Source organism: Myzus persicae, unplaced genomic scaffold (assembly GCF_001856785.1).
Source record: "Myzus persicae strain clone G006 unplaced genomic scaffold, MPER_G0061.0, whole genome shotgun sequence".
Lineage (NCBI taxonomy): Eukaryota > Metazoa > Arthropoda > Insecta > Hemiptera > Aphididae > Myzus > Myzus persicae.
Window position 1 is genome coordinate 3,717 of NW_019100669.1, and position 144,179 is coordinate 147,895.

The 144,179-nt window shown below is 29.1% G+C and overlaps 6 protein-coding genes and 1 long non-coding RNA gene across 8 annotated transcripts; 5 read left to right on the forward strand and 2 right to left on the reverse strand.

Moving 5' to 3' along the window:
* Nucleotides 1-12,308: 12,308 nt before the first annotated feature.
* On the forward strand, nt 12,309-63,303 carry LOC111040243 (dipeptidase 1-like; the record flags this gene model as incomplete). Its single annotated transcript, XM_022324075.1, has 11 exons — nt 12,309-12,456; nt 16,620-16,803; nt 44,454-44,610; nt 54,100-54,232; nt 54,310-54,460; nt 58,289-58,355; nt 60,130-60,306; nt 60,391-60,475; nt 60,579-60,654; nt 62,111-62,249; nt 62,318-63,303. Coding segments are annotated over 11 exons (1,428 nt in total), but the record flags the coding sequence as incomplete, so codon positions are not given.
* Nucleotides 63,304-64,801: 1,498 nt separating this feature from the next.
* LOC111040011 lies at nt 64,802-73,594 on the reverse strand. The gene is made up of 11 exons (XM_022323699.1): nt 73,583-73,594; nt 73,327-73,519; nt 73,084-73,245; nt 71,092-71,273; nt 70,840-71,020; nt 70,661-70,787; nt 70,411-70,592; nt 70,236-70,329; nt 69,831-69,840; nt 66,042-66,178; nt 64,802-64,943 (listed from the first exon to the last, which is right to left on the reverse strand). Exons 1-11 carry the CDS (start codon nt 73,592-73,594, stop codon nt 64,802-64,804), a joined length of 1,422 nt encoding a protein of 473 aa, XP_022179391.1.
* Nucleotides 73,595-74,647: 1,053 nt separating this feature from the next.
* On the forward strand, nt 74,648-76,730 carry LOC111040236 (E3 ubiquitin-protein ligase Siah1). Its single transcript, XM_022324061.1, has one exon. It carries the CDS (start codon nt 75,242-75,244, stop codon nt 76,250-76,252), a length of 1,011 nt encoding a protein of 336 aa, XP_022179753.1. The 5' UTR covers nt 74,648-75,241; the 3' UTR covers nt 76,253-76,730.
* Nucleotides 76,731-82,280: 5,550 nt separating this feature from the next.
* Nucleotides 82,281-101,740, reverse strand: LOC111039993 (long-chain fatty acid transport protein 4-like). The gene is made up of 12 exons (XM_022323685.1): nt 101,406-101,740; nt 92,676-92,829; nt 91,021-91,258; nt 89,460-89,736; nt 89,104-89,305; nt 85,847-86,039; nt 84,615-84,758; nt 84,365-84,499; nt 84,223-84,289; nt 82,985-83,075; nt 82,765-82,921; nt 82,281-82,702 (listed from the first exon to the last, which is right to left on the reverse strand). The coding sequence occupies exons 1-12, from the start codon at nt 101,591-101,593 to the stop codon at nt 82,548-82,550; spliced, it is 2,001 nt and encodes a 666-aa protein (XP_022179377.1). The 5' UTR covers nt 101,594-101,740; the 3' UTR covers nt 82,281-82,547.
* On the forward strand, nt 89,929-110,031 carry LOC111039979. Of its 2 annotated transcripts, none has more exons than XM_022323674.1 (6): nt 89,929-90,725; nt 106,393-107,969; nt 108,038-108,177; nt 108,240-108,430; nt 108,508-108,780; nt 109,702-110,031. In XM_022323674.1, exons 1-6 carry the CDS (start codon nt 90,707-90,709, stop codon nt 109,767-109,769), a joined length of 2,268 nt encoding a protein of 755 aa, XP_022179366.1. In that variant the 5' UTR covers nt 89,929-90,706; the 3' UTR covers nt 109,770-110,031. The 2 variants fall into 2 exon arrangements, with proteins under 2 accessions (XP_022179366.1, XP_022179371.1); XM_022323679.1 differs by lacking the exon at nt 89,929-90,725 and adding an exon at nt 91,151-91,269.
* A 2,229-nt stretch (nt 110,032-112,260) lies between these two features.
* Nucleotides 112,261-115,259, forward strand: LOC111040004. Its single transcript, XR_002605165.1, has 3 exons — nt 112,261-112,497; nt 112,563-112,730; nt 113,660-115,259. It is a non-coding gene; the product is annotated as an uncharacterized LOC111040004 (long non-coding RNA).
* A 3,836-nt stretch (nt 115,260-119,095) lies between these two features.
* Nucleotides 119,096-126,021, forward strand: LOC111040115 (CCAAT/enhancer-binding protein-like). The gene is made up of 2 exons (XM_022323877.1): nt 119,096-120,829; nt 124,598-126,021. Exon 1 carries the CDS (start codon nt 119,961-119,963, stop codon nt 120,810-120,812), a length of 852 nt encoding a protein of 283 aa, XP_022179569.1. The 5' UTR covers nt 119,096-119,960; the 3' UTR covers nt 120,813-120,829; nt 124,598-126,021.
* The last annotated feature ends 18,158 nt before the right edge of the window (nt 126,022-144,179 follow it).

The window sequence follows — 144,179 nt, forward strand, 5'->3', positions numbered from 1 at the left end:
GAAATTACAATTGGTTTTGGTGTTTAATTTTGTTGATTATATATTAATCTGGGTAATCGGTAACGTGTTTGATTTGTGCCCGTCCGGCGTGTATAATAACAGCAGTGTATATACGTATATAGGTGCGATGTTCAGACTTTGTCAAATTACATTTTTTTTATTTAAAAAGAAAGAAAGTAACTATTTTAAATATAAGCCTAAAACGATGTGGGTTGAGCAAGACACGCGTTTTGTTTTAAATATTTACTGCAATAGTCATTATTTAGCGATCAAATTATAACGAAACAGTCAACTGCGAACTGTCAATATTATTTTAAATACAACAGTTGCACCCGATGGGTGATGAATTTAAAAAATTGATAGACACGCCTACTGTGTGCCTATATCGAGGAGTAAACAGTATAATATTTTAATAATATTATTTTTCTATGTATTAATTATATTTTGTATCACATGTATTTATTCTCACTTGAACTCAAAAATATTCTGAATACATTGCTATAAAATATATATTATTCAATAACATTGAGTAGACACAATTAAAATTTAAAAGTTAATGATAGTAAATTGTTGATTTTTTTGTTTTATTGGTTATTATAATATCATAAACTTAATTTCAGTCTTCACAGATGACAGAATATTTTTAATATAATGGTATTATAATACGATTACGAATGAATATTGATATATTTTTCTGTATAATAATATTTTAATGTATTTTATATATTTTTTATATAATAATGTTCAAATTTAAATTTCTTGAAAATTAAATGTTAACAAACAATGAGTTTTTACGTTTTGTAATTATTCATTTAATGAAAAAAAAAACAAAATAAAAATAATAAATTAAAAACCTTTAAATGTAAAATGTAGATATACATATATAATTGTTTAAACAAATTATATGGATTTGGGTCGACCAGCTCCACCCCTTAATCTAAACGTGAGACAGTTACAATTTTCAAAAATAAATTATGTATAATATTATTCTTTATTTTACAATTTTACATAATATTGTGTGAACCCTATCCAAATCGTTAATACTTTCTATCCTCGTGAATAAAATTTACAAAGAAAGATTAAAAGTATCCACTTAATTTCATTTTTATTTTCAATACATAATCATAAGCATATTATTAATTATAAATACGGTTGGTAAATTTATTGTAATTGAACAAAGTATTTTTAAAATATGATGGTACCGTGGTATACGCAGTCTAAAATATTAAAAAAATAAATTAGATTTGCCACATTTTCGGGACACACACAGGCCGCGCACAAAACCGTGAATATCATCGTTATCCTCGGGACTCCAGCCAAATGTGACATCGATTTTGAACTCGCTAGGTCCAAACACACCCTCCGGAAACAAGGTCTGGTTCAATTTGGCTTGTACCCATCCCCTGGTAACATTCTTCACCACCTCAATCCTAATGTTTAGAGCTATACAACGAGTGGAATTCTCAGCCAACCCTAGGCCCACTTGAATCTTATTTCAGCTATATTATATTGGACTGTTGAATAAATTATTTTCGCTCCCGTCGTTCGGGATAATACGTCACAGTTGTGTTACATTTTCGTTCATCTCTACAGATATATTTTTAGGTTAACCGTTCAACAGTCGTTTACAACTTTATTTTCATTTGAAGCATTTTATAATGCTGCAGCACATGTTGTGACACTAATAATGATGCGTTATTATAGTTGTCATCTATAATACGACTATAAACTTATTAGTTAAGTATCGATAAAAATCACGAAATGTTGACACGTTGGCATATTGCGCATCAATATACGTATTATTACGACTTACAATAACATATGCCAACATAGTGTTCGGTGATGTACTATGACGTACGAAACCAACTGCAGTCCAATTGGATATTATTCCGATGTCGTTATTTTTTTATTTTTTTAATACCACTACTGTCTCGTTTTTGCAGTGATAAGTGATGACTATTAGTCGACTCACTATGTACTGTGTAATAAGTTTGAGCAGCTGTGGTAGGTAGTGAGAGTTGTTCTGAAATGATTGCATTGGATTATTAAATTACCGAAATCATAGCAATATTTGTGAATACCGCCCATTAGTCTGTTATTTATTTATCATACAAATTATTATGTACAATACCTATGTATTAAAGTAGTATTGATATTAGTTTTAATTTTTTTTTTATAGCTATCAATGTCAATCTTTGTCTGCTTTCAATAACGATAAATTATGCAATATATTTAGTTGAACATTATGTACTATAATGCGTTTCTAATACCCGTCACACGTATATTGTCGTCCAACTTTTTATAAAGAAGGGGCCTTGTCTACATTGTCTACATTCGCGCATGCGGATCATCAACAAAAATTATAATTCACTAGTCATAATTCAATAATAATGTTAAATTTGCAAATATTTAGTACCAAAAACATAACGTTGGAAGTAGAAAAAAGGTTTTTGAAACTTGTTTTTTTAACGACTCGACCGATGCATAAACATATTATTCTGTAAGGTTCTAAGCCAAGGATGATTATTTAAATAGCTCTTGAAAATTCCCTAAAATGCAAAATCGTTCTAATTATCAGGTCTAAACATGACCATTGACCATATTTTAATGTTTTAAATCGCATAACGTATAAATTAAAATCAAACCGATATATAATTCTTAGGACATGTTTTTTACTACCATAAACGCAATTCGTGTCGTGTCTAACCATCGCAGTACGCTATATTATATGCCATTGTACGGTTTTTATAGAGAAACTTTTTTTCGTTCTAATATTGACACATAGCAGCGTGATTCCGAAATAAGGCGCACTATAGAAAAACAAACACCTCAATATTGAATTTTTGGCATTTTAGTTTTGTTTTTATTAACGTTTGATTCAATATACTAACATTCCTGGGGGTTAATAATGATCGTGTCGCAGAAAATGTTGCAAGGAATTTTCTCTGTTGTGTTTGATGGAAAACCACAATAACTTGTGATGAACAGGATTGATTAACACGTGCGCTTTTTTTTCCATTCTCCCCTCCCGTTGAGCCGTAAAACATACACGGCGGTTTAGTAAATTATATGTAATAAAAACGTAGGTAGGTATATTTACTGAATTTATAATAGGATTTCAGTGGTGTTTTTCCGAATACAATGTACAATGTCGGTTTAGAATATTTTATTTCAATGTATATTATGCTATATATATATAACACGACGCTTTTATATTGCCCAACAATGCTAAAAGTTACTTTTGATGCATTTGATAAGTGTGTGCAATAATAATACATATTTTATGGTTCGCCATTTAATGACACGGTTGATATATTTTAAAAGCGTATAGTGTTATATTGTTTCTAGGCCAAATATATTGCGCCGTTTAAATAAATTTAAACCGAGTAAGTATATCGTTCCTGACTATCGCTCGTTCGACGCTACGATAATATCGTAATTGATTGATTTTGTCAGCATGCAATTTATATATATATATATATATACATAATACAGGTGTATTAGTCGTATCGAAATGTGTAGTAAGTTGTGCACCGTACAATCGATTATTATCATAAACTGTAATTATTGATGAAAATCGGTTTACATTGTTCGCGGGGAACAATTAAAAAGTTTGAAATGCATACGTAATAGGCATACGCGTTGAATAGAGGGATATTTAAAAGTTAATTAGACAATACAATTTGTTTCGTTCTTAGTCATCCGTCGTGAGTACATTTATTTATTGCCACTTGTACACTGTACACTGGTACAATGAATGTTTGTGCGATCTACATAATATCTCGAAGTTTCGTAGAGTTTTGATTATAACAAGTGCATACTCCAAGTTAATTTGTTAAAGGTCGTTATATTGTTATACACTGTCCTCGGCCCTGTGATTTGTTGTTGATTGTTGTAACCAGTTGAATTATTGTCTATTTTGAAAATGAGTGTAGGAGACATAATAATATTTTCACCAGCGTACACTGCAGTTGCTGCGTAGTTGAGAAAAACTTTTCCACATATCTTATTGGTTCGGGTATACCAATATCGCCCGTCTCTGGTGACTTACTATTGACAGCAGCAGTTTTCCTTAACACTTTTATGTAAGAACTTTACAATAAATGTTTATCTAACGTGGTATTATCGCGTTACCGTTCTTTTTAATTGGAATAGTTGATAATATTACTTAAGACAATATTATTGTCCGTTATTATATTATTAATGATCAGATTAGATGCAACGTAATATATTATCAGCATTATTATAACACAAGTTACAACTAAATACCCACTGTACAGGGGACGTTAGGACATTTCTCAACAGACAATGCAAGCCCGACCATAATCCAAATAGTTTTTACTTTTCCATTGTTCGTTTCAAATGCCACAGACACAGGTAACCGAGAAGGATGACCTCTTTCCCCCAAAAAACAATTCTATATTCGTCCCTTTCAAGATTGTTAAAATTGTATCTTCAACAATCGTTAAAAAAATGGTTTTAGTCATCCTACAGTTAATATCTGATTACTATAATTGTGTACACAGTTATGTACAATATTGAGAGTTTAAGTTAATCTAAGGGCAGTTGTGAAAAAAATAGAGTTGGTAAGTTTTAAATACAAAATATATGAAGTAAAAGAAAATTAGTTTTTATTAGTTTAATTGTTTAGCCAATAGTATTCAATTTACGTATTGAACCACGTAACAAAATTACGAAAATTTTACCAAATTTACATAATTCGCTTATATAAGAAAATAAATGAATTCTTGTTTAATATAATTGTATTTGTAATAGTTGCAAAGTTGTTGTAAAGTAAAAACTACCTAGCTGATAATGATAATAAAAAATGGCACACTGATAGACGATAGTATCAATAGTTGAGTTGTGCGCGAACAGATTCAAACTTGATGAACTCTATGACAATTTACAAACAATCTAACTGTTTTTCAATATTTTTCAGCGCAATGTCAGGACATTTTGTACAACTACCCCCCCAAAAAAATGGTAGAAACTTCATAAAAAATGTGTAACGATATTACGCATAGCCTTCAAGGATTTTGCTAAACGTACCTACCAGCTGATTTCTAAATTACTCATCAAATAAATTATTTTATCAACTTGCACAAACAGTACACAGCTAACTTTAATTAAACTTTAATTTCTAGATTATGCACAGTACATACATTATATCATACACTTAAGCGCAACTTTCATGTGGAAATGACGGTCATGACACATTGACACTTGACCTATTATTCAGTCATTTAATGATCATTAAAAATTACCTTCCAGCCTGTTGTCAAGTTTCCGATTAATTATTTTTGTTGCAGCAGTAAAAAATAATTATTTTATTTTACATAACTCAAAATTTAATAGACATTTTATACAATTCGTTTCAGTAATGATAACAATTAATGATTAAAGAACTGCTGTTTTATTTGTTTAAATTATGGCATCAAATCTAGTCTATTATACACATATTATTGTCATATTATTAGTTTACTATGAAATATTTTCTTATGATTTATTGGTAAAATGATTATTTGAATATTTTATTAATACAAAATCGAGAAATCCGTTAATAATTTATATACAAAGAGCTTTTCATGAATTCCGTTTAAACAATGATGGTTTCTTACAGACTTTTAATTTTTAATCTAATTGACTTAAAGTTATAAAACTTATTTTGGGTTTAGATAATATTAAAAGGATTTAACGTAACCACAGTTATTATAACAGGACAATTGTATACACTTACAGTTTTATAATTTTGTATATTATTTTATATTGAACTATTCCATTCAGTGAGATTGGAGTTGAATAACTTTTTTTTTGTTTCCTTTCAAACATTTCTTTCATTATTTGTACAGTTAATTTTGAATGCAAATAAAAGTATTTAATATTGTTAAAAGTCTGGAAGAATCTTCGTAAAATATTTAAATAAACTTAATTTTTTTCTGAGTTATACAAATAAACAATTTGAGAGAAATTCTAAAAATATCTTCGATACTTGAAAATAATTATAATTTTATGAAATATTAATCATAATTCAATAACTAATAATAATAATAATAATAATAATAAAAGTAGATATATTTTGAAAAATCAAACTAAGCTTTACAAATTTTCAATTTTATAAAATATTCCAAAATACGCTATTTATAGTATTGAATGAAATAATTAAACATTAATTTATTACATGAAAATACTATTCAAGTTGTATCATTAACCTTTGTTGCATTAATAATATAATTGTACCTAGTTTTAGGAATAAAATATTCCAATATATCATAGGTACCTAGTACCAATACCTATGCATTAAATCAAAGGCAACGTCAAGACTCATGAATTATTTTATGAGGCTGTTTCACAGTCATAGAAAGATTAAAGGCTTGCCGCATCAATATTGAATACTTTGTCATAATTAAATACAAATTATTCTAGAAATTATCAAAGCTATTTTATTCAGTTCATTCAGTTTTGTTAAGATTTATATTGGTTATTTTTAATAAACTTACAGAAAGTATTATCAGCTGTAAACTTATTTCACAATAGATTAAAAAAAAACTATAGTTTTGAAGTATTAATCAAAATCATATTGAAGTGAGAGAGCAGCAAGGAACACGTGTCCACCTTCCTCATACGGTTTTTCTAAATATGCCACACATATTAATTGTTTAATTCAAAAATATTTGCATAAAGTTCGTAGTAAAATTCGGTAGGGAAATATTTATTCGAGCTCTATTGTCTCTAGTCCCTAAATACTTATGCGTATATCTACATTACATAATTATTGATCTATAAATATTATAATTAAAAACCACCTAGCTACTACCTACCTACGTCAACATTTGAGTTATTTCATTATTTTATAGAAGTTACTTTATTCTGATTAAAAAATGTTTATCGCGTATTAAAATATAGAAGACTAGTTTATTTTTATTAGATAGAAATTGCAGTATGTTTTTTTTTTTTGGCTCACTGACAATTTTAACTTTAAAAAAAATGGAATTCTTCGACTTTTAATTGAATATTATTATGAATTGCTTTATTAAAATCGTATATAGTAAACAGCCAGATGATAACACAATATTTTTTTTTAATGTAATTTATTATAAACTAACGTAATTTACACAAAAATTGACTAAGAGTTTTTAGTATTAATAAAATCTTTGCAAAATAAAATTAATTAACACAATCAACAGTTTTTTTTTACTGCGGTTTTTATGAAAAAATATATAAATTACAATCGTAACGATGCCTCATGCATCCAGCAACAGTACAGATTAAAAGCTGGTGTATACAAATTTGAATTACTGTAAAAATAAATACATTTATAAATGTCCAATGTTTGTTAATCTTTACCAAAACCTAATTCTTATCTACGTTATGTACGAGTATAAATCATTAACTTTAAATGTTTTTTTGTAATTTCATTAAATTATTATCTGCTCTTTTTGCATTTTTATTAGAAAAAATAGATATGTAACTTATTAAAGGCATAGTATTAAAATGTATTTAAGTATTATTATATTATTTTGCAAACACATTGTTTCTATCATTTTTTTCATTTTTTTCATTTGTTCGTACATTATTATTTATTATAAACCAAAATTAATTACAATTCTTACAGTTATAAAATATACATTTTTTTATTTAAGTACCTAAATATATAATATATATATATATACATGTACATATTTAATATTGTTCCTGATAATCAAGACACTTATAATGATAATAGCTTAGGCATAATGATTAATTAATTTTCAATTCATTTAATTTTGAACAAATAAAGGAAATCTGATTGATTACTGCTATGATAAAAAACACCAAAATTGGTTTATAAAATATGATATATTATAATATGCATAGATATAGGCTTGAAAGCTTCCTATTCTAGTTCAGAATGATTTTATATTATTGAAACTATGATTTATTAATGATTTTCCACGCATGGTTTGATCAAAAATAAATAGTTTTACTTTTGTTTAAGTGTAAATTAAGTTTAAAAAAATATTTACATTGGTTTGACACATATCAGTTAAATAAACAAATATTAAATAATATTTTACAGTAAGATTAATTTTTACCAACATGACAAAAATAATTCTGATGTAAAGTAATTCACCAAGCAATCTTACCCTCTTTTTCTTCAATAGTGCTATTATTCAAAAACTGATTTTTGGAATTTTGAAGTATACTTGAAGACCATATTTTCAAATATTGAGATTATTTGTTCTACTTAAGAATTATCTTATGGAGATACACCCTTCTGTTTTTCAAAATACGAGAACCCCGTTTAATACTATAAATTATTTTTATGATGATACATTTTTAAATATTAACGTATCAAATTCAAAATTATTCAAACGAACATTTTTTGGCTTATTTATTTAACTTTGTATACTAAAGATAAATTATAAGACTATAATTATGAATACTTATGATATGGGAGCAATGGTGACTAAAAAATGTTAGTAATTAATATGAACTTATCAACATCCATAATTTGTAAAAATAGTGCAAGTATAAAAAATACTACATCCAATATTACATAATATCTCCAATATTTTTGTAAAATTATTTTTAAGGACTAATATCTGTATTACATATGATGGACATTTTAATAACTTAAAAATTACTTTTTTCAATTTTGAATACAAAAAGTCTCAAGAATTTGAAAGGTCTTTAAATATTTTTGAAAATTCCAAAACCAGAATCTGAATAAATTCATTATTAATGGAAAAATCGGAATGAATCACCTTGTAGATTGACTAACCCATTCTGATGATAAAGTTATTTTTGAACATAAAATTATTATCTGGAAACTTTGAATAACTCCCATCAGCGGACACGGTGCTTCAATTGAACTTATGCTTAAAACTTTCAATATTGTATGAGTTTAACAATAACAACATTATCCTGTTAACACTTTGTTGGATACCTTGCTACTATTAATATCCGACCATAGGGTATATCAGTTATTTAGAACCTTGTAGATGTAACTTTAATTTTCTCAATAGTTTTCATAATACATTCATAAAAAAATATTTTTGAAGGATATGTCATGACGTTTTAAGAAACAAATGAGGTCTTACCAATTTTCGCGGAAAATCGTTTTCAATGTGTGCATTTTTCTTAAACAACCCGTATTAAAATATATCAACAACACTCCCCTCGTTGAAATAGTTTTCTGATTTACTTGTTGTGAATTATTTTTTTTATTTTACATTCAAATAAACTCAAACTAACGAGAAAATGATGACAGGTCCGTAACTAGCATGATAATATAGGTGGGGAAAAATAAATTTAAATTACAGTTTACTATGGGTAATTATATATTATGATTTGTAATTTTTTTTAAATTATAATTTATCATATTTTTATTTTGTTTCGACGAAATTATGAAATCATTCTAAACCATTTGCAAATAGGACACACCAGACCAGATTAACCAATGGATACATAATTGTACCTATGCGTTGGTCACTTGTGTGCCAGGCTCCTGGTATCAAGCTAAGAAAACACATCCTAACCGAAAGACATAAAGGTTCCATCATAACCTAGTCAGCCTTGACATATCCGTAAACCTCGACTCACCCGCCGAACAGTGACCCAAGATTTTTTAACTAATTAATCATTGAATTTCAAAATCAAGTGATTTGTTTATGTAGGTAATTGATCCAATCTAACATGCAATGCCCACTTTAATCGAACTCAAATCTTAAAACATTTTTTTTTATTTTGGTTTATTAAGCAATATTACATTCATTGTAAAATATCGACTAACCTCATATCAAAACCATACCTATAGAATTCCAATGCGACTAAAATTATACATTGGCACGAAATTTAAAAATAAAAAAAAAAGGTCAACCGCAAAAATATGTACCAGCGTTGTCATACTAAGCGGTCGTGTAGCGACCGGGGGGGAGGTGTGGCTCGTAGAGTTTCTACTTTCTAGTATAGGTATCTGCCGACAGTTTCGGAGTGAGATGATCACCGTCAGCAGCCTTTAGTGTAACGTAGGTACAATGCAAATTCGGAACGACGAACAGTATAATAAACGTGATGCGGTAAGTAGGTGGGGTACTGATCGTCGTCGGTTTCCTAGCGATGCCGGGACGTCGCCAAAAGTCGCTTTCACAAGTCCGTGACAGATAAGCAGCGCACCGCTGTTACTGCAGCCCCCGAATGACGTTCGCTGTTCCGGTTACCGTATTTTACGGTCGCGGGGTATCGTTTGAAGTTCGAATTTCGCGATATTTTCGGGAACCGGCCTAGACCCACATCTCGCCCGCCGCCGCTGCGGGTTCAGAAATACAATCAGCTCGATTCAAAAATGTAAAAAAAAAATAATAATAATAAACGACGAAGAAACTCAACGCGTTAAACCCAATAATAATGTACGCCCAACGCTCAACGGAAATAAAAGTCATTAAAATTTAAAACCAATGCGCATACTGTACGTATACCTCGCCATAAATGCGTGTCGGCGACGTTTACCTTAGACGAAGTTTGATGTAGGTAGTGGCCGCGAACAGTTGCAATTTATAGTTGTTTGCTTTTTTTATTATTATTATTACGCACCTCGGTTAGGGATCAATTTTTTTCGGGGTAAATATCGTTCAAGACATAATAATATTTGAATATTACGTTTTATACACAAGACGTGTATTTCAAAAATAAATATCTCCGACAACACTCGTGTTACACACTGTTATCAAATTATTATCAAATATTATGATTTATGAATACACGTTATGAGTATAATAATATACGATATGACGTATTATAAGAGTATAATATAGAAAATATAGTTGTCAATAAAAATCAATATTTAGACGAACTCGTAACAGATGAGCTTTATAAATAATAACATTATAATCGGGCAAGGCGAATATAAAAAACTTTTGACACAGTTAATTATAATACATTACACGAGTACATTGTCAATGAACTGTAAAAAAAACGAATTATTTATAGACTTTTTGGACTCAAAAAAAAAAATTTATAAACCATATGATTAAATCATGTGTGATTTTACCAATAGAATAGCGAGAAAAAAATTCTGATTAAATTGTATTGGCAACAACTTATAAAGTTAAAACTTATATAATATGTACGTATTATAATAAAGATGGGTATGAATATGGATGTCGATTTTGATAGTTAATTTGTAATCACAAAAAATAAATAAACCATTGATAAAATGAAGATTATAGTAAAATTACATTATATTATTATTATATTATATTATATTATATTATATTTTATTATATTATTATATCATTATTATTTTGCTATTTTTTTTATTATACAAATGTAATGATACTTTCTATTTAAATTTACCTGAATGTTTCATTTATCGTTTTATCCGTCTATAACAATAAACTTGGTCTATGGACATAGTTAAAATAACCGAACTTCTTTTTAATTGAGTGAAGTTAGTCTTTTCCTCCACCATATTAACTTTAAACTTTTAAAGTTTATTATATCGACTGTTAACTTATAATTTATAGTTTAGCATTCGCTTAACTTAACTAACTCGAGTCAATTTTCTTCGTCAACTTGACCGTCTTCGGAAAATATTAATTACCATGAAATCGATTGGCGTTGTAGTGTTATATTGTCTATCGCTATCTAAACTTAGTATAAATTGCACATAACAGTATGATGTAGATAGAAAATTTAATTAGCTCCACGTAGGAACCTCTACACAAACGTGGTCGTTTATCATTTTTCTTAAGATATATACGTTCTGTCAACTATTCAAATAGGCTGTTCCATTCAAAATATATCTCTCTCACTATTGCCTTTGATGCCAACAAATTTCAAGATTCACAAAGATTTTGTCGTGTACATAGGTATTAGGTATATATTGCGTAGGCACCCACCTACGCATTATATTCTGTGTACGTTTTCAAAAGATTGACCGACCGCATGTTATTAAATATTTATATTTTCTACCTTCAACGTATTCGCAGGTTGTGTACTGTTAACAGGAATAATCCGAATTTATATAATACGCTTATACATTCAATATCAGATATTTTCTAGTACACAAAGTAATGCTTTTTAGACGTCTACCATTATTAGTGTATGATTATGTATGCATTATATATAAATAAAAAAAACATCAAGCGTATATATTTCATATATTACATAGTACACTATGTATATGTGTATAGGCTAAAAGACTTACAGAATAGATAGTAGCTGACAAGTGTACATTTTTTACTACGTGATTTTTTTTAAATATTTTATGTTCAGACTTCAAACAGATGCATTTTGTATTTATTATTATTAATGTTATTTTATAGACTGGATATCCTGACGCACATCAAACGTCCAGGCCATCAACTTCCGGGAACGTCAGGAGAGAAGGATTATGTAACGGACAGGTTCACAGCAGCAGAGAGTATGAGTCTCCCGAAAGTTCAGTGGCGTCGGATAGAGACCGGCAAAGAAGTAAGATAATTTTGATGTTAAAAGATTTTAAGTTCATAATCTGAATAAGTCTACACTTTGAACATTTAAACACGTGTATTTTCTGTTATGCAATGCGAATAATATAGGTATTATAAGTTTCTTACCTTTCTCAACTACAAAGTTATTCTTGAGTGTATGCCACGAAATTAAGAGTGTCGAAGTTCGTAAGCACAAAACACAAAACCCATTTATTATGATATGCAAATAAATGTATTTTCTATTAAACGAAAAAGTTTTTATGTCGCGTACGTGTCTTACGCTATAATAAAATATTATACTATTTTAATATTGTGATTCGGTATCACTCTTAAAATTATAATTTATAATAACCGTGAAATAAATTATATTTTGTCAGTGTCTGATAAAATATTATATTTTAGTCGTGAGAAAATCATTGAATAAATACTAACGTTATCAAAAGTGGAAATTATTACAAATCATTTGATAACCGACCATGATACCTGTCCGATAAATTTTATTGGCAGATACGAGCACTTGTAATTTATCTGGCGTTATAAAAACATATAGACCTTAAAATTCGACGAAGTTTAATTTTTTTTTTCTTTAGCATTAAAATCATATTATGTGCATTACACCTACTTCAAACGAAATGTTATTGTTATAAAACTTGAGAAAGCTTCAAATCTTGTATTCATGCTCTACCTAGGGTATTTATTTTGGTTAATTCTTGGTTGTTTCCACGACATATATTTTAGAACACAACATGTATAGTTATACCCTTACAACTTGTAAAATGTAATACAAAATATAAATATGATGACATTGATAAATCCAGAAACCTATTTATTATAACTGAGGTCAATAGTCGGCATTAATCACAAATATTTGAACGATTGTCAAACAAATTTATAAACCATGTAATTAAAAATAATTTGTTATTGAATAATGTTTATTTAGGTACTTGTTTGTTTATTGTGAGTTGTGACCCTAAAGTCCGATTAATTTTATGCTCAAAGTGTAGCTCGGAAATAATAGTTTCAATCTCACAATAGCTTAAGTTATTTTATAGTTATATAAAATAACAATTACAATTTTTGGGGCAGTGTAATGTATATTTAATAGGAAAACTGACAGAATTTCATAAAATGGTATATTTTAATGTTGTATAATTAGTGTAAAAATATGTTGAATCTATAAAGAGATCAAATGAGACAGTTTAAATATTTTAGCACTGATTTAACCTAAAATTGAGTGAAACACGAAATTGAAAATCTGTACAGGTCACTTAAATTATGTCATTATTATTTATTGTACCTATCGACTTTTTGTATTTACTTTGCATTATTCTATATATTATTATGGTGATGAAGTTTTATTTATTTACCATGTATATCTATATTGGATTAGATTGTTTTGGTTTGTTTGTAGGTACCTATAAGACTTAATTAAAAATTATAACTCAAAAAGTAATAAAAAAAGCCAAACAACAAGTTTTAATTTCAGATGGTTATAATATGTTTCGAGGTGTTAAAGCTTTATAAACTGGGATATTGGTTGTTGACTTTATAGCCAAAGTTGTTCTAAATCATTCTCTACGCAATCCAGCGGTAATACAAAAAAAAAAAAAGAGGAAGAAAAATAATAAAAATAAAAACTAATCAACTAAATCCTAGAAACAAACTTAAAATCCTTTTGTGTTTATTTAATGTTTAAAAAACACTATGTTTAATTAATCAAGACTATTGAACAATAAATATTGTGAGTGAAGCTTTAAAAAAAATTGTATTAGTATTTTATTGTATGTATTATACTAAATTATCTATGTTATGGGTACGATTGACAAGACCTACAATTGTTATTATTTTTTAACTTACTTATCAAATTCTAAAATTATTATTTCTATAAACTTCAAGTTAAAATCTTAAGAATAACAGAACTCGTGAAAAAAAAAATTCATTGAGTTTATCGTGGACATTAAGTATTACGGTTTGCCAAATTATATATTTTACAAAATAAGTGAGTTTATTAATTGTGAATTGTGAACTACTCATATATTAAAATTCATAATAGCACATCATACTTTTAGGGTATGCGTAACAATATAGTTAAAAATCGTATATAAAACCCTATCGGCTATTTTCTAGCTTTCTTTATCAGGTGTTAAAAACAATAAACACATTTATTGCACAGAATTTACAAGTAACACGTGATCAGTTTAATTATTTAGGTATTTTATCAAAATATTTTTAAGGCTTTTTTTTATTTGTAACCCATAGTACCTTATTCATAGTAATAAATTTTTAAAACTGTAGATTTGATACTATTATTCTTATTCAACATTTCCTTTATTTCCCCGGCGAATTGATTATTTCAATATTTTACTATACCAGCTAGAGTTGTCACTGTCAGTTGAACTAGGATGTCATTGAATAATTTAAGAACAGAACTGCACATTATTTTCAAATGAAATAACAATGCACAAGCAACGTGTAAACTTTAACATATCAATATAATCGTATTATAATGGTTAATATAGTCGATCGCGTTAAAAATATAGCTAATAAATCACCAAACAATCCACTTCAAATCTAAAATTAAAATAATATCAAATGCTAATTTTTTTCACATTTGTTTTGATTCGAATTGATAACACGGTCCATAAACGCGGGGTTTTTAGATCAAATATAATAAAAATAAAATGTGTTATACATATTTGTAACTCATCGTTGTTGGTCTATACCTTATGTTTTGTATAGTGGTGTTTTTCTTTAGCTTGGGCCTTGGACTCAAACGTGTTAAATAATATTTTAAATTTCATCTCTCCATTGTGTGATAAATACGTATATGTATCATTATGTGTGCATGTGCTGCATATATAAGCATATAACATGCATAGCATTTCCTTGACCATTCATTGCATTTTCCTAATAAACCGGAACTATTTTCCCAATAAAATATTAAGGACATTATATATTTCCTTAAATGGACCGCGTTAGTGCTTTTTAGATCCATTTCGTCTAAAGTTATTTATTTATTGCACGTAAGTACGGTCAGTAATTGAGTGTGGGCCCATAATGTGGAACCCAAATCAAAAGGTCTCGGCCGATGGCCTGGAAACTATTTCGTGGATCCGTTTATACATTGTATATTAGCGTTTAAAGGTGCCTTAGGTCCATAATATATTTAATGAGTTTACCAAACTATTAAAATACAGATTGAACCGCTTACGTGTAGAAGAAATTATAATGTGCTATGGTTGTTTAAACTAACATCTATTTTTAATGAATTACATTTTGGAGATTTAGTCCTGATTTCATTTAATATTCTAAGTTTAATACTTCTTAGCGTTGCTTGCAGAACCCGTATTTTGCTACATTGAAGACCTAGGTATGTGATGCCTCTGTGCAGCCACTCTGTAAATTAATAATTAGTCTATAATTACTTTTTGTCAAATTACTGTTAACATGTAATAACTTGAAATATTATTTCTATTGGATAAGATTCAACCAAAGCTAACACCGAAAACGGCGAAGAACCTCACATAACTTATATTATATAATTTTGTCTTACAGAATTCGTCAACGGGTTGAACTTAATCTTATTTTTTAACTTAAACAGTAGTATAATACAAGAAGACATAGTTCACTGTTCAATATTACTCAAAACAATAATAATAGTTGTAGCTTTGCTATGTAGGTATTCAAACAATAATATTGAAAAGGGTACCGGTCTTAATAATATATTCAATATTATTAACTATTAGGAATTATTAAATTTAAATATATTATCATTGATCATCACATATTATTAAAAGTCACTGTGGGTATTTATATCAATTTATATGAAATATATAATATTTTAGGTAATGTCATACTGGGCTCGTTTAGATTTCGAAGTTTTAACAAAATTAAATGTGATTTATACAATTCCTACCAACGTTCAAAAATAGTGAAATACATTTTTGAAACAGACTTATCTAATATAAAACATTTTGGTGTAAAAATATTCTGCCAATCGTCATTTTTATTATTTAAGTACTTATTATATGACGATTTAAATGTTTGATAAAAAAAAAAGTGATGTATTATAAAAGAATTATTGTAGCCGATCAACAAATCGTACTATTATAACTTTTACTTAGTTATAATATAATATATTGTGTACGTCATTTTTATTTACAGCTGTATATGAAATTCAAGTTCGACCGTGTGCTGGCATTGTATTGGTAATAATTGGCTTTGTCGTGTTGCTCATATGGATTGCTCTGCCAAGCTCGTCCGAACCACCTGGTAGTTTTTCATCTCATCGAGAAGAAACTTTTGAAGTAGTCCGGCGAATTCTTGAAGAAGTGCCATTAATAGACGGGTAAGTTTTGAGTACCTATACCACATATCTATTGAAATAAACCGTAATTCTATTCAATAAAACTACTATCGTTACATTCTTTAAGAACTGAAGTGTAATTTTTCAAAATTAATGATTTTTTTAGATGGTAATTTTTTTTTTTATGCCGTTACAAAAAATAATATTTCGGTATTATTGATGTCCGTGGTTTTCTTATCCTACTACTTTTTCAATCACAAATCACGGTCAATTTATTGAATGTCTAACAAATTGGAATAATTATAAACTGGAAACTGAAAACTAAAATATAAAATATGATGTCTATGTCTGTATTAAATATTTTTGTTAGGTACTATTATTTAACTTAATATGAAACAATTATTATGTAAAAGGTCCACTGCGTTTTTTAAGTTAAAAAAATCAACAATTTATTACAATAGTAAACAATTTAAGGTGAATTAATATTGTTATTTCGTAAATGTTTTAAATTATCACAATCGCATTGTACTAAATTTGAATGAATTAAAGTATATTTTATCCGTTTTATATAATATGGGGAATGTGTATTATACCTAATATGCATTTGCCCTTATTCGTAATCTTAAAAAAAATATATATATACCATTTTATCCATTACGTCATTATTTATTAGTTATTTGTAAACTCATTATCTTACATAACTGTAAAGAGGAAACGTTTTGAAGTTTTCATCTGCTTTTCAAAACTATGAAGAAAGTAAAAATATATTATGTAAAATAAAATTGTAATGATCCGCGAAAGTTACAGACCAATTTTTTATTATTCATCTCAAAATAATTTTTAGTATAATTTAAATCAATATTATATACACACAGAACACATATTTACATTTGTTTAAATTGCGTTATAACATAATATCTATGATTATATAATATTATAATGTACTTACGTATTAATTTTTCTCTTAACGATCAATTTTTATTGTTTCCGATGCAAAAACAAATCGTTTAACCTTAAGTCAAATTATACCATTTGTAAGTTAGGTACCTAAGTAAAAGTACATATATTTGACTACTTGATTTTGTTTCTTAAAAAACTTTTGTCACTTTTTTGGCACCGAAAGTTTCTTCTTTTGAACTTCCGCCTTTAATTAGCCAAAAAAAAGTTTGAACGTTAAATTATCTGTAGAGGTAATATGATGGAAGACTGCACTTTGTTCAAACTTCTGCTTCAAAACATTCAATGTTTTGTAGAACACTCGGTTGATCTTTTCTTGAATGCACACTAAATAATAAATACATATTATTTATTAACACAAAATAAGTATTATCACTGAATATATATTGTAATATTTAATCTCAATGGCAGGATTTAAAAATATATATAAGACATTTGAGAACAGTTAGCTTTATTTACATATTTGAGATAAATAACTAAAGCCTACTTTTACATGGCCTTTTTATTATATTTTATTATACCAGATTTATTCAAACTTTGCTTTAAGGTTCCAATGAGTATAGCCTTGGGGTCTATTATACTTATGATTATTATCTTATTTCATTCTAAAAGTGAAATGTTTAATTTTGGTTTCCTTTACTTTTTATTATTTTTTTCATGAGACATTGTCTTTTAGACAAATTTCCTGTAAATTATATTTTCTCTTTCCTCTACAACAATATTTTTATTTACCTACCTTAAATTTTGTTCTATCTGTATAAAAAAAAATTATTCTGAAAACTATAGTTTTAATATATATCCTATTATCGCTGTTAAAATTATTTTTATTATGATGAATTTCACTTTAAAAACATATTTATTGAAATCTTTGACCGTGAAATGCACATTTTTTAAGTTAAGAAGAGGTTGTGATAAATTCAATGAACCCCATTTAGCAAATCACCCGACAGAGAGTCATAAATTATTTGAACGTAATGTTATCCACCACACGTACTTGATACCTAAACACTGAAAATATATAATTTATAAAACCATTTTGAGCTTTTCAAATGTTGAAAAATCTCACACGTTTAATCTTACAAGTATCATAAAATCAAATATTGTTTACGCGTCATCTGGAAAAAAATATATGTTTTATATATTTTATATATATTTTATTTAACTATTAACTGATAAATAAAATTTTATCATTGCATTATGTTAAATTTTTATTTTTATCTACACGCTATCTACTATTATATCTATAGTTATTTTTATCTAAACAATATCAATATAATACAATTGATCAACGTATATAATATGTAGTTTGGTACCTATATTCAAATCAATTGACATAAACAAAAATACACAATGTTTACTCATTTTTACTCATTTTTAGTAATTAACTTAAAGGTAAATCAATTTTAACAACAATGTAACTAGACAATAATACAAAAGAAAGATAAGATATAAGATATGAGATATCGAATTTTTCTGGCATTGAACTTATTAACTTTAAAAAAAAATCTAGTTATAATTATATAATATTTTTATGTAGATATTACTTATTTTTTTAGTCTTATTTGCTATTAATTTATAATTAAATGAACTATTATCTTAGATTAAATAATATGCATTTAATCAACTACCTTTATGAATTATTTAGATTTAATATTTGTTAATTGTTATTGTTCTATACTTGTATTAATTATCTTTATAAATGTATTAATGTTACATTTATTAGGTAGTTCACCTTATATCACAACGATAAACAATTATTTAAATATGTATACTAACGTTTTGAGCCAATCAGATTTTTTGAAAGGGGGATATGATTTTTTGACTATTCTGAGACAACCGTCATACAGCGGTAAATATACTTTCATTGCTTTATCATTTATATTATTTTATATGTCAAAAATAACGCAATAGATAGGGGTATGACACCCCTACCTCTCCGTGAACAAAACACACCCTTGGAGCCAACCATGAAAGTTCTTGTGACATCGTATATTAATGTGTGATTTTATACAATGTGGATAATAACTATCCAGAAATTATTTCATAACATGAAATGTAATTTACTATAACCATTTTAAAATGCAAAAAATGTCACACATCAGTATCAAGTTTTTTGTTAAAAACAAAAATATTGAATTTATGTATTTCTTCAACTTTTAAATAAAAATAAATTAAATATGCTATATACTACACCATTTGACAATTAGAAAAATAATATGTTCTTTCAACTTTTTTCAAGTATAATAACTTATAAGTGGTCTTTGTTTATAAAATATACGAATTATGCGTAATTATTCATAAGACGCAAAAGTATTATTTTTTTTTTAATATTAATAACAATTTTTACAACTATCATTGGCTAAAAAATGTATCAATCTTGATCCAAAACATATATGGATGACCATTGGCCTTCTTAGACCTTCCATCTTGTTTATTACAAAAGGGCTTCGTTGACAGGGGATAACCCATAAATCATGCGAAACTTTTCCGAATTTCGACGCCTTTGAGACAATAGCGGAAACCACCGTATTAATATTTAAACCTTCTTTCTTTGGCCTATTATCAGATATCTTACAGCCTACAAATTCTCTTCTACTCCACAAAAACGATAAATATTCTCCTGAGGCACGTCTTCCACATAACCGTTATTCTTATGTACACCTATTATGTACAGGAAATAATAGTATACGTTCACGTTAAACTATTCTCGAGTAATGCCATTTCAAGGATACGATAAATAATATAGACCAGATTTCAATAATATTTTTATTTGCGAGTAATTATTAGGCACTGACTACAATGACAAACTGTTGGTTGTACTTAATTCATTATAGTGCATTACATCAAAAATATTATGTAATATCTGCAGCCGGTATCAGATATTTAGACTACAGATCTTAATTTTTATTAAAACTCAAAAACCGCTGAACAAATTGTGTACTCGGCATTCAATATTTACTCGTTTGTTTTTGAATTGTTGAAAACCAGTCAAATCGAAATATCTGCATTTACTTATTTAGACTTAATGCGCTGACACGAAACATCGTAGTTGTAGATTTACAAACATAGAAATAAATAAAAAATATAAAGGCTCGAATGAATTACTCGACTTCAAACCTTTTCGACTCGTATTTTATTTATGAATATTAAATGCTTTTAACGCCGGAAGGTTTATTTATAAACATATTGCTTATTTTTCATAAATATTAAGCTCGTGCAACTTAGTGGTAAATAAACGAGTAAAACGAGTGTACATTCACTTTTATCTGGTTCGTTTCGATCGTTGTATGGAAGTAATTATTAAAATATGCAATATTCATCTCTAAAATATATACTAATGTCATATTATACGAGTATAATGTCTTCCTTACGAGCAACCTAATATTATTATTTATTACAGTGTCCACTGTCCAGCACACATTACAGTAAACTGGGGGTCTGGCATCCACTCAGAATCATTTACCGAATGCAACGATTTATCATTTCTTTCAAATTCACAATAAATAACACAATAGTCCATCCTATGCTGGGGTGACCGACTCTGGACCATTGTCCAACACACAGTTTTGTGTCCTGTCCGGCTTTTTTATTTACAACTTTTAGATTGATTTTTCATTTGACAGTATTGTATTTTTTTATTTTCATTTTGCTGACACATTGTTCTTGTTGAAGAGCCTCAATGAGTCCCGTATATAGAGGATGATTACAACCAAGAAAACCGTTTTCTTTTATTGATGACAAAGACGTTCTTATCTTAGTTTTAAAAGTTTTCAGTGATTGATTATGCACGGCATCATCCCATTTTGTCTGTAAATCTTTCGTGAATTATATAAACTATATATAGGTACACAACTTTTAAATTTAAAAGTGTTATTATTCTTCTCGCTCCAAATACCTATAGATGTACGTTGTTTTATTTAACGTGTTTTTCATTCACTTCAATCTATATTGCTTTCAATATTCGTTATAAAGAACAAAATCAATTTTAAATATATATTATTTTTTTTTTTTAACCTTTCGTAATAATTGTTTTACAACGGTTGTAAATTGTTATGGATTTTGAGTAATTGTAGGTATTAAAAATCAGCATTTTATAAAATGTATACATTATGTATTTCTAAATTATAATATAAGTAGTCCAGTATTATTATAATACCGACTGCCGGTACACGTATACATTCAACGTGGTAATTTGTTGCGTATTATGTATAATTTATTTTCATAATCCCCCTGTATTATTTAAACAAAATAAAATGATAATTTAAAAAAGTTATTAAACTATGGTTATGAAAATAACATTAGACTGGGGTTCCGTAATCCGCGTCTCATTGTTACAATTTATTGTGATATGATATGATTATAATTATAAATAACATTTGATTATATTTTCAAAGTATTTAGATTAATTTTAAGCTATTTATACCACGAACTTATTCTCACCTATCCACGGTTCGTCGGTATTGACTTACAAAGTTAATTACAGCTAGTATTATGATATTGTTTGAAATAATACCTGTGTGCAATTTGTTTTTGACAAATATTGGTTCAACGTACCATTAGAAAACTACATTTCTTATAGGTAATATTTTTAGAAATATAGACTGATAGATACGCCTCCACTAGGAATCGTTTTTCGTATTCGATGAAGTGCCATTGAATTCAAATTTAACACACGCATTAGGTTCAGTGACATACTCTGCAATCTGCATTAACGATGAATACACTACACTCCTCCTACAAAGAATATTATCGACTTTCTAGAACTTCGTAATTTGTATTATTATTATAATTGAAAATTGAAAAAATAACGATCTGAATACAATAAGCAAATTTGTTGTAAGAAAAAGAAATACGGCTTAAGAAAAGGGGCTTCCGGTGATGATACTTATGTAAACTAACTCAGGGAGTCTGCAGGGTTTACTGTTTAGTAATGTTAAACTAGTCAGACTTAAAGTATATTGCAATACTCCCAAATATGATTACTTATATTTCTTTTGCAGAGTATTTGGTTGTGTACGGTGAACTTAATGTGTTTCCTGTTTAGAATGAATAATATATTATACCATGTCGACGTACATTATGTGTTCTACAATATCATTGAACTGTAGTATTCGTCGTGATACGTATCTACATATATCTACATTTACGTTTGTAAATAATAAAACTAAAATTGCAAACTCCACATTCCCATTCGAAAATGTACTCGATAAATACTTCAAAGGTTCATAAGTTCGATAACATTATTGTCAGTTTAAATGAGTAAATATAGTTTAAATAACCATAAATAATTACTGAACGAATTTTATTATTCATTAAAAACTTTATTAAAAACAGTATATTCATTACAAATAATAATAATAATAATAATAATAATAATAATGATTGAGAGGTATGAAAAAGTAGACAAAACTGGCAAAAAACAGCAATTAATAACCAAATGGAAATCAATTTGAAATACTGCAGCGATTGGTCTGCGCACGCCCATGCCGATTGCGTGTACAAAGAGATCACGAGGCTTATTATAATATTAAAATCGGTATCTATTCAATAGAATAGCGAATAAAAATAAATCAAACTCAGCAAAATAAAATGGTCAACCGAAAGTTGGAAAAAAAAAATAGAAACATTTAAAGGAAGAAAAAAAGTCATCCTTGCGCGCTTAAGCCGGTCTATGCCAAATACGCCCACAGCTGTCTCGTGAGCATTTAGAACCCGACCTAATGCACAGTCTGTGGAGCACAACACTGACCGTCAAACATCTCCTCGTCGAATGCAGATGGACGGAAAAGATAACAATGTCCCTAAATCCCTTCGTCGAGCGTCAGAACAGCTAGAATGTGATGGCCAACAGGCGAGTCTTGAAATCCTTAAAAAAAATTAACTAAACCGATTCATCGTAAACATTTATTCAAAACCATTATTGTAATTATTGTGTTAAAAAAATATGTATAGAAGAGTAAAAATGTCAGCTACAGCTCAGCATCTGCCGAAGCTCGTTTTAATAATCCCTCTTTTATTTACTAAAATCATTTAATTTTTCTGTTGCAATAGTTAATAGTAATATCCTCATTACTCAATACTGTTTGCACTTACGTCTAAATGACTGAAAACTAGAAATGAACAACCTAAAGAAAATACCACTAATATAGTAATATGAATATTTATAATGTATAAAAAAAATGTTATCAATATAACTAAATGTAACTATTAGAGTAGATCAATAAGCGTAGGGTACGTATTATTTTAAGAATATTATTCTGTTTTTGTTTGAAAACTTCTCAACAATTTCATGGTTGACCATAGTTTTTGTTAGTTGACTTTCAGTATATATTATGGAAAGTGTATTAAACCGATTTTGAAGCATTGAAATCCTTAACCAGTTTTTTACACGCATCATAGTTGAATAGATCCGTTTACACGTATCAGAGCTTATAGAAAGAGACATGATTTATGGCCCTTCGTAGTAGCTTGTTATAAATTAGGATGGATAGTTTTTTAAATGTTAAATTTCAAGTCTTCTTGTGTCATTTTAGTTCAGCCACTCAAACTTAAAATACAGTAATTTGCAACTCGTTGTGACATGACATGGTTATAATATATTATAAATCACATTTAATTCCATTTTCAAAGTATTTTGATTAATTTCAGGCTACTTTAAGTACTTTCAATTGTTTTAAAAAACAAAGAACATAATTATAATACTATAACATAAAATGTACTCGAACATTTAATGTTCGGTTCTTTTTTGAAGCATTTGTCGGTAGTCTTTAGCGCATTTATTCTGGGCCTTAATTATATTTATATATATACATAAGATTTAGGCATAAAAAAGTACTGAATATTGACATACAATTATAAGCACTAGTTATTATTTTTCTACAGCCAGTTGTTATACAAGACGCTTCGTAAATGAATTTGAAAGCCTTTTAACACAAGGCAAAGGTTAACCAGTACAGTGAACAGAACTCGTACGAAGCTTACCTGCGGGCTACCACATGGAGTCAGGTCGCTTTGAACAGTATACCCGACTCAGTAGCAAAGTGCAGAGGTAGGAAAACCACTCTCCTCTGTCTAATAAGTTTATTCTATCAGTGATTATAATATGTTATAGTCAACATAATTTTATGAGTACACCATAAAATCGATTCCTCGGACATTTTCCACCGAAATTTCCAAAAAGATTCTCTTTTATGACGCACATAGGTCATAAAAGCTACATGTCAATCACAGCGTGTCCACCAACTGTTATTGGAAATACGCGTATATTGTATTCCAGTCATTTTACATTATTCTAATAGTTTTTATAAAATATTAAAATTAAAAATAAAACGTAAATAATCCAAACAAATATTGAAAACCAATTTTCAAATATTTGGGGCACTGTCCGTCTGGTCATTGATAAAAATAAAATATAACCTTATCATTTTTATATTTTATGTTAACTATATTTAAAAATTTGCCAATATAAAAAAATTGACTAGTTTTTTTAATGCATAATCCCACGCTTTAAAACTATAGTAGCTGTGTTAATTAAAAACCATGAAAATTAAATACATGTAACTTGTATATAATATAAATGATAGTAGGTGTTAAATATTTTTAAATACAAATTTATAATTTGTTTGTATAGGTACTAAAAGTACATTATGTAGATTTTATATTTATGTACCTTTAATAGTTGTAATTCTATTATTATACAATTTAATGCAAAAAAAAAAGCAGCTTATATCTCAAATTATATACCAAACAAATTAATAATTTTAAAAATATTTACTGTGAACGTAAACATTCCGTTTATTTAGGTATTTAAGACCCGTAGTCATACAAATATGTTCAAACTATATTATATATAATGTTTATAAATACGATTTATACTTACCCACCAGTAGAGGTATGATTTTCAAATTGATCGTTCTATCATTGTTGATATATATTTAATAATTAATGGTTTGATACACGAAAGAATAATAAAGCATTCTGTGTTCAGATTAAAATAACGGATTTATACGAAAACAAAGTATCTACCTATATACTAATATTGTGTAGACTTAATTTACCATAACTATCATCAACATTTAAGTTGTTCTCAAACATTGACATCGAGTTAACTGTTTTAGAAAGACAAATGTGTTTTTGAACTATGATAATCTATGAGTTTAAACTTATATGATTGAGTGACTTCATGAGTGATTACAAGCTATAGAGTATATACCAGTGCGAGCACGTTTATAATGCTAGGACAGTAGGACGTGTATAAAATCTACCAAAAACATAACCAACATATTATGTATGTTCCTCATTTTGTATTCTATTATTCATCGTTGATAACGTAAATTAATAAACGTTTAACATTTGAATTAAGAGTTTAATTTATTAACATTGGGTATAGTGCAGTTACCCGAGGGGAGCAGTAAATTTATAAGGTTTCTACGATTTAAACGTTATTTTATTTAAATGCTTTAAGTTTAAATTAAAATGTTAAATAGGCTTGAATTAGTATGTGCGACCCCCTGACACACAGTCCATGCCTTCCACTCAGAGCATTCAAAAGACAGTAGAGGTAAAATAAAACAAATTATCTATGATTAACGATAAATGGGGGCTATCTTAAAATTATGATTTTATGATTTCTCTAAAAAGAAAATTTTGTTGTAAGTAAAAAAAACGAACCACCTTTTCTGAAGATCAAAGTTATACCACTGAAGGTTATAGAGTTCTTGTTACTTTACAATAATAAGTATTATAAACCTGCCACGACATAAAATGTAATGGTTTCCTTGTAGAATCTAGATAAATTGAAATTCTGAAAAAAAAATTCAGGATCTTATTACGGTTGAAAGGTAAATTTGAACGTCTATTCAAAATCACATTTAATTTAACTATACCCTTCCGTAAATGGTATGTGAGGGTTCATTTTGGCATTATAATCAGGGTAATTTATTTGTTTACATTCTATAAAGTTTCGGATTATCTTATGTTACTTGGTTACGTGAAATAGGTAATTTAATTTTAAAAAATATGTTGAAATATGTTTGGAAGTGGATCCTATTTAGCTTACATTATAATGTGTAGAAAGTTATAATTGATTAATTAGTTGGATGATTTGTATACTCCGGACGAATTGTATTAAAATTGCAATATGGTTATACGACAGGTAACCTTCTAATTTGAGGGATGTTGAAATGCGTTTTCACTGTCTTCCCTATGGCAATACTGTTGAAGTGTCTCTGTCTTAAAGTAAAGTCACTCTATGCAGCATAAGTTTACCCAAACGATATTTTAATATTTAAATTATACTCTAATATAATATTATGTCAAATATTTTGATAACCCTGTATAGTGAATACAAACGTTTGTATTTGCATAATATATAGTTTATTTGCATTTTAGGATTGTTGGATGTTGTTAAACTTTGTCTAGATTTATTGTTTTATTTGTTTTTAATTACAATTTAAATACCTAAGCTTAAAAAGTAAAATAATTTAATAATGCGGTAAACTAAAAGATTATACTTTATAAAATATAAATATCTACTTAGGTTTAATTAACTATACTAAAATTCAGTTAAAATAACTCTGTTTTTATGTGTAATTGTTCACATTAAATAATCTTTCAAATTTAAATCTATATAAACAAAATTAGGTGTTATTGAAAATCAATAGATTTCCGTGATTCATGCAATGAAAACTATTAGTTTTTTAGTAATAACCAAGATGTTTTAGTTTTACAGAAAAATATACACAAATTTTGTTTTTACTAGTCGATCTTAATTTAATTAGTTGATGCATTGACGATTTTAAATTAAAGTGAATTATATAAATAAGTTGTATAATAATTATAACATTTTACTCACTAATCACATATTACAATAAATTATTTAAATTAAAATTTCTTCAATCGAAGCGATATTTACATAAATATTATTATTTTACTAATAATCTATATTCTCCTCTAATCCATTGTATTTCACAGTTAAGTATTAGATTTATTTTTATGAACTAATTACTTGAATAGGCTACATACAATTCAGTTTTGTATTAGTTAGCACAAGTTATTAACTATGGTAAAAGTAAGATATGTAAATAAAGTCATAAATGTTAATAACAGACCTTAAAGTTGGTTGGAAAATATTATTGGTGCTCAACGTTAGAATTCTGAATCTAAATGCATTTTTTATTAAAAATAATTTTAAAATGTTAATGTTAGAAATAATTAATTTCCTGATCTATATGGCCATATGGATGCAGTTTTTTTAAGAGTCGTCTGACAAACATATAAATTACAAACTTTAAAAACAAGAACATTAACCCATGTGACAAAAAAAATGTATTTTAAAAAATTGCACACTTAATTTATTTGACTGCCATTGTACTTCATTTTATGTTTGCTAAAAAGAATATGAAGTGCGTGTGTATTAAAAACCTAACAAATTCTTATAATTTATAATTTTTATTTATTAATATATCATTCAGAAGCTTCAAGGATAGTTAACCCTGATGGCTAGTGTAGTGCCCCTAAAAAAATGCAATATAAATTATTAAACATAAACTTTAAATATAATAGTTGTAATAATGAAAGAATCCAACTTACAAATATTGAATTATAATTGCCTTAGTGCAACCTAAATAACACATTTATTCGTCAAACATTTTAAACAGTAAATTATCGTACATTTACATAATTTTAAATGAACAATTTTTTTTTAGTGCCAGCTTTTTTTTACTTTTAATGTTTGCCATTTTAATGATGTAAAAAATAAAAACTCTATCATAGGTGTACTCCATATAGAACATAATAAAACAATGAAACATCAACAATGGTTCATTAAATGTTTAAGTCGTGCTGAATGCTAATAAAAACAATAGATGAATGACTGATAAAACAAAATAGACAACACTCTTATGTATGGGACGGAATTATTCTTTTCTGTCTTACAAAATATTACAATTATCACAATATTATAGGTTGATACTTATCAAGTGTTCAGCGTATTTCACTGTTATTATAAATAAAAAATGTATAATAGTTTATGATAGGTACCTATAGTAAAGATACATTCGATATTTTTGTTTCAAATATTTTGATACACGACAAAACTTTCAATAAACTTTTTGAATATATTATTATGTTAATAAAAGTTTGAAAAATGGCGTTTTACTTTTGCTGTCACTCAGATGTAGTCTTTACTTTAAACAAAATACCCTACTATATAATTTTAAATCAAAGAATGGTACGTTAATATTTCATCATGCATGATTGTCTTACTTCTTAAATATTGAAAACATTGATTAAATCTAACTTTTGATTTCAAAAATAAAATTATGAGAAAATTAAAAAACCAGAAAATGAAAGACTAAAAATAAAACAATAAAATAGTTTTTAATTAATTGTTAATCACAACCATTGAAACTGGCGACTAACTAATGAGGCTCGTAGCCAATGATTTCATGTAGAAAATCTATGAGTTAAAATATATATATATATGTAGTTATTCTGTGCCTATTCTTCTATATTTTGGTGGATTTTAATAATTATATTATATTTCAATGTGAGTCATTTAACGATTGGCAGAAATTAGGTAGGCACTGACAAATAAGAAGCACTCCTGGATGTAATTACAAAAATGATAATACCTAATATAAATAATTATCAACAGTAAATTCAAAATAACACATATTATCATTCACGGTTTAAATTAGTCTTTAAAACACGTTTAATTAATTAAAACAAAATAACGATTATACTTTTGTTATTTTACATTATTTCTTAATAGACGATTTCAGAGATTCTTATTCGTATACCTTAGTCAAGATCTAAAAAAAATTCTAAAAACTTTTAACGCATTTTTAACTTTGATACAATCCAATTCTAAATTAATAGTTACGAAATCAAAATAATTTTAGTAAATACCACGTATTGAAGTTTGTGATGTATATTTATAAAATATGTATTATCAATAATTATCATTAGTCTGTTCATCTGACATATTATTTAATTTGTGTTGCGATATACCTACCGTATATACACTACACTGAATCCGCTACCATATGACAGATTTATCAATCAGTTATGAATTATGATCGTGCCATTTGTATACTTTGCTTCGAATCCAACAAGATAAAAACCGCAGTAGTTTCTAATTTTTAATCGTTTTATCAGTCAAATATTCAAATGGCAGCATGATTTATGACATGTCCTGATGGCATTTTTACGAAGCAAAACTTCAACTCAAACAAATCAGTAAACACATACATTTATACAAATAATATAAATACTCTACAAGTTACAAAATCAGCAGAATAATAGCACGTTTTAAGAGTATTAAAATTTAAGCCGGAAAATTTTTTTTTTACTACCTTCATAAGTGTACTATAAAATTAAAAATGTCATAAAAAATAATACGAAAACGGTTCTGGAACTGTGAAGAAAATAAGATGGAAAATATAAAATAGCGTTTGGATTGCTTATGCTTTATTCAGATATTAACAAGCGAATAAAAAAACTTTAAGCCAATGGACTTAAACTTTTCAATGAGACATTTATGGCCGAAAGAAAACTAGGTCATGAGTCATAACTCACAGTCGTTCGGGAGATGAAGAATATGTAATAAAAGAAACCTGCATAAAGGGTCGAAATCTATTTTACAGGCATTCAAATTCGATGTTATAAGTTATAACCCAACAAATAATGGGTAAGTAGTATGTACTAACAATAAGTTACCGAATCATATTTCAACATATAAAAAGAAAACTAACCATGAACGATTATTATTTTGCTACTTCACAATCACAAGACAATGAATTCAACGACATTATCCAGCTGTTAATGCAAGGATACTATCGTAATTAAAATAAACACATATAGTTTTAAATTATGATGGAAACTCGTTGTTTTTAAATGTAAAAAAGTGAACATCTGTTTTCAAATTTTAATCTCATCGAGTTATTTGTTATCACGTGTGAAGTGTTGAGACATTTGTATATCATTTGATATTATATTACAAAAACTTCCCGTTTACGATGATTTTATAAAAAAAAAAAAAATGTTCTGTTTCAACTGAAATCTCAACACTATAGTTTATCCAGCTAATATAATACATTATCTATTCTATGAGATATCGTACGGTAAAATGTATGTATACACGCTGTGTGTCGAACAATCGTATTTGTTTGTAATTAAAAACAAAACTAATGTTTAAAAAAATGCGTTTACAAATAGATTTCAATTCACGAACGACGTACGGGGAAGCTCGATAGAATAATATCTGTTAAAGTATTAAACCACTGTGTAAGCCGTACTGTGTGGATGATAAACGGACGAATGTCCACGCAGACTTATGGAGGTATATAATATAACGATGCTTATCCCAATGATGAAGAACCCCTCGGTGACAAATGACTGCCGGATTTTCATCCACAAGGACGGTATTTCAAGTGATTGACCGATGGCATTTTTATAATAATAATAAATAATTATGATGTTGTTGTACAAATAAAATATGGAAAAGCCGATTTTTCCCGGTGTAATGGTTTGTCAACAGGCTTGAAAAAATAAAATTGCAACGCATAATTTGCCCACGATGCATAATAGCTATTATATGCGCGCTATATATATATTGCTATACGTGCATTTATATAATAAAATAATATTCATTAAATAAAAACGAAAAATGGATGCATTAATGTTCTCGTTTAGAATCATACCATACGATAATATTGTGAATAATAATAATAATAATAATAATAATAATATGATAATTATTATTTTAAATGTACCTGGGTAGGTACCTAATATTGTATGCCTATCTACCCTGTCCCATCGTTCGAATAAGCTTCGTCGGGCAGGTTTTGTTACGAGGGTCTGGTATCTGCGTCCCGGCAGACATAATATTATATTATTATTATTACTATTATTATTATTATTATTATTATTACTGTATTTAATATTACACGTGTAAATAAATTGAAAAATTCACGTATACGTCCTGCAAATGTATCACATAGGAAGGTCGTGTACAACAACTGTCATTGTTAACCGCAGGGTTGTCATCGTTCTCCGTACAAACGAAAATGTTCATATAAAGGAAACGGTCGGGCTTTGATATTTTAGAACAATAAGTTAAACAGTAGGTAGAATCGCGTTAGGATGATTGGATGGATGCCTATCGTCGGGGCAAAGTCGTTTACGGAAATACATATATTATTATTATTATTATTATTATTATTAAAAATATTTATTACACTCCCCATACCTGTATATTATGCAATACGTATCATCGCGGTGCCTGGCGAACGCGCCGTTGTATAATATTGTCGTATTTTAATATTCTCACGTTGTGTGCGCACAAATGTGATTCGCTGACAGTAAAATATGTTGAAGACAATTCATTTTGGGTAAGCCGTGTACCCGGGAAATGTGGGATAAAAAAAGCTTAGAGAGCTGTTGAGCATCGAGAGTAATGTCGGCCGAATGTATATTTCTTAAATATTATGATTTTGGTTTGATGGAGACGACTCGTACAGTCGTACCTATATACTTGGACCGATAATTGAGATTTAACGTATCACACAGACTCCTCAGCGTGTATTTATGTAGTTTTTTTTCGTAAAATAATATTGTTATAATTATATTTGATGCTTTAATTGAAATTATTTTGTAAACATTGCATATTTCCATCGATGTTTCCATTTAGTTAATTGTTATAAGACTATATGACGATACGTTTAGTATATAATAACATTTTTATGACATTTTAGACGTTTTAGCTGTAATATTATTTACGCAGCGGCAGCACAATACAATTTATTGGAAAAATGATTTAATGTATACTTAGCTTTGTAGTTCCATTTCAACATATACATTGTGAGCACGACTTTTTATTTATAATGCATTTTAGAGTCTGAGTGATCAAGTGGTGCAAGAAATCTATTGTTTCTAGTATTCAACATTGAAGTGCTTTTTTTTAATACCTACTTCCGTAAACACTTTTTTTAATGCGAATACTTCAAAAGTTTCACATGAGACCTGACATTAGTCGCATAAAGTACATTTTTAGAAAATATCAGAAACCGTGTGTCAAATAACTATTAATTACTATAAATGTAAAAAAAACTTGTACAGTTCTAAGCTTTCCGAATATTAAAAATATATTTTTACTACATAATATAATGATATTTAATATAATATTAAATATTAATTAGTACATAGTTTGGAAGTTGTAGCACTGTAAGAAGTTAAAATACGGGGGAACAGCTATAAAAAATTCAAAAAAGAGCACTGATAATTATATATAGGTATTTATAATATATTATAACATAGGTACACTGAATTGAGAAAATGTTACGTATATTCCAAAAATTATTTGAAAATATCAAGTAACCGTGTGGAATAAGAAATTTTAACTTTTGGAATTTTCCTAACAGTAATGAAACAAACAATTATCTCATATTACATTATAATATAAGCTAAGAAACTGTACTCTTGATACTGTGAACTAGTTGACTCGAAATTACTAGATACTTTTAGAATATTCACTTACTACAACTCTGAGGCATGTAATTTTTATCCGTAGGATTCAATCGTGTCATATCCATTATAATTAAACATTACAAGATAAAATGAATCTGATCCATTCCCGTGGACATTATATTATATTGTGTACACAGTAAAATTAGAATTTTAAATACTCCAAATACCAAGATATAAACAATTTGATAGAACAAAACATTTATTTCAAAAACTAAACTTTTAAAAAAAAAAAGCAAAAGTAAAAATGACTAAAAAAAATTGTAAGGTACTCTGAAGAAATTTTCATGAAGAACATTTAAACGTGAAACGCACAGTTCATTGTATGAAGTACATTTTTAGCTGATCTAACTACATGTTGAACCAATGTACAAATTAGAACGTTTCTACAACATCAGATCTCTATTTATTTTCTAATTAAAAATATAAAGTTATGTATTTGCTTGTGTCGAGTCACATACATCAGTTTTTTTTTTATAAATAAACACAAATAATTAGACAGTGTGGGCGTTAGTACTAATTTTTTAAAAATAGATTACTTTTTATCTTCTGTAAGTAATTGTTATGATTTTTTTCATGCAAATTTTTTTGAATTTGGTTACATCTAAAAAATATGAGTATCATATTATGGAGATTACTCCACTTGGTAATGGTCACTGTAATTAGTTGAAACTCGGAAAGTCTTCATTTCCTTCATTTTTTAAAAATATTAATTTAATTATAAGAATAATAACTGAATAATATATTATGTATGATAACATTTATAACTATATAATACATATTATAATATGACCAAAACAATAAGAAATATTTTATATAATTTTAATTTTATTCGATATAATGCTATTAAATAGATTGTAGCTTACAAGTTGCAAACTGTTAATAAATTTATTTCAATTCTTAATTTTAACTTATATGTCATTTAAACAACGCATGAACAATTGTATACAGATAAATTTATATAAATAATGTCTTTACTTTTAATCGATGGTGGCTTATAACCAACTGATTCCTCTGAAGAATGAAAAAAAAATTTCTTTACTTATCATTTGCATAAAATAACTAGGTAATAGTTGATTTATGAAATTACTATAGAAATCTGATATAAAACTCTTAATGTACTATTTTTATTGATACAATAAAATTATACTCGATGACCTATATAATTTAACTATTCTCTCTCGAAACTATAAATAAAAACTTATAATATAGCAAAAATAACTGTGCAGCAGTAGGCACCTAAAATAACTATTCCAAAAATATAAAATAAAATAAAGAATTTATTACTATATGGTATCATAAAATATTCGAGTTCAGATATAAACTTTACTTAATATGTAAAAAAATTAATTTTTGTACATTATCAAAAATATACCAAAAATAATATTATAATTTTTAACTTATAAGTTGTCTGAAAGATTTTAAGAACTTAAAAGTAATTAAAAGTAATATCAGTCTTATATGTTGTATATTGATTAATTTTAGATTTACCAGGCAGTTTATACACGTATAGCTAAAAAACTTTGATCAATATTTTTATTTAAGATATTCTCCTTTTTATAAATACAGCAAACTATAATTATTTAGATCTTCTATTTTGAATAACTGCATTTCTAATAAGAGGACGTCACGCCCGCATGTGTTATCTCTGTCTTACAAACGTACAGCATGGCAAATTTTAAGTTCACAATAATAATGTATTTTACTCCGTAGCTTCTAAAATTAGAGTGAAATTACCACTTATACAATTTAAAGGTAATTATTATTTAGGGTTTGTACCTCATAGGATTGCAATTTTGTTTAAATTTTAACGCGAGTTGTGACTATTTTAAGATGTAAAAACAATTCACAATTGTAAAATACTCATAACCCCCTTTAACAACAAAAATTTACTAGAAAGTAGGTGTGTTAGGTTAAATTCACTATCTGATGTACAATTAAATATAACTAAGGCACACACAGAGATATGATGAGATATACTTAGTAGAAACCAATGTTTTGAACAAAAAAAACTAAATACATCATCCAACTTAATAAACAGTTGAATTTAAGTCTTTCATTTTATTCAGAAAAGTGTGAATGAATTAAATAAAGTTCGTTAGTTTTGCTGTCTTTCAATAATTTTCAAAATTACATCTGTTGCGATTTACAAGTATAAAAAGATCTTAATTTACACATAGAATAGGTAAGAAAAAATATTTGAATTTTTATTAAGTAGTTATATATACATATATTATATAGCTTATGGTTTTTTATTTTTTATTTAAGTACCTATAATTATTATTCTTTGCCATATTATTATAAATCATTATCGAATTTTAGGTATAGGTTTATGGGTAAGGATTTAGTAAGCTTGTATCACGGAAAATTGAGTATTACGTTCAATGTATCAAAATAGTTAGTGTTAAGTTGATTAAATCAATTAAATATATTTTGTATAATAGTATCTGCTGCATAATTTTTTTTTTTCATAAATATTTTTTATGACTAAAACAAATAAAAACAATTAATGTCTATTTACATTATAAAATATAATATAAATTGAGAGAAAAAATAACCAGTACTAAAGAAAAATATGTTTTTCCGTTCAAATAAATATACATTGTATTATTCACCAAAAAAATAAGTTGAATACAATTTTAACATAAATGTTAGATGAAAAGTTATTTGGACAATAAATAACAATTACGCTTAATTGATACGTTACAATAATGTATGCGCCAATGCTCCACATGATATTATATATTATTCTCTATTCGTTGTCCCCTATAATATACCTATACAAGTATATTATGAAAAGAAATTTATTGCTAGTGCTTCGTGGTCGTATGAAAAATAAACTTCAAATGGCACTCTACTAGAATGGTAATAACATAGCAATTTTTTTTACTCAAAATTTGTTGGAGCACATGTCCTACTTGATTTATGTCGTTTGCAATTTTGTTTGTAAGTTACATCCCACATAGGCATTCACATTTGTTTATAATATAATTTGATGACTTGTTTGTTACAAGAAAAAAACACCTGTTTGTCGTTTTTTTTTTCAAATTTAAAATGTATTTGTTATATAATTCCTGGCAGATTACATAGGTACACGATAATTTGTTTAAAACCAACCTTTTTATTTAATTTATTCGGTGCTTTTACATATTTCTCATGTTTCGAAACTATGTATTTTCTGTTCGTATACATCTTTAGACCAGATGTCTTCGCTTGCTGTAGAAAAATTACTGTTTTAGTTTTCCACAAAAGATCGTAAATCGAGCGTGTTGCACTGAACTTTATTCTGTCCTTTACGGAACAGATGTTTAACCCTCTTTTTTACAAACCTCGAAATTACAGAAAATCATAAGGTACATAAAATAGTAAAAAAACGTTTAATTTTCATAAAAACATCTATACTTTCGTTTACCTAAAATTTAAAAACGTTAACACTATGTTCGTAATTTCTCGTCTCTACCAACTGTAGGCGTATAGTTGTTAATAACTTGATTTATATCGAGTGATACATAATTGACATACACATTTAACGCAGAGAGTACTCACTTATATAAAAGTTAGAATTAGATTCCAAGGCAACTCAATTATTTTTGGTCACTAACAATATATCTTCTTACATTATTATTATTTTTAATTTTTTTAACTTATGTACAAGTATGTTTTGGATTTTAACAAAGAATGTTTAAGACTTAATAAAAGTTAAAAGTAATAATTAATTAAATGTGAATATCCTACCTACCTAGATCTACCTAGTACCTAAAGTCGAAAGTCTAAACCTCTGTTGTATATAATGATATAGGTAATTCGTAATGTAAAAAGCCAACAAGAAGCGATTAAATAGTACCTCGCGCAGGGACTAAAATCGTGTGTAGTACGACACACTTTGTGCAGTATGAAATTCTGAGCATGTATTACGAAATTAAAAAGTGTGTTATGCCTGTAGTGACTGTTTTTTACAGTTTTTTCTTAATATCATTTTTGATTGATTATTGATTCATAATGTTCTTATTATATTGTATTAATATATTTTGACATTTTGTACAACGCTTATGGATAATGAATAAAACATAGGTAATGTTTTCAAGGTTGATACTATTGATTCTGATGTCGTCTGTACTGTGTAGATAAAGAAAAATAGAAATTGACTATTCCATGTTTATATGTATGGATGAAATATACTTTGGGGATGTGGGGGGGGCAAAGCTCCCAAGGTTACACCAGGATTATATAAACAGTGTAATACGAAAAAATGTTTATTTTAGCCTCAGATTTCGCGTTAGTATGTCACTATAGTTCGGAATAATTGTACACAACAGTTAGGTACTCGTCAGGCACGAATGTCTTGAATTATATCCCAAAGTGTCAACGTCTGAATGATCAGTATCAATAGATTTTATTCAATGTCATTTGTATGCAATTGTAATAATACATACCCACCACTGTGTATACCAGAGATGTATTACCTACTATTATTATGTTATACATTTACACGGAGCACAAATCATTGTCACAAATATCAAATATCAAAATATGTAATAATATCAGTTTTACTTTGAAAAATCATTAAAAATACTTGCATTATTAGAACCTCAAATTCATAATAGTTTTAACCAAATTTATTCATTAGTTTTTTTCAATTCGTACCTGATTCGACCTTAGCCTCAGCTTTTGAACCTTTTAAGGGATTTTTGCAAAAAGTCAGCCACATAACGAACATTCGTTCTAAATGTACTTTTAGGCCAAATATATATGCAGAAGTTGAAAAGAAATGGGACATGAACCAACCTTTTGGTCATTATTTAGTATCCTTTCTTTGCAATATACCCTCCCGTTTTCAGTTGATCACCATGTATTTAGTTAACGTTTTAAGAGCAATAACGTTGTGGGTAGGTACCTGCTGTTTTAGTTTTATTTTATGTAGGGTTTTCCTGTACATTTTCATTCATGTTTATATTATTATTTGACTTTCCAATTTGTAAGTACAATATATTAATATTCTCACTTACTACTTGAAATCTATGAGAAATCAATTTTCGCGTTCATGATAATATTGTAGCAAGCAATTATGTTTTTTTACAAAACTTCATTGGATATAATACCATATTATTTATCTATTCGTATTTATTTTTAAAAATGTCTTAATAACACGTGTACTGATCACATTTAATATTCACAGTTTTAGAACTAAAGAAAATTGTCAATTTCCCACCTAACTTATATGATATTTGTTTAAAAAACCACACTAGAACTTTCGTGCAATGTTTACTAGTCAATAAACATGAAACGTAAAGGTTTAGTTAGACTTTGAAGTTTGTACAGAGTATAAGACGATATAACGGCGGATAATCTGGTGAAAATATCAAAAGTGTTTGCATGGGTTTTTTCAGTTGGTTACACGAATCTCGCTGAAGTTAAATAAAAAGTACTTTTCTTTTGACCTGGAAACTAGATAATAAAATCCATAAGCCGGATGGATTGTGTACATAATATTAGAATATATATTTATTTAATATTTATATAAGAAGTAGAAACTATAAGAATTATGATTGAATAGTATACCATTGGTATTCAATGATATACAGATAAATACAAAGTGAATTAAGTGCTTAATATTTTTTACATCGTAAATATGCACTTACAACTATTATTTGAAAATACAGACACATTAGGAACCTCATAAACAATAGTATGCACTACCTATACAGCACATAATTACACGTTTTAAAAAAAAAAAACAATGAAATTATAACATTAATCAAAATTAATAGCAATAAAAAAAATTGTTTTTGAGTTTTTATTCTCCTCCTCTTAATTACTTGAATGTACATATGTACATTCAATAATAATTTCACCTGATCTCCAATAAAAAATGTTTAAATAAACTTAAGGTTTTTTTCCGTAAAATTCAGAAAAAAATACTATAAGATTCATGCTATATAATGGCGCTTTCCGTCTCTCGATATTGAGATTTTTGAACCAAAAAAAAAACTTAAACAATTAGTTATTTTACAGTATTTTTATATCGTATATTATAATTTAACTATACCTACAACTGCTATTGTAGTACATTTTACCTGTAGGGATCTCATTAGTATTGAATATTTGCATCCAACAAATAGAAGTAGAATTCAAAAACAACACAATATATGTTGGGTAAAACCTTATAAATTTAAAACAATGACAACTTTACATTGTTGTACTACCCTTTGTTTTCTTAAATATATAGGTAATTACACATAGTATACTTAATACGTATTAAAATGTGATTTCAAAAACAATTAGAAATAAAAATCGGTAGGCTCGTGTAAAATAGTAATACCATAGACATACCAGATGCTAATTTTGTATTTTTCTGCATCTTATTTGTCAATACAATAATACTATATTACTATCACATTTATTTAAATATACCTTCGAACCGTTTTTATACAATTTTAAGTATTGCACTGTTATAGTTTAAGTTTCACTAATATCCATAGTATTTTATATCTATCTGTATCCATATTTTTTTATTTAATAATTTTAGTTAATGTGAGCTCCTAAATTAACTAATTTTTTATGCCAACAGATAACTAATATTACCATATAATACTAATCGAAATATTATATATAATAAGTATGTAATTATAGAGGGCTGAGATCTACTTCACAGCTTGCTATTGATCGACATCCGCAAGGACTTTGTTACTTGTTAAATAATATAAAAAAATATATTTATAAATATATTTATAAATATACTAATGAATCGTCGTCATTTTGTATTACAAAGTTAAGACATTTTGTAAAATCGTTATAACTATTTTAAATAGAGCTCCCGCAAACAAAAATTACGAAACATTATTAAATGTATTAAATTTTATTCATTATTGTTTATTGAAAAAAAAACTTCAACTAGATTTATGGCCACAATTCATGTCACACTCTGTAAACTCAGACAATTTTTGAATTGGGCTATTGTCCTGTGAAAAACCCAATTTTCACAAAACTAAATTCTGGTTCGGAACAAAACAAGACGGACATGTACCCACTCTACACTGTATATAGGAATGTCCTGGTTTTATTTTTTTTTATTTTTTTCCGTGGGATTTATTCCACCCTAAGTCGGACCAGACATTTTCGATAAAACAATTCTTGAAAATTCGTTTGTTATTCACGAAAATGTTATGTATCGGTCGGATTAAAGTTTCTATTCGATATTCTATATTGAGTGCTACATTTTCTTCCTGCCGAAAACTCTGTAATGCAAAACATTAGAATGTACCTAGTAGTATTATAAACACACAAGTTCAAATCATGTTGCAACACCATTGTCGACCATTCAAACTGTTGTTTTTTTAATCCCAATACATTTTTCATGTATGTTACTTGTATTTTTCTTACATTCCAAAAATATCGGTGTGAAACAAATTATTTTATTGTATGATAATCTAAACATAAAAGATAATTGATAACCATTTAAACGGGTATTCCAACTGTTTACTGTTATCAATATACCAAAGAACATTACGCATTTTTAAAATCAATTTTTTTACTACCTATACATTTTCCCTTTGCCTATAATATAAAAATTTAAGATAATTACAAAACATTACTATTAAGAATTAAAATAATAATAACATATAGAACACATACAACTATTATTCGTAATCAATATGTTATTTATACTCAAATGGGTAATAGATTTTTTTTTTTTTAAGTCACTCTACCGTAATGTAGATTTCGCGTGTACCTACCACATCATTGAGTATTAGTTACTGTTGTAATGGATGTGTTAAATTGTAATTCAATAATGAATCATTGCATACGAAAAGGGTTTCTGAGAAGAAATGGATTGTCAGCATATACTTCTAAAGATATTTCATCGTTTATTTATATTATTGGAAGTAAGTGAGTGGACCGCTATATTTCTGAAAATAATATAATAAATAATTACCGTGATATAATATCATATGTATTAAATTATGATTGTTAATACGTAAGTTAATTGTGACGTACCTAATATAATGGAGGAAATATAATCATCTCGTATAAATATTTAAATATTAGTAAAAATATTTTGAAAATGTCATCGTGTATAAAGTATGTGCAATACTGATAAATGTAATAAAAAAAAGTCTTAAGTCCCTTCGATTAATAATATTTTTTGAATTACGACATAATAACTAAATCGTTATAAATAAAATCTTTTTTTGTACCAAAAAAAGTGATGACATACACATAAAATAAAATAAAAACACATAATATTGTAAGACCCAGTTCATTTATCGCTCCGCTCAGAATCTAAAATCTTTGATAACAATTTAATATATATTAACTTTAAGCAATTGACTCACAAAATCTCAAACCTTGATAGTTAAAAATTATCGATAACTATCTCTAAAATATATCCCCTTCAAACATCTATAACACTTATGTTTTTCAGTAACTCGATGTTATCGATTATTCAAATTGTTTATATTCAACCTTAAACTCTCAGTATCCGAGTGTCAAATGTTTCTACACACAATGAACAATGAAAACGGGTACATTATCGGGTATAATATGGGGACCAATACAATATAAATACAGCAAATAAAATAACCATACTTTTATAATGCTTCCCTTCAATCGTGTAGTTGAAACCATTTAAATTCTATCTTCGTGCCAGAATTTGATAGTATCTTTTATTCTCTTCGTCGTGTTAAATAGCCCAGCAGATTATGCAATTAATATAATAATATTAATTAACTTGGTAAATATTTTATCGTAGGTAAACCCATTATAAAAATTGAATTGAGCCGGTTTTTCGTATCTATGTGAGTTTCATGCCGTTGAAGGTAAATTATCCAATAAACATATAACAATAAACAATATATTTTGAATTATATTTATCAGACTATATTATTTTGTCAGGTTGTATTATTACATAATATTCAATATCCCATAACATAATATACATTATACTGCCATACCGGTGTACATAATATAACAGTTGAAACAAATTTAAACATAAATTCAATGTGTTTAAACGAAATAATGCATACACAAATAAATTACACTCGAATATTGGTTGGCACCGTCTAAATTATAAGTTTTAGACAACTGGCTATTGTCAGTTTAATATTAATTTGGTTTACCATATTTAGTCATGCACCAATCGGCAACCAACTGTACTTTTCTATATACAATTAACTAATAACTCATTAAATATATAGCGAAATAGAAAAACTGATGGGACATCCACAACACTGCAATGAACAATAGATATAATGAAAATTATTAATGAATGATTTGTACGTTTGCCACTTAAAAAAACACTTAATCAATAAGAATATTTTGTAAAGTTTGTAAATCTCCGACTATGTTTATTATCATTCATTCATTTAGAAACACGTAGTAATATATAAATAATAAATAAGTAATAAATAAATGTTAAATATTTGTGTGTGTTTTTATTTTTATATTATTTTTTTGTTGTAATAACAAATATTGAACTATGCGATTTACTTTATTAAACAAATAGCAAGTATACTACAAATATACATAGTATTATCGTAATGCTTCAAACCGCCATCTTTTTAAATATTTTCATTTTAACACATCAATTATAACGGATACTTTCTTTTTTTTAAATTAAACAAACATATTTATAACACGAAAAATGAAAAACAACAAATACCATTAATATGTACTTAAATATATTTACATAAACCTGTCTAATATTCTACAAACGAACAATAATAATTATTAATAACTAAATAATGACAAATATTGAAATGTACATTATTATCGTATCTCTGAAATTAATTTAACGAAAAGGTACTTCGTATACTATATTATTATATCATATGTTAAAGTCTACACGTTTTTATAAATTCAATTTGTTGTCGGTAGTATTATAATGATGAAATAATTACATTTGATTTTTTTCTGTTTGTGAGGTATCGTCGATTTACGATTGTTTAGATCGACATAATCAAATAAAATGTATAAAGTGTAAAGAGTTTAAGACAAGTATACCTAACCTATATTTGCTATGAAAAAATATTATTCGTGTGAATATAGTATCAGATATAGTTTTCAAAGATACTTACGAGTGACTTAAGATATTTTCAAGATTATTTTTTTTTACATATCACAACTTAAAAATATCTGAAGTAACACCACATAATAGGGGCAGTCATGCGGTCTGAAAAAATATTATTATAAAGAGATTTATAGTTACTAGTTGTGTTTTTTTTTAAATGTATTTCTTGTGCAAACGCTACTTGTCTTTTATTATTCACAAATTGAACGACCCTGTCCAAAGCCTTATTCAGCGTGTTTCCTTTGAACTCTGGAAATTATATTTGTATTCTATATACTTTCGTCTTACTTGATACACTAAGGTAGACGGTACTATATAAATAATAACATAAAATAATATTTTTTATCACTCGTGTTTTTCTTTTACGAGAGTTTCCGTACATTATACAACTGCGACAAGTAGTTCACATTTACCTTTACCTCAATAATTTCAAGACCGATTATGAACGAATTAAGCCTGATTATAAATAATACATCGGTTGTGTGAGGGTGCCATAGTTATGGTTCGCGGTAATCAGGCATAAGACGGTAAAACGGTTTTAACCTATATAGACGGGATGTATGAAATAATAAAGTATGCCGCCGAGGGCATATAGTAATATAAAGTATCTGCTCAGAAATATTTAATTAGATTGTCAATTGACTGCAACTAACCTGCACGTGAACGATCCTGGACTGCAAAGAGAACGCAACTTTTGTAGTAGGCACTTCCTGTCTGCCATTGGCAGTCAAAGTAGTCAAACGTTATATAATTGAAGGTTATAATCGGATCCGGAAGTCTCTGGCTAGGTTCGAAATGTGCAGCAACCCTCGATGCACTTTTCGATCTTGTCGCACGCGGTTGGAGTATAATTAAGGTATTCGTTAGGTATCTGTAAAAAAAAAAATACATAGGTACCTATCTCGTTTGGTGTTTGGTAAAATAAAATAGATGCGTGTATCACACAAGTATTTGTTGGATATTAATTATTTACATAAAATATACCGACCACTACAAACGGCGGTCCATTAAACATAATATAACCTATTACGTTTAGGCGTGCTGTTTTTTGTATAAAACATATTTTTACCGCCCACTTCGTGTAAACAACAATAATACAATATTTTCACCCACGATTACCATTAAACGTGCGTTTGTTTTATAGGCACAACGACCTGCCGTGGAATATCCGTAAGTTCGTACACAATCAGCTGATGTATTTCAACTTCTCTGCGGATTTAACGACCGTGGAACCGTGGTCGAAGAGTAATTGGTCGCAAACCGATTTACCGCGGCTCAGAAAAGGCATGGTTGGCGCTCAAGTAAGTTTGAACATATTGTGTACGAAAAATCACCGTTGCGGATGAAGGCTTTACTTTAATATTTTCCGTCAAACTCGAGTTGAATATAAAGATTACACGCGTGTTGCACCCTGAAAAAATTAACTCGCCGAACGTGTCGCCCATTACAAGCCACCCATTATCGAGCTCGCCCATTGTGTTAAACGTTAAAACCATTTTTATATTCTTTTTCCGGCAGTAAACGATGGTTTTTTGCTCTAGTAATTTTCCGATTGCATTCTCGACTCGTCGTCTCTGTATTAGGTATAATCCATTAATCCGTACACCTAATCATCCGCGCGATTTCCAAATATTCGTTTTAATGGAGTTATGTCACGAATTATTATTATTTTTAAAAACTCCCAAGCTTAGACCGCCGCAATAACACATGCACTGCATACCCAAGTAGGTACCTATAGTTTTCATATCAAGTCTAAAATGAACGGATAAACGGACATATTGTGTGTTTAATCTTTCCAGTAAAAATCTATCATTGCAATGCAATGTGTTATTAAAATGTCAACAAAATCTGTGGTGTTTCGACATGTTTTTCCCGCTGCTGCTCTGGGTTAGTGTGATAACATTTCATAGAGTTTTCTCTCCTTACATACATTATAATATAGGTATTATGTAGGTATGTTATGATCTCCACCCTCTCGTTTATTTCCATGGCCAGCTATTTAATATTGAATTATTTCAAGACAATATAATATGGTATTATAGTATAACATAGAATATTTGTAATAGGAATGCATTCCCTGATAAATAATAATTATTATAATATAATACTCACTTATTTCTCTGCAGAATACATCCAAATATTTACTGATGCCTCAAATAACACAAATTATGTAATATTCTCGGTAATCGTAGACCAGGAAATATGTATTGTCGTCCGGTCACCGTCCTCCTATAGTTTATATTATATTGTATACCTACATTAGAAAACTCAGCTATTTACGAAACATTAAAAATCATCTTCAAACTTGCAAGAAAACTGTGACATCATTATCAGCTGCTCTTTGAGCGCCCACTCGTCGATTTCAATCCCATATCCAAAAAATGAGCTTTTTCAACAAAAATGTATATCTAGAATTCATATATTCTCACGTGAGTCCCTCACGTGTATACCTATAAATGATTAAGACGAAGACTCAACAGCCCCACGAATCCATCAGTCGCCACATATTTACTTTCCACAAAACTAATAATATAACAAGTTAATCTGCAGAAACACTGAATTTTATCAAATAAAAAATAATGTAAAAACGGCAGAAATATTGGCTAAATATTTACTCCTCTCTAACAAAAGTAGAAATGAAGAATTGACCGTAAACATATTCTGACATGAAAAGAAAACAGGAGGAATAGTAATCATCCAATATGTGATACATGAAATGTAATACTAACGATAGAGCATATTTATTATTTATAGTGATAAACTGCCCCAAATCCTAAACAACCCATTTTCACTACATCAAGCCCTCAATGGGGAGAACACTGTAGCATTCTGTATATTTGTCCATATACGATTAGCCAAAAATTGTCAATTCTCCTAATACGGTTATCCCAATTTTCCTTATATTATTTTTATTATATCTATAAGAATTTAATTTATATTAACACATATATTAGTAATATAGTATAAATTATACTATTAAATTAATATAGGCTAAAAAAAATTATAGTTGAAGCCTTTTGTCGAGTATACAAAAATAAATATATTCACTGACTTTTGTCGTTTAATCCATAATCCTTATAACATCTTACAACGCCCTTTCTATCTTGTTAAACTTATTGGTTATAGTCAATACAAATGATTTGATTCATATCAACACCATAAAAGAAAATGTATACCACTTCAAAACTAATAATCACTTGTACCATACACAACACTATCTTTAAAAATGCTCCATTATTTATTTAAAATACTTCAAAAATAAACGAAAAAAATAACTTCTACATTCTACTAGGAATTCCTGATTATAAGTGTTTATTAAAGGTGACGTAAATAAACATATTATATAAACTCATCATTAAAAAAAAACTTATTTATTATGGCTTTGAGTTGTGCAATATTTTGTTTATAACGGAAAACTAAACAGATATTTTTACGTAAGAGATGTCAATTATTTTTTTTCATAAAATTCGAGTTTATCAAGTAACTTTCAAAATGTACTAATTGTCTACGCGTTATATTTAAATTATTTTACTTATAAAAACCAGGCCGTTGTCAAGTCTCATTAAACTCAATAGTACTTTAAAAAGTAGATTGAAGGCCTCAATTTTTCTATTGATATAAAAATGTATCACAACTATATTTTATAGTGACATAAATATTTTTCCAAACTCAATACTATGTATACGTATGCAATATGCGTATATCATTTACTTATTAATTTTAATAATTCAATTAGTTATGTTTGATCATCATAATTTGGTGTATCATTACATAAATTCAATTATTATTTTACAAATAATATATAATGTTACAACCAACAACCATATATTCCATATTTATTTCTTCACTTGGTTCTATAGCACCAAATTTCTATTTATAGGTAGGTACTTAATAGGTTATACTTTACTTTACTTTATTATAAAATAATGAACTATACACAATACACATATATTTCAAGTATGGTTGTTTGTCTGTAGGCTTGTAAATAATGCATATTTATACCAAAATACCTCTTTTCGTTGATCTTTAAAGGGTATTAACATTCGCTCTGTAGTTTTGTGCCTAGCGGTCAGTAAAATACATTCTAATAGAAGTTGGCCCTATTGTGTAGAATTGAGAAGGTACAATGTATTAAAATTTAATATTTACATCAGGGGTGGTCAACGCTTATGGCCCTCAAATGTCGAGATACTTTGTTTTGAATCTCATATAATATTTACGAGTGAAAAAATACCTTCCCTAAGAAAACATTTTTAAAATGTTATTCATTTTTCTCAATTTTTGGAAAGTACTAAAACGAAATGTATATTATATGTATGTATTTTAACATTGTCATACGCGGAAGGAACAATAAATAATTAATTTATATGGAAAAAACCAAGAAAAATAAGTAATGTAAAAGTTTTCATTTTGACTTTTTATTCTAAACTATGAAAGAAAGCGAATTGTGTTTTTCATTTATAAATATACTGCAAATTTGAACGAAAATGATTATAGGTAACTAAGTTACTTAGTATTATTTATTTAATCTAAATTTGAATTACAATACATTTATTTTTTAGTTATTTCATTTATATTATCCTTGTCATATAATTCTTCTTAGTTTAAATCTTCTATTTTCAAATTTTGGATATCAATATTGTGGAACTAGACATTTAGACATAAACCCTTTTCAACCTTCAAATTATATTACAATTTTGTGACTGTAAATTACAGCAGTGATATTTTTACATTATGACTAGATATTATCTGGATTCATATATTACTATATATATTTAAAATCATAGATTTTAATTTGTACGTAATATACATATTATTTAAATATCTGACTAAAGAATGTAATTATAAATTTTAAAAAAAAGATACAGCTTGCTAATGTTTCAAGGTGTTAAATTAATAACAATGTATAATAATAAAAAATTGATTAGTTTTTCAAGTAAACGCAATTTTCATAAATTATATAAGTTTTATTAATTTTTTTTGCAGTTGAAATATTTACTTATTATTTTTACAGTTATTAAAACCAGTTTAAAAATACTTGAGATCCTAATGTAGGTATAACTTAATTAACTTGCATTTGTAATTTATGACAGCAATATTTAATTGTGTTTTTTTTTCTCTTTGTATAATGTTGTTTTATCAAAAATTTCATTCCATCGTAAATTATAATACTCTTTAATTAAATAACTGTTCTTTCTTATTCTCTAACTCATTAATAAAACAACAAACAGTAAAATACTAAATATATTATTTTTTTTTTTAAATTTATCAACATTGTTTAATAATCGTTTAAAAAAATATTTTAATCATAAGACCTGATAATGTTTAAATGTATTAATGCTAATCGCCTTAAAGTATAATAATAAACTTGATATCTACCTATGTGGCGTATTGAACAATATAACACTTATATACATAATACATATTTGGACTATTTATTTCGCTATACGGGTGTACTCTGTATTTTACATTTTCAAGGAAAACTTGATTTTAATTCTTTGAATATGGTTCTAGTTAGGAAAAAAATGTAATTATAATTATATTAGCAACTAAGCTCTCAACACAAATTATTTGGTTTCTGCTTTAGTAAAATACTCTCTAAACAATAACATGATGGTACATAAATTATTTTTGGTTTACTGAATATTAGGCACCTACTATATACTAGCGCAATTCTATTTGAAAGCGACAATTTTATTAATTATTATTATTTTAATTACTTTTAATTACTTTTAAGCAAAATGACAAAATAATGTTGGTTAATTTTTAATTTTTTTTTCTTTTGTAATACTAAATAGAATTTTCTAATCGCATGATTGCACGATACTACAATTATACTGATTGGGGCTTAATATAATATATAAATGGATACCCTATACAGTTTAAATTATTTTTTTAAAAAAACCATAATTATTACTTATTATAAGTTAAAAGTAAGATCCATTCGTTTACACTTGTTTATTTTAATTCATCAACTTATAAAATACTTCATAAATATTTATAGAAATTTAAAGTAATATCTTAACTGTACACAGTGTGTATGCTCACAAACATTGAATTTAAGTGGTTATATTTACGTCTAAAATAATGAAAGAAGTTTACATTTCAAAAACTTTTTTTTAAGTCTGTATCAAATCACAAAATTTTGAATCCAATTTTAAAATCACAAATCATATTAAAAATACAAAAATATCGTATAAAATTTTCTGCTCCGTGAAATCTCTGTAAAAACCAGTAGACCGAAAACTATTCTATCGTATAAAAATAATTTATAGGTCTTAAAATTGAATGGATTTGATATCAGATAATATCTTACTTGCAAAAATATTTAAATATAATTTATTATTATATTTTATGTTTATTTGATTTATGTTTAAAATTTTTATTTTACTTTAATTGTTTTGTCAGTATCTTTATTCCTTATTATTCATCTTTTTAGTAAACTCCCTAAATTATTGATTATTGTATACATTTAGTTTTTAGTTATTCTAACACTCAAACGTCACACATTTCATATATTTAATGTCTAACAAACATCATAATTCATAAGTATTAGATATACACTTACGTAATATATTATAGTCTGAACTTTATAAGCATTCGTTCAAAAATCTGGTAATTTTTTCAATTTAATTGATTTCTTATACTTAATATTTTAATTACAAGTTCTGCATCCTCATACTCTGCAAAACGGAATACCAAAGTTATTGATTTTATAATTATGTATATTTTATTTAACGTTTCTGAAGTTAGGAAACGTGTTCCAAAAGTTGTATGTAACACATGTCATCGATTTTAACTTTTTAACTTATACCTACATAAAACTAGGTACCTACTTTGAATTTGTTCACGTTACAATATTCCTATTATATTTCTGAAAAATTGAAGTTTATTAAAAATAAATTAACCATAACCTTATTGTGGAGGTAGGTAGGTAGGTAGGTAGGTGTAATGTGTTTAATTTTCTTAATTTTGAAAACATATTTATTGACGTTCACTACATTTGAACTGCTGATTAGGTTAGGTTAGGCTTATTTTTTTATAAATAATAAATGAGTGCTCTGTATTTTATAAGTGTATCGAATGGTTTGAGATTTTTGTTTGATAAAAGTTTGGTTAAATTTGCAAAGACGATATCATAAAATATTTTATGTTCATACATGTAAAATAGAATGGCCCTAATTTTTAAATACTTAAAATTTAAATTATTGTAACAGATCTCCCTAATTATGTTCCAATATGGATAAAAATATGAACATAAACGAATAAGTTTAACCCTTGCCCCAAAGCCTTCAAACATTTAACGTTACTTAGAGTTTTGTACAATTGAGTAATTAATAAATGTAACAACCAAATCAAATTATAAATACATATTTTATAATGAAAAAACAAATTAATATATCAATAGTGACAAAATTATGATTTCGTTTATATTAAATAATTTACCTAATTTAAATAGGTCAAATAACATAATTCAACATATTTTTATCGAATGTATTTTTCTCAACAGTCACATTTTGTATATAATTTGTATAAGATGATTTCAGTTTATTTATATCTGAATCCATTCCACATCAGTGTCATTTATTGTCGAGGAATGGTATATTTTTATTTGACTGAACAAACTATATTTTATTTTAATAATAATCAGTTTTATTTTCCAACCATTTTATGATTTATGATTAAAAACACAATGGAAATAAGGAAATTTGTTTGTTTTGGATTATTAAAAATTCCGTTTTATTGAAAATACCCAAGAAAAATATACTTTAATCCGCAAATGCAATAATTCATAATCGACCTATTCGACCTTAGGCGATTAATGAGATAGGTAGATAGTTATGTAAATATTAAATGCAAATGTCATTAGTTATCTATCTATAGTATAATTTTAAAACGTTGAATATTGATAGGAATGAAAATAATATATTTCTTCCCACTCAGATTGATTATACAAATTATAAAGTGCTTTAATCGAGGACTTGTGTTATTATGTGTGCAAATATTTATATTTAGCAAATACAAACTTAGGACTTCAATAGGACAAAACATCGTTATAATTTGTTTTAAATGCACGTGCGCAAAGTTAGCAGCACCACTCTGTACTACAGACTCATCTCATTTCAAACCTAGGCAAACATTTTACCAATAATTTGCCAACATTTGAAAAACAATTTTATGATTTGCATATATTACCATTAGTACTTACACATTAAAAGCACATACTCTTCAACCGAATTTCAACTATAATCATATACGTGCTATTTAAGCATAATTATTTTCTACTTTTTTCAGAACTCTGAATCGTACATTTAAATGTGATATTTTCAAAATTATCATCACACCAACGATGGTGATTTTTAATCGTTGTTATCGTTTTGAATTTGTTTAGTTTGGTTATTCATATCTTATTATAATACATATATTTTTAAGTAGGTTTATAAGATGTGCTATGAAAGTGCTGATCAAGCACAACATTGCCTAGTGCGCATAATAATATAATGGAAAAACTTATCTATATTAATGACTATTTTCACAGATTTAAATGTTGCCCAATAATTTATGGGACGAATAGCTTACGCGATATCCGTAAATATTCATCGGTTTTCAATCCTCTTGAACGAATTTACCTACCTATGGTAACTATTTATCTGAGAAAATATATCGGCCATAATTTCTCTGCTTTTGATAGAGTTAATCGTTTGCTAAGCTGCTGAGGTTAGAAAATAATAATATTCTTCTAAAAGACGAATTGAAATTTAAAATAAGTATTATCAGGTTTTTACGGAATTCCTTACCAAATGCTATAATATCTTCAAACTTGAAATACTTCGTTTACGTTACGTAGGTACCTTTTATTTACTATTAAATTTAAAGAATTAGAAATTAGAAAAAACTATTTATTATAAATGTAAAGAAAGTCAATTAGGCAGTCATATAAACATATATAATATGTGTAATATGGGTAGGTACTTTTTTTTCTAAAATTAAATTTAAATTTCTCTTATCTTATATAGGTCTTAATTACATGCTGACTCTTATAATTTATTTATTTATTAATAAATATACTAAGCTTAATTAACTTGTTTTATTCGTTAAAGTATTCGGGAAATTATAATGTTTTAGCACAATATGGTTTTTGTAATCCTCGTTCAGCGCTTTGAACAAATTATACCGGTAGGTAACAGGGACCACTAAAAACAAAAAACAAACGACTAAAAAGGAACGACAAATAATATTTTCTTATCATTCTTATATTAGACGAAGGAATTATTTTCACTCCCAAAAGTTTACGATTAGTTGATAGCTACTACGAACCAAACAATGTTACGAATTAAATCGGATACGCATTTTCTTCGTCGTCATGGCCAGTTATTAATTAATAATTATTATTATATTACCAAGGCAAATTTGCATTATAATTACACATGTGATCAAATTATTTCTGGTTTTGTTTTATTTGACAAAAATTAGTGTTGTTAATAATGCTATTAAAGTTATGTTTATATTAGCAATCAGAAGCTAATTTAATTTTCTAGACTTGTTCTGAATTCCTATTGGCTATTTTGCATTACATATTCCTATGTATTTTTTTTATTCTTTTTAATAATAATATTCCTAATTATTAATTATTCCATTATTATCATGCAAATTAAATACGCACTGTGTATGCTATACATGTGGGTAGGCATTGATTATTTTACATTTTAGAGTTGAATTATCTTTTCGCTAATTATTATAATACCTATATTATGTGTATTATGTATTTATTAATATCGCGTAGTTTATATTATACTATACTCAGTGTTTTAGTTGAATTATGCATACATCTCTAATAATATGTCAATCAACTTAACATTTATCTATATAGTTGGTCAAACTGATATTTCAATGGAATCGATGAAATACATAGCTCTCATAATCCCATCACATCGTGTTAACTAAATGATAATATTGAATTTGATTGACAATTTGGAAGTGTCTAATACTGGTTATTAATGTACCATAATAATATTGTATACCTACGTTTTAAAACTCTCATTCTGTATAACATCATTAAGTATGATTCATAAACATCATCGTTTTTCAAGCAAAGAAATATATTACGTTATCTACTATTTATGTGCATATAATTTAATATATTATATTATTATATGGTTTATAATCATTAACTAATCATACTTACAATTTTCAAATGTACCTGTTACAAATTTACACTTTAGTTAGGTAATTCATATATGTACAGCAGTAGCCGATAACTGTGAACACAAATACACAATATCGTTATTGAAATTTTTTCAGTCATATATAACTATGAAATATGAGATTTTATTGTATAAGTACAGTACACATTTTAAAGAAACTAACCTACCCTGTTTTCAGTTTTTTGAATGAAATATTAAAAATGCATGGAGTTATTCACTTATAATTATAAATTTAAATCAAAATTATGTTCTATCTTTTCTACAAATCGCAAAATCGATTATTTGATTTAAAAAATAATGAGAACATAGCAATTAAATGTTAACAATATATTGATCATCTAATCACAACAAAAGTATGATTAATATGTATAAATATAAAAACTGAGTTTTCTGCCGGAAAAACTTAACTTGACGCATGCCACTAATAATTCAAAATGATAACCGTTAATTTAATAGCCGTGTAATATAGTACACGCCTAAAGCCATAACACCTTTAGGGTAATTAGCGTTTACCGATTACTAACTCATGACTACCTTCGTGATATTATGTTTTTTTAATGTCTTACGTACGTACGTTGTTGACAGTTTTGGTCAGCCTATGTACCCTGTGGCAGACAGCACCTGGATGGTGTCCAAACTACAATGGAACAAATCGACGTCATTAGGAGGTTGGCTGAAACCTATTCCAGTGATTTACAGCTGGTTACATCGGTGAAAGGTACGACATAAATCATAAATATTACCTATATTATATGTCTTTTTATAATTGCATATACCTATATATCGCTTTTTCAGGAATACGAGAGGCGCACAAAGCCAGAAAAATTGCTAGCCTAATTGGCGTCGAAGGTGGTCATTCGCTGGGAAATTCACTAGCAGTGCTCAGGATTTTCCATAGCCTCGGAGCCCGATATTTAACCCTAACGCATACTTGCGATACATTATGGTAAGAACACAAACAATTATTAGTTATTACCAATGATTACGCCAGTCGAAAAGCAATCAAAATATCAAGTCGTTTCAAACACACTATAATATTTTTTTACGATTTAGTCGTGCTTTTATACCATTTATTTTCGGATCAACTCGTTTAGCTTATGAGAATTAGTCTTATAAAACTGTTGATGTAGAACTATTGAATATTGAACGAATAGCTGTTTTTATTAATGAGCATTCAAAGATTAGCTGAGCGAGGGGATTAATGCACCACAAACATTCAGGGTGACCATTGCGGCTTCATTCTTCTTATTTTATAATCTATACCTTGAATTAAAATGCAAATTGAAAAGTATAATTTATTAATTGATATTAGTCATGGTAATCATTTGGAAAAGTTGATAGTCGTTTTACCGACAAAAACAAATGTGAAATGATTGAGAAAAATATTCGTGTCGGATGTGTACTTAGAGATTATAATGTTATATTATATTCAATTTTCCTGTTTGTAAATTTAAACAGTTAATTCATTTCGATATGATGAGTGACTATACCCCTTATACTATGCTTTACCGTCAATATTATCTTCCTGTGTATGTCTACGTGTACAATATTGTTAGTCGTCCGTGGCGCACAAAGGCAAAACATTTGAAATATCGTATGTCATGTCATTTTACAATAGTACCTAGGTAATATAGCTGGTACCTGGCGCACCCCGCACTGCATACCAAAACGCGTGAAACGGAATGTGATTAAACCAGCAAGTCCTCTTAATTATGAAGCCAATAAGTTGTGTTTGAGAATCCACTTAATGTATCAAACAACTTTTGTAATTAACTTTATATCAAATTTCGTTAATTTGAATAAAGCCAACTATAACAGCTGTACGCCCGTACGTGTTCAGCTCCTATTATGACTTTGTGTGTTCTATATATTAGTTGTTCCAAGTATAAGCTAATTGTATTAGCGTGCGTGTGTGTGTATAATATATATATATACTGTATATATATTGTTATATTGATTTATGCAAATAAATGAAACTCGCTAACAACAATAATGATATTATACTGTTTCAATTATTTGCGTTATTTTGTTTCCTGTGCAGGTACAGTCAATGGACGTAATAATAAGTGATATTATTTCGCCGAAACGTCGATGCGATATCTGGACTTTTTATTTCTGTTTCCTAACAAAATACTTGAGGGCATGCGTTTTTACTGAACGTTCGGAGCGGGGCAAAAACTGTATAGAGATTGTGATATACAATCTATAAATCTAAGAGCCGAAGATAAAACCAAGATAAATCACCTAGCCACTTTGAGAGTGTTTAGAAATAATAATACTTTTTTTTTTTTTTCTTAATTCGGCCCATTGGTTTCTTATCAATCCGCACACGCACAAGGGCCGAACGCCCGGAAAGGGGTGCGGCGGAGACGGACGTGGCGACGAGAGTGTGAACGGGGGGAGGGGTTGGGGGCTGAGTGCGGAAGAGAAGAAAAAAGGTCCGAATTGATTGAATTTCGTCACACACACGGTCGTTAAGTGTTCTGCAGCAAAGCACATTCGAGTGGTTTCAATGGTCTAATCGAATACGCGCGCGGGTCGTGTCCTACATAAACTTTATTGACTCTGACCACGAGAGTAATATATTATTATGTTATGTGTAAGGTATTGTCGCCGCCGCACGACGGTTGTGTACTCGGTACAGACGAAATCGAAAACAAATGCGCTGGTTGTAATAATAATAATAATAATAATATGAGCTGTTCTACTCTGCGGCCGTTTTGGGTTTAATCGACAACGAGCGTTCCTCGTTCGGTTTTTATTTACGATTTTATAACGGCCGGCAATAAAGGATAACGCACCCTCGTACTTTCTTGGCCGTCGCCGAAGGTTAGGTTGGCCTAAACCTTTGGAATATAATATACTTCCCGAGCTTTTGCAGTATTTCCAAATAAGTTTCGTGTGGCGTTGGCATGAGCGTACCTATTGTTGCCTATATATTGACGTTAGGCGATATTATTCTATACAACAAATATGTTTTATAATGATTTGTTTACGACTTTGTGCCGTCTGCGTTTCATTTTTTAGTACATTTTTTTTTTTAACTGCTCCCGGACAGTCGTCTTACGGCCACGGTACAGGGACTGAGGAATCAAATCGTTGTCCTGTCCGAAACGAGTTGGATATTTTTTTTGGAGTAACCGTGGTTTCGAAACTGATTTTCTTGCCTGCCTATGATACGTTTGAGCAGGTATTATATACATATATGCAGTTGAAATCAATCTATAAGCCAATAAAAACCATCCAATATCAAAAATTATTATTCAAAAATAACCGCGTGCGTGATATGTATAATATACCTGGGTATATTGTAATTTTACTGTCTTAGGTACTTGCCAATAAAATGTTATTTCTGTCTTCTTCTACTTCTCAAAGACGTAACCCTATCTTTAAAATAAATATTATTATACACATAAGATATTACATTATTTTTTCAAATTAGTTTACTGATTTTTGTCCATTTCACATTGAACATGCATTGGTTCATTATTTTATGTTCTGAACAATTTAAATATGTTTGCACAGCGTGTATGAATATTACTTAAGTTAGATTTTACATATTAATACTTGGAGTACGATTGTTCAGTCGGCCTTAGTAGATATATTATATACTTATGATATTTAGTTAATGAGTGGGTTTTGTTTAGTAACAACAATACGGATTTTCGAGTGCAAGTTTTTGTTGTCTGATTTCAATGGGTGTGTTATCCTTCAGTTACAAAGAGGGCTATGCATTGGGTTGCTTTTATATGTTTTTGTGCTTAATAATTATAGTTCTACATAACATGTTGTATCTTCACATAGAAATTGACTCTCGAATAACCACTGGTTGCGTGAGGAATCGAGTTTTCATCACAAATTACAGTATAAATATTATCGACTCGATAACTGATTTAATTAGGAGCTATATAGTTATTGCATCCTGCAGTTCATGTCAAACGAAATAATGCTTCAATATCGATAAGCATAATACTATGTAAATTGTAAATGGTATATAGGTTTCGCGGGGTACAATTATCATATTGTATTCGGTGCATCTGAAAGAGTGCCGACAAAGGTTTTACTTGTTTTCCCCTTCGTCTCATTTCAATGTAAAAAGTACTTTTGCATAATTTCTTAATGTCAATCGCCAATGCATATTAAATACGCATCACCCGTCACGACAATATAACACATCTAATAAACAAATAATAAAACGCATTTAATGCATTTCTGTTTACTTTAAAATATACAATCATTATTGTGCAGGTGCCTCTTATACATACAGTTGAAAACGGGCGTGCCGTGAATCTCTCGTTTGCGACTCTTATTCTCCGACTCGAACTAACCTTTACCTCCACCAGCCACCTATACCACCGCTTACACTTCGTCCTGTACACACATCCTGTGTACAGCCGACAATCGGCAGAGGGATAAGTTTATCCAGTCGGTGACGAGACGCCGTTTATTTAGTCGCGAGTTGCTCCACCAAACAATATATTATATTATATTATACTATCCCTCCGATTTTGTATTATGTACAGTGTACACCACTGACCCGTCGATATTACACATAATATATCGATTGGAATGGTTGTCAGAACGTTTGACAGTTTTTTGGGGTAGACACTTTTGGCGTCTCAATAATTCTGATTATTATTCAGACGAGCAGATACCTTTTTTAGAATGTTCACAAAAAAAAAAATGATATTAGATACTTTCTGAAAGTGTTCCATAATAACTGCTGTATAACCTCAACATGGATTACCGCATATTAATTTATTATTTTTTATAGGGCTGGCTGTTGTTCCGGCTTAGACTCACCAGAGAATGAACATCAAGGGTTATCTCCATTTGGCTTGGTAAGTACGCCTAATGCATAATATATAATATAGCAACAACAATTTCAATATTATAGGTACTCCCATTTATTGGACGTAATACATATAATACATTGTAAAATAAATCGTATTTGTTTATATGTTTGTCTTAAGCTAAAGTGCTATTGGTGTATGCTAGTTACTTACTTGGCCCTATTTATTGGTCATCTGGTGGGTGAAATTAATATAAGCATATATGTAATACAGGTGCAGATCTACGATAAAAAATTTCTTATTTGTATAAATTAACATACATATATTTTAAATTATAGTTGAGAATAGCATACATAATGTACGGTAGGTACTCGAAAAGCTCATTATTTGAGTAAAACGAATTTTCATTGCGAGGTAAATGTATTAGGTACCCGCCATAATAATATAATCAATTATTACCTATTATGGTCGTATTAAGTCAAATAATTCAATTCGAACAGTTATTATTTCAGTTAATTCACTACATCATGCGATCGTTTGATGTGCCTATAAAAACATTTAAAAGTGCCGTTTTCGAAAAGAAAACCCCGGCTAATGTGCTTAATGCCACTTAACGCGTTCCAACACAATATGATTCTAATCGAAATCGATCATACTACATATATTGCATGTGTGTATATATATATATGTATTTTGCCACTGCGAGCTGTACGCTAGTATATTAGTAGAGTATACGCAATCTCATATTTATTTCACGTATTGAAATACTGCAATGCACCATGCATACCTAGTTGGTGTGCTAACATGTCAATATAAACACGCGCCAAGTATCTACGTCATCTAGTTCTTCATTTCAGAACTCTGAATCTTCAATCCAATTATATACACGAAATATATCATTCGATTATACGATTAAAATCGAAGGGAACAACAATGCGTAGTTCAAGTGAATAACGATTGAGCCAGTCGGGGGTAATACATATTTTGTCTGAAGAGTTATTTCGTGCCTACGCATTAGTACGAACATTTGAAAAGGATTGTATTTTTAATCACTGCAGGTTTTATGGTTATAGGAAGGTATCGTTATTGTAGTACCTCGTGAATTGCGATTATTTTTAAACCTAATACCCGTTTCAAACGTATATGCATATATAGGTACACAGTGTGTACTACACACCGCATATGCCGTCGTAGTTACAGTATACCGAAAATTCGACGTTTGAATCGACGTCAATCGACAGAATTTAACAACGTAAAGCACAAAAGTAATTATTCATTTTTAACGAATGGCAATACGGTAAACAGTGTCCAATACACATTATATGAGTAAACGATGGCTGTGAAAAGGGTTGACAGTAGATATTGAAGATAAGTAAACGGAACTCTAGTAATAACCGTACAGGTTTTAACTACAAATACTATTTTAAATGTACAATGCAAACTGATTTAACAACAACAACAAAAATGATATTTTATTTGTAGTGCTTTGGTATTGATAACTTTAAAAAATAATTTAATTATATCATAGTGTTTGTAATTATCAGCTGTTGACAGTTATAAGTGTTGTACAATGGACCATAAATCCTAATGATGTTGTCGATAAATGTGGGGTTCTTATTTGCACGGAATTATCTAAGTGTCAATTATTATTGTTGCAACCACTTTTGATGGGTGTTAAAAAATACTATGTATTATAACTAATTATACTACGCCTAGGACGCTACCCAATACCATTATTTATAAATACTAATATATTATATATTAGTATTTATAATTAACGCTAATACCTATGCGTTTATTTATCGTTGTTATTATTTTGTAGCTAGTCCTCAGAGAATTGAATCGACTTGGAATGATGGTTGACCTTAGTCACACGTCTGTCAAAACAATGGAAGACGCACTTAACTATACTTTAGCACCTGTAATCTTCTCACATTCTTGTGCATATTCATTGTGCACCTCACTGAGAAATGTTCCTGATCACGTGCTCAAACTAGTGGTAAGCTTACACACAAATTGTAAATTATTTTAAATCGAGTGAACGCATATTATCATCGCGTTGCATATGCTATTTTATTTTTAGGCCTTAAACGACGGTATAGTTATGGTGAGCTTCTATTCCTATTTTATAAGCTGTAATTCTACATCAACTTTGGATCAAGTTATTGGTATGTACTTAATATCATAATACGCTAAATGTCTACCCATTGCTAGATTTTAGTGCGTTAAAATTAAATGACATTTTTAATGTTCTTTTTGTGCACATTTCAGCTCACATTAACCACATTAAAAACGTAGCTGGGGAAGACCACGTCGGCCTAGGTGCTGGTTACGACGGAATTAACCAGTAAGAATGTTACTATTGGAAATAACTCTAATATTATAAAATGATAATCTTTAATGTGATGTAGGCAGCACTTGCATGATGATGACATTTGGTATTATTCACATAATATAATCGGTTTATTCATCGTATACTTTTTTTTACATACTAAATACCTATTTAATAACTCAATAAAGGTATTAACATTTTAGATTTTAGTACGAGTTTCTAAGTTTAATAATGTTTATTCTTGAGATGATGTAAATATAATAGTGGTAACAGTGTCGTATAAACAATCTCTGAAAAAATCTCTCTTTTTCCCAAAAAAATACTGGTTGCCTATTAGTAGATGCCTATATCTATAGATATATTAGTATACTAGTTATTCTTAAATTTTTTTTTTTTAGTGTAAGAGTAAATTGTTTGGCCTATACTGTTTACCGTGTTTGTCTGGGTACCAATATTGAAACCGTTTGGAAATAAATATATGCAACCGTATAAATGTAATCGCAATCAATATTGCTCAATCTAAATCTCCATAAGCCATTTGCCCATTTAGATCATTATTAGTATCCAGCCGACGTTCATGTACATATAATTATTGCCATGTTCAATAAACGCGAGTGTGTTACGTATATGAAATGCGTATTCGTAATTTCTTGTACCATCATTAATGTAGTCACTGAATAATGAAAATTATCAGACTATCCGTCTACCTACCCATCTCGATATTATACTGTTGGTTGTTATCATATTGTGATATTATACTAAACGAAAAGTTGCACAGTCCATGTTTAAACTGTAGTGTACGATATACCTTTCATGTATAATAATGTTGTGGATACCTAACACAATATTTGGTTTGTTCAATTGTGATGAGTGATTTCTGATACGATTATGCGGTGATGCGTGTAATAAATGCAGCAACTGCGGGTAGGTTAGAACCTAATAGATTGTCGGACTCGAGTCTGCTTAGTCGATTTACAATAATTCCAATTCGCAGTGAGTGACCAAAATAATAAAACTATATAATATATATTGTAGGTAATAGGCTGCAATGTTAATGAATTAAATTGTACATACTATTGGGTAGGTACTTATGGTTATTGTTTATTATGTGTTAGTCATCGCTGGTGCTTGGAAAATGGAATATATTTTGTACCTAATATGCAATATTACAACACGATACTAAAATATGCTTTTAAAAATATTGCGTGAAACCATGTTTGGCGGGGCATCGTATTATTCACTTTTCTTGTCCAATCATCATCGATGTAATATAGCATGAAGTCATAATAAGTCAATGATATTAAATCTAGTTTCACCTAAGTATTTGTTTTTATTATCAACGCAAAGTAATTAAATAAAAAAAAACAAACCACACGTCATGATCGTCTAAAAAATGAATTTTTTTTAATGCTGTCACAATTTAAAACTAAATTTTAATAACGGAATGTTGTATATATTATAATGATTTCAGCACTACGAAGGGACTTGAAGACGTATCGCATTATCCTCAGCTATTAACATCATTAATGAGTAACCATTCGTGGACCGAGGATCAAATAAAGAAGCTTGCAGGCAACAATTTACTGAGAGTCTTTGCCAAAGTTGAGAAGGTAAAAAATAACACAATTAACGTAGACTCGCGACAGTAAAATTCAAATACAATCTAACTTAATTTTAGGTCAGGGACGAGTGGAAAGAAGATGGAATGAAACCAGTTGAGGACATTTTGGTGCCGTTGAACAAAGAACCTTTGTTACCCAATTGCACGGACGGATATAACATGACTTGATGTTTTTGAAATATACATTTATTTTAGCAGTAGCACCTACGGTAAAAACGGAACATTTTCCGTCGGATAAACGGAATCCAGAACGCAGTGGTGTCTATAGATCCCCAATCACATTATATAGTTGGGAATCGTTTAGTTTCATTTGTACGCATTTCTACATCGACACTAAAAATTAATAACAACATAGCTATTCCCAAACTTGCATTTTTGTCAAACACGTGGAACCGTTATTAAATCAAAACGGTTTACACAAATGTAATAAAATATATCTCGGTAGGTAGTTCATAAATGAAACGTATACGTATTGGCCCGTATTTTGTATGAAATATATTATATGACTAATGTTGTAGGCGTCCAGAGACAGTTTTTAAAACCAGCTGTTAATTTTGAAAGTTCGCGGAAACGTCAACCAATTTGTCATCTTATCTCCTATGTATACGTGTTCCTAAGTTAAAAGTTTATCAAAGATTAGAGAAAAATGTCATTACAATTTACAACTTACAAAGCCCGTGCACACGCTATAGACTCGTGATTACATTGCCACAAATCATATTATGTTGAATAGCAGTAATTAATTTATCGACTAATTCAACGCTCTGTAGACCAGACAACTTAGTTGAATTTGTAAAATATTTTATTTAGACTCAATAATATAAATTACTGTTATTGAGGCAATCATTAACGTTAGCGTTACACCATGTCAGTACCATTGTTGAAATTAATTTTTTATTTAAATAATTTATATGCATATATTATATATTATTATGTTAATTACAATTAAGTTGTTTTAAAAAGTGTTCATTAGAGTTTAAAGTAAGTTAAACAATATTAATAATAATGATTTAGATAATATTTCGAGTTTAATATTATATTAGGTATTCAATTTAAATAAATGAATACAATTTTAAACAAATGTTTTTATTTTTTGTTGATACCCGCTTATTATTATTATTATTATTATTATTAAAATATGAATACTTAATATTGAAACAGCTCGTAATAGTTCCGGACAATTGTAGTTCTAATGAATACTGCAGAGAAGTGTGCAGAGAATAATGTACTTATAACTTATGAAATATTATTTTGTACCTGCGTATTACATCATACCTTTTTGAATGAAACTATTCATTTAACACCAAATATCACGTCAACTACTGCTCTTCACGCTCGCATCGAATACGTTTTTTTCAGAATCAATACGCAGTCGCATGCAATCGTATACCCAGTTACATTATGAGATGCAATCGGAATACATGCTCCATTTTACGACCTAGCTGTTACAAACAGATAGCAATCGGAGCATAAAGAAGGTAAAAAAGGTCAAAATGGGAAGAAATCGAAATACGCCCGGCGTAATTCTTTGATGTAGGTACGTCTATAGGGCGCGTTCAATAGTTCAGCCAAAAGGGAACAATCGTTTATCGTACTCAATCTTCCGTTATGCGGAATACGTTTTATATATTGTGAGCATTTCGACTTCCGGTCGGTCATATCATATTCAGCAGTTTAAGGCTATTTTCGAGTCATCGTTATGAGAAGTGCTGGACTCTTGCGAAATTGGACATTGACTGCTCAGAGTTGGTACCGGATTCACGAAATCCCCAGTGCGCGTCCAACAGTCCTAATCGTATGCATTTAAGGGGCCCTGCTCGTGTGTCTTTATTAAGGGCCAATGTTTAGGCAATATGCAATTTCGTTGATGCCGCCCATGGCATGTGTGTTGGTCGTCAGTGATGATGAGTGCGAGTGTGATTGTACCTATGCAAGTACCGGGCTATCTACACATGTCAACGGCACTACCGACCAAGAATAAAAAGAGTGATTTTTTGCTCAAACGCACTTTACAGAAAAAACCCTCACACATTGTAAGGTGGTCTAATTTGATTTATTTTGTATTTTTATTTAGGAAGAGAATAATTTTCAACACGGCGCGTTGGACTTCGATTGCTAATTTCGAAGCTTAAAACGAACATAATAAAAATAACAAGACTGGTGAAAATAGGTAATATTCAAAATCGTATTTTATGGTTTAGAAATATGACTTTGAAAATCCAAATCGCCTTGTTAAAAGGGTTTCTCTTTCCAAAAAAAAAAAATTATCATAATCGGATCACTCTACTATGAGTGAGAGGTTTCTTGTAAGGCATGTTTTTGAGAAAAAACAGGTCACGTGCAGGCCACATAGGCAGTGATCCTGGAAATGCTTGGCCAGATAGTCAAAATTTAACATCAATGGGTGTGAGGTAAACAACGACGACCGTGGACTGACGAACTCAAAACGATGAATGTGTGTGGTTTAAGCCCGGAATTGTGGGCGGTAGGCAACTTATGACTCGTCGTATCTGATCCCCCTGAACCGAGTGGGTAGGCAACTCAACATTCATGTGTCGCTTTACACAAGGCATAGGGCGGAGAGATATCGACGGTGACAGCAGCCACAGTAAAAAAACCAGATATATCAGGAAGAAACGGAAGAAGTTTATACAAAGGGGATAGTGGAAATTCAGGATAGTACCTAATAAAGTAGTTTCATACAAAATATTATTGTGGATAAACTCTTAACTTTTTTCAAATTTCCACAAGGTGCATAAACCACAACCTATTACCTATTTGAGGAACTTTCAACTTTTCAGTTTATAGAAAACGCGAATATTAAACATTTGGGTTTTAAAAAAATCGATTTTGTCCAAAACTGGTTATAAGTATTTTGTCTATTGTTTCGAAACTTTACAATGTCGAACATTTTACAGAGTTAATACAAAAATATATCAAGTTTGCCAATGATCTTTTCAATGTTCAAAAGGGAATGATGAATTAAAGCCCAACACTATAAGTCTCTAACCACAACAAAATTAATAACTAATTTTTTTTTGACTAACTATAAATCGTAACAACTGTCGATAACGCCGACTGCAATCTAAATGTTACTATAAAAATTAAATTTAAAAATGTAAAATTATTTAACGAATGCCTATAATTTTTAATTGTTACGAAATTTAAATTTAAATCAATTTTAACCTGACTAATTTTATAATTTTATGTTTGTTGGATATTATGATTTGGCCGACTCTAATTTAAAATTTAAACATATAAAATCTGGGGCTGGGTCTATTATTCTATTATAAATTATTTTATCTATATTAAAATCCACTGGTCTTATTTTTTTTTTATCTCAGATGACAACTTTAGTTATCTATATTAATTTACCTATCTAGAATCTAGATCATTTTTATGTATGGATATTTATTTAATGTTATAATATAATATACATTTTTACATTTTGTGTTCGAAAACCATAATAATGTAATTTCATAGAAGGTAGTAAATAGTATCAACAAATTCAAAGCAGTCACAAAATATGAAAAATAATAGCTAACCTGATATTAACTCGGTATTCCACAATTTATTGTTGGCAATTGTATCAATTTCATTTTCCATTAAAAGCGTTGAATGTAGGTACGTGGTAATTTCTGATGTATAGGCTGTGGCCTAATAAAACACGACACGATGTTTATAATAATGGTATTATATTGTTATACAAATTATAGCGTATTTCTAGATACGCATAAATATCATTTATACAGCTCTTTTATATATATTTTTTAAATCTCACCTAAAGGCCATATGCTTGAACACATGGGCAGCAGGGGTGGCATATGCTGCCCCAGGACTTTCTTCGGGGCTACCGCGGCCGGCAAATATTAAATAATAGGCTTCGGTAAAATTATATTTCCACAAATGATGACCATTCTAGATAAAAAAAATTATAAAATTTTACTTTTTTTGCAAAGTATAAACAAATATTTTATGATTATAGAATTTACCAGCATAAAATGAATAGACCTGTAATCTACTATAAAAAAATAGCCATGATTCTAAATCAAAAAAGTTTATGAATATTAATAAAAGCTATTATTGTTTTATTTACAACTTTAATTATGTACCATATTCTTATCAATTATATTATGACTTTAATCAGTATTATTTTTAAAAAAGTAATAAACATCTTCAATTCTGTAATTACAGATTCAGTGCAATTATTTTGAAAATATTTATTTTATACTGTTATTAATATTTATTTATTTTATTATATTATAAAGAATAAATATTAACAATTAACTATAGTCTTGTGGAAAAGTACATCTTTAGTGGGCTTAGTATCTGTGCTGTACAACTTTTTGTATGTCATTTTTTAAATGAGCGATTCAAGTCATAAGTAAATAAAGCAGAAATAGATGTGCTAAAGCTAACAATAATTCCTTGTTTTTATTAGATACGATTACACCTTTAAAATTGTTGATATATTCAAAATTAAAAAGCGGGTAAGTGGTAAATGTGTAACGCACTGCTGCACATTAGGTGTCTAGAGACTAGAGAGAAGAAAGTAACTGTAATGGATATGTTAAATTTGAATTTAATGATATAAAATCGATGTATACGAAAAACGATTCTAAGCGAAGACGGTTCTCCTATAATACTACTAAAAAAGGTATATAATATGATATCATTGTGATTAAAGTAATTTATTTTACCATTAGAACTAATAGTAGGTTACCTAAACACATCTTGCCCCCCTTCTTTTTATACCTAATTGATGGCAGTGAATATTTTTTTCATAGTTAGTATTATAAATTAAGTTTGTTATTTACTTATTTAATTAAAACATTAAAAGCATTTTAACAGCCTAATGATAAAATTATGTACGTTGCGACAACCCGGGGCTTCAAGTTTTGGGTTTAGGTGTTGAACCAATATCATGCAAATTCATACTAAATATTGGTGCAAAAAAGTCCAATATTTCGAAATGGGCAGGGCTGTCAGAACATATCAGGCACAACATATTATGTAGGCACGAGATGAAATTGCTCCAACAAAATAACAAAAATAAGTTGTAAAGGTTCAATTTTTTTTTTTTAGAGTTGGCCAAAACACGAAGTTCTAGAGTCTAGACAGCGTAATTCCCAGCCAAGTGTCACCAATGGGTGATTTCTTAATTCAAGATAGTCATGTTACTATTATAATATCATATATACTTATTGTGCTATATTGTATAGATCGTGTATTTAAAATTGTGAAAAAAAAAAAAGAGTTGGTCAAACTACTAATTTTACGAGACCCCCAATAAAATCCTCTTCGGTACGCCCCCGACGACAACGTTTATATTTTCAATTAATTTCAATGATTTTTAAGACGTTTAAATGTATTTATAAATATAATATTATGTATTAATGATAATATTCTAATATTATTTAATAATATTTTTCTTTTATAATATCCCTGTTATATATTATATTTATTTGATTACGAATTATAAAAATAAAATAGGTTGCAGTAAAATTCCAGACTCATTGCACGACTCGACATACAACAACAATATTTATATATCATTTCACGATTTTGTATAAGTAATAAACTGTTCATAAAAATTAAATAAAAAAATTGATATGAACGCATTAATCTTTTAAAATAGCATGAACGCCATGAACCTCAACGAATTCAATATTTTAGAGATCGTAGTTAGTAGGTTTTCCATATCGCAAAAGTACCAGGATCTCATGCAGTATACGTGACAGGCAACCGCCAACCAGTATTAAAAATGAGTGTTGACGACTTGCATCTGTACGTTCGGTTGCCAACATATAACTCCTTAAGATTTTGGCCATCCGATCGTGGAGTATTTTATCTCCTAAGTTTACATTTTTTATAATATCATAATATTATTAAGATGCACCGTTTAAAATTGAAACGAACACACACTTCAGCGTTATTAACAATCTTTTATTTAAAAATAACAATTGAATTGTGACACAAAATGATTATCGCATTCAAATCGATGAAAGTAAATTTTCAAATAAAAAAAAATATATGTAAATTCTTGATACTATCAAACGATACTGAATATTATTTAACATTTATAAAAGTAAATGTACTATATAGCCATGAATCATAATTAGAATATTAGTAAAAAGTAAAAACATAAAATAAATAATGAAATATAGTTAAAACTTCACACACACGTCATAAATTCCAAAAATTTAAATATAATTATAATATACTAAAATGCTATTTAAAATTATTGAAAATCATTAATCATTGCATTAATCAAATTTCCACAGCAGATCTATTAACTATTATATATTATATTAGGGTATTAGTCCTAATTTACTATCCAATATTATTTTCAATAAACTTAGTCGTATGGCTATTTCTTTTCAGGCACTACAATAAAATTATAGATTAGTGATTACTTAGTGAAAAGCTAACACAAAACAAAATACCTAGGTTATGTCCAACTTTTAGTTTTATTGATACCTCATATAAGATTAAATTGTAATTTGTAGTATCACAGGGTATAGTATCATAATAAATCAACTACATTTATTTGAAAAACTTAACTAAATAACAAGAATTGATCAAGATTGCGATAACAATTTTAACCTATATTATAGCCATAGAGCAAAACTGCAAAAGCATTATACTTTGTAACTAACCACGATTTAGGTTTTATTTATTAACTATAAAACCAAATCGAGACGACCCGATGATTGCTAAAAAGGCAGCGTCTTCTACCGTCGTCGTTATGAACTTTTCAGCAAGCAAAGAACTTCATCGACCAACCACCTACGACAAAAGTGAAAGGCAACTGACTTTTGTCACTAGATGACGCTTATGTATACGATTTCTGTATTTTAATTAATTTTCAGGTTTAATAATTCCTTCTAGCGACTTTCAATGAGTTTGTAACAATGCAACTAGTGGTTTATAACCATGTTTTCTTTTTTCTTTTAAGTTGTGACCAACAGGCAACAGATCAATGATTTTATTAATTTATTATGCTCAAGCTCATTAGCACATTGATGCATGGAATTTGTAGTTCCATTCGCTTCTAATTCTAAATATATATTCTGAGCTCATGACCTAGAAACTAATATTTATTTTACAATTCCTGAACATACTTCAATAGCTATATAAATTCTAGAAATATTATATACATAAATATATTATATATGTAGGTATATTTAAATACCTATGTGTAACGTATGTACATTTAAATATCTATATAATATATGCATTAACGTTTCCAAAATAAATGTATATTTTTAATATTGACATTTGACTTGTAGGATTGTTTTTCAAATTAACTGGAAAAAATGATTAATTTTCACTCATTACAATAAATGTAAAACTAGGTAAGCTATTATGAATTAATTGACTGCATATTGATTGAATTTAAAATTATTATTTTCTATTAAATAAAGTAAGGTAAAAAATATTAATTATTGTGAATATAATTTAAAAATCTCAAGAAAATAGTTTTATAATAAATACAAGGTTACCCATTCGAGTGTTTACAATCATTATTTCGAAAATATTCTTTTTATATAAATTGATGATATTTCAAAACAACATTTCTAAAAATAAAAATAAAAATTTTACTATTTTTTATCGTTATAATTTTTAGGTTTTTCACCTTTTTTTAAATGACATAAGTAATACATTTTCAATTTCATATTCTGAAGCAAAATATGAATTTTAAAATGTATTATGTCATTTAAAAAAGGTACAATACTTAAAAATCATAACGATAGAAATAATAAAATTTTTTTTTTTTAGAAATGTTGTTTTTAAATGTTATCAAATTTAATAATAATAATAATTATTATAATAATTTTTAAAAAGAATATTTTTGAAAAAAGTTAAAATTTTATGAAATAATGAGCGTGTAGCCAACTGTTAAATGAAGCATGTGGTATGCCAATAAAATTGTATAATCTTGTACTTCAAAAGCTAGTTATCTTAGCTCTGCTTGGAGGGGTTGCTGTTTGAATTCAATTTCTCCCATAGTTTCATTATATTGTGTGCTGCCATTTGTTTGGCTGTTGATTGTTTGTTACTGTGTCCTGTGAATATGTATTATTGTTTTTAAGTAAGTATGTAGGTATATCAAATTCAGAATTTAGGAAATCTAAATTAAACTATACCTATCGCCACTAAGTCCATCGCATTGCATTGGATTGAATAATGGCTAACCAGTTGATCGTCATTTTTGGGCTGTGATATAAGCGTATAAACTGGTGGCTTAAACGAATATTTAACGCATTCACTATGAAGTACCTCCACATAGTTTGCTTTAAACTTAATCATTTGACCGATGGCTTTCAATCTATATAGACATGTTTTTAATATTTACTCATAAGTGCAAAATAGATGTTTTTTATATTTTTTTTTTACTCCTTTTCGTTGAAAGATCTTATGTGTGAAGAAAGAGTTCGTTTTTTCTGTTTTCTTATAATTGACCGCAACATTTCACTAGCTGCATTTAGTTTTGCCTCATACTTGCTAGTACCACTTCCTTCAACTTAAGACAAAAAAACATTATAAAAAAGCAATTAATTACATTACTCACTCACCATACATTCCAAACAATGTACACGAATAGTGGTAAATAAATTGTTCACCAGATGTGTTTCTTTTTAGAAACCGATAAATTGGACCGATCCCATGATCTACAATTCTATTATTTAACAATTCCATTGGTGATCGCAAATCGGATAAAATGAGTTCTGTTTCTTTAAATTTAAATTGATTTTCCTTAACACAATACAAATAATAATTATATTTAGGCTGAGTAGCTACATGACAGTAGTCCATTTGATTCATACTATTTCTTGTCTTTTTTTTTTAGACATATAATCTAGTTTAAATGGTGGCGTTTGATGTATTATTTCTGAATATAAATTGTCTTTTGGAAGATTTAAAAATATTCTCATTACATTATATCTTTTAACAGCTGATTCTATTGATTCCTCCATCCAATTTATTTTCTTTTTCAGTTCATGGAATTCTATAAAGTAATAACATTAGGTACCTACAGGCTACAACTGATAAAACTAGGAAAAACCCTGAAAAAAACCTTACAACAAACATTAAATATTCAATGATTGTGCTCTAAATATTCCAAATGTACATGGACTATTTATTAACACATAATTATGTGGCACTTTTAGACATAATGTATTGATGTGCTTCGAATAAGTTTAATATAATTATTCATTTTTGTACTTTGAATGATGTACTATTTAGTAACAATGGTAAATAAGTTGTAAGCCGTACACAAAATATTGTTTTTCTTTAATTACATAAAATATCTATGTAATTGTGTATAATAATGTTACTACTTTTGAAACCATTATATGGAATAGAAATAAAAACAGAAAATAGGAAAATAGACAATAATTTATTAAAAATATAGTAGATACTTATCTAAGTTAGGTTAGTAGGTATAATTTCATCTAATTAATTATACTATTTACTACGTATAGAGATTTTATTAATTAATTATAAAAAAAAGCGGGTAAGTGGATGACGCTCTGCTGTACATACTACATAAGGTATTTATTAGGAGGTCGCTGAAATGGATAGCGTTAAATTTGAATTCAATGATATAATATCATTGTACCTATACGAAAAAGGATTCTGAGCGGGGACATCGGGTATGACATTCTAGGATGTTTTATATTGTTATTACTCATTATTTGTAGTTCGTACGGTAACCGGTAAATTGAATTGATATTATTCATAAAATTACTTTTAAATTATCAGTAATACTGGAAAAATATTATATATACTTATGTAAAATTTAGCTGTTTTGGAACAAAAAGTCTAAAATTGTTATTTTTTGTATAATGTGAACTTAAAATAATTTTTAAAAAAGCTATGTTTATTTTTATTTTTAGATTTTTTGCTTACAGAATTACTACTTACGTGAAACCTCGTTTTAAATTTTCAATCCTTAGCTATAAAAGTTGAACATTTAATACATTGGTTCAAGTTTTTTTAAGGAGCTAAACATTTGTCACCGTCACTAGTTAAAAAAAACTAATAATAATCGAACATTTTATATGCTTATAAATAGTTCCACACTTCCACATGAGTCAAAATATTTTGAAAATTGTATGGTGTATAGAAAATGCTAATATATAACATTCAGTAAAAATTGCATGTATCTACTATAAGTCATTTGTTTGTATAGAGTTACACCAACAACCAAAATCAATTTTTTCGAAACCCAGTTTGAGTAAAAATACCAGTTTTTCCTTAATTTTTTGTTTATTTTTCCTGCCGCTTTGAAAAAAAATATATATAAATAAATAAAAAAACACACATCGTTGTAAAATCAATACATTCATCGCTCCGCTCAGAATCTGGAAACACATCTAGCGTAATATGACATTAAGATATAAATAATAAAGAATAATAAACTAATTAAAGGTAATTTTTCCGGTTTTTTTAAACGTATTTTTGGTACCAGGTTTTTTTTCCCGGGATTTTTTTTCGAATACCCTATACTGGCTACTGATTACGTATTATAATAAATTCATATTTTGGAGAATATCAAGGTAGTTTATGTCATTAATGGTTTGAAAACAGTAGGTACAATAGGTATAATATGCATTTATGAATTTTTCATTTTTTTTTTTTTGGTTTCTGTTAAAAAAAACATGTTATGCATACATCTTTATACTATCATCTAGGCATAATTTTATGTAAAATAAGATTTCAATAAATTAGGTACGACAAAATATTTTTCATTTCACTGTAATTTAAGATGCTAATGCCATTGGAAATTAGATATAGATACCAAAATGAATTACTTTGTCTATCCTTCGGAGTATTTTCATAAATTGGTGCTATCCAAACAGATTTTTCTATTTGTATCAAACAATTTAGTTGATTAATAATGTCATGGGCTGACTTCATACGTTCTTTAAAATCATCCAAGATCATGTTTTCCTCAGAATTGGATTTGTAAAATTCTTAGAATAATCATATTATTGTAATATTAGTTTATTAATAAGTAAAACCTATTTATATTTAAAATATAAAATGTTTGCTACTAGAATTATTCAAACGATCCTTATCGATTATAAGCTTGGTCATAAAATTATTGACACCAGTAAACATTGATTGTTTTTCCGCTTGATATAGTTCAGACTGACTTGACTGTTTTGACTGACTTGTGACATTTATCCAGTTTTTAGTTTGTTTTTGTTTGAGATTGTATCTAGCCAATTCCATGTGGTCATTTAGCTATTAAGCAAATCAACATTAATTATTTACTAAATACCTATCTCATTTTTTAGATTTTTTTACATCGTAGTTCATAGTATTTGATTAGTTATATTTGTCTTCGATTTGTTAGGTGATAAAAAGTATGGTGAGTAATGTAATTTACCCTATTTAATTTTAATTTTAGTTTTGAGACTAAAGAGTAGAGAGTATGAAAAAATGTTGTTAGTTACTGTTATTGTTTTATCATATCGAGGCTATAGTAACCAAGTATATAGGCACCTACCAATAATATACATTACTAGCTTAAATCATATTCTTGAAATAAAATTTTTTTTTTTAAAACACTTTATTTATAACATCATAATATTCGTATATATTTTAAATTGTCCCCTCATCGTGGTGTTCCATCGATTATGGAAAGTATGGATAGATATTGTTAATAAATAATTGTTGTTAAAAATAAAAATTTGGATTATAACAACATACATGGATAACTATAATTTAAAATAAAATAATACCTATAGGCTATGATTGACACAGATATTTTACTATAAAAAGAAACGGCTCTCTAATAGTTACATAATAGCAATTACCTATATTCTACCTATATCATATTTTATTAAATAAATAATAAAAATAATTAAACCGTGTGGTTGTATGACTACGGGTCAGCTATTCGTTGATGTATTTATCTAAATAGTTATTGAAACATCCACTGATTTGAAATTACTTTATTTACAGACATTTTTTTGTTTGCAGATTAATATTAGCAACTACTGTGTGCCGCACTATCGTAGTGCACTATAGTACCGCATTTTAATTATTTTTTTATAGTTGTATTACTGTTTGAAATCGTTAAGCTTTTCGGAGTGCTGACTGCCAAGTGACCAATACAGCTGTTTTATAATTATTAATTATTATGAAATAAATATTTGACTATTTCATGAAATAATAGAAAATAATTCGATTTGAAAATGTGCCGTGTTTTAGTTTTTACAATAATATCATTATTATTTATTATTATTTATTTACTTTATGCACTGCGGTACACAAACAGTGTTAGAGTGGCGACACTGTAACCCATGTAATCTCCTTGTACAATGCTACAATGTCGTTATCGTATCAATATGAAGATGAATAGATAAAATGATTGTCATATGAATAGCAGGGTAATGTTCTATGGTAATAGCGTATTATAAGTGTAGGTTTACTAATTTGTTTTTTTTTTACGGTTTTCACGCGTTTCGGCTATGTCCGTTTGTTTACCAATGCGACAAAGTGAAATAACTATTGATTCGCGTATTAAAAAAACACTGTAGTCAAACTTTGTTATTCTTATTAAGTGTGTTCAGTTTTGTTTTATTCGCCGACGCCGGATGTCCAAGTTACTTTTATACCTACCAATTTGGACATGCGACCGTGCATCAATAAAGGACAGCAGCTCGTGATTGACAGCGAATCGGGAAAATAACATCCAAAGTACGCGCGAGGTACTTACATGTTTTTAGCTTAATTTATGTGTAATTAGACTTAAATAAAAGTACAAAATAAGAAATGGACAACGGTAAGAAGTACGCCGCATGCGCGGTTGTTTCGTCTTGCAAATTATTGTTTGTTTTCTGACAAAAAAAATTCGTGTTAAATACCAAACGATTAATTTGGTCTACATTGGTTCAGTTCTCATGTGTTTCAATACCGAAGACTTGATTAAATACTCTCATGATTATTTGTTAGCTTTACATGGCAGAAAACACCTCCATTTCCAATAACAGTGGCATTGTGGATTTCAACCACCATTTAGTCACTGATCAAGAAACAAGGATGAGTGGATCTGGTGGATCAAATAGTGGTGGAACATCAATCGGCAATCCAACTGCTAGTGTTGGCACTGTCAGTGTTTTATTACCCAGCGGTGGTGGGACTAAACGAAGAAGTGCCGTAGGCAGTAATAGCTCTCACAATGGTGGTTCTGCTTCAAACTCTGCCTCAATATCTGCTGATTTAGCTTCGCTTTTTGAATGTCCTGTTTGTTTTGATTATGTGTTACCTCCAATATTGCAATGCCAAAGTGGACATTTAGTTTGTAGTACATGTCGACCAAAACTCAATTGTTGCCCAACATGCCGTGGTCCACTAGGAAACATACGCAATTTAGCCATGGAAAAAGTAGCTTCAACAGTCATGTTTCCCTGTAAATATTCATCATCGGGTTGCCCTGTATCATTATTGCATTCTGAAAAAGTCGAGCATGAAGAACTATGTGAATGTCGCCCATACACTTGTCCATGTCCAGGTGCTTCATGTAAATGGCAAGGTGGGTTGGAACAAGTCATGGAACACTTAATGGTTGCACATAAATCTATAACAACATTACAAGGAGAAGATATAGTATTTTTAGCAACTGACATAAATCTTCCCGGTGCAGTGGATTGGGTAATGATGCAATCATGTTTTGGCCATCATTTTATGCTTGTACTTGAAAAGCAAGAAAAATATGAAGGCCACCAACAGTTCTTTGCTATTGTGCAATTGATTGGAAGCCGAAAGCAATGTGAAAATTTTGCTTACAGACTAGAACTTAATGGACATCGAAGACGTTTAGCATGGGAGGCAACACCAAGAAGTATACATGAAGGAGTTTCAACAGCAATTTTGAATTCAGACTGTTTGGTATTTGATACAAGTACAGCACAACTCTTTGCAGATAATGGAAATTTAGGAATTAATGTTACAATATCAACAAATGTATAAAGCGCATAAATATTTGTATGGAATAATATGCATGAAAAATAACAAAATGGTTTTCTTTTATGACTTATTCCTGACCAACTAAAATAATATGGATGTAAATTAAATAGAAATTAATTAACTGCGCGTTCTGGGTAGATAACTAGTGTATGAATCAGATTATGGTGAGAATGTCTATATATTTCTGATTATTCCAATAAAAAACAATACTTGTATAATTTAGTTGTTGACAACATTTGTTAAATTATTAGCCTAAAAATGTAATTTAAAGATATTTATTTTTTAACACTGAGTATCTTGGTTTGTTAATAAGACTTGAGTACATGCATATATTTCACATAATTTTTAAACTTGTAACTATAAAAAATAAATCTTGTTTATATTTCTGTGAGTTTTAATAATCACTTACATTTGTTGTTTATTTAAAATAACCATTTACATATATATATATATAAAAAAGAAAAAAAAATACTTAAGTCTACTATTAATACTATTTATTATCATACTTATTATATTTTTAAAAAAAATGTTAGTCAAAATTAAATAATTAAATCAGTTTCAATTCTAAATTATATTTTCTTTTTGCATGTATTTAAATTTGTAATCATTAACATCATACGGTTTTGATGATATGCTTAAGACATGTGTTAACTTTTTTCTTTTTTATAGATTTTATTCATCACCTGTGTACTCACCATATTATGACTTGTGAGTTACAAAAGTAATGTATATTATATGAATATGATTAATTAATAATTTTGTTTTTATTCTATTTTGAATAATATTGTAAATACTTATTGTAAGTATAATCTTATTTAATTAAATTTAGAAATTATAAAAATATTAACTTGTAATTGTTTCATATATTATGGTAATAATATCTTATGAAACATATCATTACAAAAACTAAAAATGTTGAACTGATTTGTTCTTTTATTAATACAATGTGTCTCAAATGTACAAACCACTTGTTTAATATAGTTGATGTAGAATTGTGTTTCTCATTAATAAATATTAAACAAATTGCTTGAGATTTTTTCTTGAAAAACTAAGACATTTGTATTATTATTGAAGTTGCAATGTGAAAATTAGTACCTAGTAATGGTAGGGTTAATATAATCATTCATTTTCATAGAATGTGAATTCATTTTGTAAACTTGAATATATTTAATAAATTATTAGGTACCACAGTAGGTTTTTTTTTTTATTTATTACCCATTTGTGTTCATTTTATATGCTATTTAAACCAGGGGCAGATTTATTACCGCAAACACCAAAAGTGTCTTAAGCTCTATCTGTCTAGACCTTAATATGCCCTAACTTATAATACAGATTTATAATATATAAAAAATATACGTTATACATCATATTATTTCTATTTCTATTCCCCAAAATATGTGCATCCCAGACAGTTGTTTAGTATGGCATACATCCGCCCCTGAGTTAACTTTTACTTATTGTAGTTAATTGGTCATTAACATAAGTGTCCAATATAACTTAAAACTGTATGTACTAATTTATTATACCTAATTGTACCTATATGGTTTAAAATATTTTTTTTTTATTAAAATGTTTGAAAAAAAACCTTATAAGAAAATTAATTTATGTAAGTGACTAAAACATAATATTTTGGTAAAATTAGATAGTTATTATTTTAATTACTTATTATTATGAAGGCATTATTATAAAATATGTATTTCTACCTATACTTAATAAGTTTTAATTTATACGTTTCAATTTTTTTTTTTATGATTATTTTAATATTAACAGACTACACGTGTTCAAGTTTGTGTTACTTATAAGTACCTAGTATATGTCTTAATTTTTAGATTTTTTTATGAACTCAGTAATTTATTAATGAATACTAAAAAATAATAACTTTATACAACAAATCAATCTATAAGTATTGTTCATGTATACTTAGGTTAAGGAAATAGTCTCAACAATAAATATGTATTTTTAAGCCCAAAAATTATTATGATTTATTAAAGTGACACAACCATTTAATTGTGCAGGTACAAAATATTAAGTGCAATGTTAAAGTTGCAGTAACTCTAGGTTATTAAGTTAAACAAATAAAACTGTTTCATTGAAAATTATTTTGAGTAGTAATTTAAAAATTGTATGTGCATTAAAAAAAATAATGATTAATAAAGGTTTTTTTTATTCATTGCGCATTGATTTAATCAAGATTGTAACTAGTGATTTTATAAACCCATTTGAAAATCAAACAGTAAGTTTAAAACATTTGAACTGAACTCAATATCTTAAACTTTTGCACTAACTGCTGTGGTGGCGGTAAAATGCTTCTTGACATAATTTGCCACCACCGCAGCAGTGTGTGATTGCCTTAATAGTCGTATATTAACAAAATCAAAATTTGGATTACAACTTATGAAGAGCACTAAAATAATTTAATGGAATTATTGTCATGAGTTTATTGCTTTTTCGTCATTGTGTTGCCACATGTCAACATAGTATTTTTCAAAGTTTGGTCCAGATTGTATACAGTAATTGAATAATCTGGGGTTTGAATTAAGAACCGCAAGTATGATTTGATTCAAGTTTTTAAATCTCTGTTTGTATTTTTTTCATAAACATAGATAATTATTAGTATTTATTTTATTTCTAATAGGTACCTACTGAAAATGTAATATCATATAATGATAAAATAATAAAACCCATTTTGATTTTTAAATAGTGAACTGTTTTTAAATTATAGTTTTTACTCTATTTTCTTTGAATAGTATGACTGTTTTATTGATAATAATATGACCAGTTATTGGTTGCAATTATTATTTCAAATTTACTACTAAATATATATAATATATAAGTTGTATCTGTGTAAATCAAGCCATTTGCAACATTTATATTAGTTTTTTTAATACTATAGAAAATATATATTATACCTATAGTATTCTGATTTTGTTCATGCAATACATATTATAATATAAAGAACTTATTTATTTATCTATTTTTTGTTATTAATATACAATCTAAACATACATACTTCATGTTTAACGTTTTGATTGTTACACTCTATTTTAACACTTAAAATAAACAGATTACAATAAAAAAATTAGTTAAATTATGCTAACAAATCCTCATATAATAAAATTTCATTTAAATGTAATAAGCAATCTTTGTTTGACTAATTTAAAATATAAATGTTTTTGATTCAAATATTCAAATGTGTTTTTAATTGTAACTGTTGAATACCTGTGAGTCCTTAGCATTTATGATTTATATCAGAAAGTATTATATTATGATCTAAGTGAGAGACCTACTTATCTTGTATATTATTGTAGTAATTAGCAATAATAACTAATAAGTAATAACCATACTGTAAATATTAATAATCAGTGTTATTCTACGGGTGGGGAGGAGGACATGATCAAATGAACACCTAAATTTGTGTACAATATAACGTGTATATAATAATATGTGTATGTTAAGTGTTATGTGCAATGTACACATTGCCCAGGCAATGTAAACCACAATTTTTTTTTTAACCAACTAATATTATTTTTTATTATTATAAATTATAATTTTATTATTACATATTTATTTAAACAAGATTTAGAACCATGGCACTTGGAATTACATAGCCTATCTGCTTTCCTACATTTGGTTTTTAAATAGGCAGTACGATAAGAAATAAAAATAAATTTATGCGCAGTGTTTCAAAAAATTCATAGTTTATTGTATTATGATACATAAATAAAATTAATAATGATTGTTTTAAAAAAAATCAATACTGTAAATAGGTAATAATAATAAAAAATAATATTAGTTGGTTAAAAAAAAAATATATGGTATACATTGCCCCGGCAGGACCACATTGCCTGGTATTCCACATTGCCCGTAACATATATACTGAAACTGAATATGTCTATTAAAATCTTTATATCTCCACTCACTTTGAAAAAATCCTAGATACGCTTCTGTAAATACCTACTGAGTATAAATATTTTTTAAATTTAAATTTTCAAAACAATTTTATAGAATTTCTTCTAATAATCGTGTTTTCATTTTACTTGAATATAATTAATATTTCCCCAAATTTTAGTTTACTCAAATAAGCAATAGTACTTCAAAATATTAAATTTGAATTATTGAATTGTCTTAAATAATATGAATAACTATTAAAATCAATGACATAGGTAATATGGCATTGATCTAATGTGTGATCTACGAAGACAATTAACGAAATAATTTCTTGTTTAACTTGATCTTTGTTTTCTTGAGCTTTTTCTTGGAACAGCGATTGTGAGCTATGAATGGAAACCATATTCTTGTTTAAAAGTTATTGGTTTCATTCATTACACAGTGAATTACCCTAAAAACGGTATCAATCCTACTACCGGGTATAATACTTTTAAGGTTATCTCAATTGGTACTCAATTGAGTGTCCGTGGTTGATTTTAAAATTGAAATTTTTAAGGAAAGTGCATGGCACAACACCGGAAATATTATATTGGCATTTGGTTGAAGCCTGGTATTGGTCAATCAACGAAAAGGAAGAAATACTTTCAACCTTTTTAAATGATATTGAAAAAATAAACTGTGAATAAAATATTAAAATCAACATTATTTGTGACTAGCTGATACTTTGTTTAGCACTTTGTTGCCCATTTAAAATGCCAAATCTATACATGAGACTCGCTTGTTATAAACCGAGCAATATATTATCAGGTAGGATATTATATTATATTATACAATTATTATCGTAACCCACGCTAGGTAAATACTCTATATGAATAATATTTTTTATTTTGACTGTGGATACGCCGATGAGCAGCTATAAATGCAACTCAACCATCTTAGAAAGCAATTTGTGAAAATTCAATTAGTTATTAGTTATTTTTTACCAATAACTAATGCCACACTATTGATTATAAATATTAATAATAGATACTCCGACAAAATTAATTGCTTTTTTTTTTTTGGTATACTAAATAATTATAATAATTGTTTATTATTCCACATAGAAACCGACCTGCTGAGAAGCATCGGTGGTTGTCAAGATTGATTGTTATTTATTTTTAGCCAACGACTATTTCTTACTAATAAAGGTATAAGTATACAATTTACACGTTTATTTTAATTAATAATAACTAATTATTTATTAACTTTATCGGACTAAATGTATGCCTAGAACCTTTTCTGTGATGTCTCTTTGAATAAAATATGATTGATCCACGTTTATTTCCAACCATTCCAAAACTGATAAAAATTAGCAGGGGGAAAAATATATTCTAAAAGTATTATATTGAATATATTTTTTTTTAATGTTAATAAACTTAAACACTATTTTATTTGAATGCAAAATAAAAGTATCTTTTACAAGTTTTTTTTTTTATTGATCTAAAGCCCAGCAACTATGGCCATTACCTGTTTGTAGGGGGAAATGGTTGATTTGGAACACGTATTTGCATGTGTTGCTAAAAACCCGTATGGTCACCCATCCGAGTGCTAGCAGATTGAGCTTACGACCACACCTTACCAAGCCAACTTTAACAAGTTTCTAGATGTCTGTATTGTGTCTATATTGTCTGTACCGACTAAGTACACTCTACATCTGATTAAAAGTAAAAACTTTTTTCATACACATAATTTTATTTGGTGAGTAATTTGGCAGTTGGCACTGGTATAAAGTGTAATCTAACAGCTAAGTACTACCATCACTAAAATGTACAAATTGCCTACATTTTAACTTGTGTAGCATATAATTAGACATGTATTATATGTTTGTATAAGTATCCAAAAGTCGTAGCCATAATTAAAAATTAAAAATAATAAAATCACACAAGAGCAAGAATAATTCACAAAAATAAAATGTTATCTAATCTCAACAATAGTTGCTGTTATGTTAACCTCACATGTCCTATTATTGTGTGGCTATACTTTTATTAGCTCTATTTAATGCTTTAAAACCTATAATTAAATGTATATGGTATCCTAATTGTAGTTTCTTTAAAATTGTTAGACCAGTGCCAGTAATTCAATACAAATAATGAAAACAATTAACTTTTATTTAAAAAAAAAATATAATTTAATGATCAAATATCGTAACAACCCAAACTTATTGTATAGTTGATGTACAAAAAATGAATCACAGCTTTTACCCTAATAAATGTTAAGTCTTTGATTTTGTCTTTAGCACTGTATGATACAAATCAAAAAGTCAATTAGGAAAACAACAATTTGATCATACTATTACTAAAAACATACATATAAATCCCTTTTAAACCAATACAATAGTACAATGTATAATGTGCAATAGTTTAAAAACAGTTTATAATCTCTTTTCTCCATTTACAATGCTGTCACGTAACTCTTGGGTGAGTGGTACAAACTTCCTGCCTTCATTGAAATACAAAGGATCCTCAGTAACTTTGGTAAGATCAAATCCTTCATTTTGAACATCATTTTTTTTCATCTTGAACGTACCTTCAAATTAATGGAATAGTATGATAAAAATGACCAAAATACTTAATGAAAAACAAACTAACCTGTTAGCGACACTGGTGTCTTCACAACTCGTAAAAAGAGTGGTCGCGCATAGGCGGGCAATGACTTATTGATTCCGGCAGACAATTTGTCCAAATCTAAGTCATTACTTTCATCTACAATGGCGACCATTCCGGCTTTTCCTTCAGTGTTTGGTACCTGGGTATGCAAGGTAGATAGCATAATAATTTAAATAGAGTATTTTTGAATTTTGTAAATTACCTCTACTCCATAAACTAAGCAATCTTTTAATTTTACTATATTACTAATAGCAGCCTCCACTTCTGATGTAGAAACATTTTCACCTTTCCACCTATTAATTTAATTTAATCAATTAACCAGCACAACATTTTTAAGTATTAAAAATTAAACATATCAATATTATTTATCAGGAATTGAAGACAACTCTCGTGAATTTTAAAGATGTTTTAGGATAATCCTAAGAGATGTATGATGTGTATACATTTTTTAATGAGTTCACTGATTTATGAAACACTCAATTTCTCAATCATATTACGTAAGAGTGTAAGACTTGTCTCGTTTGTAGATACCTATAAATACATAATATTTAAAGGGTTTTTTCAAATGTTTAATATTTCTGGTCGTGTGTGTATGTGAATTAAATCTTGTATTTATATAAATAGCAAAAACCAATTTTACATACTATATTTGACTGTTTGAAAACCTTGGCCTGTTTTCTTAAAGTACCCTCCTAAAGGTTATTTTAGCTTACTATATATACCTAGCACTAAAATTATAACTACCAAATGAGCTATTTAAAATTGTATTATTTATACAATTAAATGTATACATTAATTTATTAAAATGTTTCAAAGGATTTTTTTTTTTAGTAAAATGTTTTACATTTTATCAAACTACTAGTTATATTATACTAAACAGTAATACAACAATTATTAAATATTTATAATAGGTAATTTGAACTGTGTGTATTGAGAATTTTTTGGTTTTAATCTTATAAATATATCAAAAAAAATATTTGATTATATATAAAATATAGTTCTGATTTCAGACAATTTGATTTTTGAGTTATAGTTGTTAAAGCTAAATCGCTTAAATTACTAAAAAGTAAAAACAAGGCTTCGCAAACTTAGTTTCAAATATAAGTGTTTATATTTGTAAAAAAAACAGATTCTACTGTACATACAACCACAAAGGTTAAGAATGTGAAATACAAAAATGTCTTTAGGTACATACCTCCTAAAGATTGATAAAAAGTCTCAATTCATACCAACGTTGTCCAGATAAAAAATTAAGTGTTTCCTAAATCGGTTGACAGATAGTATATATTTTTATTGTACAATAAAAGTATAATTTTTTTCTTAAGTCATATTTTATTATTTAGTAGATTTGAACTTATAATACAGCAAACTAACCAATTTAGTCTGGTTTAATATATCAAAATACCTATTAATGTAAAAAATAAATCACATTCAATTTACCTGAAAGTATCTCCTGTACGGTCTTTGAAGTAATAAAAATTATGTTCATCCCGAATTAGCACATCACCTATATTTTAAAATAAGGTTAATTCTTTTTTTTATTAATTCTTATTTTAAAACAAAATATATATTAAATAATTACCAGAGTTAAATACTTTGTCTCCTTTACTAAAAACATCTTTAATGATTTTTTTCTCAGAAGCTGATTTCTCTACATAACCACTAAAAGAATTTTCAGTTGTTTTTCTTATTTTTCCAACCAATAATCCAGGCTCTCCTGTATAAGTAAATTATGTTTAAATAATGTGTTCTAATTAAATGCTAAGTGTATTGTAAGAAATATGATAAAAATGTTTCTTAGGAAATACAATTAAATTAAACCAAAAACTTACCAACTTTACATTTAATACACAGATTATTTTCTCCTCGAATAGGTTCATTGGTGTCTGGGTCAACTCGTATCAATGTGACAGGATAAAATTTTTCCCCAATGAACGGGATGAATCCTACAGCACCAACTTTATTTGTTGTGTTCACTATAAAACAAAAAAATATTTATAACTTACAATATTTTAATGTTCAGAACATTTACAACTTGAGAATTGTCGCCAAAAATAACACAGAAAAAATATTAATAGTCTTCAAATTATTTTTGTTGAGTGAGCATTGAAATAAAATGAACTATTGTGGCAGATGAGAGTGGAGAAACTTCATATATTATGCCACATATTTGTATTGTGATAATATATTTTAAAACAATAAATTATCAGTTTTAAAAATCAATACCTAGGTACTAAAATAATATAATTTGTTAGAATTTAATTAATATTTTTTTGCAGTTTCTCCTTATATTTTGGGAATATGTATGTGTTGCTCTGTTAGTAGGTATTTATTTTCTCTATAGTTATAGTAGATAGCAGTGACATCATTTGAAGGGAAGCAAGATGGGCATAATGAAATGTACCGATGTGCCGAATGTACGAATGGACCGGTGATTGGTTTCTTCTATTTAATCATTATTAATTATTATATTGTATTAACGCAATACATTCCTATTTTTATAATATTTAAGAATATGTTATAAATTATAATATATTGTCTTCTAAGAAATTATTGTCACAATGATAAATTACAAATCAATAGTCAGAATATATTTATATTTAGACGCATGAGGGGAACGTGCATGAAAGTTGTTATGTATGTGTATATTTTATGAATAATAAGGAACATAATATTATGTGCTTGAGAGAGAAGCAAGTGGTTTTTTTTTAAGTTACTTATTAAGACTGCCCTTCTATTGAAAACTTAAATGATGCCACTGGTAAATAGATCTGCTATGTATTTGCAACGTTTAGAGCATCCATGTTTCTATAGAAATAGCCCAAAATTGTGTTAAAAAAAAATATTTATAATAGAAAAACCATTATAAAATCAATAAATTTATAACTACTCAAAACCTGAAAGTTGGAAAGTAATAAAATGTTAATTTTTAAGAAAGTGTCTAAAGAGTAAAGCGATCATCATTAAAATTATATTTTGATTCAACACTTTTAAGCTAGCTTCTAAAAAAAAAAACATCTCAAAACTAGATATTGTAGTTATATAGATATTATATTTTGTTTACTCATATTAGCATTCCCCTCAGTGGCTCCATAAAATTCTGCCACTTGCTTTATATTAAACCGTGTAGTGAAATCGGTCCATATCTGAGGTCGAAGACCATTTCCTAAAATCAATCTGACCTGATGACTCTTGTCAGCATCAGATGGAGGTGAAGCCAAACAATAACGACACATTTCTCCAATATATTGTGCAACCTTAAATATAATAATGAATTAAAATATATATATACCTGGGTAATAATATTTAATGGTAAATATTAAAATTATAATATATTAGAAATGTGGTTAGGTGATGCAAATGGTGTTCAATTTAAGTGTACCTACACTCATTGTTTTCGTTAAGTTTCAACTTTACTTAATTGAAAATATTATTACATTTACATGATTTGATATCATTCCAAAAAAAAATTTTTACTATAAATCGGCTATTTCAGTCACACGTGACGTTTGCGACACAAGATTGAAATTGCCTTCCCAGCTCCAACACCAGCCAAGCATACACTTTTTTAATACACCTCTATCTATTTCATGGTAAATGGTAATCCATAATTACTGTTCTTGCAGTTCTTGGTATCTAAATTCTCCAAGCGGTTTCAGAGATCCAATATGTAGTAATTGGGAGGGAGGTCCGGAGTCCAGATTATCCCTATCGAATTTTTTTAAAGTAGTTTAAACTTCACTATAACATGATTATATAACGACACCTCAGGGTTATTGCCATATGCTCATATTGTTGTTATAATATTATGTAAATTATACATAATATTATGTAATTACAATAAATAAAATTGTGTAATTACAATAAATAAAATTATTTATTTAAAGCATTAATTAGTGGTTTCGATCTATTCAGTATTGAGTAGGTACCTATCAAATAGTGTATGCCCGTCCGAACTCTCCCATAATATAGGTACCTATCTGATATTATAATTAAATAGGTACCTATTACTGTCTTAAATTACTTACGTCTTTGATCATATAGGTAATTAAGATCTAGCTATTTGCATTTACAAAAATAACGTTGCGACTACAATAATAAGAACAAGGGCGTTGGCCAAATTCTTGGACCTCTGGTCCCCCATTTATAAGGGAGTCTGCAGGACTGCAGCACAGAATTTTCAGACGTATATCATGATAATCCATAATCCATAACCGTTGAGTTCTGAGCACCTTCACGGCGTCACGTCACACAACTTATACATTATACAATTACATTAATTATAACTTGTGTTTGTCCTCTAAAGTTAATTATAACACTTCACCATACAATAAATTAATATCTGGTTGGTTCAACTGGATCATTGGATCACTGGCAGAGCCGCACGTAACAGGAGTGACACACATATCAGATAAGTTTATGTATAGGGAAATAGGGTAATATTAATCTGATTTGGTCAGTAACTTTTGTCACGTAGGTAGTGGGGCATTTTCACTTTTCCGCCCACTACACCCTCGCCGGGCGGGAAATGGGTCATATTCCAACGCTTCAACCGTCATCAAAAATTGAATTTTTGACGTCGGAGTGACAAAAAAATATTACATTTATTTTTGTATACCTACCTAGTTATTTTTTAGAAGTCTTTTACTTGTTTGTATGACAACATACATTTTTTATTTCATATTCCGAAGAATAACGTTGATACCTACATAAACATTAAATTTAGTAAGGTTAGGTCATGACTACCACTGGTGGCGCAAAGGGGTGGAGCAGGGTGGCTGAAACCACTTAAAAAAGTCTAGAGACCCCCGGGACCTATATGGTTCAGCCTAAAATTTAAATTGATTTAGTTAGGATATATTCAAATTTGAGATAGAAATGATCTATAATGACTTATAAATTATAAGAATACAAAAATATTATAACATGTAATGTGCAGGTAGGTATTTAATTATTGTTATGTATATAAAAACTGTTTTAAACGGGTTGAAAAGTGTGTAGTCGAGACTCATAAATAGACGCGTTTTAACCAGCATCTAAATGTGACAGAAAATAAAACTATACATGAACTATTTCAACTACAATACCTGTTATTGATATCTCATAATGTATAAATACGATATTAACCATATTTTAAAATCTGTAAATCAATAGGCAGTCCAAAACCCAACCACTCATCCTATTGGGTACACCCCAGGGCCCAGGTTCAGACTTCGGAGAAAATAGATGATTTGAGATATATAGTTAGTGTTTTTATTATGGCCAGGAATTGACATATTGAAATAGATTTACGAAATAGCTTTGAAACCAATTTTGTAGTCAGATTAAATATTAGAGTAGGGAATTGACCTATACAATCAAAATAATCAAACTTAAAAGTAGAAAATAACAACATTATCTATGCGTTTTTTATGATATTTTGATGTATACCAAACTCCCTTAACTCTTATGCCGTTTGGCTACAAAGTAACATCTAACAATGTGCGTAATTCATCAATTCATATACCTGCCACTCTTAGGTAAGTGAAGGTAGTAAGCTGAGGTAATTCAAAACAATAGAAATTTATTAGAATAATCTACTTTGATCCATTATTTGAAAAAAGTCAATTAATACTAAAAATATCTACTATTTATAGATAAAGTGTATTTTTCTGTGCGCCTAGAACTCTAGACCAGAGTCTTACTTATGGGAGGCCTAGACGCCTGCAGCCCCAGGCCCCGGCGTATTATTAGGGGCCCCTATTATTACTGTAATACAGTGATATACGTTTTATTTATACCAATCAACATTACTTAGAGACTTAAAGTATAATTTATTTATAATCTTAAAAATAAATTTAATTAAAAAAAAAAAAATCCCTAGCAATAAAAACTGAGGTTATAATATAGGTTGATGTGCTTCACCAAAATTAACCTCGGGTCCCGAAATTTCGAAGTAGCGCTCTGGTCTTGGCTTATCCAGGTACTTAGCTAGTAGCTACGCAAAGTATGTCCAAATGCGCTTAATAAAATGTACTTATACGGCTATAAAGCATACAAGCATTGCTTGTCCTAAAATTAATTAACTACTCGTTTGAAATTTGATTTCTATAAATCGAAATACTCGCAGAAACATTGGAATATGAAATTGAAAATGCATGTCGACATTAAAAAAGTAAAAGCTTAAGATATAATGAAGATAAAAAATAAAAAATATTTTTCTAATGTTCGCAAATAGCAAATGACATCAATTTACGTGAAAATAATAATTTCAAAATAAGTTATTATTTTTGAAATAACGAGTGTTAGCGAACGGATCATTGGCTCATTATTTATACTTACGGTACATTCATATTTTAGGCAATCAGTCCAATAGTTAGATGCTGAAAACTTGGACCTTATAACACACGTCGAACCTCCCAAAAGGACAGAGCTAACGCCCAAGATACCGCCAGCGGTATGATACAATGGTAACGGAGTATACACAACGTCATGTTCAGTTATTCCAGCTATGTGTTTAGCACCCATCGCCATATAAATAGCTCTAATAAAGTTTGGTAAAAATTAGATATTTTTAAAGGAAATAATGGTAATATTATACAAATATTTAACTAAATAAAATACAGGTAGGTTCTAGGTCGTTAATCGCTTATAGCATTGAATTATAATAAATTTGTTTTGATGTTAATGGTACCTACCTCGATTGCGTCATAATAGCAGCCTTTGGCATACCGGTTGTGCCTGATGTATAAATATATAGCATTTGATCTTTTGAACTACCTTCAGAAATATCTTTGACAGGAGCACTTTTTGATATTTCTTTTAGTTCACAATCAAGATTGATAGCATTAGTTATTGATGTAGTGTTAGTCAATGAAGTGGTGTCATCGATGTAATTTTTTATATACACAGCCGATTTTGTGAACAGATCTTTCAATTTATCATCAGTAGTTGTGTTGATAATTTCCACCAATGCTGAAAAAATAATGACAATTAATTATCAATATATTTCTTTCGACGTAGGTAGACGCTTAGATTTGTTATACCATTTAATAAGTTTCTTATGGCGATACCTACCAACTTATTTTTTCAAATGAAAACTAACCTTTTTTACAGTAAATAATAAATATTAAGCTGATTTTGTACTAAAAAATACAAACAATTGAAAATATGGTCCTGAAGTAGGTAAATTTAAAAATTCCAATACCAAATTATAATTTGAATAAATACATTAGGTACCTACTGAAGGAAAAATGGAAGTGAGTGCTTAGTACATCATACCGGATAAATAATATTATATAGATAGTATAGCCATTATAGGTATATAAATATTTATGAAAATTTATATTTGTTTCAAGCCATATGTCAATATGGGTAGATACCGATATCAACTTAGTAGAAAGGTTGTATGAGAAATGTTCACACAAAATAATAATAAGAAAATATGATGACTACAGTCCTCCCCCCAAAAAAAATTTGGTCCTAGTTAAAATATATAAGGTCGTTATAATATTATAATACAAATACATTATTAATTTTGTCTATGGTTGAATATCGAGTATCAGACAACTCAACAACTGACAAATAGACAATTCTTCGAGTAGGTACCAAGTTTGACATTTGATACAGAAGGTACTGGAGTTGAAGACGGACAACAAGTAACAACATGTTGACCTTGACAGTTGACGTCTCGAACAACTACTTTAGTTGAATCTGATTTTAGTTTTTTCGATTTGTTTTATCAGTTTTATAACTATTTTTTCTTATCAAAAATGAAATATAAATGATAAGGAATTGCCGCCATTATTATATTTTGATATCACGTATTCACAAATTAACGCGTGTGGTTTGATAGTAAATAGTAAAATAGTAAATACTAATAATGAATAATGATAGTTAGATAGTGCAAGTGCAATGACTGACAAGCACAAGATGTGTCCGTACAATGAACACTGGACTGAGTAGTGAGTACTGATTTGTTAACGTACTGTGCATGCTATTTTATTCTGTGTTAATTATTATATTCACTATCCAAAAAATAGTAGTATTAGAAGCATCCATTAAGGATAGTATAAACTGTTTAATTGCAATTAAGAAGTTTCATTGTATACCAGATACTTATATTTAAAATGTAATTTATGATTTAAATTTATAATTCTCTTGATAAACAGACGTATTAGTCTCAGTATTTTTAATTTCTTACTCTCATGTGTTTATTGTCAACACAAAATATAGTAAATTATGATAATATCTCCTTACCATTAACTTGTTCCTTGCCGATTATGACTGCTGAACAATTTGATACTTTTATGGAATGTGCCAATGTGTCAGCACGTAGATTATTATTAATTAAAGCTACTACAACGCCAATTTTAGATAAACCAAGCCAAATACATACATATTCTGGACAACTTTCCATAAACAAAGCAACAACATCACCTCGTTTAAACCCTTGCTCTTTGAAATAATTGGCAATTTGGTTGCTGAGCTCTTCTACCTAAAACAATTGTAAGTACCTATCTATACTATACTTAATAAGTATATCATATGTATGTTATAGTTGTATTAAATATATTTAATGCATTACTATTTTATATGAATTGTTAATAAGTAATAACCATACATTTTATACATATAAAAATAATTGTATATTTTTCAAACATTTTTCATTTAATATTAAAAAAGTTACTAAGTAATTAATAAATGGTAAACTTTAACTTATAAATACATTTAAATGCACATAAGCTTCACCAACAATAATTTTAGTACTTTAAGACATTTTTATCATTATAGAAAAAAGTTCACTTATGTAATCTGAAGTAGGTAGTTGATAGTATAAAGGACAATTTTTGGGAAATTTAAGTCATCAAGTATTATTGGGAAAATCATATTATAACTTTTAAATATGGCGTACTATAGTACAGTGGTTCCCAACCCATGGGCCGCGGCCCACTTGTGGGCCTCGAGCATTGTGGTACTGGGCCATGAACCATATATAAATATAATATAATATTTAATATTATATATATATTTTTAATAATATTACATATTTTTAGTTTATACCTAATAATATTTATCATTATTATCTACACTCTGTAGTGTCAAATTATTAATTAACGCTAAATATAGGAATTAACTGAATGTTTAAAGTGATTTAATTGTAAAACCATCCAATTTTCATCCCGATGTTGACTCTCTCATGAAGGACAAGTAATGTCAAAAATCACATTAAATTGTTCAATTTGTGATTAAGTTTAATAATGTGTTTTTCATAATAAACAATTGATTTTTTAATTCTTTTGAATTCTAACAACTGAAGTTTGTATATTATATTTATATATTTATGCATTCGTATATAGGTGAGCTGTTTGAGGGCCTCAAAGATTTTTTTTACAAAATTGGTGGTTCGCACAGTTAAAAAGGTTGGGAACCGCTGCTATAGTACATTATATTTTTTTAAGGTCGTTAAAATAATAAAAAAATATGTTCTGTGTGTAAGCCAAAATATAAATAATATATCACAATAATTTATTAAAATTAAATAGGATATTAATTTTATTTACAGTTAATAGTTAATACCTACTACCTATAAACAAATAGTAAAAATTATATATTTAAAATGTATAATATATTATCATAATATTCATATAAATAATTTTTTTTAATAGATTGGGTTTAGTATGAAATTAATTTAAATTAGTCTTAATTATATCACTGAACTAATGAAAATATTAAATTTCATAATACAACCAATTAGCTTTATTGTGAGTATAGTTTCAATGGGTTTAATATTTAGTTCCATCACATAATATGTTATTAGAAGTACACATATGACATATTATAATGTATTTATAAATAGTTAGGTATTCATTATAATTTATAAACTTCCATTTTGTATTCATAGTAATATTTACTTCTATATATCTCCATGCAGAACCTTCATGCTTAAATGCTATTTTATTTGGATGTTTTTCAACAAATCTTTTAAAAATCTTAGCATATGTGTTGCATCCCAATAATTTCCATATCCTTATTTTGATAAAATATATTGAATAGTCTTTGATTAATCTGAAATAAAAATAAAAACAAAATATAATATTTGTATACATTATTTCCTTTATATTTACTATGTAATATTGTTTCCTAATTCATAATTTATTACCAATTAAAATTAAAAAATTAAGTTCTGTCTTCTTCATATTAAGTTCTATCTGTCAGTAAATGAGACTGAATTAGAGGTTGGCTAGGTGTAGCCTACCTATATTCCTATTTAACATTATTTTTGGACAGGTGTTCTCTTATGAATTTTGGTATTTCAACTTCAAAGTACCAGTTTATTTAAAGTTTTAGTTATTTCTGAACCAAACCAACCGTCACACATCAACTAGCTGTTGGCTACATAATAGTTTATTTTTATTTTCAAGAAACAATTGTTGAAGTAGAGTGGGTAATCTTTTGGTTTTCTATTGACATGTTTATACCCATTTTATTCAGTTACCTAGTATTTTGGAGAAGTATCATGTCTAGTTTCCCATTCCCAAAGCATAAAGAAAAATTAACGTTGAATTTCAAAAAACTACATTTAAATTTTAAATATATAAGTACTTAGTACATACATGGTTACACAATAGCAGTAATAATATGCATTAAACCAAGCTCTGCTTATTTAGGTTTTTTGAATTCAGCAATTGATTATGGAATTCAAAATATAATATTATAGATACCTAATTATCATAATTAATAATCAACATCAATTAACAAACGCTTTATATAACTGACCATTGTTCTGCACAGATCTGAAGTTGGCCATATAATCTAACGACCACCTGCTAATAGGAATTTCAGCTCTAAAATATTCAAATCTTAATAAGGCGTGATCTATGATCTATGTAAAGTGGTTTTTACTTTGTTGGGTATTTGACTTTGTGAGTTACTAAGTCACTAACGCAGGTGACATCTAATGAGTTCTTATTCTTTTGGTTTTAATTTTGTCAATATTATATTGATTTAAACAGAGTTAGGTGAGGTTCTTAATTTCCAGCAATTTTATATCACATTCACACAACTCAAGTAGGTAGTTTATTTTGATGTGTACAATCATATTAAATATTTACATATTATTAAATGTTACATAAATATAACTAGGTATTCATAAATTATACATAAAATAATAAATTAAAAATTATAATATACCTAGACGTATAGTGTAGTAGTGTACACTGTACCAATAAATCTATCATATTAAATTATAATAAGGCATTAAGGCGTTTGATAGTAGTTTTCAGTACATATATTATTGATAAACAATCAAATCACTCTGTATAATTCACAGGTCACAGCCGTACGAATATCGTCCTTGATTGTTAAATAGACACATCATAACAAAAAAAGGTAGCTAGTCTAATAATTGAACGGTCCCTACAACGTGGTTTATCAAGTTTAATAATATAAGTATATTATGTAACAGAATCCCCCGCTATGGTGTAAAAATATAATTTTATTATTCTGATACATCTTATAGGTATCCTAAAAATTGATAAAATATAATAGCTCTTATGATATTATACAATTATTATTTAACACAATATTATATGCTTTGTACAAGATATTATATAAATACATTGTAACGATACAATTATAGAATTTACCAACTGTTCAAAAACGTAGACATTTTTGTAGTATGGTTTATAGTTAGAACTTAGAATGCTTAGGAATTCATGAATAATTTGATTAATACTATCGAAATAATTTATTAAGATATACATCGCTAAGAAATGCACATTGTTTAGTCACCGTATATTTTTCATGATAAACTTAAAATCCCTAAAATATTATTCAAAATCTGAATCTGAATATTAAAGGGGTAACCAAAAATACGGTTATCGTGCACACTCTCAAACTTAACATTGTTATAGATCGGCCAAGATATCGAAATAAATGTCAAATATACATTTCCCGCTTGGCATAGAATCTATAATATACAATTTGGTTTATCGCGCCGATACTGATTTTAATTTTTTTTTTCTAACCTAGTGTTAATCCAATTACTAAAAACTATGTATATTAAATATCGAATTTTAATTAGGTGGATTTGCCTAAATGGCTAAAGGTCGTAATGAGTTATGAATGCCACTGAAATACCGATACTGATAACACTGCAGCAGTCTACAATAATTAATGTGTTCTCACTTATCATGTATACCGAGTTTATTACCGGTTGATTAATTAAGGTCGTTTTAAACCATATTTAAAAAAAATATTTTTTCACTATTATTTTTGAAACTACTTACCTTTTTGTAACGACAACTTGCATTTTAATATTTTTAATAACCATTGCCTATTTAAAAGTAGAATATTTGTTGGGGCACTTCAGTTTATAAAAATCGAATTTCAGATGAGTAAGTTCTAAGTGCTAAGTTATAACTTCTAAGTAATTAAGAACAAAATGAACAAAGTGGAATTGTGCACAGGAGTACCTCGCAATATGTTGATCCATCGCCCATGGACTACTCCGCCCATCATAACTTTAAATATTTATAAATGTATAACTAATAAACTACTTGTTATAAATTTGATTTTTATAAATCGAAGTATTATGAATAATATTCTGCTCCGGAATATGGAATTAAAAATTATATTGTCATTTTTTAATAGATTATAAACCCAAAAAATACAATTTTTTTTCAAAAATAGTGTTTTGTAACGACTTAAAATTATGTAAGTAATAGAAGTATTATCAAAATCGTTAGTGTTTTCTTAAAATAATGAATATCTTACGTTAAATGGATTATCCCGTATAAAACTAATCAAAATGTATCAATTTTTTTTTGCGGAAAAGTATAGTCTATTTGAAAACAATCGTTAGTTATTTTGATAATTACATAATATTTAAAAATATAAATATAAATTTGAATACAAATCGTTTAATAGTTTCCAGTTTGTAGAGATGCCATATCAAGTTTATTGTTTGAACTTATTAAAACAGACAGCTTTATGTAGTATATATCTAAATAAACATAGAGTAGTAATAATACATCAACGCATTATTGATTTTCAATATATTTTTTTATGTAAATATACCTATTACCTATAATATATTGTGTAGTATTACGTTTTGATTATAATGTACAGAATTTAAAAAATAAATATTTTACTGAGGGAATTAAAATAATATTAAAGTAAGTACATTGTGTTTATGTGCAATATTACAATATACTATAGTACTATACATAGTATATCTAATACCTATATGATATATTAATATGTAATATACCGTATGCATACACAGAGAGAATGAGAGCTAAGTATAATGTTGATCTGCATGGTAAATCGCATTTAGAATTTATCGAAATATTCTAATTACCCATCTCAATTGGATTGTGTACATGGGTACTTAAACTATGATAAGGTCATTATTATTTTAAAAAGTATGCCAAGTCATGAACAAAAACGTGCTCAGATTACGAAACATAATTAATTATATTAAGCCTAGAAGTTATAAATATTTATTAATTATTAAAGATAATACCTAGTTTTGTCTCTAATAATAATTATTAAATTTGAGTTCAGTTATATACTTATATATCCAATTATATTGAATATATTAATTTTTTAAATTTAGTACTTAATTATTAAGGGTACAATAATCGTGTTTGTAAATTTGAAGTTTGTTTTAAGACAATTTATGTCTTATGTTTTTTAGACATCAAACTGTAGTTTATTAGTACTTATCTATAAGTACTTATTACTACCTACATAATAATATGATTACCGTTAATTGGTTTTATCTCATTTATTATTTCTTTGAGAATATTACAAAACAAATTACTTTTCTTGCTTTACCTATTTATTTTTAAAAACAATTGATATTATGTAAGATTTATTTTATATCTCATCTACTTGTTCATATTTCTTATCACTGTTACAAAACCATTAAAAACATTTTTAGTTACCAAAACTTTCTCTTATTTTCCCACTTAATGATATACATATTAAATTATACGTTTAGGTACCTTCTTAATGTAAATTAAATATGATTGTGTTTTTTATTTTATGTGCATTGTATTGTTTTTTGATTGTGAATAATTTGAACTTATATTTTTAAGATGAAGATCGTGTTTAAGGTAAAAAATAGTCGTAAGTCCTTTAATATTGGAGAATTTAAAAAAAAATGGTCAGCGATTCAAAATACCTATGTCTTTATAATATGCATAAATACATAGTACAATATTATGCGTATTATGCATGTAAGTGTTGAGTTCTTAGAAATATCATCTAGGCACCTACTCATTACGTAGATACTGGTTATTTGATTTCTGACACGATTACATTTCAAGGCCGTTGCTCATTTGGAAGTTTTATTTTAATAAAATTCAAATAATATTATTTATTTATTAACATTTTTTACGGGACAAGCCTTTTAAATACAGAAACATATAATAATAGGTAATCTAGAACAATCGCAAATAAAATATTTGCGAGACATTTAAAAGAAATCGACATCATTATAAGATTATATTGCAAAAGCGCTCTCGGGAATTTTTTTTTCTTAAAAGGTACAAAAAATAAATTTGAATTCTAATTGAATAATAATTGTGAGTACAAAAGTTAGTTACGTCTAACCACATATGGCTGAGTATATATTCATTTGTTTCTATTTGTAGGTATAGAGTATGCTACTAATGGCCGAGTCTCTGAAAATAGGTAAATTTAAACGGAAAGATTGCCAACCAGTTTATTAGTCGAATTTTGACGCCATATCAATTATTATGTATTTTGATTTCATTGCAATATAGATGTTTTTTTTATCTTTTTGCCCATATTCTCACCACGAATACATTTTAAAATTTTTTTCATACAATATGGGTGTGATGGTAGAAAATACATTAAATTAATTGCGCAATCTTTATTTACAAACTGCAACAACTAAGGTTTGTAAATTGTAGAAGGTAGGTGAAACGGTACGTGCTGTTTAACAACTATATAAAATAATGAATAATGATTCCAAGTGAAAGTGATCAAATGGAGATAGTTGTTGTGTAGCATACCATAACATAACCACGTGAATTTTTCGTGTAAAACCTAGACACCTTAACAATATTATATTCATTTTATTTGTTGTTATTTGGATAAAATATAAATCACTTTTAGCCATAATTATAGCTCATACTTGATAGTTATATCATAGAATAAAAGTTTTTTAACAAATATTTAATGAATATACTATTATTTTATTGTAACCATCATTATTGAGACTATTGAAGTGCCGTACTGCCGTAATAATAAGGTTGCAGCCTTGACATTATAACATTGATGGAAATTAGAATATTATGTTTTTTTTCAAATTTTTTATACTTATGAATTATATTAATACTATAGGTAGTCGAAAAAAAGATACAGATATTTAAGTTTTGATTATTATCTACTCGAAGTACTGACGAATAAAATATACAAAAACATACATACCTATTCTGAATTTTGATAGTGAATATGACTATACTTATACGAAAAAAAATAATGGAAAACCAAGATATTGCAAGAAAGCAAGTTTCTGAAAAAACAACTTATAAGGAACCTTGCTATTATATAATGCATTAGATATTAAAATTAAAAGTTGTATTAATTTTTATTATTTTTATTATTATATTCTTATTTTATTTTATTTTTAATTTCTAAAAGAGCAACTTATATGGGATCTTGTATTACATTTTGAAATTTTTTGACCGAGCTAAACATTTTTATCAACACCAAAAAAAAACACTAAATTTAGAAAATTTAAATGCCTATAATTCCCTAAAATTAAAATAGTAATTCCTTTAAATTATAATTTAAGTAATAATGCAATATTTCAAGTTTCTACTATAAATATTTTTTGAATAATAACAAAATCGATTTTGTAACATTTTAATGAAGTTCCCTAAATATTTTGAAAAGCACTGTAATTGTTTTACTTTGATCTCCTCAAAGTACCAACTAGATCTAATTTGCTACCAGAAACTTCCCTTGAAGTATTGAAAATCTTTGATTTTGTACTGCTCCAAAAGGTAATGACAGACACAAAAATAAAACAATAACACATACATTTTAAAACCAATAAATTCATCACTGCGCCCAAAATGTATAGTAAATAATTAAATAAATATGATAATCTACAATCTACAATCTGTAACTCGTAGAACTAAGAACAAAAAGTAAATTTTGTTTAGGATTATTAAAAACTAGATGAGATGATGGAAGGGGGCATCCAGTGACACTACTTCAGCTTGATTGATTGGATTAAATTATATTAATATGTACATACCTATATTTTAATTGTTTAAGAGGTCACGTTACATCCTAAAACTTCGTTTTAAATGACGAGGAGGGTTATCCGAAAGACTTATATGTAAAGAGATATTAGTGGCTTTGGGTGATCTATTAGTGGAACCTTTTTAAAGTGAACGGAAATAAGCGCAGATAGCCTGAGCTCTAGAAAATAAGAATTGTAAGGTATACCTTATTATAATTATAATTATGAAAACGAAAAGTGTGCTGACTTAGTTACGTATCACCGAGCTTCAGTCAATTAGTATAGGTTAATTGATCGAAAGGATTGAAATAAATTTAGGCTTGAGGCTAATAATGACTATAAGTCTACAATGATATAAACTATTCTTAGAAATATGCTCTGGTCCTTTCGTCTCCTTCGAGCAGAAGATGTCTGCTGAATAAAAACTTAACACATCCATTACATTTACTGATTTAATGACGAGATACCTATTATTTATCTACCCAAATAGAAACATACTATATACAGCAGAAGTGAATTCTTCGGTTTTCTTAGTTATTCTTCTAGAGTATAGAGAAAATATACTTGTAGTTAAACCGAAATATTGTTAAATGTACGGTGTATCTACACTTTTTTAAATCGTTTTTAGTTAAAATTAAAATACAAGTACCACGTAATCATAGAGATTTAATTTTTGATTAAGTATAGAATTTTGAGTGTTTTTGTTTTATTTTTTCGTATGATATATTATTCTAATTTTACATACATATACAAACAGGAACATCTTATAAATTGATTTTAGTCAACATTTTTTTAATAGCCTTATTATGGGTGTTGGTATTCGGACCCACTGTAGAATTGTTTTACAATAAAAATTAATTTTATAATTGCTTTCAAATGTTTAATAAATAATACATCACTCAACCTCTGATGAACCTAAACGAAGCCAGATAAATGCCAAATATAAGCTAGATCTTGTTCAGTTTTTTTGGTTTTGAACTTTTTTTCAGTATCACCGCCGTTTTTTCCGTAATATTGTCGTTAATTACGTAGATTTTATTTAAAATATTGTACAACATAACTATCCCAGTAATGTATACATTTATTTAGTTAATTTTACTTAACGAAACATACTCGAAACATCATTGGGGAATATTGCGAGATTTGAATAACTTAACCATTCATATGTTCTGTACCTAATAGTGACCTATCCCTCTGATTTCGGCTTTGGTCTAACTTTATTTATTTCGTTAAAATATTATAATCAACTTTTACTTTTTTAACCTGTATATTTTTATGACCTTAAAATTGTAGGTTGATATTTACGATTCATAAAAATTAACCGAAAACTTGTTATGATAATTTTAGACAAAATCATTATAGATGTACCTACCATTATTATATTGCAATAATTTAAAACATACTAGAAAAATAATGTTAGTATTTAATCATGTATTTTATGCATTGATTGGTTATAATTTATCAACATATTTTGTTGCTAGCCATATATAATACACATTTTATTTGATGATTAAACATTTAAATAAGTTTTAAGATTAGATCAATATGATATATGTTGTATATTTGTATTATCTGGTTTATTTATTAAATAACGAAATTTAAAGATAATTGAATAATCGTTAAAAATGTATATTAGTTAATAATTTTAAACATATTCAATTCAATATCTTCTGATTTTTAACAAATAATACTGATACGTTTTAAAATGTTATCTTTTACCATTAATCTTGGCAATGTTTTATGTATTATTAATATTGACGTATACAATTTTCGAAAATAGTACATTTGTTTATTAAAATATGATATAATACTATGGGTTACAAATGTTATCATAAAGAAATTAATAATATTGTTTTTTCATTATAATATTTTCATACGTTGTCGGTATTAAAATGTGATAATATACAGTCGAGTCTCGGTCGTTCGAATCTCGAGGAAAATACAATTTGACTTAATACGTACTTTTTGAGTTCATCTTAAAAACACTTATAGGGGGGGGGGATTTGAGTTATCAAGACTCAAGTACTCAAATGTATCTTAATACTTACTCACTTATAACTGATTCTAACTTTTATTAGTTGTACCTATTGAAAATATATACTTTAAGTAGGGTTCCGTATATTTTGTTAAATTGTATTTGGAATTTAAGAATATTTTAGAACACGTTTTTTTGATTTTTACATCGTATTTTACTTATCCGATGATTGAGAATTCGGTACGTTAAGGTTAAAAACTTATAAATATAATCGTTTACATAAATACATATGTAAATGGCCGAATATTTGATATTGTTTGGATCAGGTTTACTTGGATGTTTCGTTTATTCTGTATTTCTGTATTGTTTTTGTTTACTTACATTGCGTCTCTCGGAAGTGTTTGCCATACTCTGACCAAGAAATTCCAGTAATTGATTATTAACCATACTGCACTCAAAACTGCAACTACATAGAGTACACTATATTTGAGGGTGATTAACAAAACGGCTATAATAGTGACGGCTGTGAGCGAAACAAATGAAGCACTTTGTTGATTGCCTTTATTCATGATTAAGGATAATATAACGAAAAAGTAATCGAGAACAATTTCCCCAGCTATTAACTCAACCCTAACGTGCACGCCGTGATAACTGTGTAACGACTAACGACTAGTTGCCGGGTCTCGGTGAGTGGCGCTGGCCGGCTGGCGGATGTGCTTGCTATACCTTGGTCTGTAGTGTATATCATACACTGTGTAGTCATAAATTGTGTAATATAATCGCAACAGCGACATCTGGTGGCACACATGCTTGTCTATTATAAAAAAAAAACGGTTTCATTTCTAACCTTTGAAATCGATTTGAACTAAATCCCAAATAGATATCATTTAATATTTGTAATTTATTATAATATTGTGTCTTTTGATTAAACCTATACCCACGATGTACATTTTTTCTTAAAAAGTCAATATATTTATTTAGTATTAAAATGCTTGTTATAAAACGTATTTTTTAAGATTTAATGAAAAAGTATCCAAATGTAATACTAAATTTGAATTTAACTAAATTGAGTAGGTACCAGCCTAATAGGTATGTAAAAAGCAGATTATAAAATATTTCTTACCAATTATCATATATATATATAGCTGATCCGTCAAAATACGCTCTAAACTCTGTAGAGTATAGGTCAAATCATTTGTTGTTGTAAATACGTTGAAACGAATAAAAATTAGTACATGACTCACTTTATATATTATAATAAAGATAAATATTACTCATTTCTGAAAATGTGGAATCATATCAGTTATCTTAAGTGTGTTTGATACTTTGGAACGAAGTAATATAGATGGATAGGTAAATACTATTTCAAATTCTTATTGTTGTTTTTTTTTTATAACGACTACTAGGTAGGTATTTGGAATGTTTATATACTCGTATGTAGGTTTACATGGTTTTTTTAAGTTATATAATAAGTAGAAAAATTAAATAATTACAAAACAATATACATTTTTGTTAACAGTTCCTATGTACCTATCAATAAATTAAAGTCATATCAACAAGTAATTATAAAATATAAACAACTTTAAAATTTTAAAAAAAAATGTTGAAACTTTAAATGAACTATAAAATCAACTATGGTATCTAAGAATATTATTTATTTTTTAAATCATCTAAAACAATAAATCTCAGTGGGAGTGCTTATGTAGTTTGTTAATGTACAATGTTGTACAGAATTTCTCAGAATTTCACACGAAATGGGCAAACTTTTTGTAAAAATTAAGTTACTCTTTCTATATTATTAAGTTACGTCAATTAGTTTAAATATGGTCCTAACGTTTTTATAACATACTTATTGCTTGTTTACAAAACATAATTTCTTTAAAAAAATATTGTTTTGTTTATGGTCTACACGACTATATACAGGCTACAGAGATTATGTTTATGTACCACATGACTCATCGTGTTAATATCATTTTTTATATGTAATACGTGTGTACTATATATCTTTATACCTATTATTATTACCTACACTTTGGCGTGTATATTTTAAGCGTAGCTAAATAACTGTGAGATGGTCACAATATGCACAAAGTAGTTTATGTAATTTGTATAAGAAAAATAAAGTCGAGTAATGATACAGGTACCAATGTTTAAATTGTGCGTACATTGTTATTTGTAGATGAAATAATATGTCTTTTGTGGAATACGAACCAATTATCTAAAATAATTATTCCCATATAAGCAAGACATTATTTTTGACGATATTATTATAAAACCTATATGTTTTCTATACATGTATACTAAAACATTTAAATATTTGCTATTGTTAGTATAAATTACTTTGTAAAAGATGATAGTTAATTTAACAAAAAAGTATAGATAACCTAGTTGATAAATGAAACTTTGCACTTCATTGCAAACTTAGTATTCTGGCCCAAGGTACAATGTGTATTTATTTGTATAGATTATGCGTAACAGTTAATGGTATGCATGTAATATTTATATTCATTGCCACTAAAACATAGGTTATAAAAGTTCACGATATGTTACTAATCTACATACAGTTGGTATTTTATTAAATGCAAATTCTGTTTGTAGTTTGGCTATAATATTTGGATAATACGAAATAAATAGGTTCTAGTAATTTAACCATAAGTCAACTGTATATAATGTTAGTCTGACAAATGGCATTTTTTCATGGTAGGATTTCTTTTGATCAAAATGATAATGCTTAAATTATATTTAATGGAATCCTTTTTTTGACTTGTAATATGTTACTAGAATATTTTAATATTATTTTGATTTAATTATTTTAATATTAATTTACAAGTCGACACTTTTGTATTCAAATATAATTTAATTTATCTGTTAAATTAAACACAATCTGTTTTTTAAGTACCTACCTACTTAAGAAAACTATTCGTGGTTATAATTTGTATTAACTTTTAATTTTTTAAGTGCATAGATGTTTTACTATTATACTAAGTATAAGCATAAATCAAAATGTAATGTATCATATTCATTTATATTATATACAATAGAAAATGTTTATAATGGCATTGGTTACCTGTGACATACCTGGTTTAACGACCTAAAATAAAGGGTCCTGGGAAAACTCTGTTTGTATTCTAATTTTCATCAGTTGTGATGACGTTCTTATAATTTTATTTTTGACAAGATTTACAGATTTTTGTAACGAATAAATAACAATTAATAATATTATGTATTTATGTACAAAACTAGGGAGCTGTGCCTTATGCTCACTTCGTTCGTCAACCCCCTTCAATATATTTTTTTGCAAACTGAGAGTTTATAACTCAAATAAAAAAATCGTAATGAAAAATGTACATACATTAGGCGAAATGTCACGTCAAATGAAATCAAATTTAAATTGATTTCTTTTCAAATATTCTCTCAATCATATGAATCCCTCATGAGTCATGACTTTTATATCGTCATTTTTCTGTTATATGACCTTTCTAAGTATCCAGGCTCATCTGTTTTTTCTTTTATGTTGTGGTAACTATTTTTCAAAACTATTCTGTTACTTATTTCGTATTGCGCCGCCAACGCTCAGTATAAAATTTATCACCCCGCAACCGGGTTAAACACCCGTTGTACTACCCATGATATTTTTGTATACCGTTACAAAATGTTTAAATAAAAGTAACTATTAAAATAATAAATTATTTCCAATTTATAGTAGTATATAGTTCATTATGGTATTAATATCTCCTGATTACACATAAAAGAATAAGTCATTTTTATAAATATTTTGTATAATAGATAGAGATAATAATAATAATTAATATTTACCTAATGAAAATATACTTTTTAATGATATAAAAAACAAGAATTTTCATTTTACGATAGTAAATTATAATAGGTACAATGTAGGCAGGAACGTACACGCCCCCTCCGAAATAATTTTTCTGAAAATTACGTCAAATTAAACACCTATTATTGTAAAAGATTTTTATTACTAGCTGTTGACTGTTTTTCTTTGTTTATTAGTCGGGTATGAAATACATGTTTAATGTTTATAAATAGTATTATAATTGATTGATCGAGGTGATTACTGAGAACTACGCATGTGTGAGAACCGTATCATTGCAATATACATAACATACCTGTAAAACTCACATTTTGTCAATAATCTTATCGTATTTTCCGTACTCGATCAGTCACCAAAAATTCCTATTAAATTGCTAATGTACGATAAACGATCGGTTATTCTGTGTTTGGTATTTGAACGATTATATTATATGCGAGTGGAACTGTATCTTCAGTAATATATTTTCCGAGCTTTATCACGAAGAACAAAAACACTGATTGAATGTATTAATGAATATGTCACACTAAGTGGAAAAAAAATTTAATAAAAATGTGTGAAACGCGATGGGTAGATCGGCATGAAAGTTTAATTCGATTTAAAGAATTATATAAAGCTATTTATTATTATACTGTAAATAAATTAGAAGAATGTTCAAATAGAGAAACATCGAGTACAACTTTTCAGCTTACAAATTCCATTAATAATTCAGTTTTTATCATAGCTTTACATATTGTGATTGTGAAGTTTTTTCCTTCAACTTTACCACTATCTATAGCACTACAGAAAGTTCATATTGATTTGTCACATTTTTATGAGCGAGTAACAGATGAATGTCAAATATTTAAAGAAATTCAAGAAAATGGAGATGATGAGTAAACAAAAACAAATATTTTCTAATTTAGAAGAGTCTATGTTAGAAGGAATTATTGAAGTACCAAGAACTGTAGGTCGACAAACTGCACTAACAATATTCCAGCTGATTCTCTGGAACCATATTACAAAAAATAAATATTTTTACCTTTTCCGGATCATTTTATTTGTCAATTACAAGATAGATTTTCTAATCATCATCGTGTAATTACTAAACTACAATCACTTATTTCAAATTTTCTTAAAAATACAACTGATATAAAAGTTAGTAATTTTTTAATATAAAATAAATAAATAGTTTGATTTTTTTCTTCTATCTACTTTAGTATAATATACCTAGGTTATTTTATGTGCATAATAATCGAATAAATTTCTGTTCTGTTCGTTAAATTTTGGTTACCCCCCCAAGTCACAACGTAACTACCGATGACACTTTATTTCCATTGTTGATTGCTTTTTTTCTGGCAGTGTCGGGACTCGTGACTTGTGGTGCATGTCACTTGAACACTAGTAATTGTCGTGGATAATGAAAATTATATCACACGAGATAATATAGCAATATCTATTTTAATATGTATATTAAAGAATCCAAAAAATATTTTTTTAATTTTATTTTAATACCTAACAATATTATATAATGACATAATGTATTCATGTTTATAGGAAAAGAAATGGACAAACTAAACCATTCGTCTTTTAAGCCGTTAGAAGTTATTTGGAACAGAAATACCAGTACTCATAAACCAAAATTATTACCAGAATTAAAAGGGATTAATATAGAAGATAGTGTTAAAAAAGTTAAAAAACGCGCTAAATCCCCGGATGTGAAAATCAATGAAAATAAAACAGAACATGTTCACAAACGTGTGAAAAGAAGTTTATTCCGAGAAGATAAAAATGGAAAAGTATACAAACATTCAGACTCAGAAAAACTAAATCAGAAACTTTGTGAAACATTTGATTATGAAAATAGGTTAAAAAAAAGAAATCATAGCATATACAAATCATCTCAACTAAATTGTCCTACTAAGTCCCCCCAAATTATATCAAATCGAAAAAATATAATAAGAAATCAAGATGCCTCATTGCATCCATCAAAAAAGTGTTTATTTCCAACAAAAAGTTCCAAAACTGAAATTTCCTCGTCACATACGGTTAATGATCCATCGGTCAACAAACCTTCAGGTACTAAGGTTCAACTGAATTCACGTACTACAGTTTTTGGTTATTCTAAATCTCCTGAGATTATGTCAAATCGAAAACGGTTCTTTATGTTCAACAATTTAGACAAGGCTGATGTATCTAATAACGAAAGGTCAAACATGAGCTATAAGACATGTATTAACATACCAATAGACCAAGTACCAGAAAAGTTAAATGAAAAATATAAAAATGTAAATACACACATCAGTTCGATGGAATCAAAATTAAATTCTGAAGATATTATTGAATCTTCTGAAAAAATTGACTTACCCGTTATAAAAAAAACAAAGAAACAAAAAAACAATTGTAGAAAAAAAACTAATATCAAAAACTACCCTAATGAGAAGAAAGTACCAGAAAGTAGAACATTTACCAATGATAAAAATGAAATAAATTTACCAACAAATGAAATCCGGAAAAGTACAGATATATCAACAACCGTCAAAAATGCATTTTGTGATGAAATTAATTTTGATTCCATAGATATTATCAATACAGAAAAATTTTCGGAGTCTCCTGTAACTGAATTATTGAAAAAATCATTAATTGTATCACAAGAACATCAAAATCGATTACCAACAGAATTGCATATTATGAATGATGACAATCAAAGATATTATTCCGACACTTCTTTAACACATTCATCTTTGAACACAAAAGAATTTACCAAAAATACAGTTAAAGAATATTCAAAAATATTTAAATGCCAAAGAAAGAAGCTTTTTCATCAGAATGAAGACAATATCATGTCATTTCTGCATTCATCCGAAATAAGTGTAATCCCTGCCACTCCTGAACATAAAACAATGAATCTGGACAATTCCATAGACCAATACTCTCCTGAAACCATTGTAAGTCCGTATGTTCCATTGATTGAAGTTGATCAATCACCTAAAACTCCACATGGAAAAAATAGCCAAGTGCTCATTCAATCTGTTCCAACTCCAACAAATTTTGATGGTATAACATTACCAGGTTTTTTTGAACCTATAGCCTCTCCAACTCAGTCCGTTGTCAGTTATGAACTGCCATTTAAAGTATGTATTTAGAGTTAAAGTAATAATATGGTTAATATGAACATGTTGTAATTTTTTTTCGTTTGTAGATTGACTCTGTAGAATCACCTAGAGCTATTCATGAAAATGATGATATTATTGTTTCACCTGAAATAAATAGAAGAAAATCAGACATTAGCCCGTCATCACCTAATCGTTTCGACTCTGCTAAAAAACGTAAAAAAATGAGGTTAGTATCTAGGCTTTTTGTAAAATGGTTTATCATTACTAAAAAGCTTAATATTTTTATAGTAAAGATGGATTAAGAGGGAAATTTCGGGAGCTTATTAACCGTAAAAAATCAGAAGCTTGTATTCGAGAATATGAGAAAAGCTTGTCTAAAAGTTATAAACCAAAACAAGGTGAAACTGCGTTATTAAAAGTCATTGAAGCATGGAAGGAATTTAGAATGATTGTTCTTCTTTGCTACTACATGAAATCTGGTAAAGAATTTAGAATAATAATTTTAATTAAATTAAATCAATGAATTTCATTACTATAACAGTGTAATCTATTACAGATAAGGAAGTTCATAGAGTGTTAGTAACTCTGAATAATTGTCCTTTAAATGCTGCCAAGAATAGTATAATACGTATATACTCTCCATGGTTGACAATTAAATCTGACATTACTGAAGTATTATTGTTTACTGGAATCATTCACGCTGAAGTAATTGAATTCTCAGAATCTATTACTAGGCCTCTTGAGCTTGTAGAAGAAAGTACAGATCTCAATGGATTACTAACTACTGCATTTCAAAATAAAGTTTTATGGAAATGCAATTGTTCTAAAGGTATAACAGTATTTTTGTTTATTGAGAATTAATTATCTATAGTTATAGTCTGTAACTAATAAAACTAAAATCTAAAATATTCTAGTCTATGTTTAAACAAAATATTTATACATTTATGTCTCAGTATTTATATTGATGTTAAAATGTATGTAGCAGGAGTGGCCAAAATTTTTTTTGATTAAGATCTTATGATAATGTTTTACATTAAATGTCTAATTACATTCATACTAAATTACTGTTGGCATAGAAGTATGTCATTGCATATTGTTTGCCAGTTTATAATAATATAATCTGGGAAATAGTTTCTAACTGCTTAACAAAAACACTGCTCTAAATGATAATCAGATAGTGTACCTTGGTATTCAGCTTTTATAACTTTCATATGAGAAAATGTAATTTCACATAAATAGGGGGGTCTGAAATATATATGTAACTGCACCTACTAAATATACAATAAAAAGTCCTAACAAAGCTTGATCAAATTAAAAATGTCTGAGTTTGATCATTTGGCCTCCCCTGGGATATAACATTGTTTAAATTATATGATCGACAAATATATATTAACAGTATACTTTGTAGTGAAGTAGTTAGACTACTTTCATTTTAAACTTAAGACGCCCCGAAAGCAATCTAATGTTCTGATCGTAAAATTACTATAATAAATAATAAGCAATAACTAACTTATGGATAATTTTAAACATCTTATATTACCAAACTATACTTATTAGTTATAAGTATTCAATTACTATAACAATATAGAAAATAAATTACCATAATTTACCATCCATAAACATTATCTTTTAAAATTTGAAAAAAAACATGTTGACACTTGCTTCTGAATAACATTCTACATAATTACTTATTTTATGTTTACAATTAATGTATATTTTATAAAAATGTGCTAATGATATATTTTTTTAGACGCTGCTTGTCAATGCTTGGGAGAATTAAGTGTTCACAATTATCTGCAGTACATGATTCCTCATTAAGATGTATCCATTCTAATTCATATAAGCTAAGGTTGCTTAAACTATTTTTATTTCTCATAGTTCATTTTACTATTAAAAAATTACTAATATATATATATGTATAATACTGTTATTTGTATTTAGATTTTAATGTGATTATTATTGTTGTATTTATTATGTGAATTCAACTATGGAATATTTTATAAGAAACTGTATTTAGTTTCCTAGATGGTTAAATTGTAATTTTTTATATTAAAATGTATGTAATTTGTCTTCCAATCTATATATTTTTATTTTATTATGAAAATAAAACATTTTTTTTTTAGTAATATTATGTTGTTACAAGGAGTTTTTAATACGCAACACTACACACACCTTAAAATATTTTTGTCTATCTCTTTAGCCGTGTTTATACTTATTGCAATATCTATTAATGATATATTTATTTTTTACATTATTATTGAGAAACATTATATTTTTTAATTTAGTTTTACAATTTATTAACTATTTCTAACGCAATTTTATTATTGTTACTTAAGTAAAATCTGATAAAATATACATATCTCAGAACAATATTGTATGTGTTTGTGTAAGCATAAGGTCAAAATGAATAAATAATAATACAATATGCAATATCAATATCAATCAAATATGTTAAATTTCACAATAAGTTAAACATTTACATTTTATATTGAATAATAACCTTTTTATCTAACATATTTGTTGTTTGCCTATCTGAAATTTATAATTTGTTTAGTTTGTAGTGTTTGAGTACCTACAAGTTTTCGTTTTAAGTTAAATAAATCATTGATTTACTTTTATATTAATAGAGGACACTGCTACAGTAAATAATATTATATAACAATTATTAAATTTCAAAATTTTTTTCATTAGTATTTAACATTTTATTTAACGGGTTGAGCGCCATGGGACCCAATTTTAGATCTCAACTAGATTTTGATGACAACTGACCATTATTTTAAAATTTTGTTTACTATTGCCATTGTATATAAAATTGAAATATATTTTTATATTATGTGGTTATATTTAAATATGTCTTAGAAATAATAAATTAAATGAAAAAAAAACTGTTAAATTGGCACCAATATTGGGTATCGTTTAATAAATGTATAATATTAATGTGGCCCAAATGTGATTCTCGTGGCAATATTGGAAAAAACTAAAAACCCACATAGCTCTCAACCTGTTAATGATATCTACCATCTTCTATATACCTATTATCTTATTATCTTATTTACTAATGTATTAGTTGTTTTATTTAAGAAATCATATTCTCAGAGTATTCATTATATAGGTACTATATAATCCACGAGCTACAAGTCCTACAATGTTAAAAATAGCACAGTATTTTCATGATTAACTCAGAAATCAGAATCAACTGTCTCAATTGGTTATACAAAAAAAATTGAATTGTACATTTTTCTTATGCGCTAAAATTGTTTAAATATTTAGGTAGGTACTAAGAAATATTTTCAAAATAAAGAATGAAAATGCCTGCATTGTTTGAAAGGATTGTCCGGTTGTCACCCTTTTCCAAACAAACAATAAGTAGCTACACCAAATTTGTGTTCGACAGGAGCAATTTTGTACTGTTATCTAATGAATATTTTAATTTTCACATCTATTATGGCCATTTTTGAATTGCAATAGTTTACATTTTTACATAGTCGTGAATCTGATCAACAATGGAATTTCGTAAAGGATCAACGTACAAACTCATAAGTACAATGATCTTACCTTTCGAAGTCGTACCCACATGCACCTATGTTGTTTCCGTCTTACTAACACTTAACATTGTAAATACTAAATTGTATGTTGGAGTGATTTTTCATTACATTTAAAGGTGAACATATTATCCAGAGTCCCAGCTTAACTTTAATGCAACTTATAATCGTTTAAAAAACAATTTTTTTATAAAGTCACTCTAATAAAAAAAAATTACACTAAAATGAATTCTGTTGAACTTAAAACGTGATATTATGTTGTGCGTTAGTAAGACTGAAATAACGTAATATGCTGTTAAGGCGTTCTCTTAACAGACATTTTGAATGTCTACGTATTTTAAATGGTAATAACAATGTCTTGTTAAAAACTTACAAAATATAGATACCTAGGTATTACATAATATAACTACTAAGGTATATGAGACATGAGGACATGAGGTATGTACCTACTTATATCTGTAGGCATATATCGCCTAAACTTTATAGGCTAAATAGGCTATAGATTCTTTAACAGATTAGACTTTTAATAACCTTCAAGTAGGCAATAATTCTAATTAATATAATAATATTTTATGTATTGTTTATTATCTCTTTATGACTGTATCTATTATCTATAGAAGGTAAAAAAAAAACTTTAGATAACAAATATTGAATGTATAAATAATTGTAGGAAGTTAAGTTAAGCTTAAAAAAAAGTCAGACAATACGTAGTCAACAATATAATACAAGCTACCTATTACCTAATCACAAAAACACAAAAATGCATTAAATATCGAATACCATGTTACGTAGGTATTGTTCTAATAAGTAGAAATATACTCAACTTATATAAATGGTTATGAGATCATTTAAAGCACTTCATAAATACAAGATTAAGAAAAGCTGAGAAGATCTCAAGGTTAGATAAAATAAAAACGGTTTTCAAGTGATAATAAAATCGGTGCCTATAGTAAACAACAAATTAATCAAGAAACAACTGTTTTTAATTATTGAAATACGTATAGGTAGGTGTGTATTATGATTTTTTTTTTTGGATTCGATTAACGCCATCCTCGATGTTTGTCAACAGGTATAGGTCTGCAGCCGCCTATTTGAATCTTGGTTTCACGTCTCGTTTTCGGGGCTCGCATATTATAATGTTGTGCCCAGACGATCATTTGAAACGAGCGCATATGGAGTTTCGTAATATTTACCGTAGTTGTGGTCTTGTGGATTGTGTCGTGTGCGATTACGAAACGTAAGTATAATATAAGACCAATATGCCTATACAACATCCACCCCTAGCAAAATGGACGTGAAAAGTCTTTGTGATGACGTTATAATATAGAGATCTTTTTAGAAAGTACACCCGGAGAAACATAATTAATGGCCTATAATAATTGGGGTCTTGGGGTTTGTTTTTCGTCCGTAGGGGTTGAACGAAACTCCTGTAGTCATAGTATAATTTTTCTCGCGTCGGCACGTGCCTCGCTTCGTCTCCTCCCCACATTATGCATATCATAGTTATTAAAATTATTATTTATTCGTTGTTGTACTCTATAAATTATAATGTTTAGGTAGGTGCCTATACCCTAAATAACGTGTGTTTTTTATAACTGAACACTTACAAGTTGTAGGTCACGTTTAAATATACAAATTTAAAAAGTAGTAAATTTTGTTTTGGCGTTAATAAATTCAAATGAGTGGGGCGATGGACGTGCCGTGAAGTGATAGTATGAATCTGTGGCGTAACTGCAGAGTGAGGGGAAGGGGGGGAGGGCAGAATAATTTATTCACCAAAATCGAAACCATATAACCTAATTGGTTTTTTACACAAGTCTTAAAATTCGTATTTTGGCTTGGAAACAAATCTTGTATAGGTACCCATATCGTTAAGTAATATTAAGCGCATAAGAGTTCTTTATAAAAAAAGTATTAAAACTTGTTTAAAAAATGTAACGTGAATACTATATTATCAAAATTCATTAATAGGTAATATTATTGGGTTACAAAAATAACCCCCAGATAATTATGCTATAACGTTGACAATAAGTCAGCACATCATGCAACGCAGGGGAAACGTAAAATAAATGTACTTACATGCAATATAATAAAAATAAAAATTATTTTTATCTTATAATAATTAATGTAATAAGTTAAATGTATTGCGTTCTTTCTTTATTTTAGATGATTTAAAGAATTATCCTGTCGGACGTCGGCATATCTGGGGGTGGGGGAACGATACGTTTGCCTCCCCCGCTAAAATTTCAGAGTGGGTAAGTGCCACCCTTGTACCCCTCCACCCACAATTACGCCGCTAATATTATTTCAATATTTAAATTGCGATTTGTATAGAGAACTGATATACAGTCACCGTGATCACTCAGTGATTGCAGTAGATTGATAAACATTATTAATTTCATAAAAAGGTAATTTTTACTCGTACAACTGCTGCAAGTTGAAATTTCAACATAGGATTATAAGATCACGAAATGTTGGCATTTATGTTTTAAAAACATGTATATTACGTATTTTTTTTTTTTACATAAAATTACATCTTCGTTACCTATGGTTAGATTAAATAAAACAACACTTTTTTTTTGAGAATCTGAATATTTTTCGTATAACCTTTTCCAACAGATCCTCTCCAATTGCAATGCAATTCAATGTATTTATAATCTTATATTCTTGTATATGACATTTATATTATAGGCAGGTACCTATGTAACATGCAGTAAATCTCGAATGTGTAATGTGTTAGACAAATATTGAAATATTATATGTTCATCTTTTAAACCAAACATTATATTATAAATAAAAAATTTGTGTTCTAACGTTTGTTCTATATTCGTTCGTTAGTGCAAATACTATAATATCATTATCGTCAACATTTCAATGATGTATGTTTTCCTTACTAATCCCTGGTCCCCTCCTCCCCCCTCCCAGACGACACACGTAGGTAAAACAGAACTCGGTTAAAAAAAAAAAAATCAGAACATGTCATTTATTGAATTGAAGATTTATAGGAATATTAGAATAATTTGATAGTAGTTGCGTAATTTATTCTTATTATTTTTTATTTATTTAGATAAGCCTCATCGGCATCTGGGCCATCGGTTGACAATTTTTTACTTCAATATAGTATACAACAATATGGCATACTTGTTTGCTGTCATTACAATAAATTATCTATATTCATTTTTCTCGTCTTGGCCTAGCAGTGATTGAATATAAGCATGCGTCCGGAGATGTTACTCATTTTTTAAATTTGTTATGTTATATATAAAAAATATAATAATATCATATGAGATATGACATTGTTTATAATAATATTAATAAATTAATCATTTATATTTTTTGCGCGTTAAATGCACTGTAAACGATAAACAGATAAATTCCTACACGTCTGAACGCTACTTTTGAAATAATATAACGTTATCATCAAGAGCGTATATAAATAATAATATTATGTATCGTAAATTCGTACGAATACTCGTTTATCGTACACCGACACAATATTATTATATTATATCTAAGCACAAGAAATAAAGATGTTCGAACATCAACGATTTCATGAGTATATTATGCTGTATTACTGTTTACATATTATTATAGCTATGTTGGGTACCTACAATATATAGCAACAGGTGAGGACTCGAGGCGCACTGCAAATCTTCATACAACAATACATATAACAGTTAGCCCTGTTAGTCAATTAAAGGTTGTTGATTTTTATTTTGATTGGTAAAGACAATATTATTATTATCTTGTATCTATATAATAATTATTTAGTGACTATTTATATAGTCTTTCTATTTCAGTATACATTTTGTCAGTGTGATTAATATTATTGACACATTGTTATTAGCATTCTTAAAATGTATCATTATTGCATTTAAGTATGCGTTCATAATATTATACATATTATAGAGTTCTTCGATTTTTTAAAAACATTTAATGTACTCAAATAGGTTATAGGTACCTAATATTTACCCACGTTTAAGATAAATCATAATTTATATGGGTAAAAAGCGGGTAAGTGGATGTGGCTCTAATGTACACATTTAGTTGTGAGGTGTCTAGAACGCTACTGTAATGGATGGTATTAAATTTTAATTCAATGATATGATATCATTGTATACGAAAAACGATTCTGAGAGGAGACGGCGGTATGTCAGTCTAGAAAATGATTTATTGTTATAACTTATTATTGATACGGTAGCCTGCAGTCAGTTGAATGAATATTATGAATAATATTATTCTTAAATTATCAGTAATGCTGGAAAGATATTATATAATATACTTACGTAAAATGGGGCTGTTTTGGAACTGAATTACAACAAAATGGCAAAAATCGTTGTTCTTTGTGTTAATGTGTAATGTCGTCCAAATTTGAACTTAAAATATTTATAAAAAAATTAATATGTAATTTATAAATTTTTTAGATTTTTTAGTTACGAAAAAAACTGCTTAGGTGAAAAGTTGTTTTAAATTTTCAATCTTTAGCTATAAAAATTGAAAATTTCATAAATTTTTAACTACAAAATCATTTTTTCAAATTTGATAAATTTGTCAACATTTGAACTTTAAATGCTTATAAAAAAAAAAAATTGTGCCTATGTATTTTTAATTATTTTCAACTGCAATTGTCACAAAATTTCAAGAGTCTTGTACTAAAATTTTTAAATCTTAGATGTGTTACGGGCAAAAGTCGAAATTGGGCAAACCTCAGAAATGCCAAGGAAAAATGCGAACTGCCCACAATCCTCGGGCAAAATGTCATATTTCTGCTTTTGACCGGCCAAACTTAGTTATGATCAACCTTATTTGGGCAAAACCGTATACCTACTTTCATCGCAAGGGCAAAACAGTAGTGTCTTAAATACGTTCGCTAAAATTAAATAAAAATAGTGATTTTTATCGTACGATATTATTATGATCATAAATGACCGAATCTTGTTAATTTATCGAAAGCAAATTTCCCCCTCTAACAGCCGAAACGATAGTGGAAATTCCAGTGCCTTGTGTTGATAGAGGAAAAATCGATGCAAATAATGTGTTATTGGTGTTATATTAAGTATTAGTGTATTACTGACGATGGATTCCATCAAAAGGAACCAAAAATGAAATGTTGTCATCACTATAGTCTATACGCTAGAAACCAAATATTTTAGTGCAAAGAACAATTAATTTCTAGTGATGATGTACCAAATATCGAAATACCATTGAGGTCTGAGGACTGCTAGTATTCAAAATTTATTAACTGGAGGACAATGATTTTTTTTTGTTCTAGCAAAACTAAGTGCACTACGAGAAGATACAAATGTAAACAACAAAATATTTTGTGTAGTTCTAAATGCCATGAGTTGAATATGTGTAGCAACAAATAAACAAAAATATTATTTTTTTATCATTATTTATATGTATTCAATTATATATTTACAATATTTTATGATAGTTATTTATTTATATTTAAATTGGTGAAGTTATTTAAGACGGTTTTGCCCAAATTAGGTTTAAATGTATTGATTTTTTTTTAGTTCTTTATTTTAACGTTACAAGAGTACCTACTATTATTATTTTAATATTATAAAAGTACCTAATATTATTATTTGTTTATTTCTATACGAGTACTTAATAACATTATAATTTTATTATTATTTAAGTGTAGTACAATAATATTTATTTTATGATTATTTGTATTTAGTATTAGCGAACGTATTTAAGACACTACGGATTTTGCCCTTACGATAAAAGTCAGTACACGGTTTTGCCCAAATGAGGTTGGTCATAACGAGATTTGCCCAGTCGAAAACCGAAATATGACATTTTGCCCAAGGATTGTGGGTACTTCGCGTTTTCCCCGGAAATTTCTGAGGTTTGCCCGATTTTGACTTTAGCCTGTAATAGATATAAAAAAAGAAAAGATTCTATGAAATTAAATAATTTGTTAATTTTCGTGATTTTGACGAATTTCATCAAAATTCTAAATTCAAACGTGCATAAAAATGTATTGTGGGTTTACGCTCAATTCGTTTTTTAATTTCCACTAACAACCGCTTACGAGAAAAATTGTATACCTATTACATTAACAAGTTTTTTGAAAAATTGTTTATTGAAATTAGTTTAAAAAAACAAAATAATAATCGAAAATTTCATATGCCTATAAATAGTTCAACAATAAGAGTCAAAATATTACGGTGTATAGAAAATGCTAACACAAACATTCAGTGAACATTTCTCGTATATACGGTCATTATTTTTAGAGTTGCACTAAAAACCAAAATCGATTTTTCGAAAACTGGTTTTGCGAAAAATTCCCGTTTTTCCTGTCGCTTTTGAAAACGATTAAGAATTTTTAATTTTCACCTCCCGAATGCACCAAACGAGGTTCACTTTCCTACCAGAAAAGTTGCTGTTGAAGAAAATCGAAACACTTTTACTGCCCTAGACTGTGATGACAGACACAGAAATAAAAAAATAAAAAACGCACATCATTGTAAAATCAATATACATTCATCTCTCGGCTTCGAATCTAAAATAATGACAATATTATTTGCTCGTCGGTATTGTAAAACAATAACTAGTAAGGGCTCTCGGAACACCGATTCCTTCTGCAGGATTTTGGGACCCGCCGATTTCACCCAAAAACCACTGTACCGCGTGGTGCTCTCCTTTCCGATTGACGATCACCACACACACAGAGCGTAGCGTGCGAAAACCATCGAGGCGTCATCCGTTCTATTTAATGAAATCATTTTTTTTATCTCCGCAGCACCCGCCGCACGTGCGCGGCCACGTTCGTAGTCTTGAATGGATTATTAAATACTAAAAACAAACAAAACACTAATGAAAAAAAAAAAAAAAAATATATGATAAATCACAATATTATTAGTATTCAGTAGGTAATAATTACTGTAACCGCCGACGACGATAAGACAGCAGTTGTAAATAATAATACAACAATAATACGCGATCGAGTGTATCGCTCGGGACATGACGCGCAGGCCAGAAGTTTCTGCAGACCATTAAAATGGCATAATAATAATTTGTTATAAAATAATATTATTTAATTGTATGATATAATAACGAAGGTGGCGAAAATAATAATAATAATAATAATAATGTGTACCTAATAAGACGAAATAAAAAGTGGAGAGAATTCGTAAAGAAAGACGAAAATAAAATAATACGATTATTATAATCATTGTTGTTGTTGTTGTTGTTGTGCACGAGAGAGAGAGAGAGAGAGAGAGAGAGAGAGCGAGAGAGAGAGAGAGAGAGAGAGAGTGAGAGAGAGAAAGAGAGTGAGAGCAGCCGAGTGAGAGAGAGTGATCGACGAGGACGTCATACGCGATAGGCGGAAGGGAAGGGGGTGGGCACAGCGATTTGGCATCGGTGGCGCCGCGGGGAGGGGAGGGGATCGAGCATCGCTTGCGATGAGGAGGAGGACGAGGAGGAGGAGGAGGCGATAGCGTGGCGGCAGCTATTCAATCCGCGCGTATGCCAACGCTGCGATCGCGTCGCCGACGTACTACTACAACAACCAATACTAACACTACTACTACTATACTCATATTTTACTCTGTGCAACTGGTGCCGAATCTGCGCCGGGGTAGTCGCACGCTGAACACGCGTCTGGTAGGTGCGAACACGCTCTCGTGATATTATACAGTCGTCGGCCGATCCGTTCCGTTTTTCTATATCGTTCAATAGTAATATTGTCTCGCGTACGCGTTGTAATATAATAATATATTTATATTATTTTTCGCGTACGCGCTTTATTATAATATTATAATATACAATTATATTCTATTATTGAAATATACAATTATTGTAATTCTGTGCGTCTCGCGTCTTCACGAGGTATTCACCGAGCGGTTTTTATTTTTTCACCACTCGTCGATGGGTCGGTGGTAAAAATCTGAGAAAAAATTTTAAGAAAATAATTCGCATTTTCTCTACCGCGTGTCACATATTATATCGACTATTATATTATCGCCGTCGTCCGCAAGTGGTGCCGTTGAAAAAAAAAAAAATAAAACATAATATACTTTTATTGTAATTATTATTGTTGTATGAATACTATACGCATATCATAAGAGTAAAGCACATCGCACAGTTCGCGCACACGATGAATACGATGGTCACGCCGTTGTCCTCGTCCGTCGTCTTTTCCGCCGTCGCAGTCTGTCAATCGATCGCCGCGAACGCACCGTTCTACCGGTGACACGAGAGGTCTATACGTCGCCGAAGTTGGTGTACAGGTAAGGTGACCGGTACAGAGTCGTTCTCGTCGGCACCGTTTTTCCGCGACAGTGTTACGCGCCGTTCGGAGCGCCGCAACGTACTCGCCGCTCCGATTTTCGTTTGTGCGCCCGCACCGCCGCCGCCGCCGCTGCAGCACTGCACCGGCACACCTCGCTCCGCGCACGCACAAGCGTAGATAAGTGCACTTACTCACCAACCAGCGTGATACAAACGCACGATGAACTCACCGCAAATGTACGACACGGCGCCGCAGCCGCACGCTCACCAGCCGCAGCACCACCAGATCAGCCAACAGGAATTGGCGATGGCCGCCAAGAAAGCGCAGCTCGGGCAGCTCAAGAACAGGTACGACATATCGGAACTGTCCACGCCCGAGATATCGCTCGACCTGCAGAACCTCATCGACGACAGCCAGTTCAGCGAAGGGCTGTTCACGGAGATCCTGCAACAGGGCCAGGTGAAATTGCCCAACGGCACCGGCGGGGGCGGAGGCCGGAACGGCGTCAACCAGAACGGTTTCAACTCGCGCACCACGCTCGCGTACATGCCGCAGCCCGTGCACTACGAGAGCACGCCGGCCTCCACGGGAGGTCCCATCAAGGAGGAACCGCCGGAGTCGGTCGAGTTCCGGAACCAGCAGCAACAGCAGCAGCAACAGCAACAGCAGCAGTACCTTAGCAACGGCCAGGGGGGCGCGTTCCAGACGTCGCCCGTGTCCAGCAACGGCAGTAGCTCGCATCTCAAGGCCCATCACCACAACCACCACCGGAAGTCGAGTTCCGGCAGCAACAAGTCCGTGGACAAGAACACGGACGAGTACAAGAGGAGGCGCGAACGGAACAACATAGCGGTCCGCAAGAGCCGGGAAAAGGCGAAGATCCGCAGCCGCGAGACCGAGGAGAAGGTCAAGCTTTTGGTCAAAGAGAACGAGCGGCTGCAGAAGAGGATAGAGCTGCTCAGCGAGGAACTCAACGTGCTCAGGTCGCTATTCACCAACGTGGGCGTCCTGCCCGAGCACCTTCACCGGGAGCTCAACAAACATTTCGACGCCTACCCACACTTGCAGTGAACCACCTCACGCGAGTGGTAAATATTAATTTTATCACTTATTGTCTTTTATTTACTATATTGTGTATGATTGTTATTATATTATCGTCGTCGATCTACGTACAGGTACACGCATGTGAAATCAGTGATTTAGGCACACATCTCACCCCCCAACACCCCACTACCCCACCACCGCAAGTTCAAGACTCATCCCGAGATTCCTGCGCCTTAAAGGTTATCTCCGGGACTTGAAAATCGACCCTAATCCGGTGGCACGTGCGTCTCTATACGCCTAATATACAATAAAATATTCGTGCACCGAGACGTTTGCCACCGTATCACAGTGATCCGCCGATAACATAATAATAATATGATATTTAAATTATACGCGATGTCAATTATTTTAATAGTATGCGCCACGGACGATTATGTATGAAATTAAGATATAGTTATGACTTATGGCCCGAGGCTGATATTTAGCTGGTGCAAAAAAAAAGGCGACGCGTGTATAATCATTACACAGTCGCACGTAACACGATATAACACTCGACTGATTTTCACGGTTAGGCGCGGGCGAACGCAACGATACGATTGCGCGTTCGTTTCCTGCGTTCGAACTCGGGAGTAGGTCAACTCGGAGACATCGGTAAATCATGTTTTTTTACTGCAAAGGCTTTTTGCAATTTCTCCGTAAACCGCTGCACAGCACTCATCGCCAGTATGTGTGTGTGTGTGTGTGTGTGTTATAAACTGCAGTGACCCCCGCTGCACTGCAGGCCCGTATGCATTTGCAGTGCGTACTTATTATATTATAAAACCGTAACGACAGGTAGTAAATTGGTGAAATTTTCATGAACAAGAAACCATGTGTTCTGCCAGGTACAGCAGGTGTACGCGTCGCGGTTTACACACACCGGTACACGGTATATAATATTATAATACCGACTGCGGAGCGCGTTATCAGCAGAAACAGAGTTGAATATAACACTCGTATCATCGATTCAATAATCAATATATATATATATATGCATAACGAGCTACGTCAAGATCTGCCTTGACCTATAACTCTGCGGGCCATAAACCAAAATCGACAATAGGCAGTCATTAAATCGTTTTTAACACAAAACGAAAACCGTCGGCACTTGACGGATCCGACGACGGTGGGCGCCCGCGACAATGCGGCAAGCTATATTACCGGCGATGGTGATGGGGGGAGGGGGTCGTTTTCCCCCGGCGGGATCCGGAAGCGCGTGTGGCGGAAACGAAACCCCGGGCCGCCAGAAATCTCTGCAAATCTCGGTCGGCAATTATCACGAATAAACGACACGCACACAATAACATTACACCTTTTATACATTATTGGGGTACCGGAGGCTTGGCGCCGCCTCCATCGTCGGTGCTGTGGAGGTGGCAATAACCGATCGCGGAAAATCACTAGGCGCTTGTGTGTCTCTGACAATATTAATATATTATTATGATATTTCGTTCGGCGACAATGCTACAACGACCGCGATATACCTCGGCACTATATATACTATAATATACGGTCGTACACGACTACCGTTCTGACACTTGCCGACCTTTGACCGTCTTACAAAGCACCGCGTGTTGTTATTACACGACACGACAACAACAATAATAATAATAATAGTAATAATATCGCGTAACGGTTTATAAATTAATTACTCGGTCGATCTCCCGGGCCAACAACAGTTTAATATAATAATATATAATACAACACACACACACACACACACCTCACACTAGCATATATTATATTATTATTATTATTATTATTTATTATACATAACGTTATAATGATATATTATTATTATTATTAGATCGTAGAAATGACCACCGCCGCACGTATACACACACACATTGTTTTCACTCTGCGGCGTGCGTGTGGGTTTCTGGGTCGAGTGTGTACTATTATTATTATATATTATGTGCGCGCGAGATGGAAAACGGCGTTGTCGCGTTACATAATGATAGTAATAGTAATAATAATAATAATAATAATAATAATAATGATAATAGTACAAAATAACGCTGTTCCCAGCGAGCGTTGCGAAACATAAATAATAATATATACTATATAGGCACACTCGAAAATTCGCCGGGTTTCCACCACCACCGCGGTCCGACAAAACGATAAATTATAATAATATTCGTCCGACTGCGAATACTATACGTCATATTATTATTATTATTATTATACACATTATCGATGTAATAAAAATATTGTGATGTTGTATAATAACACTCACGTGTAGTTATCATAATAATAATGATAAGAATATTTTATGCGTAGTGTCAGCGTCGATGAAAATCTCGCCGGCCTTTTTCTTCCCGGGCGCGACAAAAGCCGCGCGCGAGGAGGAAATCGTCGTCGTCCGGGTCTCTAAATGTGAGGCATAACAGCGTTATGATATTATTATATAAGTTTTCTCGAAATTATAATAAAATATTATTATATCATATCACATCAGGTGCGTTCGACCGTCCATCATCACCCATCGCCAGAATAATAATAATAATAATAACAATAATAATAGTACTTTAGTGCGGTATTATACGCCATTTTAATATTATATAGGTAGGCGCATTATAATAGTAGGCAATAGGCATATATATATATATGTGTGTAGTCGTGTAGAGGTACCTACCGACCTAGTTGAGCGATTTCTTTGTGTACACCTTAACCTGTTACTATTATTATATAATGATATATATATATATTAACGTGTGTGTGTGTGTGTGTGTGTGTTGAGTTCGCGCATGCATAATCATTTACACTTTTGTGTGCAGTCGCCCCTTGTTTAAGTTTTTTTTTTCCTCCTCGTTTTGTTTTTTACGTCCGAAATTCCCATGGACCCCCTAGACCGCGCTGGTGGGTTTCTGTGTGCGTGTGTTTGCGGTGCGGTACGTGTGTTCTCGCACGCGCACGTGTGTGTGTGTGTGTGTGTGGTGTTTGTTATAAACGCGCACCCCTCGCGGGCAGGTTATCAATCTTTGAATATTTTCCCACACACGCTAGCCTCGACCACCACCACCACCACCACCACCACCACCTTCACCGCCATCACCTCCGTGTCGCAGGGGCGCGACTGCTGCGGAGTGTGTATTCGCGTATTAAAAATCGTAAAAGCACACACACACACACACACACAAGTTTCGCCCGACACCGCACCCCGGTTCAATGGAAACCGGGATAGCGTTTTTAATATTCCACCGCTTCCGAATAGCACAACAATAATAATAATGAAACTCGCAAAAGAACACTGCAGCGAGCGTATGTAAATACGCATAAAACGAGTAATAATAATAATAATATAACACATAGGAAATGTGCGTGCGAAAACCGACGTATAGGTACAGTGAACACAATATTATTATGTACTATAATAATAATACACAGTCGTTCCTACACGACGACGGCGACTTGTTGAGCGTTTTTTTCCCTTTGCACGTGTGCGTATGGTGCGAACGCTCTCGCGCGACCATACGACCCCTCCCCCCCCCCCAACGGACCCAACGACTACGATTCACTTTTGCACTGCTGCTGCTGATGATGTCGTACTTGGTGACCGTGCGATTGTAATATTATTATCATTATTATTATGGTTACGACTTTACGAGGCTTTCGGTTTTCAATCGCGTCTATTGTATAGGCATCGTTTATAATAGTTTGTGTATGGTCGACGAGTTAATATTAATAATTAATTATGTACTGTAGGTTAATATTATTGAACAACGCCCACAGCGATATGCGATAATTAAAGCTCTTGTTTGATTTATTTTCAGGTTTCAAGTAATCGTGCATCGATGAACCCGGTTCAATATCATCTCCTCTCACACTTTTTGGTATTAAACAGGGACATTTTCTGACCTGGTTTTTTTTATTATTATTATTTTTATTATGATAATTATTAGTTAGAATGTTATAATTGTTATTGTTCATAAAAATCGTTTATTTAAAAGTTTCTTCGAGACTTGACACAAAAAAAATAAAATGATATTATGTATTAATATAATATAATCCTATAAAACTGTATAAATGCAAATCATCAATAAACGTTAAAATACAAAATTAAAATATATTGGCGGCGGCTCTCAAACGCTGAGCTACTTAACTAATGTATAATAATAACAGTAGGTATTGATAACGTATACAATTATTTTTTTTACGATAAAAAAATGTTGAGCTTTCTTTAAAAATATAACGAATCTTACCAAAATCCTTTCGATATCGGGCATATTTTTATACACGTGTGTCTAAGACATATAGATTTATTATAATATGGACTATTTATTTATTTTTCTACTCGTACAAAATCCTTTTAATCAATGCAAATATTGTAATATTATTATTGTTTTGAAACGCCGCAGCATTATTTACCCCTTCTTTTAGGTTTGTATAGATGTGCATACGCCACGAGTGTTCAATTTTTATTACCTACCTATATCGTTTCGGAGATAATTGCTCGTCTTCTTGTATTTTTTCCTAATTATAATTTGTATTTTATTCACATATTTTTTTTGTACGTGTACATATTAAAAAAAACACATTAACGTGAGAGGATCGGAGTCGACCAAATTGCGTATAATATATTTTCTACTCATACATATTATTATACTATATCATATCTAGATAGTCAATATACGCCGTGGCTTGCTACGGTTATTGAAACTACGTCGGCTGAGATGAGTATATTATGTTATGTTAATAGATCGTCCACAAGTGACCGTATAAGTGTTATACGATTGTATTGTATGACAGTATCGTAACTAGGAAGCGTTGTCGTCCGCGGACATTCCCGAACATTACCAGAATGTATGAAAACAAAAAAAAAAACCAATGTCCGACTTCCAACCCCGACGGCGTGGCACTTGGAAACTGTAATAATTTTACAATATTTCCACACTACATCACTGAAATATTATTTGTTTTCCAAAGTTCGGTGTACGAGTATGACTTTCGGTGATGACACCTGTTTATCCTGTACAAAAATTACATATTATTCACCACGTGCGTTGTATACGAATGTCCGTCCGCCGCGCGTTCAGGTTGTACCGTATAAGGACGCGTTCATCGTTACTATACCGGACAAGAACCATTAATAATGGTCCGTACTCGTACCCATAGGTATAAGTACCAAATGTTCGAGAGCAAAGTGTGCATATTTTCACTATAATTTTTGCACCGCACAAACAGACGAGTGTGTGACCAATAGTACTATCGGTTGCGTTCGGTTCAGTTCTTGTCGTTATTCGTGTTTTTTTTTACCTTTCGAGCGTCGGATATGTTAGAGTACCTACTCCTCCGATCCGTTAGATTAATAATAAAAATAAATAAATGTATTATATTGGGTTGAAAAGTTATAATGATAACTGCCAAAATTGGATAGGTTTTTTTTCTTAATATTATTTCGTGTTTTTTCTTCTTTTTTTTTTACAATAATATTCTTATAAATTCTTTCAATAACGTGAAACACTGTGATGTCAAAGTGCCTATAATATAATTAATAATAATTAACGTTATTTTCATACCAGAAAAAAAAATCAAGAACAACAAATGAGTTACCTGTGTACAGCATACTAGGTCTTAGAGCCAGATGCTGACCACACCATGCCAAAACGTTTATTGTAAATGAAAGGAAAAAAATAGTTACCTAACGAAATTCCTAATTTATTATATCGGTATAATGTTACCCGTTATATAAAAGTAGATTTTAAATATATCTATCTATACGTATATAATATGTTTAATGTTTATATACACTAAAATAATATAATAATAATATATTAACCGTTTTCTTTTCTTTTCGGCCTTGCGTGAAATTACCAAATTTTTAAGTCTAAATACTATATTTTTAATCGATTTTTATTTTACTATTAATACAAAGTTACATATTGTGTAAGATTTACGAAAAACTGCCTTTGGCTCAACAGAGTTTAAAATTTGTTGTAAATACCTTTTTTTACGTATGTTGTACAATAATAAACATTTTGTACGTTTTGTTTGTTTTTTTTTTTTTTTTTTTTTTAATTTTAATTTAAAGTATAATTTTTTTTTACCTATTCAGTAGATTTTTCTAGTCTAAAATTAAATTTTTATAACTTGTAAGATATCGTATTTTTAGTTATTTAAAATAGTACCGTATAATACATATTTTTTATTTTTATTATTTAAACATAATTTATTTGTATAGGTTACTACACACATTATATTATACAAAATATTCTGCAGTTTAGTTAGTATATTTTTAAAATAATATTATTATGTTATGGTTTTAATATTATATTTTTCTCTTTGTTTTACATTTTTTTCGTTATTGATTAATAAAAAAAACTTTTAAAAAGAAACTTTCATTATTGTGTGTTTTGTTACTACTATAGGTGCCCGAAATGAATTATTCTAATATCGTTTTTTTAGTATTTGTATTCACCCCAATAATAATCGCACCTTCAAAATCGCATGCACTTGTGTGTACGTAGGAACCATTACAATTATTATATAATACTAATGTACTATGTATATATAGGCACATTAGTACATTATAATATAATATGACTACAAGTACAATGCGCGATTGTTTTACTCCCAGTGTATGTAAGTGACGTATCCCAAGTACGCAATAATGTTCGAATACTCGACGGAGGAAATCATGCGGAATGACGAGAACTCGACTGCGATTGTTAAAATTTTTTTTTTTTAAAAATCATTTATTAAACCACTTCACACGAGAACGTAATAGTCTACATCGTAGGCATATTACGTATTACGCGTTATGTAGCGTAAAGTCGATTAATGTTTTATAGCTCAGAGTCTCGTTTATACCATAGTATGTATATAATATTAAACACACAAGTAAGTACCTACTCGGTATTCTACAAATGGTTTTTTTTTTTTTTAATTTGAACACTGCGAACGTATCGCAAATCGTGACATAACAACAATATTATTGTGTATACCTACGGATTATCTATATGCAGGGTACAGTTTATTTATTTAACAGGTCCCGCAGATGTATATGTATGCGTACGTTACGATTGAACCGGAGAATAAAATGTCTGTCTTGACCAAAGCTCGAGACGAAAAACCGGGCTGCTTATACATTAAGCGAGTATATATTATATTGTAGTGTCACACAGTGATCGTGTGGTTTGATTGTATTGCTGATTTCAATTTTATAACGGATTCCACATAACCGCAATACGACGATAATAATTATAATACATATTATTGTCGTTGCAGTACTTCGTTCCGAACACGGCGATTACCATCGCGAATACAAAAACTCCGTAATATATTAATATATAATTCCATAGCGGTTGATGGAAATTTCGTTCTCTAGGAACTACATTACATACGTACAGCTAAGTAGGGTATATGTATATGGGCACTATTATCTGTAAGATGTCTGAAGCTTGTGTTGTCGTTTTTATTTTTATTTTATTAGGTTCTTGTATACTGTGTTGTCGTTGAAATCTGATTTCCGAGGACTTTCTTCCGTGAAATCACACCTTTAACCCTGTGCACAAGCGCGGTCTAAGTGGCCGTGTAATTATGATTTTGATTCGAAATTGTGTTTGACATTAAATTGTTTGACACGCGGTCAATGAGCTACCGCTGCAGCAAGACTGTAGTATTATACTATTATGTATATAAAATATATGTCATATATTATATTATAATATATGTACGGGAATATTCGACGTAAAGGTGATTTACAATTATAATTTTTGAGGAAAAAAAAACTATTATTCGATTTTAATAATGCCATTTTTACTAATCCTAATACAGTAGGTATTACATAAGGTAATATACAATTATTACTATATCTTCGAAAGAGCCGTCGACCAAACGAACGGAATAAAATGTATAAATTGGTTTGAAATGATAATAATAATAATAATCATCGCTAATCATCTCTCTATCACACAATATATTCGTCGAATGTTTTTCCTCGTTTGAGTGTTATGAGTTACAACGAGAAAACATCGGTATTATACAACACGGCACCGGGTTGTCATTATCTATAAGGCTCCGTAGCATATAATCACAAATAATAATAAACAAATTGTAAACACGAGCTATTATTATTTACATATTATGCGTATAGCACGTATACATAACCAGACACCTACCACATATACCTACGTTTTACGTAATGAATAAGGTGCAAAGTAAATGTGCGTGTTGTTACTTGTTGCAGAGGAGGCGCCCGAGTTCGTACAGCACACTGGTGCGGTGCCGTGTAGTGCAGAGGACGGCGAGCGTAATATTATGCATTTATTTTGTACAAAAGTACCTACCTATCGGCCATCAGCTATATAATATAATATTATGATAATATAATATTATGCACATTTATATACCTACGCGTATACAATAATAATGCATAGGTAGTGAAACGTCGTCGTCGTCCGTCACTTCATTAACATACCTAGTCGGAAATGATATTATATAACAATAATTTAATATAAATAAATGATTTTCGAAACACGTTAATATCATGTGCGCACACAATTTACAGTGCCCAGACAGACTGCTTATTCGGGGCTTATTGCAGTGGATCTTATCGAGTTTTCGTGTGTAGTACACGTATACCAACCCGATACAACACTACTTGTTCGGGGGTGTATACGATCGAGGGATGTGAGGGGTCGGCCACCCCCCTCCACTCCGTGGATATTATTTGAAAGTCCCGCAAGAACGCCGCAGAAAACTATCGAACCAATTCAAACCACGGTGTTATAATAATTATGGTATAAAAAAATATATGTATACTTACAATTTTTTAGCTCCAGGAAGCTATGAGGAATCATTTATGCGACCTCACGAAACAAAAAGTTTAACAAGTCCCGTAGGAACGTCGAATAAGTGCAGGAAACTATCAAACAAATTCAAACAATTAATAAAAAAAAAATATGTACGCAGTCATAGCATTACATTACAAATTCCAAAAGGGTGAAATTATTGTCATGCCATGCTTACGCATCGTTATAACAAGTAAACTAAAAAAAATAAAGTAAACATGATATTAATAAATTACGGCCAAATTGTGGAACCCAGAAATCAGACGACATACCCTCCAATAAAACCCTATCACCGACGAAAGGAACGATTAGTATTATACGATCATCGGATTAAGAAATCAACACGTAGTTGTAACGGTAAAATGTAAAGCGTGTGGCTTTCTTATATGCCGCCAGAGGAAAGGAATGGTCGTAAAAGGTATTTGCCGCCCAAATGAAAACTAGTGCTCGGGAGTGCAACAACCTTTGATAGAGCCGCCTGCCATTCTCTGGCCAGCTTAACCGTGTCGTCCTTTTAGACGGCGCATGTGGGTGGTGCACCCATCTTGACAACAACCTCTCAATACCGAAACCTGTGAGTGACAACTGAACTTCTTTTTAACGAGCAGTAATGGAGTTTGTTTTTTTTATTTCGACTCGAGCATTAACATGTGATTAATTTGTGTCACCTAATCCCGATACAGCATAGTCCATTGGCGATTGGCGATAAGCAGCTGTGAGTCATTTAAAAATTTAAAATATAGTGTATAATTTATATTCATCACATATTATATATTTATATTACATCGTACGTATTTTACATACAATTGTATCGTACGGTGTATTTGATCAAGTTCTCGAATACATGTCCTCCGAACACTTGGAGGTACGTATAACAGTGTAATTTTTATATTTGCATCTGATATGGTTCTCCAGCATTTATAAGTGTAGAGACTAAAACCTTAACACGACTCTAGACTCTAGTACCAACTTATATTTATCTTATTTGTACGTTATTACATTTATGCAGTTTGTCAATTACCTGCATTGGTTAAAGTAAATAAAAAATTGTAAAAAAAAAATTTATATAATACTCGCAGCTATTATTATAGTAAATATTATTCACATTCATAAATTGAGGAGAGTAAATATTTTCGAAAAGTATTGAATATTAATTAATGTAATATGTGTATGGCGCAAGTATCATTGTTTACAAATTCTGTGTTCCAATAAACATAAAGTCAATAATTTATGAAAATATTCGCTTGCCGCAATTCGGGAATGTCGGTCAAACTTTATAAAAAAAATTAAAATATTAATATTGGCTCAAATATTTCTAATATATATAGGTACACTTAGCGATAGGATGGTTTTAATTAATTTAATAGAACCATACAGATCCTGTGCTATTGGGTAATAGGTATAAGAATCTTCTTCTTCTTTATTAAAGGCTCTGCCTGGTCGTATCGAAAATCAACTTCATTCTTCCTTTTTTAATGCAAGAGTGTTCATAGTGGGAACCCGTTGCATCCAGCCATTTTAACTATCCCTCCTGGGAATGTCTACCTCGATATTCCTCTTCCTTTTCGTCTATTGATTCTTCTTTTCATTATGTTGGTCACGAGGCCATGAGGGCATTATGTCTTATTATAAGTGTCCCATAAGTTTACCGATCTAATAGTATACGACAAAACTTGGTTCCTCGACACTGTACAATGTATATAATTAATATGTCACAACGATAACTCATAATTATATTAATAATTATTATAATAATTCATTGATAATTCATGTTGTGTACTTGTGTGTGGTAAATATTTTCTACTTTAGTACACAAATACACAAAGTGGTCGACCATAATATTACGAAAAAAAGTTATATGATGTCAAGTTGGAGTGACCCTAAGGTCCCTTATCACGAAGTGTGAAAAAACCATTTCTACAACTATTTTCATGAAAGTATCGATACCAGAAAATGGCTACGACAGTACGAGACACATGACACATCTGTGCCTATAATATAATATGTTTTTTTTAAGCAGTGCAGTGGTATATAAGTATTTCACTTTTCAATAAATAACAATCTAATTATGAATCTAACATTGTAGTATTAGTTATTATACGTATCTACTTATTAATCATTAAAATATTATCGCTGAAAACTCGTACCGTTGAGTTCCACCATTTTGTGCAAACGCCTAACTGCAATGTTGTCAATAGCAAAAAACAAATCATGTAATTATTAAAATATCTTTGCATCCATTGTGAGGTAGTTGGCCGTTGGGGCGAATTTTGCACGCCTTACGAAACATTTCGGGACGTTAAAGCAGTAGCTCAATGAAGGGGGCTACATTTAAACATTATATTATTTTATTACCTATACATAGGCTACACAACTGCGCCACTGCGTTAGTGATATCAGTATACGCCAATAATATACAATACCAAAAAACGATCTAAAATAATAGTATAATATAGACACCAATTTGAAACACATTCGTCTGCAACTCGACGTGCTTTTTGCATTTGTATCGTCAACAATATAATGTATTTAGGCAATAAGTATCGTGTTTTAAAGATGACAATTTTTTTATAACTGTGGGGAGGGTATGGTTGTTTCGGAACACGTGTATTATCACCAAGAACCCTGGTGGTCACCCATCTGAGAACTAGCTGCACCGGCCGGTGCTGGCACTCAGAACGCATTTGTGGCTGGAGCCAGACACCTCACCTAACCTATCCACACCGCACCACACAAAATCTTAATTTTATTGAATAACAAATCGCCAACATTTAAGTTTAAGATAACGAACCTGTTGAAAAATTTTTTGGGCTTTGGTCCATCTACAAACGGTCGTGTGCCGTACAATCTCATACTGTAAACAAAACAAAGCCAATACGCGTAATATACCTAAACCTAATTATGGCTTATACAATGTATAGTAATATTCACCTTTTGTTTTTTGAAAAAAAATTATGTTCTACGAATTTACGATGTATAATTCACCGTTTCACCCTTTTTACTTTCCTTATTATCCCGGCTAAACACCAAAACTGCAAGCGAAAAGTGACAACTGCAGCTTACACTGCCTGTATAATCATGAATAAATGCAAAAATGCACACGGATTTTGCGGTGCATATAACGGATGTATCTATGATATAATATACTCTGATGGTATAGGAGTTCTGACCCGTAGAAAATTTGCACGATAACACGGCGAATGAGAATTAAATTTGAGGTATATAGGCAAAAAACATTATTTTTTCTTGTGCAACTATTTGTTTGTATATACATACTGTTGGTGCTTCTCGAGCCTCAATTCTCATTCACAGTTATAAAAATATACTACAATATTTCAATATACATGTTTATTATTCTTTATGGTGTATTTAACGTTATCTCCGACGTCGTGTGCTCGAGTCTCTAAAAGTGTAGTTAACGCTTAACGGAGTTAAACTAGAAAACGATTTTGAACAAAATGCTTTCCTTTTTATGACTGCAATTAATTTATAGCTTTTAATATTTAATAATCGGCATGCATACATACATACATATATATATATATATATATATATCACTCGTATATTTGTATAATGAAAAACAAGTATAAGCACACATATCATATTATATATATATATAATATATAGTAATTGATAAGCCATACATAAATACGTTTGTATTGTACACGCTTATTAAAATAATGGTATTTGAACTAAACTGCCACACAAGATAATAGTGTGCATACCTATATGGCATTGGTATGGCTGTGTTTAGTATAATATTATATTGGTATAACCGCGGATTATTAAAATAATTACTATTTAATATAATGATGGCAAAATCAAATGGACATAAAAACATTTTTTAATGCATCGAACTGGTGGAGTACCTATATAATAACTTCAATAATATAAAATATTATTACCGCAATATTGGGTTGATAAACGAATAAAAAAAAATTTAGTACCATTTTAATGTTGATCGTAAAATATTATGTATACGTATTATGCGACGAATGCCGATGGTGTATAAATGTATACGTGAGTATGCACAACTATTATAACGTTTGGCACTTTGACCCCTTTTATTGTGAATATTATATATTCGTAGCTCTATTAGGTACTATTTATATGGATGGATCGTAGATATATCATTTATGCGTTACTGTAAACTTTTCGTGGACGAGGATTAACAATGTGGAAGTTTCAAATCGTTTTTTCCTATTATCGTGATTATTGTCGTTCGAATAACAGTACGAATGTTTTAACACGAAACGATAAAAAAGCGTCAAGTCTTACCATTAAGTACGTTTTTATTTACTCAATAAAAAAAAAATAATAATTAGTTCATTGTTTTTAAGACAAAATTATTGATCATAATTCATAATTATTCTGATAATTAAAGTTGGGGACTTATTAGTATGTTATGTGAATATCAGAATATTAACTCAGCTACTCAAAATTAATCCAACGCGATTAATAATCGCACATTATTATTTATAGCACGCCACCGAGTGCTACACGAAAATTAATGCTATTTATTCATTATAATTTATTTGGTATACTTTAAATCACGTTTGAACCACGATTTACTTACAACAAATTATATTTTCTGAAAGCCTGATTATTTATATTTTATAAAATTCACATTTCGTTTTTAACATTTTTTTTTTACAATATAATTACTGTCGTAGGTATAATGTATAGGATAATATTATAATAACATTTTGAGTTGTGTAGTAGCATCGAAAGGCCCTGCTACCTGCTGCTAAAATAAATCATCGGGTCAATTATTCATGAAGTATTCATCTAATAATTCAGATTCGTAGCCTCAAAATCGGACTGTTCTGTAGCCCCCCATGTACCTAACATCCAACACTCACTAAATAGTCTTCCCAAAAACAGTTCAGGCATATCCCTGATATTTACCAAATCGGCTCTGATTACAGTAAGCACTCATTACCTGAAAAGTAGAACGTTGTGGCAAATGTTTTTTATTCTTTACTGTTCACTTACATTTGGTCACTATTAAGTTGTAAACAACATTAAAAGTATTAACATTTTTTATCGATATCATTTGTAAGTTTTTAATTTTTTGAACGACAGTAAGGTAAATTAAGGTAAGGCACATTTTTAATTTAATATTACATAGTAAATTACAGTAAACAGAAAGTATCATCATGATTAAGCCTTTGACTCTGCTGTACTTTATTTATATCAAGCGTGCCTCGTCATTGAGTGAAGACTGTAGGTTTTAAATTTGATTTACAACAAAATAATTTAATCGTTCGATGAGCAGTTATTAGTAATTACACTTGAATGACTAATTTTGTAAAAATTGAAATGTCAGACGCTTGTAAAAAAGATATTTTGTGGTATTGCGCTCAACGTATTTTTATAATATTCTTGTAAGAAAAACTTGAGAACTGAAATCTTGTATAACATTTTCCAACATAAGGTATGAATATTAAAAATTGTTGCTTCGCTCAGAACCTAAAATTTGTGCTCTGTCATTCTAAAAAGTAAAAACTTAAAAATTATTAGCGAACAAAATATTTATTTTTTAATGTTTTTTTAGTGATGACTTCAAATTATTTGAACAATTATTTTCAAAAATGGTATGGTTTTTCTAGACAATGAATGTTTACTGTTCAAAAAATGATCCAAAATTGAAAAAACTTACTACATTTTTGAACACAGTTAACGCGACGAGTGTTAATATTTAAAAACCAATGCGCGTTTTTTCTGGTTTATTAGGTTCCTACCTTAAACCTATATTGTATACTATTTGGTAGATGTACACAAACGTTTGAAAATACACAATAGCTATGTCAGCACATTATAAATATACTATTGTATTAGTTACAATATCGGTTTTAAAACTTCAAATTGTACCGTAAATATAATATATAGTATATATGTATATTAATAAACTGAAATACGATATATTGTCGTGTACAATGTTTCATTCGTTATAATATGATTCAAATAATATTTTTTACCAAAAATACATACACAGTGAAACATCCCCCAGCGAACACTTCTAAATAGTGGACGTATTTTCGAGAGACTTTCAACAAATAATAGCGGAAAAATAGCGAAAAATAGCGGAAACTTCCAACTGGGCATCCGTGTAGGCGTTCATGAATTAATTGTATATATAACACGTAAGAATATTCTATTATAATGATCATTTATGATTATTTGTAGTCAATAAATCGTCAATGATTAGTTTGGTTTTAATATTCTAATACTGAAAAAAAATATCAAACCATGTACATTATTCATTGGTGTCTGTGTGAGACGTAAGTGTGTGAGTGAGTGAGTGTGTGAAGTACGTCATTTTACGATCTACACGTGGTTGTCATATATAAGACTATAAGAGGAGACCTCATTATTTCCAGCTTTATCAGTAACTTTATTATATTAATTTTTTTTTGTCTGTACGGAATTGGAACAAACCTATTCAAATCTATAAGAGCTATTATAATATTATAATATGATAGGACGATCGTCAAAAAAAAAAACACATGTCGATAAAGAATTAACATTTAACATTAATAAAGACAATTCAGATCACGTCTGCAGTTACAGTATTTAATTATTTGAAAACATCTAAGTATATAAAATATTAATAAAAATTATGATGAACAAAAGCAAACAATGTGAAAGCTTTCAAAAATATAATTTTAAAAACGCGTATTAATCGAAAAATCTTTTTAATATTCAAATACACGTAGGTACAAATAGCCTATAGGCTGCGAAATTGGTTAACCTACTTATAGGTTAACTTATTTTGCTTGAGTATACAATATACATTTGTAACTTTTCTATAACAGCTATTGTTATTATTTATTATACGTTATAAATTCTGTAAGTAAACTAAATTAACCCTCCACAAATTGTTACGCGCACCATTCGAAAAAATATGAATTTCGTGTGGTCACATGGTATTATATATTATCTGTTTATTATACCATATTGGGCTATTATAAAATTATATAGGCATTTATTATACTTGATAGGTATAACCTATTCTTTTCAATGCTCTGCATACTAATTATACAGTCAAAATAGACGAAAAATATTATGTAGAGTAAATCACAAATTAAATTGGTTGATAAATCGTGTGTGACTGCGACCTTCATATATAGGTTAAAATTGGGAAGCTTATACAATAACAAGTTAAAATACGTTTTTATTTAAATTAACCGTTGTATATTCAAGTACGTAAGCAACAAAAAAACTGTCCGTTCATAAGTGAAAAAATTTCCAATTAGTTATTCAATTTTTGAATATAGCTACCTATAGGCTATATAGCTATGCCAGAAATACAGTTTTTTGAAAACATTTTGTTGGGTGTAGGTTGAAACTCCAAACAGACGCCCCCCCCCCCTATCTTATACGTGATCGATAATGATAATAATATTTATATATATTAGTACTCGTTTAAATGTTATTAGTACTTATTACTCTGTGGATCCAACCATTTCAAAATACCTATATATTTAAAACGATGAATTTTAAAATGATAAACGTTAATAACCTCACAAGTATTGATTAATTATTTTAACCATAAAAATAAGCCATGAGATAACGAGACGAATGGGTTTCTATTTTTATTTTATTTTTATTTCAATATTATGTTGTAAAGGGCATATCAATAATATTATTTTAGCTTTTATTTATTCGTTTCGTTTTGCTTGACCGATAAAGAAGTCTAGTTTGATATTAAACATATCTTAATATACCTACATGTTACCATTGCTCTAAAAAGATCGATCCAATTAAAATTATAATTTTAAGTATAATAAACAATAATTAATTGAAAATGAGCTAACGTAGTTCCGCGTTAATTATAACGTTGCATCCATACAGTATACATAGATACAATTCAAAAAACGAGTTCTACTTGATACTGATTTTAAATTATACGTACAAGTACGATATTAAAATTTAATGTATTTAATGCTATAATAATTGGCACAACAATTGTGTACAATATTATATTAAAAAAAATGAACGTAGGTACACACATATTACCATAATACCATACAGCAATGACGATTCAAGTTGATTTTCTTTTTGATTTACCGTGTTTGTGGAATAATATCATATACCTAGTGAATTTCTTTCGGCAACTTGTTTTCCCTGCTCGAAATAACAATATTTATACCATTTTGTCCGTTCAACCTGTTGATGAATCGCAATTCGACAGCGCGCCAACCGGTTCGTAACTCATTTCGCTATCGCATCCGAAATGATCGTTAGACCCGCCGTAACCCATAATCGTTAGGAGTTTTAAATATGACGTGTATATTATGAGAATGGTACCTGTAAATTGTGATTCATGTAGAACACGGTTCATAAGGCGATAGAATATTATGGTGCGTGTGCGCGCGCACGCGCGTCTTCTCGATCCCAGAAAAGGCCTCCGAATTATAACAATAATACAATGTTATCAAATCGTTTATATTTATATATAGGCCTAAGTTGGTGTCAATTGATGAGAACGTGTGACCTACATATTTCCGTGGCTGGTCTAAGGAAGTCAGGAAGACGGAGAATTTTTTTTTCAAGAAGGCAAGGTGGGCGGGGACACGGCTCCGAAGAGCTGGTAATCTGGGTTTTAATTGTTTGTTTTGCGATAGTCTGATGGCTCGTGTATTATAGCTGTGTGTGTGTTAAAACGACCGAACGCGAGCGAGCGTATAGTTTTTTTGACAGTATGTGCTGATTAAGGATTTTTTTTCCGAATTTACCATGGCTTAACAAATTAAAATAGTTTAGGTGTTGTTTTTACCTTTTTTACCTTCACACATATTTTGAAGAAAAAAAATTGGCTTAACAAAAAACAATTCCAACAATACGCTGAACACATCAATTGTTTCAAATTACAAATTAGTAATAATAATTTTTTTTGTCTTGCTTATTTCCGGACCATTTTTGTTCCGTTCAACGTATATTTTTCTGAACCCATTATTGTTTGCCATAATACCTATAAGTTATTGTAAGGTGTATAAACACCGAACATAAAAACAATTCAACCTTATTATCTTGTTTTTATATAAGACGTCTTAACATTGAAGAGAAGGAAAAGGATAACGATGTTAGAACTGATGTCGAAACATGTAGCAGGATCCCAACAAAAGAGTGCTACTTCATTTTTTTGTGAATTCACTTTTTTATGCAGTTGAATATGATAGTTTTTTATTCTCTATCTTTTTCTATCAAATTACATAAATACCACTATACTGTTCACAATTAGGGTGTATTGTTACTAAAATATGCGTTTCTTTAATAACAAGTTTCGAGTATAAACCATCAATCGCATTATAAAACTAAAATAAATGTATCATCTATAGATTTTTTTTTTTAATTTGCTTTGGTCTTATTTAAATTGAGCACCAGGTGAAATGTATGTAATTATTTACATAGGTATTATGATTAATAATGCCATTCAATTATAACCTTCTGCAGAACAAAAAGCGTGAATGTACAATGAAATTCCAATAAGGTTTTCGTGTGAGATTAAAAAGTTCAACAAGTGCCTAAAATTTGTTCGAATGTAATAATTACGTGATTTATTTAATAACGATACGACAGAGAATTTATTGTACCTAGGTACGTGTATTACTTTTTTTTCAATAGGTACGATTTAACATTGACTAATTCACGAAATCTCAAGTGTAAGTCATTGTTATACATTTATATGTACCTAAACGTATACATAATATAACTGGGTCGTACAGAGCTGACGATGACGGTTGAAATCGATATATTATATTATTAAACTATACACAGCAATACGGAATCGATTTCCATACAGGTGTTAAGCGGTTTATCGGTGTGACGACTTTGTATAATATGGCGTATATCAAAATAATAATGATGTTATGGTATTTACTATTCACAGGCATTAGACACGGCGGTATAATATGTAGCTGCACCGAAAATTATTTAATGCCAATTCTAGTTTTCATACGAGAGAGTTCAAGAGAGAGGGTAAAATATGTATAGAGAGTGAGAGGGTTATGGAGAAATGGGAGGAAAAAAATACCAATACGGCTATACATGATAATATTATTATATTGCATCTACCAGCTATACGTAACATTATTCTTATGAATTACTATAAAACCACAACAGACTTATTCCAGTTCCTCGGCCGCCGACTTTGGGCAGTTAATAGAGCTGGCGCATGATATCACACGTGCCAACGATTAAACGGTTACCGCGTAGAAGTTCATGTAAATTTGTGTGTGCTGCAGGCCGTTGATGGGGAAGGGGGGGGGGAGGACATGCAAAATTATCAAAGTTTTAATACGACGGTATCGGTGTTACCGATAATACCTTGACTATACAAAACAAAATAAATATTCGTTAGCAGTTATACTCAACTGCAGTCGATAGTATAGCAGGTATACCAAACTATACCTACACGTATCGTCGATGTTATTTTATAGAAAATAAACATTACAATGGTAGCTGAATATCGTGTTTTGTGGTGACAGACATACCTATATATTATTATCATGTAGTCGATTTGTCCATCTGTAATATACACAGTGGCATATAGTATTATAATGTATAGCACTGGGTCGTAATGTTATGATGGTTCGTGATTATTAATTTTTCGACTATCTCTATAGAATCAACAGAACTATTATGTTGCGTAAATATTTGTCTATAACTGCATATTGTGATAAATACATATAAAAACGCACAGTAGTTAAACCACAATGCAGCGTCGAAGCTTGTATATTTGTTATACCTGTACATTATGTGGCTATAGAAGTGATTAAAAACGTGGCATAATGTAAAGGAGGGTCTCGACTCCTATGTACACGCCCATGGATATGCGTGCGTAAAAATCAGTGGCGCTGACCCTTAAACCTAGGTAGGGCGATTTGCCAATTACCACTGATTGAAAAGGCGGGTGGGCATTTATAAGCCGGAGAGCTTGGGACCTATATTATTAATACAACATATCTGTATTCATAGTTTATAATATGGGATGTTAGTGTAAGTATTGTTATTATTATTTACAGTTCACACGAAGAACGAAAAAATACGATCAACCACGATCGGCACGTCACTTCGTGCAAGGTTATGTATCTAAGTATTATAGGTGCGACACTATTAAAATAATATAGTCGGTGTATAATATTACGTATAAAACGGTACGGTAAGGTGAAATTTGCACTGTTACCCGCGATAAACAAATACAAATTTAAACGGAGTCATGTCCCCAGAGCGGTGCAGGCATGGTACATTTTCGGAAAAGATAGCACGATCTCAAAATGGAGTAAAAAAAAAATGTAATTAACTCTGATACCGCATCGACGAGAATCTATAAAGCCTGGTTCGCGTGTGCCTCTCATCGCGCAGTGCTGATTGGTCGTCGCATTCATGGTTTATCATTCTCAATCAACCGGCAACCACTATGTAGGTACCGGGAAATTACCACAGAGTCAGGCCGAGCTCAATTTTTGAACAGCACGAAACGTGTGGCTGTGAACCTGGCTATATTATAACAAATATTGAAGGTAGATGATCAGTAACCACATTTAGGTGGACCTCAATCGACACAGGACTTACCCACACGGAATATGTAATATAATATTATAGGTTGTTACTTGCTAGAGTCTTATATTATACGTAGGCCCTTTAATGGAAGTTAATTTTTGTAGACTCGTAAGCCGGATACACGTGGAATCGATGATAACGATTATGAGCTAAGTGCACATCAGCCTTTACTGGGAAAATTTCACACTCGGAAGACCGTACTCCGCGTATTTATGTGTCTAGGTATATATATATATATATATATATATATATACTCGCGTATACATATTTATCTAGATATATGTACCTTATATATGTATAAACTCACGTCCACGCCGCGTCCACGTATTTGCTATCGAGTTGCAAGTTGTACGAGTCGGGAGGAATGCGTCTTGAAATATGAATCCATTTCAGTTTGTACATGCAAGTGCTTACAATAGTTGTATACAGACAGATTAAGCAGCCCGTCGTATAGTTAAAAAACAATAGTGATCCAAAACAACGGCCGTCACAATCGGTATTCGGTCTGATGTTATAATTTTATGAACTATAATGACATGTACACTTATTGTAGACCATCAACGGAAAACGAGAATGGATATGCACACGAACATAGATTAATGCGATGATTATATGGTTTACCTATTCGTCATTAAGTTCCAATCGCCATAATAGTACTGAGAATCAGACGCGAGTCATACGAGTGACATACATACTTGTGCCAAGGACAGTAAAGGATCTGCGATGCGACACAGTCTTCGACCGCGGAGGACTTATAATAAACACTTACATACCTACTTACCGTCAATCGGACTTTTTAAACGAGCCGAAGACAGTTTTCCTTTTTTTCTCCCCAGACGCGAAAAGCCCAGGGAGCAAGGCCTGCCGTCGCCGCTTTTAACCACCGCGGTCTATAATATGCAAATTATATGCAGGAGGAAATAATTAATTTTATTATGACGGCCCACTACTGCTGTCATCGTTTTCTTCACAACCTTGTCGGTGGATCTTCGAGTTTTGTGTTCCAAAATGCAATGTTCAGTATAATGTCCAACCGCAAGGTGAGTGAGATACGTACAGATATTGTTATAAGTTATAATATTTATTTAGAAACGTAATTAATAAAAGTAAAAAAACTGAAAAGGCTTAAATTTAATGAAAGTTTATATGCACAAGTTTCAATGAAATATAATTATAAAATGTATCAAATAGTTCAGTAAGTCGTGAATCTTAATGACTTGGTGGATAGGTGGGCAATAGCATTTAAACAAATGGAATAATTTTAATATGATATTGGTACCTATTCTTTAAATAACCATTATTGTAAACTTTAATATAAGTATATAATATTTGCTAGTGCATATCACAGTCGTAAACATTATTCAGGTAAGCGTATAATATGTATTTGCACTTTTTCTAACGGTTGGGAGTATTTCATTCGTTTTCGTAAAATTGTAACTTAGAGTACATAGTATAATAATTCTGAGATTTTTCTAACGATTTCTTCGACTATTAAAACACGTTGGAAATTGGTATCAAGTTAAGTACTCGAAATCGAATAGGTAAAAATTAGTGTTATTTTTTGTGTTGTATGCATTCGTTTATTTTCATATAATATTAGGCATAAATACTTCTTATATTATATGCGTTCGAGTTCGAGTGTTATATACCTATCGGAATTCTTCTTTATCCGTACCTATTGTGTTTACTGTTTATATTTATTTAGTTCATACTTAGATAATTTGTTGTATACGACAGCCGATAGGTATGGTAGGTAAATTAATTTTCAGCACTTGGCGTATGCCATACCTATTATATGAATTTAAAGGGTATAAAGTTAAAATTAAATATAAAAAAATATTAGCCATGAAAACCATACCAGACATTTTCCCTTTGATAGTTTTTCCATGCATTTGAAAAGCTATTAAGGAGTATACAATATTCAAGACCAAGAACTCTTTTTAATGATTTAAATGACAATATATTTTTTTTAATTGTAAGTGCATTTCTGAATTAATTTAGATTTCTTCAGATTAACTATATTACTTCAGATTTCTGAAATTCTATAGATGCGTTATTCTACCTACTTATTAATTTTCATGTTCGCTAAACGAAACGTTTATACATGTACCCAATAATGTTAAATGATGATAATGGTCTTAAAAATACCTTAGAAACTTTTATTTCTAAAAGTGATCACCAATCACCAATCACTCATCACTTCACCATATGAGCTAATATTAATACATAGAATTGTCACCCTGTAACTAAGGTTACATTTTTTATGATATGGTCATTGTTTTGATATTTTTTGACATTCAACACGTGTGTTTATTTGCATTTTGTGATACCTTAACACTCGATTCTAATTTAGTAAAAACAAATCTTGTCATAATAATATATTCTTAAATGTTAATATTATCTATGATACGATTTTTTTTAGCGTTTTAACAAGGCATTATTTGACCATAATCCGAGAAAAGATGTAGTATAAACATATATAATATTATACAGTATATTATACACCGTCTATAAACCATATTTTTTTTTATATAGACAATGCTGTTGTCTTTATGATAACATAGGCACTATTCTTGGTAATTTTTTTAATTATACTAAAAAACACATTCAAGTCCTCACACACAATAACTATTTGATAGATTTGTATTTATTATTTTTTGTGACACTTAATAATAATCATCTTCGAACCACAAAATCAACATGTTATCATATATCAGTATAATATCACTTAATATCACGCATACGTAACTCGCCAGTTATATTCATGCTAATAATTAAATATAATGTTTAAAAAATAATATATACTAAATATCTTAAAATATAGTTATGAAATTGTATTAATTTAAAAATAATTATACTTATTATAACCACCTAAGTATTGTTGTGTTGATTAGGTATATACGTATATAACACAGTAAGAGTGTAAAATTAAAAAGTATACTATAGGGAGATTAAAAGTGCAATCATTATTCACCAATCATCATTCATCAGGAAA

Coding starts and splice junctions, on each gene's coding strand:
- LOC111040011 (XM_022323699.1), bottom strand. Junction 71,021..71,091: donor AAAAAAAAAGACAAGAAATA/GTATGAATCAAA, acceptor TATTGTGTTAAG/GAAAATCAATTTAAATTTAA. Junction 70,330..70,410: donor GATGGACTTAGTGGCGATAG/GTATAGTTTAAT, acceptor ACATATTCACAG/GACACAGTAACAAACAATCA.
- LOC111040236 (XM_022324061.1), top strand. CDS start 75,242: ATGGCAGAAAACACCTCCATTTCCAATAACAGTGGCATTGTGGATTTC.
- LOC111039979 (XM_022323674.1), top strand. Junction 107,970..108,037: donor GTTATGAACTGCCATTTAAA/GTATGTATTTAG, acceptor TTTCGTTTGTAG/ATTGACTCTGTAGAATCACC. Junction 108,781..109,701: donor GAAATGCAATTGTTCTAAAG/GTATAACAGTAT, acceptor ATATTTTTTTAG/ACGCTGCTTGTCAATGCTTG.
- LOC111039993 (XM_022323685.1), bottom strand. CDS start 101,593: ATGAATAAAGGCAATCAACAAAGTGCTTCATTTGTTTCGCTCACAGCC. Junction 84,500..84,614: donor GTGTATTAAATGTAAAGTTG/GTAAGTTTTTGG, acceptor TTACTTATACAG/GAGAGCCTGGATTATTGGTT. Junction 84,290..84,364: donor AGACAAAGTATTTAACTCTG/GTAATTATTTAA, acceptor TTTAAAATATAG/GTGATGTGCTAATTCGGGAT.
- LOC111040115 (XM_022323877.1), top strand. CDS start 119,961: ATGAACTCACCGCAAATGTACGACACGGCGCCGCAGCCGCACGCTCAC.